The following is a 144,179-nucleotide window of genomic DNA, read 5'->3' as shown; positions in this document are numbered from 1 at the left end:
CACTCTGCACCACCGAGGAGCCGTTGGGGCAGTTTTATAGTTAACCTAGGGAATGGGGTGAGTGCTTGGATAAAGGGTGTACATTCCTAAGTCAAGATTTGTGAATGGGGGGGACTTCCCTGGTGGCACCGTGGTTAAGAATCCACCTGTCAATGCAGGGGACACGGGTTCAATACCTGGTCCAGGAAGATCCTACATGCTGTGAATCAGCTAAGGCCGTGCGCCATAACTACTGAGCCTGTGCTCTAGAACCCGTGTGCCACAACTACTAAGCCCAAACACCACAACTAATGAAGCCCATGTGCCTAGAGCCCATGCTCCGCAACAAGAGAAGCCATTGCAATGAGAAGCCTGTGCACCGCAGTGAAGAGCAGCCCCCGCTCACCTCAACTAGAGAAAGCCCCCGAGCAGCAAGGAAGACCCACTGCAGACAAAAATCAACCAATCAATAAATTTATTTTAAAAAAATGATTTGTGAATGGGTAACTAGTCTCATGGGTGCTGGAGAATATATCAGCAAAAGTTTTCATCATTTTGTAGGGACTAACAGAGCATAGAGGCCAGCTGGTCCTAATGATTATTAAACATTATCTATTAACTACAAATCCCTTGATGACAGAGAAATGGTTTATTGCACAGTACAGTCCTGGGTAGGGTCAGTGGAAAGAGAGAAGAAACTCTGAGGGCTCAAGATGGTGTCAGTTATTCTAACAGCCTTACACAGGCAGATTTTAGGGACTTCCCTGGTGGTCCAGGGGTTAAGACCCCACACTCTCAATGTAGAGGCTATGGGTTCGATCCCTGTTCGGGGAACTAAGATCCTACATGCCATGGGGCCAAAAAACTTTTAAGTAGAGGAATGAACTTACTGATCAGATGAAGGTACTCTTGAGGGACATTTATAACATTATTTTCTTTATGCTCCTCATTAGGTTAGATTTTAACATCAGTGCTTTTCATGCTTTCTGTCTTTATCCAATGGTCTATTAGAGGTATAAATAAAACAGTGCATGACCACAAATAAAGATAGTTTAAAATTGTCTAATATTCGAAACCAACATGCTGCCAAATGGCACCCAGCTGAGTGGTAAACGGAGGAGAGGCTAGTCCTGCACTCACTCATCTGATTAACGCTAGACCTGAGCATCTCGCTTGATTTTTTTTTTTTTTTTTTTTTTTTTTTTGCAGTACGCGGGCCTCTCACTGTTGTGGCCTCTCCCGTTGCGGAGCACAGGCTCTGGACGTGCAGTCTCAGCGGCCATGGCTCACGGGCCCAGCTGCTCCACGGCATGTGGGATCTTCCCGGACCGGGGCATGAACCCGTGTCCCCTGCATTGGCAGGCGGACTCTCAACCACTGCGCGACCAGGGAAGCCCTCGCTTGATATTTATTCAGAGCTCCAAACTGTTCCCTTTATATAATTTAAACAAGTGTTTTATTTACTAATACCAAAGTAGAAATGAGAATTGATACCCTTATGGCTGGAAGCACATGGAGCCAGTTGGGAAGTTCTGAGTAGCAAGTCTGGATGCTTCCCGGCTCTAACAGTCAGTGGCTCTGGTCTGGAAAGTTACAGATGCCTCAGGCTGTTTTGCTAAATTAAAGTCCAAATAATCAAAGAGAAGGGAAAGAAAGAGGAGACTGACAAAGGTTCTTAGTGAAAGCAAAATAACTAGAGAACCAAGGGGAAAAAAAAACAGTTAAGAAAGTTGTTAAGAACAGAGCATTAACGTAGATTAGAAATGTGCTACCTTCTTATTACCTTTTTAAAGAATCAGTTCCAATGATGCTTGTTCTTTTCCCCTATATTTTTGTAATTGAAAAAATATATAATGATCCTTGTGGAAAACAGTACATAACTTTCCAATGGAAAAACAAGACAAAATCAATCATAATCCTACCCAGAGGTAACCACTATTAAGATTCTAGTTTTGGTCCTTCAATATTTTATCTAAGTGAATACAACAGTAAACATACACACCACACCAGTGGATAGGCAGCTTAGGGTACTGGATAATAGTCTCTAGGGCCAGACGGCTTGGATCTGAATCCTGGCTGTGACACTTACAAGCAGTGTGACCTTGCACAAGTTACTTGACCTCTCTGTGCTTTAAAGTCCACATCTTCAAAGTTGGGATAATATTATTTAGGTCATAAGGGTTTTTTTTGTTTACCATTCATTCTCTTTATTTTATTATTTTATTTTGTTTATGTATATTTTTAACATCTTTATTGGAGTACAATTGCCCCACAATGGTGTGTTAGTTTCTGCTTTATAACAAAGTGAATCAGCTATACATATACATATTCCCCATATCTCTTCCCTCTTGTGTCTCCTTCCCTCCCACCCTCCTTATCCCACCCCTCTAGGTGGTCACAAAGCACCAAGCTGATCTCTCTGTGCTATGCGGCTGCTTCCCACTAGCTATCTATTTCACGTTTGGTAGTGTATATATATCCATGCCACTCTCTCACTTTGTCCCAGCTTACCCTTTCCCCTCCCCATATCCTCAAGTCCATTCTCTAGTAGGTCTGTGTCTTTATTCCTATCTTGCTCCTAGGTTCTTCGTGACCATTTTTTTTTTTTTAGATTCCATATATATGTGTTAGCATACAGTATTTGTTTTTCTCTTTCTGACTTACTTCACTCTGTAAGACAGACTCTAGGCCCATCCACCTCACTACAAATAATTCAATTTTGTTTCTTTTTATGGCTGAGTAATATTCCATTGTATATATATGTGCCACATCTTCTTTATCCATTCATCTGTTGATGGACACTTAGGTTGCTTCCATGTCCTGGCTATTGTAAATAGAGCTGCAATGAACATTTTGGTACATGATTCTTTTTGAATTATGGTTTTCTCAGGGCATATGCCCAGTAGTGGGATTGCTGGGTCGTATGGTAGTTCAATTTTTAGTTTTTTGAGGAACCTCCATACTGTTCTCCATAGGGGCTGTATCAACTTACATTCCCACCAACAGTGCAAGAGGGTTCCCTTTTCTCCACACCCTCTCCAACATTTATTTTTTGTAGATTTTTTGATGATGGCCATTCTGACCAGTGTGAGATGATATCTCATTGTAGTTTTGATTTGCATTTCTCTAATGATTAATGATGTTGAGCATTCTTTCACATGTTTGTTGGCAATCTGTATATCTTCTTTGGAGAAATGTTGTCATAAGGTTTTATCATAACTAAATGAATTGGCAACTCTAAAGCTTCTAAAACTGTGTCTGGACTATAGCAAGTAGTATATAATGTGTATACGTTTTATTATTATCTCCAGTTATATATAGTTTTACAAAAATGGTGTCACATTGTGTGTAATATATTAGGGTTTGTGTTTTTCTAATCTGGTCATAGCCCTTTAGGACAATCTACTTCTACATGCTTTTCTTGTATGTTGGAGTCTTTGAGAGGGTCCAATCAATAAATACCAATAAGTACCAGTGCCCCCCCAATCCTAACTGTGAATCAATTGAAAAATAAGAGACACATATGACACACAGATTCCAAAACCTCACTTCCAGCACTGACAAGCTGATGTGAGGGAATGTGGCTTATTTCTGCTGGCAAGCAGGCTTTCTTACAGTTAACTTCCAAATAGATCAACCTCCCCATGTCAGCCTTCTCCACATGGAGTGAGTGAGGGTATGGAGAGGAAGGACATGTCATGCTCATGGAATTCCATCTATATAGAAGGAAATAATAAGAATGAGGAATAATAATATTAGCCTTTTCCTTTTTTATCCTTCCAACATGGAAAAGTTTTCCTTCTGATTTTAATGTACTGTTTTTACTCTGCTTGTTGAAGCATTTTAACAAAGCACTTAGTGGTAATTGAGACTATGTGTCTCGAATTTCTTTGGACATTTTCCCCACATATAACTTAAATAAGAAAGCTAGATATACCTTGGTAACTGAAGATTTGGTGACAATGGCTGTGTTTTACCTGATGGGAAAGTAGTTGGTTAATATACCTGACCAGTTAAAAATCAGTTGATTTGATGACAAAATCTCATTTGGTATCACATAGAGATTGCAGGGTCTGCATATGTAATGTCAAGAGCTGGCCAATTATGCAAACTAGATAAATCTCCTGAATCTTCTATTACTGAGAATAAAAAGAACATTAGGGATTGAAGGCATAATATCAATAACATCAAGAGGTACCCTTCACTGAATGTTGATTGTGAGCTAGCATCATATTACACACTGCTTATATATTATCTTCTTATGTATTATCTTATTTAATTTTATTGCAACTGATTTTTGTTGTCGTGGTCACTTGTATTGGGCCCTCTGATCCTTTCTGTCCTCCATGGGACTGACTTCAGAAAATTAAAATTTCCAGGTTCCCTTGCGTCTGATTTCCAGTTAGGTTGTCAGTGGGAGGTATTGGTGTGAGACTGGGGTTGTAGAGGGGAAAAGCCATTTCTCCAGCTCCATGCATTAAGTGGTGCCTCTGGCAGTGGCTGTGTGTCCCTAAGGGCTCGAGCTCCTGCAACTCAGCCCTTTTCCCTTTCTGATACATTCTCAGGAGTGAGAGAGACTTGCCACTGACATAAATCTCTGGGTTGCCCACCGTCTGCCTAGTTTGGCTTTTTAACTCTTCCGATGCCTTTAGAGCTAGTTTCCCATAATTAAATCCTCTATTGAACTACCTGTCATGGGTTCTATTTTCTTGTCTGAACCTTGATTTATGTAAAGATAGAGATTATATTCATTGTATGGGTAGATTAAGTGACTTGTACAGAATCACACAACTAGTTTAAAAACAGGCTTTCAAACCAGTAGTGCCTCCTTTCGAAGCCCAAGTCCTTAAACTACTATGCTGTATCGAAATGATATGCCAAGTGAATGTCCAAATAAATACTTTTCATGACTTGCTTATTTTTATTACTTAGTTCAAATTGTCTGCATGATGGCACGAAGCAGCTATTATTATCCTTTAATTGTCTATCTCTCCCATTAGCTTGTGAGACTGCTTGAGAGAAAGCACATATGTTATTCATCTTTGTAGTCTTAGCACCAACTACTGTGCTTGGAATGTAGTAGAGCCTTAATAAATATTTGTGGAATGAATGAATAATAATCACTGCCATTTACAGAGTGATTATTTCATTCCAGCAAGCATGCTAGGGGTCTTATGTAAAATTTATAACTTAGTCTTCATAACAATCTTGCAAGGTAGGCATAAATATTCCAACATCGTAGGTAAGGGAAAATAGGGTCAGAGTTTAAACAATTCACAACTAAACTAGAATTAAACCCAAGCTAACTGGGCTTTAAAGTCTGACCTTTTGACTATATCTAGCTGCTTCCATTAGTATGAAGGAACATATATATAAATAATTGGGTTGGAAAAAAATCTAACATCATATTGGATTTCCAGTTATTAGAGGAACTTCATAAACAGATGAAGTCTTATCTCTATGAGAAAAAAGAGGAGTTCAGTATTTTCTTGCCATAATTAAATGAAGAAACAAGTTTTTGTATCTCAAACTATGCCTATGCAGGCAAAAGGAAGAGAAATTGGGATAATAATCTGAAATATGAAATGGTTTAAATTGCCAATGTGGAAAACATTGGCTATTCCCATAATTACCTAATCATTATCTAGAGTTACTTGGCATGAGATGTAACCCTGATGATATTCACAGCTAGCTCTCCTAAAGACTTAGAAGTCAGGTTTTAGCTTTACTTTTCCATGTCTTGGTTTATTATCCAGCACGAGACAATAATTTTCCAAAGTACCTGGGTAGGTATTTTTATTGTTGGATTGCTGATGATGGTTTTCACTTGTGTTTCTGTGTGTTCCATACTTTGCTTTGCATGGTAAAATCATATGCATGAGTCTATGGCCCAGTTAAGTTTCTCCCTTAGTTTTACCAGAGTGATGCATTTCTAGTAACTCCTCTGAGCTTGGACTTAAAATAATACCTATATTTGTAAGGCTGATTTGCAGAATCCCTGTCTTATTCTTTGATTTATGATGAAAACTAATAGAAGCAAAATAATTTGGTAGGAGTCATACAAAGAGTCATTGTTAATTCTCCATGTGCTTCTTTGGCACATACTTGCTTGGTTTGGTATTGGTTGAAATTATTTCAGCTGGATACCACCAAGAGGCTGTTCTCTTCTTGCAGAGCTAGGAGCCATTTGAAGATTCTGGAAATAAACAATTTTCATAAGATCTTTGCTGGCGTGACCCTGTCTTTTTTCCCAGGGAAAGGATGTTCTCCTAAATCTTCTTCATGTATGTACTACTAGTTTTGCCATGATAAAGTAAAGCTTTTATTTTGTTAATTCAATAGGAGAGATTAATATAAAATTAAATGTAGGCATTTTCCCAGGTGATTTATAATAATAAAAGCTATGTCTACGTATTTAATACTGGGGAAAGAACACAATAAGACCGTTTATTTGTTTGATAAAAAATTGTATTCTCTTGTCGTTGAGACACATCATTAAGGCCGGAAACCAAGGGGTGTCAAAGACCCTAGAGTGTTGCTGTTCCATGGGTGTAGAGTTTCAGTCATGCAAGATGAAAAAGTTCTAGAAATCCACTAACCAAAAGTGTGCGGGGAGAGAACAATTATGTAATGTGCTTTTACCACAGTTAAAACAAAAATAAAAACAAACGCAAAAAGCAGAGTCATGACCAGTAGACATGGAAGAAACCCAGCTACATTGGTGCTGAAGAATTACCTGCTCCCATTTGAATGTCGAGAAGGAGTTAGAGAAATAAACTGATTCTCTGCTTCATAAAAGTGCAGCAAGGCGTTTTCATTAGCAGTGATGACTGATGGAGATTGTCGGTGATGCTGTGATCCCAAGAGCAGAAGTCACCGTGTAAACAAAGCTGTGCTGACAAAAGGGGACTGTTCACAAAGCTGACACTAGCGCGGCATTGAGAATATGAAGAAACAACGTGTGTATTCTCTGATTTGGGGCCAAAGTGCTCAATAATGATTGTGACATTAACTATTGGAATTTACAAATTTTAAGTAAAAAGAATAGATCTTATTCATTCATTTATTTATTTTCCTCTGCTAAAATTTTTCAAAAGTATCTGAAAAGCTAAAATGTTTTCACTGTATACGTTGGCAAATTAAGGAAAGTTTAGTGTTAATTGAATCACATTTAATTCTTTCCAAGTGCTTAGCTTTAAACACTACAGTGAAAAGACAACTGTTTGAAAACTTCTTTCAGGGCTGGAAACACATTTTGAAACAAACCTGTGAGGCATGATGATAAAACCTGCACAATATAACAATGCATAGAAGGAAAAACAGAATTCCCTGATGCGGTGATTTTCTGTGTTACCAACTCCAACTTCTATGCCTCCTCAGGTATATAGGAAAAATAGGCATTTAGAATAGGGTTTTTTTTTTTTTTACATCTTTATTGGAGTATAATTGCTTTACAATGGTGTGTTAGTTTCTGCTTCATAACAAAGTGAATCAGTTATATATATACATATGCTCTCTTCCCTCTTGCGTCTCCCTCCCTCCCACCCTCCCTATCCCACCCCTCTAGGTGGTCACAAAGCACCAAGCTGATCTCCCTGTGCTATGCGGCTGCTTCCCACTAACTATTTATTTTACGTTTGGTAGTGTATATATGTCCATGCCACTCTCTCACTTTGTCACAGCTTATCCTTCCCCCTCCCCATATCCTCAAGTCCATTCTCTAGTAGGTCTGTGTCTTTATTCCTGTCTTACCCCTAGGTTCTTCATGACATTTTTTTTCTTAAATTCCATATATATGTGTTAGCATACAGTATTTGTCTTTCTCTTTCTGACTTACTTCACTCTGTATGACAGACTCTAAGTCCATCCACCTCATTACAAATAGCTCAATTTCTTTTCTTTTTATGGCTGAGTAATATTCCATTGCATATATATGCCACATCTTCTTTATCAGTTCATCCAATGATGGACACTTAGGTGAATAGGGATGTTTTTAGCCACTAAGATGAGTGAAGACAACTTTGATACCAAGAGGAATATGTTCTCTCCCTCTCTTATCATTTGACTGGGTAGCTATATTGAGCTCTAATATATTGAAATATAAGCAAGTGGGAGTGGAGGAAGAAAAAACATAAGGGAGAGAGATTGAGTTCTAAATGTACGAGAAGGAAAAACTGAGAGCAGTTGAGAGGTTTATGATAAAACCAGAGGTATTATAGATGAAGACCAAAAAATAGCAGTTTCCACTCATGCTATTCTATGGGTTTTTCTAAAACTAGTGTTATGTACTTGCACTATACTTAAGGTGACTTGGAATTTTATGGGAGAGATTTCAACTTGAGTTCATTTGTATTGTCATTCAGAATTGCCAAGAGTGGTCTCTCATAATTTTCACTTATGACCTATGGATTTTTTCACCACTTACATACCAAACAATTTGTATTTGATCATACACTGTCCAGTTCTATTCCAATGTGTTTATTGAAAAGTTTTACCTTTCCCAATAAAAGTATAATTTCCTTGGGATCTGGGTCCAAGTACCTTTCACAGAGCCTTATACTTCTCTACCTAGTTTATATTGTCTGTAGGACAACTTGTCTGTCTTGTTCACTGCTGAAATCCTGTGCTTAGCACAATGACTGGCATACAGTAGACTTCTGATAGATACTTGTTGTCTTCATAAAAGAATGAGTAAAGAGAATTAAGCTCATCCATAATTGTTCAGTGGCCATTGCCTTAATGTGTATAGGGGAGTGGGATTCAGGTGTTAAAAATTAGTGCCATTTGAGATATTGTTAAATGGATATTGTTCAGAGGATTTTAATCAACTAACACTGGGGATACTGTTAAGATAGCATCTGGCAACTTGAAGTAGATTTACTAGATTAAATATAGTCAGAGTGAAATACTTTGGTTTTAGTACAAAATATTGCCCTCATTTCAAGAAACGAAATAGACAAAATCTTTGACAAAGGGTTAGTAGAATTTAATAGAGTTTAAATCATCTTTTTGTTTTAGATATAAAACATTTTACATACAAAAATGTGTACCTAGGGGCTTCCCTGGTGGCGCAGTGGTTGAGAGTCCGCCTGCCGATGCAGGGGACACGCATTCGTGCCCCGGTCCGGGAAGATCCCACATGCCGCGGAGCCTATGGGCCCGTGAGCCATGGTCGCTGAGCCTCCGCGTCCAGAGCCTGTGCTCCGCAACGGGAGAGGCCACAACAGTGAGAGGCCCGCGTACCGAAAAAAAAAAAAAATGTGTACCTATATATTATATATACACATAGACACACATATATCTGTATTTATTATATATGTATACATATAGGTTTCCACTTCTATGTTTGATCTTCTCTGAAACCTCACTTCTTAACTTGCAGGATTCTTTTCCAGATCATAGAATTATTTGTTATTTTTACTTAGGCGATTTCCACGATTAAAATTCCATGTCTCCCCAGGTTTCCGTGAATCAGCAGTGCCCCAGAAAGCGTTTCCCTTCCTGAGACTCCAGGGAAGTCTTGGAACACAAAGAACTTGAAGAGGGAGCCTGGCCAAATAGAGATTTTTGAGCCTTTGTAGGCTTGCTAAAGCAGATTATTAGTACAAACAAAATCAAAGTCTGTGTGTTCCTAAAAGCAGCATTTTCATGTAAGTCCAAGGAGCTCACTTTAGTTTTATTTGCTTTGGCTAAAGAAATGAAAAGCTTTGTTTTAACCACGTGGGCATTATTTTGCAAGGGGATCATAACAAATTGTTCTAATCTTCAATTTCACTAAAGAGTTACTACAGTGATTTGATGTAACTTTTTCAATGGAAAATTAACAACTGAATCTTTTCTAACGTCATTGTTTTCTAGATATGAATCAGAAGCTTCCTAGGTATTTTTGTAACACAATGGATTCTGATTCTGTTATTCAGATTCAGTGTTTTCTTCAAAAGAATGACGCTTTATGACTTTGTCAGCAATTTAATAGATTTTTGTTTTCTTAAAAGAATAGAACTAAGAAATATCAAGATTTAAAGCATAAATATCTTGGAACACTCAGAAGAGCAACATGGGAGAAACTGAGAAAATTGAAACTCATAGAATAAGATGTCTTTCCAAGTTGAAGGTATGGACTTGCTTTGTGTGGATGTATGTATATGTACCATATATATATTTTAAAACTGAGACCTTGTAAAGTTGCTTATATCTTCATGTATTAATCTAATAATAATGTCATACTACCTGATATATTGATAAGTTCTTGCTTTAATGAAGTTGGTTTGTAACTGAGGGTGTGTCTAAATAGGATTATTGATTCAGGCAATTTAATCAGAAATAGTTTTGAGGGATTTAAATGGAAGACAGGATCTTAAACACTTTCAAGTACACATTATATTACAGTAGGATTTAATTTCCTGGATCAAAGGCCAATTTAATGTTCACTCTTCTGGGGCTTCTGAGTCAGAGGAGTATGGAGGTCTCTCCTGGAAAATGGTTCACTGGACAGAAATGCTTTGTTGATCAGTATTCAGTGATGCCTTCACAATGACCCACTAAAACAAATGTTTATTTCAAGCTTTGGCAACATACCAATCATTCTTTATAAGAAAAATGACCATTTTGTTAGCTGTTTCTGGTATTCTTGACTATTTCAGACCAAATTCTTTTTGCATAGCCTCAAAGCTATTTTGCCTTCAAACAAAATTTAAATTTATTTTAAACCAAGGAATCTGGATAATTGTCTTGATTCCACAACTAGTGTCTGCAAGTGGTTTCCAAACTGCCACCAGTTTCCTTCATATCAAAAGTCTGTTTTCTCTTTATACATGTGCAGGAAAGATCTACACATGTACCGGAAAGGGGAGAATCATGACATAGAGCTAGAAAATTACTTTTGCCTGAAATGCTCTGTTAATTATATATTTTAAAAATCCCCTTAAATTATTCCTAATTCTCATGTCCACCTCCTAACATTGAGGGGTTAAAAATAAAGACTGAGGCCCAGGCTTGGTTTATGTCGAGTTCAACTACTGACTTGCCATGTGACCTCGGAGAGGTTGCTTAACCTCCTTGTGGCTCAGTTTTCTCATCTGAAAGGGGTAACAACAGCACTCATCTCATAGAATGTTTTTCTTTTTACATCCTTCAAACAATGACTGGAATATTGTAAACATTCAATAAATATTAGCTATTATTAATAATAGCATTTGTGGATAAAGGTCAAGTATTATTTATAAACAATTGGTCCTTAATTTTTTATGACTGGAGTTTGGCAGGACTAGATATTGATCTGAAATGAGATAGCAAAATACTGCAAGCACAAGTTTATCAGGTAAAAGTAAGAGACAATCGCTTCATGATTAGCCGGGTTTCTCTGTTTCTCTGACCTTAGACATATGCTCATTAAGCAACATGTTTAGAAGAGATCAAAGGACTGTCTTCAACAAATTTGCTTCAAACTCTGGGGCATTATTAAAAGCTGGTAGGACTAGCTTTATAAATATAGAGGTTATTTTGCACTAGACATGAGTCACAATAGCCACTGGTTGCTTTCACTCTATGAAGAAAACTGTACAGGTTAGGAAGCCCATCTCAATGTTTCAGGAAAAGCACTGGGATCATGATTTATCTAGTTTCCTCTCTTAAAGTGTTAAATAAAAGAAATTATTCTCTCAAACATGATTTGTACTTTATTTGATAGGCCTTGCTTGCTTTTAAATATAAAATCTGAATTATAAAACCATGTGAAAATTGTTTACTCTCAACAATGTGCTCTGAAAAGATTTACAGTGTGATGAGAGACAGAATTTCTACAACTGGTATTTAATATAAAAGGATAAATAGCTAGAGATATAGTTATACTATCTTGGCAGCTATATAACGATATGAATTTAGACTCATATTGAGCTTTATATTTAAATGTCCCAGGTCTTTTCCACATACATTTCTATTCAGATTTCCCCAAACTAATTGGTGCAGGTAACTTTTGGTTTAGGTGTATTTAATCCTATTGAATTTCATCTTATATTCAGCTTACTTTCAGCAGTGACTACTTCTTCAAGATGTTTTTGAATACTGATTCTGTCATTCATTCAGTAAACTTGTACTGGATGCCTACTGTTTGTGAGGCATTTACTAGACCCCGAAGATACGAAGGTAAATAATATATGGATCCTATCATCGAGTTGTTTACAGTATAGTGAGGGAGAATGTTATAGGCATCCAAACACAAAAATAACGTGCACTGTGGGGAACTCCCTGGCAGTCCAGTGGTTAGGACTCTGGGCTTCTACTTCAGGGGCAAGGGTTCAATCCCTGGTCAGGGAACTAAGATCCCACATGTCACATGGCACAGCCAAACAGATAAAGTCCTTAAAAAAAAATAAAGTGCACTGTGCTGAGGGCTGTAATAAATGCAGGCACACAGCAGGGTGGGGAGATAGGGAGTGAGTGGTCAAGGCTACCTGGGAAGTAGAAAAACAAGAAAGACTCCACAATAGAAATAATGATAGAGTTGAGTTTTAAATATTGAGCATATATTTATCAGATGCACAAGGTGAAGAAAAACATTGCAAGTGGAGGACCACCTGTAAAAGAGATGTAAAGTGGCATGGTGAATTAAAAGAACTATAAATAGAACATTATGTTTAGGCACAAGCAGCAAGAGATCATAACAAAGTATATACGAGGTTTTATTTGCCATCTAAGAAGTAGGGATTTTTGTTTATGGGAAGCCACTAAAAAGTTTCAAGAAGTAGAGTCACATGCTAAATATGCATTTTATTATTTGTTTGACAAACATTTATTAAGCTCCAAATAAGTGGTGGCAGGAGGTGGAAGGGAGATTGGAGGTGGGAAAGACTAGAGGAGACTAAAATTGATTGCAGTTGTCTAAGATAAACTGTGTATACATTTGAGAGATTTCAGCATCTGGGTGGTAGTTAAAGCCATGGGAATAAGTGAGATTTCCTAGGGAGAGCATATATAGCAAAAAGTGAAGGGTATGAGACAAAAGCCTGAGAAGAGAAGACTGGATAGAAAGAGTCTAGAGATAGGTGGAGATATAGGTATGCACAGGGGGAGGGGAGGGAATTTCAGGAAGAAAAGAATGATTAATGATCTTAAATGACTCTGAGATATCAAGTTTGCTGAGGACTGAGAAGTACCTATTGGATTTGGAAATCAGGAAGTTGTTTATGACCTTTTATAGAGTAGCTTCAAGAGAGGCTAGACTGTAGTAGACTGAAGGGTGAGTGGAAGTTTCGTGTCGACAATGAATCTAGACTCTTCTTCCAAACAGCTTGATGGTAGCTGGAGCTACCATCAGGGATGAGGGAAGATTTTTAGGACAGAAATGTCTTGGATATATTTATAAGTTAGTGGGGAGAGAGGCAGTAAAGAGTATGAAAATAGAGGACGGGGTCAACAATTGATGAATAAGGATCTCAGCAATGGGAAGAATGGATTCCAGAGCATGGCTGGAGGGAGTTTCTTATACAGGAGGAGGAATACATCCTTTTAAGATGGGAGGGCAATTGGAGAGGTAGGGAGGGGTAAATTTGAAGGTGAACTTGCTGAGATAATTTGCTGGTCAAGAAGAGCACGGGGCTGAGTTGGAGACTGACAAAAAGAAAAGATTGTGACTAACCTTGAAGGGAGTGTACAAAGTGCAGTGTAAATTGTGGGGTTGGTTCAAGATTGAGAAATTGGAAGATAGAGGGGTGAGGATTTTATGGATATGAGTGTACTGGCTGGAGAGTAAATCGAATGGTCTCTCAGGATGGAAGTGTCATCAGGAAATGGAAAAGCCCTATGGCATAGGATTGCAGACTACCATTCAGGCTGACATAAATATATGTATCTATAATTTGTTGATTTTGAAACAGTAATTAATCTACCTAACTTATGATTACCCATTATACAATGCTCCTTTTTCAAATCCCTTACTAAGACCTAAATCTTTTCACTTCCAATTTAATAAAACTATCAAAATTTTAACTTTTTAATAAAACCATACTAGTTTCTGCTGATCACAATGGTTCTATCTGTTAAGTTGTCCTTGATTTTTTTGTTACAGATGGTGTCAGTCTGACTGCTGTCTGGAATTATATCAATACCTAGGAAGTGTAATTCAATATGTGGAAATTTATTGTACTGTATTCATATTCGTTTATCATAGCAAGTACCTGTTCAGTTTAGAAACATTTTTGTATGGTTTATAATTAAAATATTGTTTTAAATAAATTAACTGGCAATGAGGAGCAATAGAATGTTGTATAAATTGCATATTACTTTGTTCGAGAGAACTTAAGCAAATTTGCTACAGAAATAATGTCTTTGTGTAACGTCACATTCCTTTCTAAAAATTAACATATATGTATTCTTTTGTACCACAAATAGTGTTGCAATGCTGAAGATCAATTTAAATCGTTTGCTACATGTTATTTAGAATGATTACTTGCTTCTGTGTATGTATAAGACGTGCCCATAAAATAATGAGGCTACAAATGACCTACACAATTCAATATCACTAATCAATTAGTCCCACTTTGGATTTTCAAAGAGAGAACATAGTATGGAAGACCAGAAGAAGAGATCACTTTAAAAGCTTCTTCCAAATACAAGAGTTACTTGAGCTGGAGAAAATCAGTCTTTTGGTAGAAGATATTTTGTCAACGGGTGGCTAATGTACAATTTAAAAATAAATTTTTCATATGTTTTCTTGCACTTCTTTTCTCCCTAGATGTTTCTGTTGGCAATAACATGTGCGTATGTATCCAAAACACTATCCGGATCTTATATGAATTCCATGCTCACACAAATAGAGAGACAATTCAACATCCCAACATCTCTAGTTGGATTTATTAATGGAAGCTTTGAGATTGGTAATGAATTATTTTTCCATTACTTCTTTTTATACATTATTTTATCCAGGGAGCTAGTCTGAATTTTACTCTCCTTATTTTCCACTTTGTACCATTTAACTGACTGAATGTATTTTCTAAAATGACTTAAATAGCCTAGCTCACTTTCAAATATGTTGAGAAAATTCATTTCAATATTATCCCTGAATAACACTTAAACATCGTCACATATCCCATCATGGGACTTTTTATTCTAATAGTTAAAAATTTTTTATTCTAATAGTTCTTTGGTTAGCTAGCATGAGTAGCAGAGTGTTTAGAGTACTAATATTTAATCTATTATTTGATAACCCTTAGGGCTTTATTTTCATGTTTAGAAGATATCATGGGAAACAAAGAAATCTGTTTTCAAAAAAAAAAGCAAATATTTTTCTTCTCCTATTGTTTCTGGGAGGTTGACAATTCTCCTTTCTAAGTGCAGAGGGAAGAAGAAACAGCTTTCATATCTCGCTGAATTTATTTCAGAAACAGCCTTTAGGGAAGAATAAAGCCTATACTTAGGCTCTGATTTTTGTGGCCCACTGGGAAGATGTGAGGACAGAGAGAAAGAATGAGGAAGGGAAAGATTTCTTCTGTGAACAAACCTGCATAGAAATACAAATGTCACTCCTTTACAGTTTTGTAATGGCTTTTACTTCCTTCAAGATGAAAGTTGCCTGTAATATTTTTAATCAGTATCTGAAAGAAAAATTAGGATGGGATGGAGGCAAAACTGAAACAGGTGATGCTTGATCTTGTCTCCGAGTGCTCAGCTCTCTCAGACCTCATTCTGTGCCATCTGTTTGCTGGCTATGGAGATCCTGGCTAAGGAGTCAGAAGTCACTCCCTGTAGAGTCCCTGTGTAAACTCAGCTCGCAGTCTAATGGAGGGCATAGGTGCAAAATAATTTAACTGAATGCAGTAAGTTTGGTGACATAGGTATATGCAATGTCCTATAGGAACACAGAGGAGGGACACAACCTCACTTAAGGAAGATAGGCTCTTGAAGTAAAAGTTTTCTGGGTGACGAAACAGGGTTAGATAAGTGTGAAGAGAATTCCAATTGAAGAAGAAGCATAATGTTGAAACAGCATGGTAGCTTGTGTAGGGAGCAACATTCAGCCCAGTGTTATGGACTGGCCACACTTCAGGTGGCAATTCCTAGAATATAAGTCTGGAGAAATGGGCAAGGGTGAGAAATGGATTATTGGAGAGTTTCGTGTGTGTGTGCTATGGAACTTACCTTTTATCCTCTAGGTAATGGAGAGTCACTAAGAGATTGGCAGAGGTTATTAACATTTCTGTGTCAAGGACCTCTTTGGCAATCTGATGCCATATAATCTCAGAATAATGTAATTGCGTAAAATAAAAACCATAAGAGTACAAAGGAAGTCAATTATACTGAAATAAAATTATCAAAATATTAAAAGCAGCTTATATAATAATACTTGTATTTCTTACCATCACATTAAATAACAATATCTACACTAATTTTGAAGTAATCATCAGTGTCAATAATATTTTGAAGTATCTGCAACAACTGTAATGTTGTATGCAAATACCTGTAACTTCTGTTGGTGGTAATTGATGACAAAATCATACATACTGTTAATACTAATGTAGTTTGTGTCTACTTTCACAGTCAAAGGAAATACTAATATTAAGTTACTGAAAATAAAGATGCAGTTTTTTTTTCTCACTCAAGTTCATGGAGCACCTGATTTCTATCCATGGACTCCTTTGGGGTTTATAGATAGCAGGTCAAGAACCTCTGTTAAAAGACATTGTGAAACAGAGCTCTCCCTCAGGGCAGGGGTTGTGTCCTATTCATTTATTATTTCATTCATCCCTAGCACCAATCCCAGTATTTCAGATATTTATTATACAATAAATGCTGGATAGTCAATGATTGGGTGAGGCTGTTAATTTAGACTTTGTTCATACTAATTGAAATATTCATTTGTCACATCAATTTTTTCTAGGAAATCTTTTGTTGATTATATTTGTGAGTTATTTTGGAACTAAACTGCATAGACCTATAATGATTGGTGTTGGATGTGTGGTTATGGGCCTTGGGTGTTTCTTACAATCACTACCTCATTTCCTCATGGACCGGTAAGTACTGCAGTCTCTGATGATTTTTTTAGGTGCAACTTTCTGCAGGAAATAAGCTTGGATTTCTTTCTAGGAACAATGCTCCTAAAGACACAGAGCACTGTAATAGAAACTGCAAGGTTCAGATTCTGTTCCACCCGCCTGTTTTGTGCTCTTTTGTGCTGCCTGGCTTCCACTTACACGTCAATTTATGAAATAGAGATTTGGGACAACTCTTTTATGGAGTTGAGTCTGATGAAGAGATTCTTAGGACCTGGCAAGATTTGGGATTACTCCTTTCTAGGGACTATTTAGACACTTCTAATTACAGTTGAGTTTCTGTTTAATTATGGGTCACCAAAGGGTAGACCAGTCTGAAGGTTGATTTTCATTTTAAATTTTTATCAAAGTAATATGTGTGCAAAATTGTGAGAGGTAAAATTATATTGAAAAAAGCATTGTCCCCCACCCCTTCAACATTGCTCATATTACTCCTCTCCAGAGGCAACTACTTCCGACTCTTTTAGCTCTTTCTTCTTCTATTTGCTTCCATATTTCTAAGTAAATGTTTATCATTTTAGTTTTTGATACTTTAGTGTTATATAATATACATATTGACTTCCTACTATAAAATCATACTCACTATTCCATGTGTGTGACTATGTATTTTTCATATTTCAGCTGAACCAAGCTGTTATTTTCCCTTTCTTATATCACTTTTTATTTTCCCTGGATTTAATAATTGCCTCATTTTATATTTGATTCATTTTCTTTTTATTTCTCACTAATCATCACCAAATTCTTTACGGGTAGGACAATGTCTTCTCAATATATTCATACATATCAGAGGGTTTCATTTTTGTCTTTGAGATACCTCTCCTGTCATCATCAATTTTCCATCTGTAATCTGAACTGGGAACTCTCCAGGCCTGTTGCATGGCTGCTCCTTTGAAATTTTCACTCACCATTCTCCTTGGGAATTCGTTCTGCCTCTTTCTTCCATTCAGTTACTTACTTCCTGGGTAGTAATATCTTCTCCTTTCCTTTTCATTCTTACTCTTTTTGTGGAAAATGTCATCTAATAGGTTTCTGAGAAAGTGTGCAAGGAAAGGAATAATTTTAAGACCTTAAACATTGGGAAATATTCCTATTCTACTCCCATACCTGGTGACAGTTTGGCTGGTATAATATTCTGGTTTGAAGTTTTTTCCCTAGGGATTTTGAAGACATCATTTCCAATACTTTCTAGTGTCCAATGTTACTCTTGAGAATCCTATACCATTCTAACCCCTGTGACCAGTTTCTTTTCTCTAGGAGCTGTTGGGATTTTCCTTTAAACTCCAGAATTTGAATTTATGATAATCATGTTGGTATAAATGATTTTCCTTTATCGTGCTAGGTGCCTTCAATCTGGACATTTGTAAAAGTTACTTGTATTGCTTCTTTGATAATATTCCCCCTTCTTCCACCCCTCTACTTTCTCTTTCTAGAACTTCTACTTGTTCTTGAATATTGTTACATCCTGAGTTAAGCTTATAGTTTTCTCATCTTTTCTCTCCAATTTTCTATCTCTTTGCCTTCTTGTTATTTTTAGGGGAGATTTCTAAAGATTTCTTTTTTTTTTGATGTGGACCATTTTTAAAGTCTTTTATTGAATTTGTTACAATATTGCTTCTGTTTTAGTTTTCTAGCTTTTTTGGCTGTGAGGCATGTGGGATCTTAGCTCCCCAACCAGGGATCGAACCCGCACTCCCTGCATTGGAAGGCGAAGTCTTAACCACTGGACTGCTAGGAAAGTCCCTGGGGGAGATTTCTTTATCTTCCAAACCTTTGAATGGATTTCTAACTTTTGCTATCATATTTTTAAGTTTTAAGGACTCTTGTTCTTTGAATGTATCTTTTTAGGGAACATCTTGCCCTTATTTTAAGAATGCAATGTCTTTTCCATCTACATTTCAAGTGTACAGTTTTTTATTTGTTTTCTCTTTATCTTTATGTTATAGGCTTCCTTCGTATATCTGGTGGTCCTTGGTTAGCTATTCATATTTGAGAGAGAGGGGAATAGCAACAACAAGCTAACCAGAAGTTCTGTGGTACATGTGTAGGACTTAGTTGTTGGAGGACTTCTTCCCAGCACAGGGACTGGATGTTTTAGAGATGGCTCAGAACTGTCCATAACCTGTCAGTTAACTCAGGCAGGGATTCTCCAATCTGTTACCTGAGACATGGCAGCTTGGCTACCAGACAGGTGGGAGCGGGAGTCTCTTTTTTTACTATGTAGATTTTTCTTTTACTTAATATTCCCAGATTTTAGTATGGCCTCCTATCCTCAGTGTGCTTGTTTTGACTCTCTGCTGTCTAAGGCCACGTTCGCTGGGATGGTGGAGGGTGTCTATTATAAGGCTTTAACTTTTCCTTATACACACTTTAAACCAATCCTCTGATTTTTTGGATCATACCCACTCCTGCTTTTAGAAGTATCTTGTATCCTGCCTGAAACTTTCCAGGGATATGTGGCTCATGTTCGGTTGCTCCCCTGCAGGCACTTACTTAGGCTTGTGTTTGTTTCTCATATTTTCTAGTTCAGTGACCACTCAGCTGCTTTCCCATTTTCAAAATCTTTATCTTCTTGTCGAATTTTCAAAATCTCTTTCTCCTTGTCAAATCTTCCATTTTCTTTATCCTTGTGGCATTATGCCTTTTCCTTTACCATTTTATAATCCATCAACTGTCATTTTGCTGAAGTTTTGGGGATGAATGAACTTTGAATGGGTTATTGGGGTTTAGTGGATAAGTTAAATGAAAATGATATGTTATCTTCTCAGGTATTTCTGAAGGGATCAGAAGTTTTCAGGCAAAGAGTTTTTACTGTCCTTTTAGTTCCTATCCTGTCCAAGACAACATCAAGTAATATTCAGCTACTATTTACATTTCTTTCCACTCTCTGCCAAAGGTGTTATTTTTTTTGTCTGCAGCTGGCAAGTCTCATGGGATCATGGGTATGGAGACAGAAACCTTTGTCCACAGTTCACAGCCACTCTGTGACCATGACTGGACAACTGTTCAAAGGGGAAGGCATTTTGACGCTTTTTATTATGTTCTATAGCATAGAAATCAGAACTATCAGTGACATACAAGCATAGCACTCTTTAGCTCATTTGGAACTCAGAAGGGCCAGGTTGTTTGTGTGTGTGTCTGTGTGTGTTTTGTTTTCTTTTGTTTTTGGATTTCTCTTATCTACTAGAAATATAGAAACCAGTCCAGCATAATTTCTACTAAAGAGAGACTTAGTTGGACATATTTTCTTCCATTATTGCAGCTTATAATTTACTTTCTGAGAAAGGGCATGGGATCTTGTGGTAATTTGCCTAAGATAATATGGTCACAGTGTATTAACCCTTTTGTTCTTATGAGAAGAGAAAAACTCATTACATTGCACTGTCACAGTGTTTGAATCTCCACAGGTCTCTCATTATGATGGGCAAATATTTTGTTTTCCTTGGGGATTGATGAATGCATGAAGGGATTATTGTTTGAATTCTCAGAAAGTGGGGTATATTTTTTATGAGCAAACCTCAGAGAATCCAAAGTTGGAAAATTGTTTGTTGTGTTGTTTTTCCTCCCAAAGCTTTATATTCTTTATTATACTTTGTAGAGTCTATTATTTTTCTTCCTTTTTGTTCCTTATCCACAGTAATTATTTCCAGGAAATGATCACCTAAAAACCACAAAGCATTGATGTTAGGTAATCTAAAGGATAGACCATACATATGCAGATAATTGAAAGCTGTCAATGAATTGCACATTTTCGTGAGTGGCAAGTTCTTTTTGATGATATCAATCTATGATGATTGGGTGGCAAAGATGAAAAGACATCTGCTTTCCTGGGTTTGGACGTTGTATCTTAAGTGAAGCAGGAGCATCTTCACAATGCTCACATTGTCCTCATTGGCTCCTTAACACAAATGTGTTTTCCCTGTGTTCATACAGATATGAATATGAATCTACAGTTTCAGTTTCTGGTAATTTGTCCTCAAACAGTTTCTTGTGTATGGAAAATGGAACCCAGATTTTCAAACCAACAGAAGATCCATCAGGTTGTCTGCTTCATTTTATTCCTTTAGTTAATTTGTAACTGAACACTTTCTGTGCAGGGTCTTTAAATGAGTTATTGGGTTTGGTTAAGTAAGCTAGAGGAACAAAAAGATATTTTTTCCCCTCTAAAGGATTTTAGAGAGGATCACGGAGGAGAATAGGCATGGCTAATAACAGAAAATGTTATCCCTCTTATATTTGAATATACCTATTAAGACTGCCTTGTCTGTTCTTTAAAATGGTTATTTAAAAATCAGTCAAAGGGGCTTCCCTGGTGGCGCAGTGGTTGAGAGCCCGCCTGCTGATGCAGGGGACACGGGTTCGTGCCCCGGTCCGGGAAGATCCCACATGCCGCGGAGCGGCTGGGGCCGTGAGCCATGGCCGCTAAGCCTGCGCGTCTGGAGCCTGTGCTCTGCAGCGGGAGAGGCCACGACAGTGAGAGGCCCGTGTACCGCAAAAAAAAAAATCAGTCAAAGACTTCCACCCAAGGGCCACTGTAAAATTAATTCCTTAGCCGAAAACATCTTAGAAGGATGGGTTTATACTGATGATTTGGTCTATACAATTATCTAAATAGGAAACAGAGGTAGAAACAAAGTTCAAAAGATTTGTGTTATATTATTTATATTCTATAGCAGGCAAAGCAGGCAAATATGCTATAGTTCTGAATACTTTAGTCTCTTTCTACTGAACTAGGAACTTGTCTTTTTTGCCCAGTTGTCCCTCTTTACCAGAGACTACTTCCTAATCCAGCACGATAGTGTACAATAATGGTGTTTCTTCCAGGTTCTTGCAGTCCCAGGCACCAACATACCTGCCTCTGGTCCTTCATGTGCTAAAGGACCTGCATAATCTGGTGATACTTAGTCTATAGGTGACCCTGTTAATTTACCTCAGACCACAACTTCTTTTCCTGTGATGGGCACATTTTCAGGCTGGATTCATATTAGTGGAAGTTATGGTGGTTCCTTAGGCTGGGAATTTCACTGCCAGCATGGAATAAGAGGGAATCAAAATAGTTCAAATGAGTACAAGAATAGCTGTCTCTGAAACTCTAAATCAAAGGAACCCCCTGGGGAAACAAAAGAAAACAGTGACATCAGCAATAGACCGCGTTCTCTCCTTGAGTTGGCTTTTGCCAAAGAATGACTCAGGTCCTGTTTCCTATTTTTCCTAATATGCATTGTAGTAGATAAACAAAACCTTCCCAGTTGGGTGTATCTCCAGGGAAATGTGTTGATTCCTTAATCACCTGATATTTTCAGTTTTGCCCTAGAGGAAACCTGGAGTTTGCCTATGATCTATAGACATAAACACTGTGCTCATCATAGATAAAAATATGAATACCCAGCAATGGAGACTATGATTTTCTGGACTGGGAATGATTGAGAGATAGCCTCACAAGAAATTTTGAGACTCAGCTGTGTTCAGGACCCTCATATCTGTGGGTGGCAGTTTACTAATCATCGGGAAAATGCAAATCAAAAACCACAATGAGATATTATCTTACACCTGCCAGAATGGCTGTCCTTAAAAAGGTAACAAATAACAAATATCGGTGAGGATGTGGAGAAAAGGGAACACTTGTACGCTGCTGATAGGAATCTAAATTGGTGCAGCCACTATGAAAAACAGTATGGGGGCTCCTCAAAAGATTAAAAATAAAACTAACATAGGATCTAAAAATTCTACTCCTGGATATATATATATATATACATATCTGAAAAAAACAAAAACACTAATTCAAAAAGATACATGCACCCCAATGTTCATAGTAGCATTATCTACAATAGCCAAGATATGGAAGCAACCTAAGTGTGCATCAACGGATGAATGGATAAAGAAGACGTGGTGAATACATACACAGTGGAATATATTACTCAGCCACAGAAAAGAATGAAATTTTGCCATTTGCAACAACATGGATGGACCTGGAGGGTATTATGTTTAGTGAAATAAGTGAGAAAAAGAGAAATACTGTATGTTTTGACTTATATGTTGAATCTAAAAAATGAAACAAATGAATAAATATAAGAGAACAGAAACAGACTCATACATGCAGAGAACAAACTAGTGATTACCAGTGGGGAGAAGGGTGGGGGGGGGAAACAGGAGGAGGGGATTAAGAGGTACAAACTACTAGGTATAAAATAAATAAAAGGATGTAATGTACAACACAGAGAATGTTGCCAATGTTTTATAATAACTTTATATGGAGTATAATCTATAAAAATATCAAATTACTATGTTGTACACCTGAAACTAATATAGTATTGTAAGTCACTGTACTTCAATTTAAAAAGAAGTTATTTGGTGATCACAGTATACAGTGGGCTCTATAGAGAAAATGTGATTACTACTCAGTTAAATATTTTTCATTTCTATAAAGTAATTAGAACTGTAGAGAATTCAAAACTCAGTGAGCCTCTTACATAAATCTTATAAATATAGTCTCAATTCTAGGAAGAGATGTTTGTGTTTTTTCCTCTCCCCAAAGTTAGTATATATATTGGGTAACACTTATAACAGCTAACTAAGTTTAGTAGTTGCTGGTAAACTAACTCTCTGGAGGGAAATAAAAAAAAGCCTTGATTTTTAGTGTTTATCAATTTCTGTGGTGTAAATACTCTCATCAAACTACCAGCATGTTATCACTAAATACTGAATTGGGAAGAGATGTATATACTCATCTCTCCCCAGCCAGTAGGAACTGGCTCCAGCGTACCACTTATTGTTGGCCATACATAAGTACTCTGTCAGAAAGTGCAAGAGGGATGGCCCAGTGAGTCATTGTTGGCATAGTAAATTGTTGGCCAGGTGCCATGGTCACATAAGAACTGTGAAATGCTTACCTACCAAAAACTTAGAATTAAGTATTGCTAATATTTCACTACCAAAACACTAATGTAATGTCTTTTTTTCTTTTAATGCAGAATGTGTGAAGGAAGTTAAATCATTAATGTGGGTGTATGTACTAGTTGGAAATATTATACGTGGAATTGGTGAAACTCCCATCATGCCTTTGGGTATTTCCTACATAGAGGATTTTGCCAAATCTGAAAACTCTCCTTTATATATTGGTGAGTTGGAAAAAATCTGCCTTAGTCTCTTTTTCAGGACAGTAAGCTCCTTGAGCATGGATATTAGCTATTTATTTGGATGCTTAGTGATTTCCAGAATGATGAACAGTGCTTTGGCACAACTGGCCATCATTTAAAGTTTGTTGAATGGAGCAATTATGGGCTAACTCCAAATAAGCCACTTTGCTAAATCTGCTTTTTACTATTGAAAATGCCATTAAACTAGTGTCCCTGGAGTTCTATTTGACTCCTCCATTTGCTGGGCACCACTCTATACCCAATCTGTTAAGAGATTTAGCAATGTTTTCTCCAAAATGTCTCATATTTCTCACTATTTTCATTACTTCTATTTTTGTTCAGGTGTTCATCACTTCATGTATATGTTATTATAATTTCTATATTGCTCATTTTATCTGTAGTATTTATAATCAATTTCTTATAAACATTCTTGCAGTATAATTTTTCTTAACTATTTTAAATATCTTCTCTTTAATGTTGATGAAACATACTGACTCTATCTATTAAATATGAGCTCTCCACTTATTACTAGCTCTACACTCAGTTTATCTATTTAGTTTCCTATATAGTTTCTCTTTATCACAATTTCTTTATAATAGCCAGGCTGTTTCATATTTTTCACAAATATCTGTCTTCATAATTTTGGTAATGTTTCCTGAAAATTCATTTTCTAAAATCTATCAGTATCTCCCACAATAGGCAACTTAAGATCCACCTTGTATGTTGTCTTACAATCTACTGAATATTCTTAATTTATTATGCATAACTTGCTTATATTCCTTAGTTACTCCATCTGTTTTTGGTTATAAAATCATAACTTTGAGTACAGGGACATTTTTCTGTTAAAGTAGAAATATCTTTTTAAAACCAGAAAAGTCAAAGTGGGTGAGAGAAGACAGTAACAGAGCTACATGTAATGAGGAGATTAAAATATTTAGGAATTATTATCCCAAGCAACTTTGGGTGATTTTGATGACTCACTGATTTTGCAATAATCTTTTTCAGTGTTTTTCTATTCAGTCTTTGAAATCCATTCACATACTTATATTGAAAGATTACAGAATGCTCACCTGCAATAAATTAACAAACACCTTGTTAAAATATGTATTTCTTTTTTCAACAAATATTAGGGTGTATAACACATAGAAACAATGGATAATCTCTACATGTATTAAGATGAATAAGACATTGTCCATATAAAGTTTAGTATGTAAATAAGTACATAATTATAAATCAATAAAATCTGATAAATATGTGTATATTTAAATTTGAAAATTGAAGTAATAATTATTAATTAATAATCCATGTATAATTAAATAATTATAAGTCAATTAACTATACATCAAGAAAAGAGTTCCATGTATGGCTCTGGAGTTTAGGAGAGAACATAAAAGCTGGACATAAAATTTAAGAATCTTCTATACAGAGACAAAAAGTAAAATCAAGAGGGAGAAATGGGGTTGCCATAGGAGGTCAGATGCTACATAGTGAGGAGCCCTAGGATAAAATACTAGGGAATGCTTCTACTTAAGTGAATAGAGTAAGAGGAAGAAAACTCAAGAAGGGGTAGTCATAAGGGACAAGACTAAGAGAATAAATGAATGTATAGTTTTGTATCAAGTGGTAGATTTGGGAGTGAAGCTTTCCTGAGGAATATGCCACAAGATATTTATCATAACATAGTATTTATTTAAAAATCCTCAAAAATATGACTGTAGAAGGCAACAAAAGAATTTTGCTCTATACTGTGACTTTCTCAATAGTAAGATCCCAGCTGTAATACTGAAGGAACCATAGAATCAAAATATCCACCCATGATACAGTAGTGATAATTCTATTCCAATATCAGACACAGTAATAGTTTACTCACAAGACACAACAAAACTCACTGAAAAAGGCCATCACTTTAACCAGTCTGTAATACCACAAGAGAAAATGGCTTTGAATCATAATAGGGACAATCCCACTAATCTCATTTTTTTTTTTTTTTTTTTTTTTTTTTTGCGGTATGCGGGTCTCTCACCGTTGTGGCCTCTCCCGTTGAGGAGCACAGGCTCCGGACGCGCAGGCTCAGTGGCCATGGCTCATGGGCCCAGCTGCTCCGCGGCCTGTGGGATCTTCCCGGACCAGGGCACAAACCCGTGTCCCCTGCATCGGCAGGCGGACTCTCAACCACTGCGCCACCAGGGAAGCCCAATAGAATTTAACGATTCCCATTTCCTTAGTTTTATTTCAAAATTATTATTAAGGAGTGAAGTCATACATACACACTGATAATTTTAAGTAAGTTAGTCTTTCATAAGAGAAAAGGAATATTTTCATCTTGGAGAAGGGCATTTGCACACATTATGGTCACCCTGCTGCAGCCAGTCGCTTCTAACTGCAGATCTTTAACTGTAACCGAGTGTGAAAGAGAATTTGGAGGCTTAGAGAAAGTGGCTTCAAATTAGGAGGCTCCTGTTTCAACATTTAAACAAACATCCTTGTTACTTATACGCACACCAAGTTTAATTTTCTTACAGATTGAACACATAAGGCAAAAACATCTAAGGTAAAAACAATTCAATCTTCAGACTCTTCATGGGATTAGAACTCTTTATGTGGGTGTATAACTTCATATTTTCCTTTATTTCTAGGGTTTATAGAAACAGGAGCTATCATTGGTCCTTTGATTGGACTTTCATTAGCGTCATTCTGTGCAAATGTTTATGTTGACACTGGATCAGTGAACACAGGTAACTCCATAAAATCTATTTATACAGTGTCTAAAGTACACAAAGCAACATCAGGTATGTTATCACATTTAATTGTTACTTTACCTGACCCTCAGTTAGATAGAATCTCCACTTTCCAGGTGACCAAATTGAAGTTGAGGAGTTTAAATAATTTTCAATATTTCAAACCAGTGAGCAGGAGAGCAAGATACAGTGCTGATCTTCTGCCTCAAAATCCAGTGCTCTTTCTACTGCACTAATCATATTTCTTGTTTTCAAAAGATTTAAGCACATAGGTTTGAATTCTTTTTAAATCAAGCAATCATTTGAGGATAATGAAATAGAACTTGTAGCTCTTTAATATGTACCTATTTATAAATTCCTTACATGATAGGACAGATAGTCAAACTAGCTTATTGCTAGACAGTATTGTAACACCACATATTGTCGACAAGTTTTATCAATGTCTGAGTTATATGCAAATTCTGTACTTGGATAGAACCTGACAATTATAATTGTAATAATTTTCTATAGTTCATAAAGGAAATAATGACTCAAGCTAATAAAAAATATGTGTATCTCTTTACAGATGATCTGACCATAACCCCCACTGATACTCGTTGGGTTGGTGCATGGTGGTTTGGCTTTTTGGTTTGTGCAGGAGTAAATGTGCTTACTGCCATTCCTTTTTTTGTTTTGCCCAAAACACTTCCAAAGGAAGGACTAGAGGATATTGCTGAGACCGTTAAAAATGACAAAGAAGAGAAACAAAGTGAAGTCAGGAAGAAAAGGGCTGGAATCACTAAAGGCAAATATAAACATTTTATGTTTTACAATTTACTTTTTATTTTCTATAGTCGTGTCTGTATCTTAGGCTATTACAATATGCTAGGCTGAGTTAAAACAATTTGTCACTGACAGTCAGCAGTCAATAATGTCTAGCTGTGCTACTACAATAATGTTTTCGCATGCTACCACATGGGAGTGAATGATATAGTTTAGAACCTGACTTAGATCAGCATTTATATGAAATTTTATGTCAATCTGGGTACTCAACAAATAAATAAATAAATAAATAAGGTCCCATCTGCCTTAAAAAATCTATTTTACAGAGAGCATAGGTCTAATTAAAAATGAAACTCAAACCAAGAACAAAAGGAGGAAAAAAATATACGCTAATCCAAATAAGTACCATATAGGTCTGAAACCAAAAGTATTAGCTGAGCTGTGAGCTTCTTGGAAGTTAAGGCAGAAAAGAAAAAAGGCACCTCAATTATAGGTCATATAATTATCTCTATTTGAGAGTGGAAAGGATAACAATTCTTAAAGAGAAATTGTTGCCCAAGTAACAAGTTGTAAAAAAAAGAAAAAAATTATATGATGTACAATACAGGTAATATTGAGTCACATAGTTGTTTTCCAGCAAATTCAGGAGCATATTTCATGTAACAGGTTTTTTTTTTTTTGGTATAGATCCTCAATAAAAGCTCAAATAGTAATCTACAGAAGGTGTATCTATGGGAAACTAAGTAAGATAATCTATGTATAGTATTCAGGAATACTCGTTCTCAAACTTGGCCACATATTGGAATCACCTAGGGAATTTTTTAAATTACTGATGCATGGAAATTTTCTAGTATTACCCAGAGGTCTAATTTAATTAGTATAAGGTATGGCCTGGGCCTTGGAATTCTTAAAGAGTGTCCATTTGGAAGGTGGTGGGGGGGCTTAGTTTCCTTACCTCAAAGATAGGGATAAAATACTATGTATAATTATAAAGTTGTTGGGCGAAGGTAAAAGGAGTTCTGACACATATTACTATTATTATTGCTTACTAGTATTATTATTGTTGATGTTGCCACTGCTACCATCACCCGTAAATTATAATATCAATTTGCACAGAATTTTTAGCAGTTACAAATTCACTTAAACCACAATTGAACATAATTTAATACTTCTCATATCATTAGGAGCCAATTCAGAATCTTACAAATTCTCAGAGTCCTTACGATTATATTCACAACTCTTGTCAAAGGGCCGGTATGGACTAGTAGGGAATTTTAACACAGAATATCATTTATAGTCTGCAAGATAAACTAGGAAAGGGCTTAACTTAGTACATGACATCTAGAAAAGAAATTGAAACTCCTGAGACACATCTATTAGGACAGTATGTCAACAAACATGAGTGACCTCAAAAGCTCCAAAGAGCTGTGAACACAAGTCACTTCTCTGCCTTGTACTTTATTCATAAATATGAATTCTGCAACTAGAATTCATTTATTTGCACTAAACTGTGCTTCCTCCTCTTCCAAGTTGTTTACTGATTGATACTTTGCTAGATTGGATTTTAGGCTGTTTATTAAGCAAACCAGGATAATACACAATAAGTAAGGAAATCAAGACAGAGAACATGAAGACAGGAAAAATGAAAAGAAACTGTAAGTGAGACTTTGACCCAAAATGGAGACAGTGTGACCTAGAACATTTGCTAGAGCTGGCCACAAATTTGGCTCGAGCTTTGTCTGTCCACACAAACAGGAAAACATTTGGTTAACTCATTTACATGGTCTTTAGTATATAGCAAATGAATCAGGATCTCAGGGAGTGAGACCTGGGGGTTGGTATTTTAAAAGACTGTGAACCGTTAGAAGCAAAGAAATGCCTAGTACTTGAGAAAATTTACATGTCATGAATTTCCACATCTAACTACATTTTAAATGTTCAGGAATGATTAATCAATATATGAGTGTGAACTTCTTTATCAAATTGATTTCCTTCCTGGCTTTAGAGGACAGAACAGGAGAACAAGCATCTTTCATTCTAGATGATCTCTACAGAAGAGAGGATATTAGTACAAGTAAAAGAGAAGGATAAGAAAGAAATGGTGTGAACTCGGACAATATTTTTGTCATGTAATAGTTATACTTTTTCCTTAAGACATGTTAGTAACTTAGTGAAGGCAAAACGACTGTGTTCTGATCACTTCCCACTCAGCTGCCTCACTGTCTTGCAGAAGCTACCAAAACAATGATACAACTTTAGCTTTCAAGGGGCAAAAATAATCAAGAAACGCAAGTGCATTATAAAACAGGAAAACATACTTTAGAGAGGAGGTTGATGTTTCAGAAAAAGTCAGTCATAAAATGCAAAGCCAAGTTTGTATGACACTGTTGTCATCCTTTCCTTTCAGATTTTTTACCATTCATGAAAAGTCTTTTGTGCAACCCAGTTTATATGCTTTTCATACTAGTAAGTGTGCTGCAATTCAATGCATTTGTCAATATGATCTCCTTCATGCCTAAATATCTGGAACAGCACTATGGAAAATCAGCTTCAGATGCAATCTTTCTCATTGGTATGTTTGTTCTTCTCTGCAATTGTAGCCCACCTTTTCCCCCACGAAATGGTGAATAGTGTGATGATGGGTCTAGGAAACTCCTTAATTGAAATCTGTTAGGATATTTTTGCCTCTGGTAATCTCCCCCCATCTGCTCTCCAGGGAAAACAAGAGAGGGTAAGCAAGGGAAGAAGCCAGAAAATCCTGGTTTTCTTCTTTCTTTGGCTCTTCTTGTAGTCAGAATGCAAATCTGAAATATTTGTGGAAAGTTTAGGGAATGTACAAGTTAGATACAATTTTCAGATTTGTAACTCATTTATGTAAAAAGGAAGACAGAGTTAACTCATCAGGAATTTTGTTTCACATCCAGGTTTTACTTTTTTGGCTCCAATTCATGAATTCCGTGGTTTCTAACTTAGTTCCCTGGCTCCCCTGGTGTTTTGAGATGTCTCTGCAGCCCATACATTCTGATTTTCCTGCAACCACACTAACCTCAGTGGTTCTACTCCACCCTGAGTTTCTCCTGGGATCTTTTTTTACTGTTTTGAAAAGAGAATTTCCAGATTACATGTACCCACATCACCTAGAGTGTTCGTTAAAAGTTCAGATACCTGGGATCCATCTCAAATATACTAAATTAGACTCTCTGGAATGGGACTTGAGATTGGATATTAAACAAGCTCTCCCAAGAGTGTGATTCAGTGAACAGACCCTGGCACTGTAAGGATGAAACCTAGGGCTGTCTTTTCCCTTTCTTTTTCCTTTTTTGGGGGGGAGGATTGGGGGAGGGAGAGTGCTAGTCAGTAGCAGCAAGACATGAAATGTAAAGACACTTGACAATCCCAGGCTCAGCAAAGTACCTCTAAAATACCTTGAGCTGAGTCAAATTCTTAACAATCAGAGTGGGAATAAAAAGCTGCTGAATCATACAAATCATTCTATGTATGATTATATAATACTGTATATATTATATACAAATCATTATATATATAATCCCACCCGAAAGAATGGAAAGCAACAAATGACTGGTCGACTTTGACTTGTCACTTCTACCTAGATCCGAAGGAAAGAGATATAGACCATGATCCCTGCATACAAGAAATTTACAAATTACTGCTATTAATTAAATGAATGACAATGATAAGTCTTCCAAAATATATTTCAGTGTTGTGGGGCATTTAAAAATCTCTCTGTATGTAATACATAACTAAGTGGGGATAAATTTAAATTAGACTTCTTCACTATGAGTTGAACCTAAATGGTTTTTTAAGTGAGACATATTAGATAAATGTGTTATCATATTTTTTCCTTTGCTAAGTCACTTTGTACATAATATTTTACTTGCATTTATAGGTATTTATAACTTACCTCCAATATGCATTGGATATATAGTTGGTGGTTTAATTATGAAGAAGTTCAAGATTACTGTCATACAAGCTGCCCACATAGGATGTTGGTTATCTTTAATTGAGAATCTTCTCTATTTTTTGTGTTTTCTCATGATCTGTGATAATTCTTCAGTTGCTGGCATAACCACCTCTTATGAAGGGTATGTTGTTTTCTAATGAATGTCATACTCTTTCAAAAGTTAATAACATATTTTCTACAGTGATTACTAATGACCAGATTATTTGCTAATTGGAGTTAATGGCAGGAATTTGTGGTCTTTCTCCATCTTATTAAAGAGGTTGGGAATATATCACAGAGTTAGTGAGCTTATGATTGCATGTGTGTGTGTGTATGTGTGTGTGTGTGTTTGTCTTTGTGATATCCTAGTAGATAGTAAATGAATATCACAGAAACTAGTTATGGTTTTAGGTTGTATTAGGATGTGTTATTCATACATTTTATACAACCATAAATAGGTAAAATTAAGAGTTGACTATACAGTCTCAATCACCTTTATATGGTTCCACAATGGGCTTAAATTTAACGTAACTGGATCCTAATACATGATATATCGATGTTTATATAAATCTGTATATTTTATTTGTATAGGTATATCTATATTGTTGAATGGTTTTAGATTTGCATTTTGAGGGTTACCTGGGTTCACAGGAAGGTTTTGCATAGTGATATGAATTTTTAAAAGTCATTTGTAGGACATATCTAGATAATAGAGTGATTAGTTGAAATGAAGAGCATCCTAAAATGGTCCCTTTAAGATTATCAAGGACTATACAATTGGAATAATATTAAATACATAATCATAAAAGTAATTTATGTATTATCTTATTTGAGTCTTGCAAATTCCATTTAAGATAGCTGTTGTTATTTCCATTTTACAGATGAAGAATTGAGATTCAGAGAGATTAAATGACAAAGGGAGGTCATGGAAAACCTCTTCAACTCCATCAATATATAAAAATAGAATTTAAAATTGGTAAAATCTTAAAGATTATCTCCATCTCCAATTATCCTGATTCCCAGAGCATATATGTAAAAAGGCATAATCTAGTCATGAGTCAGGACTTTAATTCAGTTTCTAGACTCCCATGCTAGCGTTCTTTTCATCATATTACATTGAACATAAGAAAAGTAATCTTGTTAGACCTTTAGATCTGTTTTTAAATTGAAGCATAGTTGATTTACAATGTGTTAGTTTCAGGTGTACAGCAAAGTGATTCAGTTACAGACACACACACACACACACACACACACACATATATATATATATTCTTTTTCAGATTCTTTTCCATTATAGGTTATTACAAGATATTGAATATAGTTCCCTGTGTTATACAGTAGTTCTTGTTGTTTATTTTATATAAACTATTCATTTTTTATATAATTCTATTTATTTTTTATAGTGTATATCTGTTAATCTCAAACTCCTAATTTATCCCTCCATTCTTTCCACTTTGGTAACCATAAATTTGTTTTCTTCATCTGTGAGTTTGTTTCTGTTTTGTAAATAAGTTCATTTGTATCATTTTGTTTAGATTCCACCTTAGTGATATCATATGATATTTGTCTTTCTCTGTGTTAGACCCCTTTTAAAAAACGTTTTTTCCCTGGTTTTATAGAGATATAATTGACAAAAAACATCATGTAGGTTTAAGGTGTATAATCTGATGATTTGACACATTATACATTGCAAAATGATTATCACAATAAGGTTAGTTAACACATCCATCACCTCACATATTTACAGTTTTGTGTGTGTGTATGGTAACTTCTAAGATCTACTCTCTTGGGAACTTTAAAACATACAGTATTGTTAACCATAGTCACTAGGATGTACATCGTATCCCCAGAACTTATTCACCTCGTCTCTGCAAGCTTGTTCCTTTGACCACCTTTCCCCATTCCTTTTCCTACCTCCCAGCAATCACCAATCTACTGTTTCCATGAGTTCAGTTTTTTTAGATTCCACAAATAAGTGAGATCATATAGCATTTTTCTTTCTCTTTCTGACTTACTTCACTTTGCATAAAGCCCTCAAGCCTCATCCATATTGTTGCAAATGGCAGGATTTCCTTCTTTTTCTATGGTGGGTGATATTCCATATTGTGTGTGTGTGTATATATATATATACATATACCACATTTTCTTTATCCATTCATCTGTCAATGCACACATAGGTTATTTCTATGTCTTGGTTACTGTGAATAATGCTTCAATGAACACAGGAAGAGAGATATCTCTTCAATCGTCTATTTTCATTCCTTTGGATAAATACCCAGAAGTGGAATTGCTGGATCATATAGTAGTTCTGTTTTTAATTTCTTGAGGACACTCCATACTGTTTTCCACAGTGGCTCTCTCAATTTACATTCCCACCAAAAGTGCACAAGATTTCCCTTTTCTCTACATTCTTGCCAGCATTTGTTATCTCTTTCCTTTTGATAATAGACATCCCTTTAAACATCCTAATAGGTGTGAGGTGATATCTCATTGTGGTTTTGATCTGCATTTCCCCGATAATTAGTGATGTTGAGCATCTTTTCATTTACCTGTTTGGCTGTTTGTATGTCTTCTTTGGAAAAAATGTCTATTCAGGTCCTCTGCCCATTTCTAAATTAGATCATTTGGTTTTTGTTATTGAGTTGTATGATTTCTTTATATTTTGGAAATTAACCTATAATCAGATATATGATTTGCAATTATTTTCTCCATTCATAGGTTGCCTTTTCATTTCGTTGATGGTTTCACTTTCCATGCAGCAGCTTTTTAGTTTGACATCATCCCACTCATTTATTTTTCCTTTTGTTACTTGTGCTTTTGTTGTCAAATCCAAAAAACTCATTGCCAATACTGGAGTCAAGGAGCTTACCCTTTATGTTTTCTTCTAGGAGTTTCATGGTTTCTGGTCTTAAATTTAAATCTTAATCAATTTGAGTTGATTTTTGTGTATGGTGTAAGATAAGGATCCAGTTTCATTCTTCTGCATGTGGCTGTCTGGTTTTCCCACCACCATTTATGAAGAGACTTTCCCAACCCTATTGTATATATTCCTGGCTCCTTTGTTGTAAATTAATTGACATACATGCATAGGTTTTTTCTGGGCTTTCTGTTCTGTTCCATTGATCTATGTGACTGTTTTTATGCCAATACCATACTCTTTTAATTACAATAGCTTTGTAATATGGTTTGAAACCAGGAAGTGTGATATTTACACCTTTATTCTTCTTTCTCAAGATTCCTTTGACTATTCAGGGTCTTTGTGGCTGTAGGATGGGCTCTGTGGCTGCCCAGGCTCTCTGGCCAGGCTTTCTGGATGGGTAGGACTGGAGGCTATACTTAGGAGTTGGGTGGAGCTCCATGGCCAGGGTGGCCCATTGACTGGGAACCCAAGCCAGGCAGAACTGCCAACCGAGCTCTCTGGCCAGATGGGGTCACCACTCAGCTCTGCAGATGGGCAGAGGCACTAGCTGGGATCCCTGCTTGGACACTGCTGCAAGCAGGAATTCAGTTTACCAAGATCTGACTGCTGGTTGCTGTAAGTCCTTCCCCCCTCTCCTTCTCCAGTGGTCAAACCTCACAGATTCTCCCAGTGATCCCCTTGTGGAAAGATCTGAGTGGGCCTCCTGGAAAGCATTCCACAATCTGGGGGCACTGGGCTTTCTTTTCCCACTGGAAAAACCATAGGCTTATGGGGGCTGTCTTGATGTGGTGTTGTGCTAGCCTGGGGGAGGGGCAATCTGCTCAGAGTGTTACTGCTCCTGTTATCCTTCTAAGGTCATCCTTCTTGGTCTCTGTGGCTCAGGAGGTGCTTCAGCCTCACAACTGTGTTCTGGGACTTTCACAGTGGTGTCTTGTTTATGGATAGCTGCTCATTGGTCTTCTTGATGATCACTGAACACTTTTCATACTAGGAGAATATATTTGTTTACTCAAGTAGTTATGTTTCTGGAGCTAAATGTATTATATACATTATAAATTGTACTTACAGACTTTGCTCTTACAGATTTTGAGCCCTTGAGATTGTTTTTGTAAAATATGATCTCTCTTGTTATTTTCCACCATGTGGACCAACACCAGGATTTGTTCATCTTCATTTTTGAGTTCTAATTAATACCTGGAAAAATACTTTCTATGTAGTAGGTGTTCAGGTAATGCTTGTTTATTGGCTTTTGCGTACCTGAAAGACATCATTGAAAAACTAGCTGTGGTCACCAAAGTAAGGTGTATTTTCTTGCAGAGTTATAGTATCCAAGCCATACATTGACAGTTGGAAGATTTCTGCTTCTATTTTGGGGAGTAGAAGAAATATAATTGGGAACTGAGCTGAAAAGAAAAAGAAAATGCTCTAATATTCTTTCAACATCCATGGCATTATTTTAAATCATTTCAGAGTGCAACAAGATTTACATGTGGGAAATGTCCTCCTTGCTGACTGCAACATGGATTGTAACTGTCCAACTAAAATATGGGACCCTGTATGTGGAAACGATGGTTTGTCATACATGTCAGCTTGTCTTGCAGGTTGTGAGACATCCTCTGGAACAGGAATAAACATGGTAACACATCTTATTGGCCTTTTATACAGAACTTTTGTTTTATGCACTGCATTGGTACATTCCAACTATGAACTGGATCCATATTTGACAAAAGTAAAATTAAAGTCTTTCCTCAAAACCAAATTAAAAATTTTTTATGGAAAAAATAAGTTACTTTCTATGTGCTCACTTAATTTATCTTTTACTTCCTAATTCTTATTTGAATTCTTCTGCATGTCTGACCTCTGATTTTTAATTTCATAACAGTTGACATTATTACTTAATTTCATTTAAAAATACTCTAGACTGAAAAAAAATATTCTAGACTGAGATAAAGTAGGCAGTTTTGCTCTCAATTATTCAGTCAATCTCTTTGCTGGTTTTTTTTCTTTTTTCCTGTGTATATGTACACATGTACTTTCTGTGTTTTACACTGTGACAGCTTCTTAAGAAGATAGAATTGGGCATGTTTTCTTGCCTAAAAAATGTCACTTATAATGTTGGTTGGTGATCAAAATAAAATACAAATTTTGATATATTTTTTTATTGCTGGGTCAAAACATATACAAAATTCTAACGTTTATAATGGTTATTTATTCATTTATTTAAAACATCTTTATTGGAGTATAATTGCTTTACAATGGCATGTTAGTTTCTGTTTTATAACAAAGTGAATCATTTATACATATACATATGTCCCCATATCTCTTCCCTCTTGCATCTCCCTCCCTCCCACCCTCCCTATCCCACCCCTCTAGGTGGTCACAAAGCACCAAGCTGATCTCCCTGTGCTATGCGGCTGTTTTACATTTGGTAGTGTATATATGTCCATGACACTCTCTCACTTTGTCCCAGCTTACCCTTCCCCCTCCCCATATCCTCAAGTACATTCTCTAGTACGTCTGTGTCTTTATTCCCATCTTGCCCCTAGGTTCTTCAGGACTTTTTTTTTTTTTTTTTAGATTCCATATATATGTGTTAGCATACAGTATTTGTTTTTCTGTTTCTGACTTACCTCACTCTGTATGACAGACTCTATGTCCATCCACCTCACTACAAATAACTCAATTTCATTTCTTTTTATGGCTGAGTAATATTCCATTGTATATATGTGCCACATCTTCTTTATTCATTCATCTGTTGATGGACACTTAGGTTGCTTCCATGTCCTGGCTATTGTAAATAGAGCTGCAATGAATATTTTGGTACATGACTCTTTTTGAATTATGGTTTTCTCAGGGTATATGCCCAGTAGTGGGATTGCTGGGTCATATGGTACTTCTATTTTAGTCTTTTAAGGAACCTCCATACTGTACTCCATAGTGGCTGTATCAATTTACATTTCCACCAACAGTGCAAGAGGGTTCCCTTTTCTCCACACCCTCTGCATCATTTATTGTTGGTAGGTTTTTTGAGGATGGCCATTCTGACCAGTGTGAGATGATATCTCATTGTAGTTTTGATTTGCATTTCTCTAATGATTAATGATGTTGAGCATTCTTTCATGTGTTTGTGGCAATCTGTATACCTTCTTTGGAGAAATATCTATTTAGATCTTCTGCCCATTTTTGGATTGGGTTGTTTGTTTTTTTGATATTGAGTTGCATGAGCTACTTGTAAATTTTGGAGCTTAATCCTTTGTCAGTTGCTTCATTTGCAAATATGTTCTCCCATTCTGAGGGTTGTCTTTTTGTCTTGTTTATGGTTTCCTTTTCTGTGCTAAAGCTTTTAAGTTTCATTAAGTCTCATTTGTTTATTTTTTTTATTTCCATTTCTCTAGGAGGTGGGTCAAAAAGGATCTTGCTGTGATTTATGTCATAGAGTGTTCTGCCTATGTTTTCCTCTAAGAATTTGATAATGTCTGGCCTTATATGTAGGTCTTTAATCCATTTTGAGTTTGTTATTGTGTATGGTGTTACGGAGTGTTCTAATTTCATTCTTTTACATGTAGCTGTCCAGTTATCCCAGCACCACTTATCGAAGAGGCTATCTTTTCTCCACTGTATATTCTTGCCTCCTTTATCAAAGATAAGGGGACCATATGTGCGTGGGTTTATCTCTGGGCTTTCTATCCTGTTCCACTGATCTATATTTCTGTTTTTGTGCCACTATAATATTGTCTTGATTACTGTAGTACAGTACTGTACTTCGTAGTACAGTCTGAAGTCAGGGAGCCTGATTCCTCCAGCTCCCTTTTTCTTTCTCAAGATTGCTTTGTTTATTCGGGGTTTTTTGTGTTTCCATACAAATTGTGAAATTTTTTGTTCTAGTTCTGTGAAAAATGCCACTGGTAGTTTCATAGGGATTGTATTGAATCTGTAGATTGCTTTGGGTAGTAGAGTCATTTTCACAATGTTGATTCTTCCAATCCAAGAGCATGGTATACCTCTCCATCTATTTGTATCATCTTTAATTTCTTTCACCAGTGTCTTATAATTTTCTGCATACAGGTCTTTTGTCTCCTTAGGTAGGTTTGTTCCTAGATATTTTATTCTTTTTGTTGCAATGGTAAATGGGAGTGTTTCCTAATTTCTCTTTCAGATTTTTCATCATTAGTGTATAAGAATGCAAGAGATTTCTGTGCATTAATTTTGTATCCTGCTACTTTACCAAATTCATTGATTAGCTCTAGTAGTTTTCTGGTAGCATGTTTAGGAATCTCTATGTATAGTATCATGTCATCTGCAAACAGTGACAGCTTTACTTTTTCTTTTCTGATTTGGATTCCTTTTATTTCTTTTTCTTCTCTGATTGCTGTGGCTAAAACTTCCAAAACTATGTTGAGTAATAGTGGTGAGAGTGGCAACCTTGTTTTGTTCCTGATCTTAGTGGAAATGATTTTAGTTTTTCACCCTTGAGGACGATGTTGGCTGTAGGTTTGTCATATATGGCCTTTATTATGTTGAGGAAAGTTCCCTCTATGCCTACTTTCTGGAAGGTTTTTATCATAAGTGGGTGTTGACTTTTGTTGAAAGGTTTCTCTGCATCGATTGAGATGATCATATGGTTTTTCTTCTTCAGTTTAGTATGGTGTATCACATTGCTTGATTTGCATATATTGAAGAATCCTTGCATTCCTGGGATAAACCCCACTTGATCATGGTGTGTGATCCTTTTAATGTGCTGTTGGATTCTGTTTGCTAGTATTTTGTTGAGGATTTTTGCATCTATGTTCATCAGTGATATTGGCCTGTAGTTTTCTTTCTTTGGGACATCTTTGTCTCGTTTTGGTATCAGGGTGATGGTGGCCTCATAGAATGAGTTTGGGAGTGTTCCTCCCTCTGCTATATTTTGGAAGAGTTTGAGAAGGATAGGTGTTAGCTCTTTGCTAAATATTTGATAGAATTCGCCTGTGAAGCTATCTGGACCTGGGCTTTTGTTTGTTGGAAGATATTTAATCACAGTTTCAACTTCAGTGTTTGTGATTGGTCTGTTTATATTTTCTATTTCTTCCTGGTTCAGCCTCGGAAGGTTCTGCTTTTCTAAGAATTTGTCCATTTCTTCCAGGTTGTCCATTTTATTGGCAAAGAGTTGCTTGTAGTAATCTCTCATGATCCTTTGTATTTCTGCAGTGTCAGTTGTTACTTCTCCTTTTTCATTTCTAATTCTATTGATTTGAGTCTTCTCCCTTTTTTACTTGATGAGTCTGGTTAATGGTTTATCAATTTTGTTTATCTTCTCAAAGAACCAGCTTTTAGTTTTATTGATCTTTACTATCGTTTCCTTCATTGCTTTTTCATTTATTTCTGATCTGATCTTTATGATTTCTTTCCTTCGGCTAACTTTGGAGCTTTTTTGTTCTTTCTCTAATTGCTTTAGGTGTAAGTTAGGTTGTGTATTTGAGATGTTTCTTGTTTCTTAAGGTAGGATTGTATTGCTATAAACTTCCCTCTTAGAACTGCTTTTGCTGCATCCCATAGGTTTTGGGTCATTGTGTTTTCATTGTCATTTGTTTCTAGGTATTTTTTGATTTCCTCTTTGATTTCTTCAGTGATCTCTTGGTTATTAAGTAATGTATTGTTTAGCGTCCATGTGATTGTATTTTTTACAGATTTTTTTCCTGTAATTGGTATCTAGTCTCATAGCATTGTGGTCAGAAAAGATACTTGATACAATTTCAAGATATGATCTATCCTGCAGAATGTTCCATGGGCACTTGAGAAGCATGTGTATTCTGTTGTTTTTGGATGGAATGTCCTATAAATATCAATTATCTCCATCTTGTTTAATGTATCATTTAAACCTTGTGTTTCCTTATTCATTTTCATTTTGGATGATATGTCCATTGGTGAAAGTGGGGTGTTAAAGTCTCCTACTATGATTGTGTAACTGCTGATTTCTCCTGTTATGGCTGTTAGTATTTGCCTTATATATTGAGGTGCTCCTATGTTGGGTGCATAAATATTTACAATGGTTATATCTTTTTCTTGGATTGATCCCTTGATCATTATGTAGTGTCCTTCTTTGTCTCCTGTAATAGTCTTTATTTTAAAGTCTATTTTGTCTGATATGAGAATTGCTACTCCAGCTTTCTTTTGATTTCCATTTGCATGGAATATCATTTTCCATCCCCTCACTATGAGTCCGTATGTGTCCCTAGGTCTGAAGTGGGTCTCTTGTAGACAGCATATATACGGGTCTTGTTTTTGTATCCATTCAGCCAGTCTATGTCTTTTGGTTGGAGCATTTAATCCATTTACATTTAAGGTAATTATCGATATGTATGTTCCTATTCCCATTTTCTTGTTTTGGGTTTGTTATTGTAGGTCTTTTGTGTCTGTCCCCAGCAGCTAAAGTTTGTTCAGTGGGTTGTGTAGTGTTCCTGGTGGAGGGGACTAGTGCCTGTGTTCTGGTGGATGAGGCTGGATCTTTTCTTTCTGATGGGCAGGTCCACGTCTGGTGGTGTGTTTTGGGGTGTCTGTTGCCTTACTATGATTTTAGGCAGCCTCTCTGCTAATTGGTGGGGTTGTGTTCCTGTCCTGCTAGTTGTTTGGCATAGGGTGTCCAGCACTCTGACTTGCTTGTCATTCAGTGAAGCTGGGTCTTGGCGTTGACATGGAGATCTCCTGCAGATTTTCACCGTTTGATATTACGTAGAGCTGGGAGGTCTCTTGTGGACCAGTGTCCTGAACTTGGCACTCCTACCTCAGAGGCACAGCCCTGACGCCTGGCTGGAGCACCAAGATCCTGTCATCCACATAGCTCAGAATAAATGGGAGAAAAAAAAAAACAAAGAAAGAAAGTAGAAGATAAAATAAAATAAAGTAACATAAAATAAAATAATTTAAATAAAAATACTTATTAAAAAGTTTTTAAGTCATAAAAAGTAAAAAAAAAAGTAAGAGAGCAACCAAACCAAAAACCAAATACACCAATGATAACAAGTGCTAAAAACTATACTTAAAAAAAAAAAAAGGACAGACAGAACCCTAGGACAAATGGTAAAAGCAAAGCTATACAGACAAAATCACACACAGAAGCATACACATACACAGTCACAAAAGAGAAAAAGGATTAAAATACATATATATATATATATAGTTGCTCCCAAAGTCCACCTCCTCAATTTGGTATGATTCGTTGTCTATTCAGGTATTCCACAGATGCAGGTATATCAAGTTGACTGTGGAGATTTAATCCGCTGCTCCTGAGGCTGCTGGGAGGGATTTCCTTTTCTCTCCTTTGTTCTTACAGCTCCCGGGGTTCAGCTTTGGATTTGGCACCGCCTCTGCGTGTAGGTCGCCTGAGGGCGTCTGTTCTTCGCTCAGAGCGATGGGGTTAAAGAGCAGCTGCTTCGGGGACTCTGGCTCACTCAGGCTTGGGGGGAGGGAGGGGCACGGAGTGCGGGGCAAGCGTGCGGCGGCAGAGGCCGGCGTGACGTTGCACCAGCCTGAGGTGCGCTGTGTGTTCTCCTGGGGAAGTTGTCCCTGGATCCCGGGACCCTGGCAGTGGCAGGCTGCACAGGCTCTCGGGAGGGGAGGTGTGGAGAGTGACCTGTGCTCGCACACAGGCTTCTTGCTGGCGGCAGCAGCAGCCTTAGCGTCTCAGGCCCGTCTCTGGGGTCCGCGCTTTTAGCCGCGGTTCGCGCCCGTCTCTGGAGCTCCTTTAAGCAGCGCTCTTAATCCCCTCTCCTCGCGCACCAGGAAACAATGAGGCAAGAAAAAGCCTCTTGCCTCTTCGGCAGCTCCAGACTTTTTCCCGGACTCCCTCCCGGCTACCTGTGGCGCACTAGCCCCTTCAGGCTATGTTCACGCCGCCAACCCCAGTCCTCTCCCTGCAATCCGACCGAAGCCCGAGCCTCAGCTCCCAGCCCCGCCCGCCCCGGCGGCCGAGCAGAGAAGCCTCTCAGGCTGGTGAGTGCCAGTCGGCACCGATCCTCTGTGCAGGAATCTCTCCGCTTTGCCCTCCGCACCCCTGTTGCTGTGCTCTCCTCCACGGCACCAAAGCTTCCCCCCTCCGCCCCCCGCAGTCTCTCTGCCCGCGAAGGGGCTTCCTAGTGTGTGGAAACCTTTCCTCCTTCACGGCTCCCTCCCAGAGGTGCAGATCTGCCCCTATTCTTTTGTCTCTGTTTTTTCTTTTTTCTTTTGCCCTACCCAGCTACGTGGGGAGTTACTTACCTTTTGGGAAGTCTGTGGTCTTCTGCCAGCGTTCAGTAGGTGTTCTGTAGGAGCTGTTCCACATGTAGATGTATTTCTGATGTATTTATGGGGAGGAAGGCGATCTCCACGTCTTACTGTTCCGCCATCTTGAAGCTCCGCCTTCCAAATTTTGATTCTTATTGAAACCTGGGAACATAAGAATTCAAAAAGGGTTGACTTTGTTCTGTTTGTGAAATAAACTATATTTTTGGAAATAAAACTTTGTTTATTGGTAAGTAAATATTTCAACTGAGCATTCTGAAACAAATTTTATTTGTCATATTTATCATGTGGCAAAACAGCATGTGTTTCTAAAAAGCATGACTTTTAGGCAACAGAGCTATTGCAAATGTACTCAAATTTAGAAAGAAATACCCTTTTTCAGAAACCACCCTTCTACATTTTGTTTCACGAGATAATCCTGAGACACAATAAAGGATATGAGAACAAAGGGAATCAACTGTCTATCTTGATCTAATTGGGAATGCAGAAAATATTTGAGATTTGTATTCAAAACTTTCCTTCCTTAAATAGGATAATATATTATTTTTGACAGGTGTTCCAAAATTGTAGCTGCATTCAAACACCAGGAAATTCATCTGCAGTTCTTGGGCTATGTGACAAGGGACAGGACTGTTCCATGATGCTCCAGTACTTTTTAATCTTGTCGGTGGTCAGCAGTTTCATCTATTCTTTATCTGCCATCCCTGGATATATGGTTCTCCTGAGGTACAAGAATTATTTTCTTTATTTAGATTTATTTCTGGTTGTTTAGTTAGGGAGCTTTTTCTAAGAAAGCCACTTATGTCCACAGTATCTAAGAACCTGGTGCTCTATATATACCATTTATTAAGATTTTCCCATTAAGCATTGTTGAATTTTACCAAATTTTAAAGTTAGCAATAAAAATGTTTATCTGATGGTATTTCCCTCCCTATCTTTCCTACCTTATTTATTAGAGTTAAATTAGTGAACCTCTCATTGTTTAATGCAAGAAGAGACACATTTATATTTTAGGGTAAACCATATGAAATGATCATTTTCCTAGGTACAGAGTGGTTGCCTAGCTGTCATTTCTTATAGTTCAACCTATAGGACAGCAGAGTTTAATGCTGTCGGAAGGCTCAGTTTCACCAATTACTACCCACAGGGCAAAAGGCAAGTCAATTGATCTTTCTGAGCTCCTTTTATCTTTAATTTAAAAATAGATATACAGTGAATGCTCAACTGTCTTATAAGGCTACTGTGAGACAGACATTGAAGGGCTTACTGAAACTAGGAAATTGCAGAGCTAGGATTCAGACTTAGGTTTATTACATGTATTTTTCCAATTACAGCAGCTTCATGCCTTGTAAACAATTCTAAACATGCCTAGTAAACAAAGTGCATTGTTTTCTATTTTCATCTTGAAGCAGAATTAAGTTGATCATAATTCTCAGTTCATAGTTTATCCTAGGTGAGGTAAGGTTTCCCTCTTGTTTTATTTCACTTTATTTTAATTTTTTTCATTCCATTCCCCACTTCCTATCACCATCAGCATCTATATTAATATGATAGACATATGTTCTTAAATACGTATTTTCCTTTGTAAAACATTAAGTTTTTTGTGTATTGTGTTTTATATTCACACAAATAGTGTTGTGCCATAAATTTGTTTTGGTTCAAAAGGCACATGGATACATAAATTCACTAAGTACTGCTCGTACTTATGAGTTATTCTCGTACCATCAATGCATGGAAATTTTTTCTTCCTTATAGCCTCACCAACACTTAGAATTATTGAACTTTCTGACTTTGACTCTTCCAATGGGTGTAAAATGGTAGCTCGCTGATGTTTTAATATGTGATGTCCTAATTCAATGAGTTTAAGAATTTCTTCAAACTTTTTTCTAGCTATTAATGCTTCTGCTTCAAGCAGCTTATTGTTTTTACCCATTTTCATTATAATTCCTATACTTTTCTTGGTGAATTATAGACATTAATGTAATATTGTTTACTTGATACAATTATCTTTTCCTGGTCTTCGTCTTTTCTTTGAATTTTTTCATAGTATTTTTTATGAAATTAAATCCTAAATTTTGTTGTAGTGAAATCTAACAATTTTCTTGCCTTAGGGTTTGTGTATTGGGGAGTCACATTTCAAAAGGGTTTCCATATTCCTAATTTATAAAAGTATTCCCCTAAATTTTATCCTACCAGCTATACAGCTTTACCTAGTTCTTTAAGTCATCACAAGTCTATCTTTATGTGTGGCTCAAGGGAGAGAGATATTCAGTGTTATTTTTCTCCAGAAAATAAAGTAGCTTTCCCAGCATCATAGTACAAATAAGAGGTCTTTTTTCCATTGATTTGTGGTGCCATCTTTATCGTATTTAAAGTTTTTATATAACATGGACCATTTTCATTCTTATTCTGTTCCACAGTTTATTTGTTCTCATACCTGTGACATTGCATATGTTAATGTCTCATACAGTAGCTCTTCCTCACCCACCCACCACTTTCACCTTCACTCTTCCTTTATTCTTTTCTTCCTAAATTGATTTAGCTATCAATGCATGGATCTTTATACTCACATATGAATTTTGATTGTATGGATTCTATATATTAATTGGAGAAACTCTGACATCAAATATTTGTGAACATGGAATATTTTTCCATTTATTTAAAATTTCCTTTATAGATACTACACACACACACACACACACACACACACGTATATTATATATATATATATATATATATATATATATATATATATACACACATACACACACAAAATGGTACCATGTACAATTGCAAATATATATGTACCCATATATATCCAAACATACATATATGGACATGTACTTATTTGTAATTTAACATGGTGTTATTTTCTTTTATATTTTCTAGTTGGTTATTGTTAGTTTAGAGGAATGCTGTTGATTTTTTAAAGTTTACTTTTTATCCAGCAAGTTTTCTTATTTGTTCTAATAACTTGTTGATTTTGTTAGGCTTTCTGTGTAGAAATATGTGCACATATGGAGAGTTTTATCTCTTTACTTCCAAACCTTACACATCTTAGGTTTTAAAAATTTTCTTACAGCATCAGCTTGGACCTCCAAAACTGTGTTAAACTATTTGGTGATAGTGAGTATTCTTGTTCTTTTCTAATTTTAATGGAAACCATGTAAAATTTTTCCATTAAATATGATGCTTGCTATAGATTTTTAGTATGAGTTTTCATCTAGTTTCTGAGTTTTTAATAATAGAATCAGTATTAAACTATCAAATATATTTTTCTTCATCTAGGAAAAAATTTGCATATAATCTTCCAACTCAGTAGTTTTAGTGTAGTGGAAAAAAGTGATAGTTTTTTTCTACATTGAACTGCTTGCATATCTAAGAAAAACCATACTTAATCACAATATATTTTTATATATGATTTGATTTAAATAATAATTTATTTAAAATTATATCTATGTTGATAAGTAAAACATACCTTTTATTTTCTATTCTTTTTTGTTTGTTTTTCTGGAATCTTTCTAGGCCCACAAAATAAATTAATAAATTTTCTATTTTTAAACTTCTGGAACAAGTTGCATTAAATATCTGTTTGTTGAAAGTTTTATGAATTCACCTTAAAACTATTTGTACTTTGGGCTTATTTGGTCAGTGATACTTGGTTATTATTTTCATTTATTTAATGTTAGTGTCTATTCACATTTTCTGTATCTGCTTATACCAGTTGTATACTTGTTAGTGTATGGTTTTTATAATATTCTTTTATCATTCTGATATTCTCTGATATATCTGAAGGATTTTCCATTTTTTCCTGTATTTTGTTTATTGCATCTTCTTTATTTTTTTTCTTGATTATTGTTGCCAGAGGCTGTTTTATTTTTCTTTTTTAAAGAACCAGTTTTTGGTTTTGATAATCTTTATTTCATCTATTTCTGCTCCTAATTTTATTTATTTAAAATTTTTTTCCTTTTGGGTTTGCTCTGTTTTTCTTTATCCAACTATTTGAGTTTAACACTTAGATAATTTGTTCATTTTGATTAATGTTAATAAAATCATACATTTCCTTGCAAGTATTGCTTTAGTTATATCTGAACTAGTATTTTCCATGAAGTTTACTTCTAACTCTTTTGTAATATCTTTTATGTTTGCTCCACCAAACCAAAATTTATTTATGCGTTATATAATTTCTGTATCTATGAGAAATTTCTGTAGGTATCTTTTATTATTGTTATTTCATTTTCACGTTCAGAGAATATAATCTGACAGATGTGGGGCTTGGGGGGGAAATATTGAGGCTTTCTTTGGGGCATAATGCATGTTCAATTTTTGAGTGTTTCATGTGTTTCTGAAAAGAAAGTGTAACTTCTGCATTTTGGATATACAGTTTCCATATTTCTTGGATTGAAATTAATCACTGTGTTATCTAAATTTTGTAAATCTATGCTTGTTTTTTGACTGCTTAATTGAACAGTTTTTTGGAGATGGACGTTAAAATCTTTTTAAATTGCTGATGTATTCCTTCCTATAATTCTGTCAGTTTTTTAATTTATATACTTGGAGGCTATTATTATTAGCAGCACTTAATTTTCTTCTTTATCTTTTAGTCATTTCTTTCAGGCAATTCTATTTTGTCTCTTATTAAAATTGCAGTACTGGCTTTCCTTTGGTTCACTGCTTCCTGTTACACCTTTTTCCTTCCCTTTCTTTTCAATCTTCAATCTTCTATTTCACTTTATAGACAATATGCTAGATCTGATTTTGTGATTTCAGATTGGTGAGTTTAACCCACTTATATTTATTGTAATTAATGTGATAGGGCTCTTTTGCCACTTTATTTCATATATTCTATTTATTTGACTTTTTTCTTCTTTTTTTGCTTTCCATTGTATTTATTGGATTTTCTTCTGCTGCTTTAAAAGTCATACCTTTCCAATGGCTAGCCTGATTATTGAAATTCTTAGCTACATTTCTGTTTTACTTATCAATTTCAAAACTTTTCAGTAATAATATCTACTTTCTATTAAGATGAATACTTAATCATGCTCTCAGCTCTCTTCATATCTTTACCCTTTTCCTGCAGCTCTTGCCAAGATCACATTGTTGAATTTAACACCTGGAGTTTTATGGATATACTTATGCTTTTCTCTATTTTTGTGGAATCTTCATGGATCTCCTACCATGATGGTAGAAGGATGCAACATCTATGCTACTCTGCCAGTTTTTAAGAACTATTTTAATTTCTCTCAGCCTTTTCCCATAATTTGCATTTTAATTTTTCTTTCTTATTTCTGGATTCTAGAATTACTGTTTTCAATATCGAATAGTGACAGCATTTGGAGAACAGTTTAAACTGTTTACAATTTCTTAGCTATAAGGATTTCATGCTTTTGTGAGATCATAAGGTGGTATATTAGAAATAGAGGAGAAAGAAAAATTCTTCAGTAAAATGTAAATGCCCTATTTTCTGTATTAAATGGTAACTATGGGAGCAAGAGGGTCATGCTAGGTCTCCTGGCTTTTCTTACTTCCTTCTTAGTAAAATCCTTGATGCTGTCTAAATAACCTACATGTTAGATAGATAATGACCAGATCAACTGTATCTGAGTCTATGACTCTGAAGGGTTATTTGAATTGGTAAAATACTTATGCCAAGAAAATGCTAATAATATGATAGTTTTGCTAAAAATGTACTACGTCCTTTTGTGAAGAAAGCTGCTTTCATTTTCTCAGCTTTGAGTTAATCAAAGAAGGGAAGGGAATACAGAGGAACTCTCCAAGTGAATTCTTGGAACAGGTAGCCATGCTGATGCTGAAGTGAGTGGAGCACAAAAAATGTCATTGGGGAATTATAGTCTTCATTTCTACTCATAGGAATTTCAGGCAACAGTGAAAACATCATGGAATTTCTGGAGAGAATGGAGGAATCTGTGCCACTCTTGAAAAGATACCACATCACTTAAAATATGTTTGCTTTGGATTTTTTTATCACTTTCCTTTGAAAATTTTTATTCTGGCTTTCTTTTCTCCTTACATTTATTTTTTAAAATTCTTGGCTTTTCTGTATTTTGTTAATACAAATAATTTAAATACACCTAGGGTTGCATTGTTCTTGTTTTAGGCTAAAGTTTTAACCATCAGAATCAAGAAATACTATTCAAGAAGAGGATACTGGGGTAGAAATCAACTGATATGAAACATTTTCTTCCTTGATAACTTTATGATAGAAATGAATGAGCAAAAAGTGATGGATAAGATGCCAAGGACCAGAAGTGGGGCTCCTGAGAAGGTTATGAACTGGATAATCAGGCCTTGAATAACCAAGACCTGAGCAGGCAGGAAAATTTTCTAAGGCTCAGTGTGTTACTAGCACACAAAGAGTTCTTTTAAGAAACTGTGGTAGATTTTAAATGTCTACTTTTTAAATTTATGAATTCATTTATGTTTTAGGTGTATCAAGCCTGAAGAGAAGTCTCTTGGTGTGGGATTACATGCATTTTGCACAAGGGTATTAGGTAAAAATAGTTATTTTTTCCAACATCACATCAGACCACTATTAAATTCTAAGTAGATGAAATCACTCCCTCAGAGTAACAGTCTAGCAAATATCCCTTCTGCTTGTAAACAGCACTTTGTAATTAGTGTGAGAATGAAGAACAAAAAGAAATAGAGAACTTTTCTTTTTTATTTGAAAAAGACCTATCTGACCTTAATTCTACTTTTCATCAATTGCTTTTCATCAATGCAATTTGAAAAGCAAAGGAACAGGAAATGCTTTGTTACAGTATAATGTGCATGTGATTGGCCCAAAACATTGCAGAAAAAGATGTAAAGAATCATTAATTCAGTGTTTTTCTCTACTGATGATTTTTATTTTGCATTTATCCTTCAGAGTACTTATTTTTTATAATCTAAAAACTTTACAGTAAAAGTAACTTCCAGTTTCTAAAAGTAAAATTTAAAGCAATAGATGTATATTTTGTTAAACTTTATTTGTTCTATGAATAAAGTTAAAATGTTTCCAAACAAAACAATATATCTTTTTACCTTGCTAATGGATTCTTCTTTCTCCCTTTTAATTATAGCTGGAATTCCTGCACCTATATATTTTGGAGCTTTAGTGGACTCCACCTGTTTACACTGGGGTACTTTGAAATGTGGTGAGTCAGGGGCATGTAGGATATATGATTCCACCAACTTCAGGTAAAGATAACTTTTTTAATTGCTTTCTAAGCATAGACAGTGTGTAAATCGATACCATTCATATCTAACATTTTCTTTGTCAAGGGACTAGATTACTTTTGCCTTTGTTTCCAGAATAGCTAGTGGTACTGTATCTCCAATTCTTATTTATATACTAGAATTTTATTTCCTCAATATTTTCAAAGTACTTGATAAATATAAGCATGGGTGCCTTTCAAAAGCTTGTTCCTTGGGCTTCCCTGGTGGTGCAGTGGTTGAGAGTCCGCCTGCCGATGCAGGGGACATGAGTTCGTGCCCCGGTCCGGGAAGATCCCACATGCCATGGAGCGGCTAGGCCTGTGAGCCATGGCCGCTGAGCCTGCACATCTGGAGCCTGTGCTCCACAACGGGAGAGGCCACAACAGTGAGAGGCCCGCATACCGCAAAAAAAAAAAAAAAAAAAAAAAAAAAAAACTTGTTCCTTAAATTGGTTGCAATCAATATATTGTTGAAGGTCATGGCTGTACAAAAGCTACCTATCTAAATTATATTACTCTCAAGTATCCCCATTTAATCCTACATCATTTCAACATCTTACTAGGTTAAATCCTTACTTCCTTTAACTATCCACTTCTGATCTCTAAAGTGGTATTTTTTCTCCCTTATTAAATTTCACTGACACAATATTCTTCATGTCTCTTAAAGCTTTATTTTTTTTTAATAACAGACCTGATTTTGAACAAACCTCATATGATAATATTAGCCTGTTTTTTAACAAAACTCTTCCATTTTTCTCTTTTTATTTTCACAGTCTTTTCCATTTGGAGACCTGGATTTTGTTTAAATTTATATTAATTTCTCCTTATGGGGCAGTAAGAAAACTCATTTTCTAAAAATGATTTAGCATTATTTAAAATAGTCTAAGGTCTTCTCTTGCTCAGTAAAAGGATATATGTCAAGAACTGTGAAGAGAGCAGACAGAATGCGATTCATGTTTTCATTAGTTCCCCTTTCCCCTAAAGTTCCACAGGGGTAATATGGAGGTGGGCACAGATACATGCTGTGCATGCAATGGGTTTGCATCACAATTAAGGAAAGGCAAGGATCCCTAGTGTAGGTTGGCCTCATCCTGCTGCTTTGATTCCTGTTGATAGTAGCTTTGATTAAATGCTATTTCAGACAAAATTATTTGGTACCATCCTCTGTCAGTCAGGTGAATTAGAGTGACCAATGAAGTGTACTCATGAGAAAATTCATCAGAAACTAATACAATGTAGAAACAGGAGTTACATGTTGATGGACATTTCTTCATGGGTTCCTTGAATTTTGGCATATCTTGTCAGCAGAAGCTTTTGTTCTGAACTATCTTTTCAAAGATGTTTGAACAGTAAGTGACCTTGGAAGATAAAAATGGTCTTTCCCTCTGGAGCAGAGTTTTCTGTCCAGGATGATAAAGATAACATCTCCCTCTGGGGCAAATGTTGGCAGATTTGCTTGCAACCCATTTAAATGATAGGGATTTCCTAAACTCAGGATTGCTTAGTTGCGACCGGAACCCAGTGGGTGCACAGCATCCACCTGGGTCTCCTGTGTCCCCACTTCGGGACGTGGGGGGTGAAAACTAACCTGAACACGAAGCTTGTGCTGATTGTTGTAAAAAAGTCCTTTGTCTCTGACCAAGGAGGCTTGTATCTTCTGCCAGTTTCCATGCAGCTATGGCAGACTAACTTGTTAGCTTAAAATCCAGGTAAGATCTAGGACTCTTTTACAGTTCTTGAGAACAGAAATACTGACTAACTTAAAAATTGGCCAAAAATGTAAGGATGATCACTTACATTTATTACCATCTAATGAAAAGTGGGGAAAGGATTAAGGAAAATTTGATGGAAGTAAGGCATGGGAAAATAAAAACACAGAAAATAATTGAAAATAAAGCCTAAATATACCAGGTTTTGCAATAAATGTAAACTAATTGAACTTGCTTCTTAAAAGATAATGCCTTTCATATTGAAGTTTTCCAAATTCCAGCTACATGTTGTTTACAAGAGATAGCCTAAAAATATAATGCAAAGAAAGGTTGAAGATAAAGGTCAGAAAATGTATACCAGACAAATATTAAATCAAGCTTCTATGGTTATATTAATGACTGTAAGACAAAGTAGAATTTAAAGTGAAAAGAATTAATAGAATTAAAGAAGGATATTACTTAATAATAAAAAAGCACTTCACCAAAAATATATAACAATCATGAACCCATATAAATCTATCAACATAAACTCAAATATATAAAACAAAAATTCACAAAATTACAAGAAGAAATCTACAATTAGAGTGGAAAATTTCAACACACTTCTACAACAAGTGAATATAAAATACAGATGAAAAATTCGTGAGACTATAGAAGATTGAACCATCCAATCGTGCAAAAATTATCTATTGGTAGATATATAGTGATTTTTTTTAACCCAACTAACAGCAACCATAGGAAAATAATGCAAACCTCATTGTAAAAGAGATTTAAAAAGAAACCCTTTTGCACGTTATTGCAGTGATACTAAGGAGGGAATAAGATACAGATACACCCAAGAACTAGACTGAGTGATCTGCTCCCTCTGTGATTATTCCCAGTATCACCATGAAAAGAACTAGGAAAGGCCTAAGAACCTGGGGGACTGGGAAAAGCAAAGGGAAAATGATCAAATTTGGAGGAGCAAATACAGAGAAACAAAACAGCAAAGAAAACCAAAATAAACAAAGAACAACAACCAAATACTCAAGAAGAGCTTGTAAACTGAAATGTTAAGATATCTGAATAAATCCAACAGTAAGAAAGACAAGCACAAAAACTACCAACTGAAACATGACTTTATTCCAGATGAATTTTAATCTAATGTCAGAATCTGACAAAGACTTTAAAATAAGTATGTTTAACCAGCTTGATAGGTTTAAAAATAATAAATTGATGGCATAATACCCATTAAAAATGAATAAGAAATTATGAAAAAATTCTAGCAGAAAATCAAAAAGAACTCTTGGAAATATTAGCAATTAAATGGATAGCAGTGAAATAAAAAGAATCCTAAATACATAATAAATTTCAAGTCAACATAAGAAAAGAATTGGTGAAATGGAAGAGTACAGAAGAATTTATCTAGAATGTAAATCAATGATTTGAACTGATTCAACAAAAATGAACTACATAAGTAATGTTAAAGACCAAGTAGCAGTTAAAGGGATATATTTCAGAAATTTTCTAGAACAGAGAATAGAGGAAATGGCAGAGATAAAGAACTAATGGCTTAGAATTTGTTAGAATTTAACAGAGACATACATTTTCAGATCAAAAGTGCACTTCAAATGACTAATGGAATAAATTAAATAGACATATCAGAGTGAAATTACAAAGGCTCAAGATAAAGAAAAAACATAGACACTACCCAGAGAAATAAACATGTGGTTTATAAAGAAATAACAATTAGACCAATAGCAGATAGGTCATCAACAACCATAGATCCTAATATCTTTATGATCCTTACTGCTTTGGGTTTGGGTTGAAACCAAAACCCAAACCAGAGAGCAAGAAATTGTCACATGTGACCACATATAAAATTTTTAAAAATGTTTGCAACAGAAAACACCATAGACAGTGAAGAATGATAGAACACAAATTGGAAGCATCCAGAACTCTCATACACTGCTGGCGGTGAATAAAAACTATTGAAAAGAACCTTTAGGCAATATTTACTAAGCTGCATCCTCTAAGATGCTTACACATATTTTAGAGAAACTCTTGCTCACATGCACAAGGAGACATGGCAACAAAGTCTTGTTGCAGTTTTGCTGATATTTTAAAAAATTTGAACAAAAGCGTCCCACAGGAAAATGGATAATAAGCCATGGTGTGTTTGCTACTGAACTCAGGTTCGGCTGCTCACCACTCAAAAGCCAATACACTGAGAAGCAGTGTCAGTAGAAAGGAAAGGTGCTTTAGTCAGAAAATCTGCCAATCTGGGGAGAAGGTCGACTCATGTCCAGAGACCAAATCCGAAGATTCTGCTTAGGCATGACAGTTTTTAAAGGAAAAAGTGTTGGGGGGGGGGTGGTGAGGGTGGGAAGAATCTCAGTGAATCATGGAGGCAGGAGATTGTTCTGCATCATTCCCACCGAGTGCACACTGGCTGACTCTATCTTCGGATGTTATCTTGCCTGAATGATCTGCCTGCAGGTTGCTAAGGGAGCTGTTGGGAGCAGAGAGCTAACCACTCTTTAACTATTTAATTCTTCACTCTTACTTCTTTATAACTAGGAAAAGAATTAACAGGCTAGGCAAAGCATGGTGTGCGTTAAAGAAAGCATTAAGTCAGGAGTTAGTTTCAATTGTTTAGTGATTTCATTCCTATAATTAGGGTTTTAAAGTTAGAGGGGGACAGAAATGGGTAAACAGGAAAGGGGCAGAAGAGTTGCTTTCTTATTCATACATCACAATGTTGTTCAACAGTTAAAAATAAATGATGTAGAACTACATGTATGAGCCTAGTTTTAAAATGGTGGGCTGATAGAAAAACTTTCAAAATAAAAATATAGTATTATGCCAATTATTTAAAATGTAAAAATATATACAATAATTGTATAAATTATGAATGGATACATGCATACTTTGTAAAGCTATAAAAATAAACTAGGAACAAAATCCATAAAATTCAAAATAGTGTTATACCTGGGATGGGTTAGAATGTAGTAGGATCACAGGAATTAAATATTTTCTTTTAACCTGGTCTGAAACAAAAATGGCAAAATTTAATCATTTAAAAAACCTGGATGGTGAGTACAAATATGCTTAACTCTCTTTTTCCTGCATTCTTGAAATGTTTCCTAATAAAAGAAAAATTTAGAAGTAGAAAATGAATATAAGAAGCAGAAATTAATAAATAGACTACACACCATAGAGGTAACCCCCAAAAAGCTATGTTTTCTAAAAGATTGAAATATAATAATAACAATAATCTGGAAAGGCAAATAAAGAAAGAGAAGAGGCACAAATAAACACTATTAGGAACTAAAAAGGAAATGTAAGTACAGAGACTTAGGAATTTTATACATAATAATTTGGAAACATGTTAAATAGTTTTCTAGATTAATACATATTATCAAATTTTACTATAAATATATAAAAAATATGAATATTTTCATAGCCACTTAAAAAATTTGAATCAGTCAAAAATTCTCATCTTCCAAAGACATCAAGTCCAGAAGCTTTTAAGGCAAGTATTACAAACCTTCAATGAACTGATGATTCCTGCATTATACAAGTTACTCCTAGAAATGGAAAGAGAGGGAAAATTTCCCAATTCATTTTACAAAGCTAGTGCAACCTTGATATTGACATTAGACAAGTTCAGTATAAGGAAAAAAGTACAAGCTGATTTTACTTGTAAATATACATGCAAAAGATTATCAAACTGAATCCAATAAGGTATAAAAACTAACAAATAGGGTTTGTTATAGAATTAAAATAATAATCTTAGATATTCTGCTAATTACGTACAGAAAAATGATTTAGTGATATTTTACAAATTCACAACTAAAACTCTGAGCAAACTCAGAAGAGGAGAAAGAAGCTTCCTTAACCTGATTAAGATCATCTAAGAAAACACAGGAGTAAATATTATAATTAGTGGTGATTCTTTGGAAGCATTCTTACTAAATATTGAAGTAAAACTGCTATCCCCGTCAGTATTAAATTTAAGTTGAGGAGTCTATTCAATGTAAAAAGATAAAATAAAAACAGTAACAAAAGATTAGCAAAGAGGGAAATAAATTTCCATCTTCTAGATAAAAAATCCCAAAACTCATTTTAGCAAACATTATAATTCATAAGTGAGTTCATGAGGTTACTTCATAAGGTTGACGTGCAAAACAATTAGCTGCTGCTCTCCTTATGAGAGTAAAATATTAATAATTAACAATATGCAAAACTATCTTTATAAGTTTTAATATGTTTTACATTTTTTTGATAGATACATCTACCTTGGATTGCCAGCAGTGCTAAGAGGATCAAGCTATATTCCAGCCTTTTTAATCCTCATTATTTTGAGGAAGTATCATCTACCAGAGGAAAATGCCTCTTCAGAAACTATGCTTGAGGCCAAGTTTACAAGGAAGGAAAATGAGGGCAAAGAGACGGACCAAAATTCCAAAGTTTTGAATGACGATGAATTGAAAACTAAACTATAATGCTCTTTTATATCATGCTTCGCAGAATTGGAGAACACACTACAACTTAATTGTTCTTAAAATCAATAGAGGTACTTACTGCAGGTAATTTTTCCTTGTCTTTAAGAACCTCAACATTTTTCTTTACTCAAGTTAAAAAAATGTTCACTGATAGTATTTCTGAAGGAACAATGGTATTTGAGATTTTCCTCAGAGGGACATTTATACACAACCTTCAAAGTAGGATATCAGAACCAGCTTTATTTTTATGTTAAATTGTTAAAACAGCAATTTCTCTTTTCACTCATGCAAAATAAGGGCATGTTTCCCATATCTTTTCCAAATGATTCTAAAAATTTCCTACTGTGAAAATCTATTTAATTCCATTGAATTTCTGCTTTGATAACAGGATTAGAGACTGAAATTCTTATCTTCTTATGTGAATATTTAAGTATTTTATTCAAATTTATCACTTCATGTGAAAGAAGAGTAAATCTTTTTAATCTATTTTGGAATTGTTCTTTACCTCTTCCTATTCATTCCAGACATGATTCTTTTAAAATAGATTACTCACTAATATGCCATCACTTGATTTCAATTCATTCCCTGCTTTTTGACTCATGTCATATATTTGCTCATTTTGTTCAGAGTACTGACAAACTTAATCAGGTAATTAAAAATCATGTAGCAAAGATTGTTGGATTTTTTTTTCAGCAATTCAAACCTGGCAACTGAACTCTCTCTTAAAAACAAATGTCTAAGTCAAAGTGTGAAAGGTCAATACTAGAAAAACACTAGTCCTTTTTTTTCAGTATTTTTAAATTAATTAATTAATTAATTTTTGGTTGCGTCGGGTCTTTGTTGCTGTGCATGGGATTTCTCTAGTTGCATCGAGCAGGGGCTACTCTTGGTTGTGGTGCATGGGCTTCTCATTGTGGTGGCTTCTCTTGCTGCAGAGCATGGGCTCTAGGTGCGTGGGCTTCAGTAATAGTGGCACGTGGGCTCAGGAGTTATGGCTTGCGGGCTCTAAAGTGCAGGCTCAGTAGTTGTGGTGCATGGGCTTAGTTGCTCCGCGGCATGTGGGATCTTCCCAGACCAGGGCTCGAACCCGTATCCCTTGCATTGGCAGGCGGATTCTTAACCACTGTGCCACCAGGGAAGTCCCGAAAAACACTAGTCCTTAAAGGCTGTTTGTATTGCCAGATATTATCCAAAAAATCAGTTTCCCAGATTCAGGAGGCCTCCTTAGTCTAATGTTTATGTCACCCAAGGTGTCCTAAGTTAGAATACAAACACGAATTTTCTTTACGTCCTCTTAGAGAATGAAATGTTTAAAAAGTAGCTTCTGTTATGGAACTGAGGTTAATAAAACTCAAGATGTACATTTAAAACTAAATCTACCCTTATTATTATTTTGTAGCTTAGGGATACAATAAAAGTATGAAAGGATTTTAGAGACACAAGAGGCCTTATGGATGATATGGAGTTTCTGGTTCAAGAGAATAGAATGAACAGCCATGTTTATCTACTTCTTATTCTCCCTCCCACTGAAAGGACAGTCAATATAGATGTAATGATAGAACTCCCTTAAGGGTGAGGAGGATGTGGAGAGGGAGGATTAGAGAAGTGGGTGTCAATATACTCTGATTATTTATGTGTCATATAAAGGGAATGGGAGTGTCTCCAGGGATAGAACAGGGTGGCAGGAGCTGTCATTCAGGATGCACTTAGAAGGAGGCTGGGATGTAAGTAGGAACCTCTGAGTTGAAATTTCAAAGAATACAAGTTAGACAGAAAATAGATCACAAGCTAGACAGGAAATAGGCCAGTTAATTGAAGGACTGTCTATGTATACTTTGCAGACCAATATGATTTCCTGAGAATTGGATGCATCATTTAAGGAGAAAGCAACAGAGAGGACTGGGTAGAATAGGTTTGGGGGAAGATTTAAGAGTTCAGTTCTCTGCTCGCAAAGTGTGAGGCTTCATCAAGACCGTGATTCAAGACAGGAACAGTGTTGACACTGGAGAGAGGAGCTAAAACCATTGGAAGTGAGGAGTTCCAACTCGGGGGACATGTGGCAGATGAGGGACAGTTGTGTGTTAGGGTCAGATGACATGAAACTTGGAGCTGCTTTATTTGGGAAGGGAGGAAATGAGGAGAATGCACTGGAAGCCAAAAGAGGAGCAAGGACTCACCCTATATCCAGAGAGTTGTGAGAAAAAATCAACAGTTACCACATAAGATGCTTTTGGGGGAAGCATTGTCCTCAGGAGAAATCCAGATATTGGTGAGGCTGCAGCCATGAGGAGAATGCTGGTTTATGGGTTTGAGAATATGGACAGTTTTGGAGAGGAGGGACTCTGAGTTCCAGGGAACAAACTGAAAGGGGGCAGATTTCAAAATTGGAGTCTGAGAGAAAAAGTTGATAATTAGAGATATATGGAAATTAGAGAATGAAAATTAGAAGAAGGGGAACAAGAGATCATCTGGAATTCTGGGACTTTTTAAGTAACATAATGAGGTTAGTCCTGATAGATTTCAAGACAGATAGTGTTGGTGACACCATAAGTGTCAAAATTAGGAGGGGTCATGACTGGGCTTCCTCATGACCCCTTGTCATGGAGGCAAACTGGAGAATCAAAATCTTACTTGAGTACCTGTGGATCTTTCTTGACTTCTATTGATGGGTTTAAGTTGATCAGAGAAAGCTGAGTCTTAACTCTGTGCACAGTGCACCCACTTGAATACCCTCAATGGAGCAGGGTAGGCCCAGAGAGACATGATTTTGGACCCAGTGTCTTGGACTCTCTTTTATCCCCTGCTGGGAATGATGGCATTTTACTCTTGGGTTCTCTTTTGACACTTCTTGGTGGAGGAAAGAAAATCAGAGAAAGTGAGTATTGCAGTGCTCTGTGACCTCTCCTGACCTCTGTTGTTCAAGTCCATGAGGCCTGGGGAAGTCAGTTATTATTCTGAGCATTTGTCCTCCCTCAGGATACGGTAGAAGTAAAGGCACAGCAGACGGAAGTAGAGGAGAGAAACAGTAGGAAAACCAGTAGTGGGAAGTCTAGGATTGTTCATTGTCTTATTTAATACTGTGAGGAGTCTAAGTTTATGGAATTAGAAATGGTTTAATATATTATTTATAGTTCTCAATATAACTGATATTTATGGGAACTTTAAAAATAAGTACATAGGGCTTCCCTGGTGGCGCAGTGGTTGAGAGTCCGCCTGCCGATGCAGGGGACACGGGTTCGTGCCTCAGTCCGGGAAGATCCTACATGCCGTGGAGTGGCTGGGCTCGTGAGCCATGGCCGCTGGGCCTGCACGTCCGGAGCTTGTGCTCCACAACGGGAGAGGCCACAACAGTGATAGGCCCGCGTACTGCAAAAAAAAAAAAGTACATAGAAAAACCACAAAAATTGGGAAAAAACATAAAGGGAAGGAGAGGAATTCTTCATATTTTATAGCATGGAGTTAAAATATATTTTAAACTTAATAAATTCAGATAAAATTGGCAAACACATCAGAACTGCTGAGAATTGGTTGTCTCTGTAGCACTGGAAGCAGGAAGAAAAGCAAAGAACAATGCATTTGCCTTTCATTTTTGACTCTTTTGTACTCTGATATCTTTTCTCTTGTGCATGTAAAATACAATGAAAAAAATTTCATAAAGAATACACATCAGCAAAAACAATAATAATAAAAGAAATAAAATAGGGCATTTTACAGAAAGGGAAGAACTGAGTCCTCCAATTGTGAGATTTTCAAAGGTTCTCCAATGGGTGTTTATTTATTTACTTATTTTTTTAGTTTATTATTTTTTAACATATTTATTGGAGTATAATTGCTTTACAATATTGTGTTAGTTGCTGCTGTATCACAAAGTGAATCAGGTATACATATACATATATCACCATATCATCTCCCTCTTGAGTCTCCCTCCTGCCCTCCCTATCCCACCCCTCTAGGTGGTCACAAAGCACCGGGCTGATCTCCCTGTGCTATGTGGCTGCTTCCCACTAGCTACCTATTTTACATTTGGTAGTGTATATATGTCCATGTCACTCTCTCACTTCATCCAATGGATGTTTATTGAGCAATTTTTTTCTCGTTTCTGTCCTTGGTTCTAGAGGATATGTGTCTTGGTGTGTGTATGTAAGGAAGGTGGTGATGAACTAAGTTGTAGGCTGTAAAATTCAAGTGGGTGTCATTTTATTAGGGTGAATAAATATACACAGAAAACAATGACAGAATGACAAATAACAGCACAAGGTAATTTCAAACCCTATGGACATATGGTGAGTCACTAAGTAATCAGAGTTTTTTGCAAAAACTTCCCATTCTGTTTTTGGGAAGCATTGCAGAAGCATGCTAATTGGTAAGGGATTTCTTTCCAAAAGAAGAAGACAAAGCTTTCTAGGAAGACATTTTGCCCTTTTTCCTTCTTCCTTCTGGAACTGAAGATATTAGGCCTCAAGGAGGAGCAAGAAGCCATCTTGCCACAAGAGGCAAAAGCATAGGGATAAAAGATGATGAAACACGGTGTAGCAGGAAGACAGGCAGAGCCCGGCCACCAGCAGGGACAGGGCTGAGTATTGCAGGTTTTTAAGTTCACCAAATGTGAGAGGAAGGCCTATAAAAAATTTCAAAATGATGAATACAAAATAAAATTAAAAGTGATAATTTACTTAGAATGAGGACAAAAAAATCACAACAATTTCCATGTGATATGCTTTCAGACATGATCATGATTTCTTTTTTTAAAAAAGCACTACTGCAAACATTAGAGTTAAATGGGATATTTAATTTTAATAAAGCTTTCCTGTTGACGTTGGGAGTGAGAAGGAAATGGCTACTATTGCCATTTCTATTCAACATTATGTCCTAGCCACAGAAATGGGAAGAAAAAGAATTAAAATTTGTAAGGATAAGAAAAGAAACAAAAAATAAAACTATCAGTGACATGTTTGTATTGCAGAAAATCCACAAGTTACTATAGATGAGCTATCAACATGATTAAGTGAATTTTAACAAAGTTCACTGGTTACAAGGGCAATCCACAAAATCAAATGCAGTTGTTCATATATCAATAGCAATTAGGAAATGATATTAGTAAAGCATATTATTTAGTGTAGCACCAAAAAAACACAAAAAACAAAAATAAAACCACATTGAAATCCTAGCAATAAATCTTATAACAGGTGTCTAAGACCTCTATCCCCAATACTACAAAACAGTATTCAGAGAAATTAAGACCTACAGCATGTTCATTTATTGAAAGATTTAATATTTTAAGGATGTCGGTTCTCCCAAATTTTATCTGTAAGTTCAGTGAAATCTCAAACAAAATCCCAGTAGTTTTTGAAATGTGGATATTGACAAGATTAATTTGGCCTTTACATGGAAATGTAAAGGGCCAAGAAGAAATCAAAGCAATCTTGAAGGGTAAAGTTGGAGAAGCCCACTACCAGATATTAAGAGCTATAAAGCTAAAGGAATTAAGCCAGTGTGATATTGACAATGAGTCTCCCATCCCTGGTGCCACTCTCTTCCTTGTAGAGACCTTCTTCACTCCACTCAGAGTCCAACACCATGAGGTGCTGGGATGCTCTTTTCCTACCTGGAAACCCTTCTCACCCTATTCAGGTTCCAACACCTCACATCCAGCCTTCACTCTGCTCTCCCCCACAGTGATGTCTTCTTCACCCTATTCAGGGCTGACACCCATGGCAGGGTGTCCCATGTGTGATGTCCCCCTTACACTCCTATGATGGTTGGTGCTATGTATCTACTTGGCTGGGACATAGTATCCAGATATTTGGTCAAACATTATTCTAGATATTTCTGTGAAGGTCTGTTTTAGATGAAATTAACATTTAAATCAGAAGACTTTGAGTAAAGCAGATTACCTTCCATAGTGTGTGTGGGCCTCGCCCAATCAGTCAAAAGCCTTAATAAAAAAAGACTGACTTCCCCTGAGGAAGAAGAAATTCTCCCAGCAGGCTGCCTCTGGACTCAAACTGCAACACCAACTCTTCCCTGGGTCTCTAGGCTTCCCCTCTACTATCTATCTATCTATCTATCTATCTATCTATCTATCTATCTCCTCTTGGTTTTGTTTCTCTGGAAAACCCAACTAATAGACCCTTCCTTGGATTCTGACACCTATGCTGGACTATCCCTCTTATGGACACTCTCCTAACATTGCTTGGACTCTTGGGCTCTTACACCCACTCAGGTCCCTGTAGTTCCCCTTAAACAGCTTTCCTCCACCTGCACCTACCTACATACCTACTTTCTTGGCCCCATCTAATGGCTCAGGATTGAATTATTCTGGAAGGAAAAGGACAAGACAAAGAAAGGGAAAGAAAAGAGAAGACCAGGAAAGGAAGGAGGGGAAGAAAACAATTGAATATTTGATAAATTTTAGAAAGTGAATATTATGTTGGATGTTATGTATCCAGAGAGTAGATGCATAGTGCTAAGTGTATTTTACACTAAGTTCACCTACGTCTAGGTCGAGATTAATAAGTGCTATTACACAACATTGTAGCCTTGAAATTTATGTTGACTTCCTATTACCTCCTGCTCTAGGATGAATAGACACAAAGAACTTCTTTTATTGATTGTATATTTAAAATGCTTTTCCATTTGTTCAACCACATAGTAGGCATAAGAAATCTTGGAAGTGATTTTAAAATTTATGAACCATGTATCTAATTTTTAAATTTATTACTTGAGAGATTTGTGGATCCAACAAACAACTGCCTGAGTAGATTATTTTTATGTTTTTAAACAAGGCACTTACTTTCCTTTTAACTGTTCTCAAATTTATAGCCTGATATTATATGTATATGACTTATATATGTGACTCATACAGGACACAAATTATAGAAATGGCCCAAGTAGTACTCAGAGCTTTATTATAAACAAAGCTATTGAAGTAAAGCCTGGTGTGTGATAAAAACAAAATATGAAACTTTTCTTGCAATCAGCCCTAAGAAAAATTCAAGCAAATGTTACTTTAAAATAAAATGGAATAAAATAAAAAGGAAATCACAAGACTCTTCAAGCCCTCAGATGTCTGTAATTCCTATTTGTATGGCTATTAGCATAACTGATACCATCTTGAGCACTAACAGTTTCTCCTGTCCTTCTGCTGACTCTACCCAGGACTGTACTGTACAGTAAATCACTTCTCTGTCATGAGGGGATTCATGGTTAATAGATACTTTTTAATAATCATTAGGAACAGGTAGCCTGGTAGTCCCCAGTGATGAAAACCTTCCCTGACGTATTCTCAGCATCCACAAGACTAGTTATCCATTCATAAATCTTGACTTAGGAATGCCCATCCTCTTTCCAAGCAACTACCCCATTCCCTAGGTTAACTAAAATCATCCCAGTGGCCCCTTGGCAGTGTGAGTGCAGCTGTGAACGCTTCTGGATCGTTGTCTGCCCAATCCTATCGTATGAATGTTACCCTATAATAAACTGATCCATTGATTATATCGAGCTGCCTGCCTTGTTTTTTGGTTTCAAGATGCCTTCTCAGTTCAGTGGGCATTTTTCATTCCTTCCATCCTCCAATACTGTTGAAGTCAATTTCTAAATAAAATAATAACTTAACATATCCTAATGATATATCAAGCTTGGTAGATTCAAAAGACATCCTTCACGAATTCAGAAAGACACATGCACCCCAACATCCAGAGCAACATTATTCACAATAGGCAGAATATGGAAACAACCTAAGTGTTTATGAATGAATGAATAAAGAAGAGGTGGTATATATATGTATATATATATATACATATATACATATACATATATATATATATACATATATACATACACACACACTCACATATACACAATGGAATATTTTTCGACCATAAAAAGAGAACAAAGTCTTGCCATTTGTGACAACATGGATGGGCCTGGAAGGTATATTATGCTTAGTGAAATAAATCAGTTAGAGAGAGATAAATATTGTATGTTTTTCCTTATGTGAGGAATCTAAAAATAAAACAAGTGAATGAATATAGCAAAACAGAAACAGGCTCACAGATACAGAGAACAAACTGGTGGTTACCACAGGAGAGAGAGGTGGGGGGAGGAGCAAAATAGGGGAAGGGAATTAAGAGGTACAAACTGCCAGTTATAAAATAAATAAGTCACAGGGATGTAGAGCACAGGGAATATAATAAATATTTTATAATAACTTTGTATAGTATGTAATCTATAAAAATATCAAATCACTATGTTGTTCACCTGAAAGTAATATAATATTGTAAGTCAACTATACTTCAACCAAAAAATACATCCTTCACCAGTATCATTTTTGATAACTAAATGAAATGACAGAAATAGAAATTATGAAGGGAGGGGAAGAGAGAGAGAGGTTCTTCCCATCAGTAAAGATATACTGTGCTGAGTTTCCAAGAATGGTTAGTATGGGGGAAGACATATTTAAGTGCCTTTAATATGTGTGTGGAAAACCTCATTCTTTTCATAGCTCTGCATGTTTCCTTAAGACCTGGGAGAAAAATTCCTTGCAGACCCAGCATAGTACACACCTAATAACATCTAGCAAATTCGCCACATTGGAAATATTCTTGTAGTCATCCCAAATATCGGATGTATTTGCAAGATTATACCTTTTCTTCCACCTTAATTCTTAATGGTATTATTTGTTATTTTCTTATCAGTTGTCTAGAGACTTTATATTAATAAGAATATGGGAGATATTGCTGGGTGAACATCACTAGAACTCTTTATGCACAGGTGCTAAGGATAAATCTTTGGGTAAAAAATCCAGCGTAACAAAACCAGACTCACTGTTTTAAAAACATTTCCAGTCAGTCTTAAAAAAATTCAACTGAGAAGATAGAAGGAACTCAATAGAAACAAAATAAAAGCCTTCTTGCCTGATGACTTGGCCCTGTGGAATGAGTGAGTTTAGGAAAGGTCTATTTCAGAATGAGAGCTGTACATAAAATTGTTTACCAAATAGATAATTTCCTAGTTATTGGAGAATCTGTTGACTAGCATCAGGTGAGGGAAAGGAAGAGAGGTACTCTCATATAATTCAAATAGGTCTTGAAAATTCCTAAAGTTAACTGAAACACACTTTCTTTTACATCAAGGGAATAAAAGTGAGACTTCTTGGTTTCAGCTCAGACATTCAGAGAGAAGGAAACAGTATTGCATCCATACTCTTATAATAAGAAAAAGCTGGAAAAAATGTAAATTACAACTTTTCTTGAACCCATCAGTGAGCTGAGGTTAGTGGATAAACAGCTAACTGGATAGCTAGAGTCAGGATCCCACAGGGAGAAGCAGGATTTGAACATTTACTGACTTGGGGCAGAAACCACTTAATACCAAATAAGTCAGTACAAGATTCAGATAGAAATTTTTAATGAGTTGCTAAAGACCAAGTGTGGGTTGGCATGAGAAAGTGAAGCCCCTGAAGGTGGCCAACAGAAGGGGGTTCACACGTCTTGCAGCTGATTCCTCCAGAGCCTCCACCAGCCATTCGGGGTAGGTTAGAGAGGACACCAGGGGTGCCAGCTGGGGCAGAACAGCAGCTCCTTTTCCCATTCTGCTCAGACCAGTCTCCCCTTTCTCTTCTAAGGAATGGAAACTTTTCTCTTCAGTGGGGATGGTCAACAAAAACTGTAGCTTGAGGGTGCTGGTGAAAACTCCTGCAGCTGGGAAGGGAAGCAGGAAGAGAAGCTCCACTCCTGGGAGAGGGGCACGTCAACCCCAAACGCTGGTTTACCCAGTCTGCCTGTCTCCCTCCTCCATACCCACGTCCACCCATGGTAACAAGCATACAGGGACTTCCCTGGTGGCACAGTGGTTAAGAATCCACCTGCCAATGCAGGGGACACGGGTTTGAGCCCTGGTCCGGGAAGATCCCACATGCCGCGGAGCAACTAAGCCCGTGCGCCACAACTACTGAGCCTACGCACAGCAACTACTGAAGCCCACGTGCCTGGAGCCCGTGCTCTGCAACGAGAAGCACCACAATGAGAAGCCGGCGCACCGCAATGAAGAGTAGAGCACAACTAGAGAAAGCCCGCAAGCAGCAACGAAGACCCAACATAGCCAAAACTAAATAAATAAATTAAATATATATATATATATAAACCAAGCATACAGTAAAAATAAAAGTGGGATATATTGGGGAGAGCAGCAAGAGACAGATTGTTTGTGGGTAACAGGCAAAGGGAGAACCAAATCCACAGGGGGAGTAGACCCTAAATACAAGGTTTCCCTAGAGGAATTTGAAGCCCTTGATGCACTGAGGGTAACAATAGCAACAACAAACTTCAAACCCAACCCCACTCCTGTTAGAAACCCTATGCTACAGGCCTAGTAGAAGGAAAGATGTGCTCATCTCCAAGTAGGAAAAATATTTACCTCTGTATCAACTGTCCTATACTACATTTATGACCTTCAACAAAAAATTATGACATAAAAAGGTAATAAATAACACAGTCTGAATAGGCAAAGCAATCATCCGAACCAAACTCAGATATAAAACAGAGTATAGACATATTATTAGAATTAAACAAATGAAAGGTTTTTAAAGATGAATGTGACTCAAAGGAACATTTTTACAGAGGGTTTAAATGTATAGAATCATTATTGGTAAGATCAGTCTTAAACAAAATGGGGAATAGACAAAAGATTTTTGGTGCTAATCATCTCACTTTTCTGTTACCTTTGCTCTTGCTTTCTGAATATCTTCATTGTTGTCCATTTCCACTCCTTTCAAAAACCTATTGCTTTCAAATTATTGGAATCTCACTTCTACTGTGAAGTACCTGATAAATATATGATCTCTTCCAATTTAAACAAAGTCTCAATTCAAAGGTATAAGCTTCTAAGGATAGAAATTGAAACAGCCTCGAGTTTAACAATGGAGACTGGTTGGGAGTCAGAGGTGTGTCTGTGGGTTTTTGTTGTTGTTGTTGTTTTTTAGTGATAATTTTTAAATTTCTACCTTTCAGCTACTTCTACTGACACTCCCTTTACAAAACATTTTAGTCTTATAAACTATGACAGTCAGGTTTGGAGTTGGTGCTGGGGAAATCACACTGCTTGTCTAATCATCTTCTTGGTTTCCAGGTGGTGAGCAAGTCTAGTTAGGAAGGGTAGAAGGCACACAAGAGGAGAGTGACAATGGCCACTGCCAAATTTGTTGTGATAAATTCTCAATACTTTTTTTGGAGGGGGTAAAATCTCCAGAAATATATATGTTGAAATTGAAACAGAGAGACTAGCATGGTCCCTATGAATGAGACACACGAACATTTTTAATTTTATTATAGTATTGATTACAGTGTATATTATCCTACATTTATATGCCTATTCTCCACCTCATTTGTGGGCTCCCAAAGGGCCAAGATTCTATTTCATAAATGTTTTTATCTCTGTGCTTAGCATGTAGATGGCAGTCAAAAAACACTTTTTTGACATTAAAATTTTTTTTTTCTTTGAAAGATATTAAAGAAAATCTTCAAAACCTCAGAAATCATCACTCCCTATGCAATGACTTAATACAGCTATTTTTATTTTTGCACATTGTTTTTAGTTCTTATTTATAACATTCATGTGACTGGCATTTTTGGAGTTCATTTATTCATTCACTCATTCATTCTTTCAAAAATAATTGATAAGGCACCTATTTGTCTGGTACCAAGCTAGATCCTGGGAATAAAATAAGTAGGTAAAATGAGTTCACTTCCTACTTTCCTAGAGCTTATGAGTAGCAGGGGAGACAGACAGTTATTAAATAATCATAATAAATGTAAAATTACCATTTTGATAAGTGCTGCATTACTACAAATATGCTGGAAAATTTCTCACCAGTGAAGGAGTCTGAGACATTGAAGGAATGGTGATTACGCTTAGATCTGAATTCTGAGAAGCAGTTACATGGAAAAAAAGAGTATTTCAGGAGAGAGAAATATCATGATCAAAGATCCCATTGCATGAAAATGGAAGGGAGTGTGAAGACATGTGTAAATAAGGAGACCTCAGTCTGGATACTCAAGTCTTTCTTCAGAGTAGGAAGGCACTCTTCCACTACATCTCTGATTAATGCTTCTTTTCCAACTCTGATTTCTTCCTCAAAAATAGATTTCTTAGGTTGGTGCTTTAGTTTGTCCTCTAAGTCACCTACATTTCTTTCACAAATTGCTTCTTTACCTTTTTCTTCCACATTTTCATAGATTTTTCAAATGTATCTTCTTTATCATGGATTTGGGTTTTTGGCCATTGTCTTCTTTCAATTTTATCCAATGCATATTTTAACTACACTCTTGCATTATTTTGCTTCCTTGAAAATTTTACGTATCATATTCTTATCTCTGTTGAATTTTTTCTCCTAGGATCTGTATTCATGTTTAATAAATGCCATTGAATTAAATATTAATATTTATTCCAGATTCCTGGGTTCTGAAGTAGATCAAATAATCTACTGTATATGTGTTAATGTTCCTTTCCTTCACTGCACATATCACATATAAATATAAATTTATTCTTTTAATTTACATAACTTTATAACATTTTATACTTTAATCCTGTTAATGTTCTTCTTCCCCTTTAAAGTGTAAGCTCATCAAGAAAAAAAAAGGGAGAAGACTCAAATCAACAGAATTAGATATGAAAAAGGAGAAGTAACAACTGACACTGCAGAAATACAAAGGATCATGAGAGATTACTACAAGCAACACTATGCCAATAAAATAGACAACCTAGAAGAAATGGACAAATTCTTAGAAATGCACAACCTTCCAAGACTGAACAAGGAAGAAATAGAAAATATGAACAGACCAATGACAAGCACTGAAATTGAAACTGTGATTAAAATTCTTCCAACAAACAAAACCCCAGGACCAGATGGCTTCACAGGCGAATTCTATCAAACATTTAGAGAAGAGTTAACACCTATCCTTCTCAAACTCTTCCAAAATATAGCAGAGGGAGGAACACTCCCACACTCATTCTATGAGGCCACCATCACCCTGATACCAAAACCAGACAAAGATGTTCCAAAGAAAGAAAACAAGTGGCGAGTATCACTGATGAACACAGATGCAAAAATCCTTAACAAAAATCCTGAACAAGATGCAAGAATCCAACAGCACATTAAAAGGATCACACACCATGATCAAGTGGGGTTTATCCCAGGAATGTAAGGATTATTAAATATATGCAAATCAATCAATGTGTTACACCATATTAACAAACTGAAGGAGAAAAACCATATGATCATCTCAATCAATGCAGAGAAAGCTTTCAACAAAAGTCAACACCCATTTATGATAAAAACCTTCCAGAAAGTAGGCATAGAGGGAATGTTCCTCAACATAATAAAGGCCATATATGACAAACTCACAGCCAACATCGTCTCAATGGTGAAAAACTGAAACCATTTCCACTAAGATCAAGAACAAGACAAGGTTGCTACTCTTACTGCTATTATTCGACAAAGTTTTGGAAGTTTTAGCCACAGCAGAGAAGAAAAAGAAATAAAAGGAATCCAAATCAGAAAAGAAGCAAAGCTGTCACTGCTTGCAGATGACATGATACTATATGTAGAGAATCCTAAACATGTTACCAGAAAACTACTAAAGCTAATCAATGAATTTGGTACAGTAGCAGGATACAAAATTAATGCACAGAAATCTCTTGCATTCCTATACACTAATGATGAAAAATCTGAAAGTGAAATTAAGGAAACACTCCCATTTACCATTGCAACAAAAAGAATAAAATATCTAGGAATAAACCTACCTAAGGAGACAAAAGACCGGTATGCAGAAAATTATAAGACACTGGTGAAAGAAATTAAAGATGATACAAATAGATGGAGAGATATACCATGTTCTTGGATTGGAAGAATCAACGTTGTGAAAATGATTCTACTACCCAAAGCAATCTACAGATTCAATGCAATCCCTATCAAACCACCACTGGCATTTTTCACAGAACTAGAACAAAAAATTTCACAATTTGTATGGAAACACAAAAGACCCCAAAGAGCCACAGAAATCTTGAGAAAGAAAAAGGGAGCTGAAGGAATCAGGCTCCCTGACTTCAGACTATACTACAAAGCGACAGTAATCAAGACACTATGGTACTGGCACAAAAACAGAAATATAGATCAGTGGAATGGGATAGAAAGCCCAGAGATAAACCCACGCACATATGGTCACCTTATGTTTGATAAAGGAGGCAAGAATATACAGTGGAGAAAAGATAGCCTCTTCAATAAGTGGTGCTGGGATAACTGGACAGCTACATGTAAAAGATTGAAATTAGAACACTCCCTAACACCATAGACAAAAATAAACTCAAAATGGATTAAAGAACTAAATATAAGGCCAGACACTATCAAACTCTTAGAGGAAAACATAGGCAGAACAGTTTTTGACATTAACTGCCGCAGTATCTTTTTTGATCCATCTCCTAGAGTAATGAAAATAAAAACAAAAATAAACAAATGGGACCTAATTAAACTTAAAACCTTCTGCATAGCAAAGGAAACCATTAACAAGACGAAAAGACCACCCTCAGAATGGGAGAAAATATTTGCAAATGAAGCAACTGACAAAGGATTAATCTCCAAAATTTACAAGCAGCTCATGCAGCTCAATATCAAAGAAACAAACAACCCAAATCAAAAATCGGCAGAAGACCTAAATAGACATTTCTTCAAAGATTTACAGATTGCCAACAAACACATGAAAGAATGCTCAACATCATTAATCATTAGAGAAATGCAAATCAAAACTACAATGAGATATCATCTCACACCGGTCAGAATGGCCATCATCAAAAAATCTACAAACGGGGAGGAGTTTCAAGATGGCGGAAGAGTAAGACGCTGAGATCACTTTCCTCTCCACAAATACATCAGAAATACATCTACATGTGGAACAGCTCCTACAGAACACCTACTGTACACTGGCAGAAGACGTCAGGCCTCCCATAAGGTAAGAAACTCCTCACGTACTTGGCAGGGCAAAAGAAAAAAGAGAGACAAAAGGATAGGGACGGGACCTGCACCAGTGGGAGGGAGCCGTGAAGGAGGAAGGGTTTCCACACACGAGAAGCCCCTTCGCGGGCGGAGACTCCGGGTGGCGGAGGAGGGAAGCTTCGGAGCTGCGGAGGAGAGCACAGCAACAGGGTTGCGGAGGGCAAAGCGGAGAGATTTCCACACAGAGGATTGGGGCCGACCGGCACTCACCAGCCGGAGAGGCTTGTCTGCTCACCTGCCGGGGTGGGCGGGGCTGGGAGCTGAGGCTCGGGCTTCGGTCGGAGCGCAGGGAGAGGACTGGGGTTGGCGGCGTGAACACAGCCTGAAGGGGCTAATGCACCACAGCTGGCCGGGAGGGAGTCCGGGAAAAAGTCTGGAGCTGCCGAAGGGGCAAGAGGCTTTTTCTTGCCTCATTGTTTCCTGGTGCGCGAGGAGAGGGGATTAAGAGCGCTGCTTAAAGGAACTCCAGAGACCGGCGCGAGCCCCAGAGACGGGCCTGAGACGCTACGGCTGCTGCTGCAGCCACCAAGAAGCCTGTGTGGGAGCACAGGTCACTATCCACACCTCCCCTCCCGAGAGCCTGTGCAGCCTGCCACTGCCAGGGTCCCGGGATCCAGGGACAACTTCCCCGGGAGAACACATGCCGGCCTCTGCCGCCGCAGGCTCGCCCCGCACTCCGTGCCCCTGCCTCCCCCGGCCTGAATGAGCCAGAGCCCCCGAATCAGCTGCTCCTTTAACCCTGTCCTGTCTGAGCGAAGAACAGACGCCCTCTGGCGACCTACACGCAGAGGCGGGTCCAAATCCAAAGCTGAACCCCGGGAGCTGTAAGAACAAAGAAGAGAAAGGGAAATCTCTCCCAGCAGCCTCAGGAGCAGTGGATTAAATCTCCACAATCAATTTGATGTTCCCTGCATCGGTGGAATACCTGAATAGACAACGAATCATCCCAAATCAAGGAGGTGGGCTTTGGGAGCAAAGATATATATATATTTTCCCTTTTCCTCTTTTTGTGAGTGTGTATGTGTATGCTTCTGTGTGTGATTTTGTATGTATAGCTTTGCTTTTACCATCTGTCCTAGGGTTCTATCCATCCGTTTTTGTTTTTATTACTTAAAAAAATTTTTTTCTTAATAATTATTTTTTATTTTAATAATTTTTTTATCTTACTTTATTTTATTTTATCCTATTTCTTTTTTTCTACTTTTTCCTCCCTTTTATTCTGAGCCGTGGGGATGAAAGGCTCTTGGTGCTCCAGCCAGGAGTCAGGGCTGTGCCTCTGAGGTGGGAGACCCAACTTCAGGACACTGGTCCACAAGAGACCTCCCAGCTCCACATAATATCAAACAGTGAAAATCTCCCAGAGATGTCCAGTTCAACACCAAGACCCAGCTTCACTCAACGACCAGCAAGCTACAGTGCTGGACACCCTATGCCAAACAACTAGCAGGACAGGAACACAACCCCATCCATCAGCAGAGAGGCTGCCTAAAATCATAATAAGGCCACAGACACCCCAAAACACACCACCAGATGTGGACCTGCCCACCAGAAAGGCAAGATCCAGCCTCATCCACCAGAACACAGGCACTATTTCCCTCCACCAGGAAGCCTACACAACCCAGTGAACCAACCTTAGCCATTGGGAACAGACACCAAAAACAACGGGAACTACAAACCTGCAGCCTACAAAAAGGAGACCCCAAGCACAGTAAGATAAGCAAAATGAGAAGACAGAAAAACACACAGCAGATGAAGGAGCAAGGTAAAAACCCACCAGACCTAACAAATGAAGAGGAAATAGGCAGTCTACCTGAAAAAGAATTCAGAATAATGATAGTAAAGATGATCCAAAATCTTGGAAATAGAATAGAGAAAAAGCAAGAAACATTTAACAAGGACCTAGAGGACTAAAGATGAAACAAGCAATGAGGAACAACACAATAAATGAAATTAAAAATACTCTAGAAGGGATCAATAGCAGAATAACTGAGGCAGAAGAACAGATAAGTGACCTGAAAGATAAACTAGTGGAAATAACTACTGCAGAGCAGAATAAAGAAGAAAGAATGAAAAGAACTGAGGACAGTCTCAGAGACCTCTGGGACAGCATTAAATGCACCAACATTCGAATTATAGGGGTCCCAGAATCAGAAGAGAAAAAGAAAGGGAATGAGAAAATATTTGAAGAGATTATAGTTGAAAACTTCCCTAGTATGGGAAAGGAAATAGTTGCTCAAGTCCCCGAAGCACAGAGAGTCCCATACAGGATAAATCCAAGGAGAAACATGCCAAGACACATATTAATCAAACTATCAAAAATTAAATGCAAAGAAAAAATATTAAAAGCAGCAAGGGAAAAACAGCAAATAACACACAAGGGAAATCCCCATAAGGTTAACAGCTGATCTTTTAGCAGACACTCTGCAAGCCAGAAGGGAGTGGCAGGACATATTTAAAGTGATGAAGGAGAAAAACCTGCAACCAAGATTACTCTACTCAGCAAGAATCTCATTCAGATTTGATGGAGAAATTAAAACCTTTACAGACAAGCAAAGGATAAGAGAATTCAACACCACCAAACCAGCTTTACAACAGATGCTAAAGGAACTTCTCTAGGCAGGAAACACAAGAGAAGGAAAAGACCTGCAATAACAAAGCCAAAACAATTAAGAAACTGGGAATAGGAACATGCATATCGATAATTACCTTAAATGTAAATGGATTAAATGCTCCAACCAAAAGACATAGACTGGCTGAATGGATACAAAAACAAGACCCATATGTATGCTGGAGAGGGTGTGGAGGAAAGGGAACCCTCTTGCACTGTTGGTGGGAATGTAAGTTGATACAGCCACTATGGAGAGCAGTGTGGAGGTTCCTCAAAAAACTAAAAATAGAACTACCATACGGCCCAGCAATCCCACTACTGGGCATATGCCCTGAGAAAACCATTATTCAAAAAGAGTCATGCACCAAAATGTTCATTGCAGCTCTATTTACAATAGCCAGGACATGGAAGCAACCTAAGTGTCCATCAACAGATGAATGGATAAAGAAGATGTGGCACATATATACAATGGAATATTACTCAGCCATAAAAAGAAATGAAATTGAGTTATTTGTAGTGAGGTGGATGGGCCTAGAGTCTGTCATACAGAGTGAAGTAAGTCAGAAAGAGAAAAACAAATGCTGTATGCTAACACATATATATGGAATCTAAAAAAAAAAAAAAGGTCCTGAAGAACCTAGGGGCAAGACAGGAATAAAGACGCAGACCTACTAGAGAATGGACTTGAGGATATGGGGAGGAGGAAGGGTAAGCTGTGACAAAGTGAGAGAGTGGCATGGACATATATATACTACCAAACGTAAAATAGATAGCTAGTGGGAAGCAGCCTCATAGCACAGGGAGATCAGATCAGTGCTTTGTGACCACGTAGAGGGGTGGGATAAGGAGGGTGCGAGGGAGGGAGACACAAGAGGGAAGAGATATGGGGACATGTGTATATGTATAATTGATTCCCTTCGTTATAAAACAGAAACTAACACACCATTGTAAAGCAATTATACTGCAATAAAGATGTTTAAAAAAAGTGTAAGCTCCATGAGATAGTGTAATTCTTTGTTTTTGTTTACTGTTATATTTCATTTTACCTGTCAGATTTTTGACATTCGATAATTGGTAAATAAATAAATATTCAAGATAGTGCCTTTATTTTCTTTGCAATGTTTTAAAACACAGCTCTGTAATTTTCTGTCTTTTTTTTTTAATGATACAAGATCCCATCAGACCTGTCACATAGTAACCAGCTGTGGGTGATTTTTCCAAATTTCTGCTTTTGTGATTAATGAATCTTTTCTCAGGTTTATTGTTTGAGAATAGGTTAATGTATATAACTTCCAGTGTAATTCCAAGATTCTAGCAAGCATTCATGTTGTGTGACTTTGGTATACTCAGGAACATCTTCTCCTGTCACGTGGATTGTTTTTTTGTATCTCTTTATCAAGGGCTCTATGTGAATTTTTTTTTAAAGGAGATGTCTTGGCTGTATCACAAATGTTTTGAATCAGAATCTCATGTGGGTGTGTGATTGTGGTTTCTTTTTAAAAATGTTTCACAGGTGATTCTGATGACCCACACTTTTTTTTTTTTTTTTTGCTATTCAGAATAAAAACTACAACTTCTAGCATTCACTATAATAAAGCTGCCATCACTATCAAATGCAGTATTCAAATATTTGTTCTCATTCACTCTACTTCTTGTCCTACTTGTGAGGGTGTGAAAGATCTCTGTGCACCAAACACAGACACTCAAAAAGATATGCAATTGAGAGAGAGTTGGTAAATGATTTGGTGCAGACTCCATTTCTGCCAGAGAGCAGACAAACAAAATGAAGACACATCTTTTAAATGGGCTTTGCTTTCTCAAGTTAATGTCAGCGTTTCTTAATCCATTTCCATAGGCTTGAAAGAAACTTAACACTTTCTGTAATATGTTGTCTGACAATTGCAGCTTGGAAATTTTCTATTAGTCCTATTTCTTCAGCAGTATTTTAATGAGAGGTTGGAAGAAAATGTATCAAGTGCTGATAGTCAAATTAGAAATTAATAAGGTCTGGGAAATATATGACTTAATACATGAATGACAGATGTCATGATAGCATAAGCCCTCCATCATACTAGACTTTAGGCTTGAGTAACATGGTCCAAACTGGTTTTGGTTCTTGTTTTAAAAAGAAAGGTATTAAGCTTTTCTTCTTATTTAGACTATTAATTTCTTTCTTCCTTTTTCACCTCTACCTATCTTCTAGTCACCGGTTTTATTGCATTACAATTACCTGAGCAAATACTTTTTCTTCTATTACACCTTAACCATACCTTTCATTTTGAATTTGTATGGATCATATATTCTAATCTTAACCACAAATGCATAGCCACACCTTAACAATGAGTACTCCCATTTTTTCCCATTTATAGTTTGTTTCATTGTCATAAATTCATAGGTGATTCATTGTTCCATCATTAGTATAGAATGTGAAAATTGTCAGTGAAAGGACCAGGAACTGCTCAAAAATAACATCCTACTCAATTAATACAATGTTCCTTGAAAACACAGCGGCAGAAGAATTTTTTTCTCCCCTTAAATATGTGTTTCACGGTCCACTCCAGCATCACTACTTAACGGTTCTAAGTTCACATCGTTCACAGATTTTCTTTCATTTTCTGATGCCTTGATATCTTTTCCTTGATTTTTTTTCTTCATAACAGAAATTAATACAACATATAAAACAAGAGCTGGGAGTTTTAAGCATGTAGTCAAGCCAAAGAAAGTATTTCTGTGAAAAGAGAAAAAAAAGTCAGTTTTTACTTGGAATTGGGTAAAACACTTTACAGTGTTGCTCTTCAGTATGCAGAAGGCCTTTAAAAAATGATGTTTGAAATCTTACATAAAAATATTGAAGTAGCAATTTCAGTGATTCTTTTGATTGGAGCATAAGAAGTGTGTGATTATTTTTAAAGGACTGTTAACCCACAGAAACTAAGGATGGTGCATGATCTGCCCAAGTGCTATCCGTAAAATAAGGTATATTTGGAATGTTTAACTTTCTCAGAGACAGATTAGTTCATGTGTAATGAGAACAGATTATAAAGGAAATGAACTGACTGTGAGATAATCAGATTGAATCCATTTATATTGAACCAGGAGCCAATGTTTACCTTATAGCCTTGCTGTCTACGAAGCCCTGCCCTGTGGTCTTCTGAAAAATTTTCACAAAGCCACATAAAATTACCTAGTACACATGGTCTATTCCAAGGATTCTCAACTTCGATTGAACATTAGAATCACCTAAGGAGATTTTAAAACTCCCATTCCCCAGGCCACATCCCCTGACCAATTAAATCAAAATTGAAATAAGTATTTCAAAATAGAAGTTAGCATTTTTGGGGAATTCCCTGGTGGTCCCGTGGTTAGGACTCCATGTTTTTACTGCTAAGGGTGCGGGTTCAATCCCTGGTTGGGGAACTAAGATCCTGCAAGCTGCATGGCACAGTCAAAAAAAAAAAAGAAAGAAAAAAGAAATTAATATTTTTTAAAGCTCCTCAGGTGATTTTAATGAGCAGGAAAGATTGATGACCACTGACCTGGTTGGTTGGGAAGCACTCGCCTCATAACTATTAACTAAATGTTGAGAAGCTTTATGCAAAAGATACTTTGAACAATTATTAGGTTTAACTGAATGGAATTAATTCTATAACTTTGAGTTGTTTACAAAGTTTATTAAATGGTAGCTATAATTCCTAATATTATTATTACACTGAAAATATCTCATTCTTTAGTAATTAACATAGTCAAAGGAAAAACCAATTAATGAAATATATTTATGACAACTTACCCATATAATGTGGAATTGTATATCCGACAAGACCCTTGCTTCCCATAGTTGTTGACAGACCACTTCATACAAGCTCTATCAATCAGAGCCCCAAAATATATAGGAGCTGGAATTCCTCCTGCAACATGATGTGAGAAGATGTCAACCCAAGGAACATGATTCAAAGGAAACAATGATATTCCACACTGATACATTTTGGATTATGTAGAAATTCAAAATTTTGGAGGACTTGTCCATTGATTTGGCCTAACTCTATTCCGGAATCAAGACTATGAGGAATCTCCAAAGCTTAAATCACATACAATAGTATAGACATCTTTTATCTACCCTCACCATGCCAACACACATAGGGAAGAAGGAAGATTATATGCCTGTACATTGTTCTTCTTATAATGCCAATTAACTTAAGCCTGGTTGGTAAAAAGTATAATGTTGTCAGTAAAACATAGAAGTTATATTGGTTCATATGTAATTTTTCTTAGGCAAGGACAGCTAGAATAGCAGGAGTAGAGTTATAACTTCACAGGGAAAGGGAAAATCTCTCAGCTCAATTGCTGCAAAGGCAAGAGATTTTTCAACTCTATTTTGACGTAAATTAAAAGGTGGGGGCTTCCCTGGTGGCGCAGTGGTTGAGAATCTGCCTACTAATGCAGGGGACACAGGTTCGAGCCCTGGTCTGGGAGGATCCCATATGCTGTGGAGCAACTAGGCCCGTGAGCCACAACTACTGAGCCTACACCTGTGCTCCGCAACAAGAGAGGCCGCAATAGTGAGAGGCCCGTGCACCACGATGAAGAGTGGCCCCCGCTTGCCACAACTAGAGAAAGCCCTCGCACAGAAATGAAGACCCAACACAGCAAAAATAAATAAATTAATTAATAAACTCCTACCCCCAACATCTAAAAAAACAAACAAACAAAAAACATCTTAAAAAAAAAGGTGAATGCCAACACTAGGACTTCCTCACCAGAGAAGCACAGGCCCAGCTTCACTGAGTGCTAGGCTGTGCTTTTTTTTTTTTTGCCTCAGGGCTCCACTCCCACCTTCTTGGAGTCATGAAGCATTTTCTCTCCATTGATTGTGTTTTTTTTTTTTTTTTTTTTGTGGTATGCAGGCCTCTCACTGTTGTGGCCTCTCCCATTGCGGAGCACAGGCTCCGGACGCACAGGCTCAGTGGCCATGGCTCACGGGCCCAGCCTGCGGCACGCGGGATCCTCCCAGACCAGGGCACGAACCCGTGTCCCCTGCATCGGCAGGGGGACCCTCAACCACTGCGCCACCAGGGAAGCCCGATTGTGTTCATTTTTAATACCTCCTGAAGCAGCCTGGGCTGTCCAAGGGCCTGTGGTGCTGAATTTTGCTTCTGTTGATGTTCTGATCATAATGATGCCTAGGTCTCTCCAGTGGCCTGTACCTAACCCAGTTTTTATTTGTAGTGTATGATTTTGCAGAATTTGACGATTTTCAGGAACACACATGTTGTCTTATAGCAGAAGCGCCCATCTGCTTTTACTGTTATTTTAATAAACTCTGACATTGATTCCTAATTCTAAGCATTGGTAACTTGACCAAATTTTAGAGATATGCTAATTTTCAAATTTTATATTGTTACATAAAAATGATAGTGATTCATAGTTTACAGTTTTGCCAATTCCATTTACTTTTACAGTCTCAATTTTCTGAGAGTGAGAAATCTTAGAATGTCAAAGAACTGGTGTCTGAGACGAATATATCTGAGGAAAACTGTTACTGAGAAACTGGATTAGGAATTCATAGGTTTCTACAAATCTAAGCCATTCCTTTGAAAAACGAAAAATACGTGCCAACAATTTATTTTTCTTATATAAAAATAGCACTGGTTTGATCAAACCTAATGAATTAAATGTTTCAGGTAACAAACTTGGTCTTATATTATTGAAAATTTAAAACTTCAGACAACTTGTTTTCCAAATACCTATTTCAGTTTAATATACCTTCCACAATTTACATTGTATTCAGACAGTTGTTTGTGACTGGACATTTGGTCCTCAGTATGTATTTCTCCCCTAGAAGAGTTAGATTCCATTGGGCCATATACTGGATGTATCAAAATAGGATGCTCACAATCAGAATAGCAAAATTCCTTTTTTTCTATTTTACGTCTCTAGAGGAACTTCTTCTATTCTCAATCTCATTTCAGCATATCAGAAGGAGTACTAGCTCCCCAAATCCTTTCTATCTGCTAACTCCTATGGCTTAGATTCTAGGAGTGAAGCATCTCCATTGGATCTAGATGAACTGCCAGGATTGGACAGAGAGCTACAAAAGACAAGGTAGAAACTTTAATGCACATAGCTAACTGAAAGAAGGCAGTCTGAAAAACTACTTACTGTATGATCCCAACTGTATGATCCTCTTCCATAAAGTTTGCACTATTCCTGCCAGCTGGAAATAACTATCCTCTTTAGAACTCTTAGCACTTTGTAGCTCACTCACAGCCCTTATCATCCTGCAGTACCTCCATCTTCTCCTTCTCTCCCATACCTTTTATATTTTCTCCTTTTACCTTTGAGGATCTGTGATTTTCTCCCAAATATACTTGGACACCTGCTCCATTGTAATTTGGCCATAGTTATGCTTCTTTCTTTTGCTTGCAAGTGTCCCAAGGATTGACGCCCTCCTATTTCCTTTTCTTTCAGCCATCAGTGGTTGCCTCCAGGCCATGATCAGTTGCCTACCCCAATTCCTAGAGCAATCATGTCCTTTTCCTACTTCCCAGGAATAAGCATATAATGTTAACAGGTCTTAAAAAGTGGTAGCACAGGGGTTAGGTTAGAAGTTGTTAAGCTAACAAGAGAAAACTGTATGGTATAAATGGCAAATGGCAACAAAGGGAAAAGGATAATTTTCTAAATCTTGTACTAATCACCTCATCTGAATATTTAGAAATAGGCCTGTAGCCTCTAGATTCTATAGTATTACTATTTGACAGCAACAACAACAAAACACAACTTTCTGAGCTTTCTTTCATTCAGAGCACTCCCCATTCCAAGATGCTTAGTTCTAGAATTTTAGTTCCCATGAAACCAAGCAGAACCCTGTGGGCCTCCGCAAGTACAAAGGTCCCTTCATGTCCCCTGCCTCTTGTTTGTAGAAAAGATGAAGTCTCCCAGGCCTTCCTGAGTCACAAAAGAGCAAGCTCAAGCAGTTAATGATTAGGACAACAGAGTCACAGAATCTTTCCAGCGTCTGATGTACATCCCTGAGTTGTTTTGCAGATACCATAACTGCCACCAAAGAAAAAAAGCTAACCGCCTAATGACCAGATTATAGCCATGCCATAAGCTGCTCCATCTATGGCTAGCACAATTCTAAGAACTGGCTTGAGATAATGGGATTAACATTATTGCTCATGATAATCTATATTTTGTGGGCATCAAAATAATTGTAGTTTACTCTGCCTGTATATGTAGGTGGGCAACTAAAATTATCAGCAAAAAGATACTACAGGTCCATGTCAACATCTTCTACTTTAAGAATACAGTGCCCTATGTTGGCATGAAATTATAGAAGATGGACTTTCATCCCTAATCCCATGGAATGGAATGGAGTGATGTCTGACAAGCAGCTCTTTTGCTCCTTTTCTGTTTGTCTATTTCTGTTCCCCTTAAACCTTAATTATAAAAATCAGATCACTAGGTAACATTTAGCCTAACTCCTGACTTGTGCTCTACTTAATGCACACCATGCCTTGCCTAACCTGTTGCTTCTTTTCCTAGATTAAAAGAAGTAGGAATGAAGAATTAAGTAGTTAAAAAATGATTGACTCTCTATCCCCAGTGCCCCCTTAGCAAACTTGCAAGCAGACCACACGGGCAAGGTAGCATCCAAAGGAAGATCAGGAGTAGTCAGCAGGTCTGCATGAAGTGAAAAACTGATGAAGAATCTGACCTCCTACATTAATAATTAACTGAGATTATTCCCCCTTTTTCCCTTTAAAAACTATCATGGCTGAGCAGAATCTTCAGAGATGGTTTTGGGGTGAATCTGCCTTCTCCCTAGATTGCTGGCTTTTCTGATTAAAGCAATTTTCCTTTCTACCAACACTTGCCTCTCAAAAATTGGCTTTTGAACAGGAAACAGCCAAACCTGAGTTCAGTAACACCCATTCCCTTCTGGATTTTAAATTTCTATTAAAGGTTATCTGCCCCACCCTCAGAGAACTAGTCTGAGGGACTGTGAAAGTCCTCATCTGTTGTTTTGCACAATCTCCCAGGCCTCCTGAGCTGTTTTGGGCATTACCCCCCTCAGCATAGAAGGAAGGTCCTGCACTCTGCATATGGGAAGGAATATTCCTAAGTCTTAAATTAAATTCTTGGAGACCACTGATTTTTTTTTAGAAAGGATATAATACAAATATGATGATGCCTTGTTCTTATAGATTGATTCTAAATAGAACTGACAATGAAATTCTCTCTTAGGTCATTTAGTTCTCCTTTATCTCATTATTTTTCATTTACCACAAACATTAAAATGATATTTTACTTATACCTTTTTAAAGAAACTTTCTGATAATTGGAAATCAATTACATTCAGTCTTTGAGCTTTGACATGAAAATTTATACCTGGAATTTATCATCTACATATTTATCATACCTAGTGTTCGAATAGTTAGTGCATGGAAACCCATGGCAAGTGATTTCAGTTCAGGTTCAACATTTCTGAAATAAGATAAAGGCAAAGCAACATTAAGCATCTCTAAAATACCAGATTGAGCTAAATATTAAAACATTTCTCAGTGTTGTTCTTCATGATCTAATGAAAATCCTCAAGTGAAGAGTGGATATTATTTAAAGTTATATTTTCAGTTGTTTTAGAAGGCAAACATCTGAATGATATTAACAGTTCTTATTTCTTTACTTATTCAATGTGTTACAATTTCAAGACAGTTTTACAAACATTTCCACATTTGATCCTTAGGAAATCCTGAGATACTGGTTGGAATAGACTTTATGATATCTATGAAGACTGATTTCATGTGATCTATTCAGTTGACACCTGCCATATGAGAGAGCAAATACTTTTATGTAGGTCTTGGTCTGAGAAGAACTCTTTTTACTACTTCATTTCTATCATTGCTGTTAACAGAAAAGTTGACTAATATGATTCATAAACTACATAATATAACCAGGAAAGTCAAAAAAGATATCTGTATTCTACTGTCTAGTGTATTTAAATGTCATTTTAAAGGTAGCAAATACACTTGTATCTTCTCTTAAAATTTAACTCACTTTTGCATTTAGAAAGTTATTTCCACAATTCCATATTTCTATGTTCAATGAGCTGATGATACAACCAACTCTGTAATAACCTAATACATATCAAGCAAAATAAATTATCTGACTGCAGTGGCAAGATGGGGGAGGGTGACTGAGGCTCAGAAGTTCTGTTTTTACTGAAATATTGAATTAACTGATACAAAGGTTTATTTTTTTCTTGAATGACTGTATGTTCAGAGATAAATAAATTTAGTCATTCAACAAACATTTGCCATGTGCCTCCTAGGAGACTCTATGCTAGTCTTTGTTATTGATATAAAGAGATAAATCATGTTTCATAGTAACTAAATGCCTTAGATAAGTCATTCAACCTCTCTTAGCCTCAGTTTCCTTATCTGCTAAGTAGTCTTATCTTGTATGTTGTGAGGATACAATGTAATAAGCTAGCCCTCTAAACCTCAATTTTCTTTACACAACATTGCCCCTTAAGCCTTGTAGGAGAGCTACCCCTGAGTGAGATTCTCAAAAGTATTCAAGAAAACTTATAAAAGTAAACAGGATAAAAAATTAAACATAGCATAATAAAAATTAAACACAGCAGAGTTATTTATTAAGAGAGAAAATGAATAGAAAGGGTTTTTTTCTCTGCTTTTGCAAAAGACAGGGACACTTCCACTAGCCAAGCTGAGGACACAAAACACTATCCTTGAGGGCAGTGAAGCCATGCCAGTAAGTAGATGAGGTCATGTTATTCAAAGAGGTGGTTTCTTCCCTGAGGAAATTGTCATGAGGAAATCAGCCATGACAGTTAACTAGTCCAGTTAGCTGTCTCTCTCAAATATCAGATTTCTTAAATGGGTTTTTGGGAAGAGAGAGAATGCAGTTTGTTCCTGGTTGAATTCTCTGTGACAAGTGCCTGAAGTGTCACTTTTCATTGAAGTTGATTTTTTAAAGGATGTATTTGTCTTACAAGCCAGATGCAATAGAAGCAAAATTGAGATGTTTATCAACTTGTAGTTTTGCCCAGGGAGAGGGCTAGTGTGTAGGAGAATTGAGCAGACTTGGGGATAGTGATAATATCTTCCTGAAAGGGAACTTGAAATCTTAGACAACTCAATGGAAAGATAGACTTATGTGATATAATGACACACAACACACATATACCCATATACAATGACAATCACACACACTCCTACATTCACATGGATTCACACTTACAGACCCTCATGCTCATACTTACATGCACACTCAACACACACACACACATTTTTATCATGTAAAATATTGGTCACTGCAGCATGAGTCCTACCTCAATCTGATAGTGGTCAGCTCTGTATTTTGATCAACATTTCTCAGGATGGATTCTCCTCCTATCATAGCCTTCTGTTTTCCCTGATTCTGTTCTTGCCTCCCAAAGACAGATTCTCCACCCAACAGCCAGAGTGATCTTCTAATTGGATAAGATAGTTGTATAATCCTACTGCTCAGATCTCTCTGCTGGCTTCTTAATACAATGAGAGTAAACTCCAAAGTCTTTACTGTGATCCACAGGGTCTGTGTTATCTGCACCATGCTTACTCTCTCATTGTACTTCTCACCTCTTTCTTTTTCGTACAGTCCTCCTGGTCTTGTACATGTCAAGTATGTTCCACCTCAGGACTTTTACCTCCACTGCTACCTTCCCTGGATTGCTCTTCACCTGTTCATATCTGCATGATTTTTACCCTCAATCTTTATTCAGGTCTCATCAAATGACTTTCAGTGGAAGGTATCTGAATTAGTACTGCTTCTCCACCCCTTCTTTTTTCCTTTTTTTTTTTTTTTCCTCATCAGGTTATTCTCATCTATGGTCTCCCCTTTCCCACACTGGGAGCACATCAAGTCAGGCTGTGGTGACAGTGGAATGGGGATCCTAAAGCAGACCCTGCCATTGCAATTTACAGAGACAGAGGGTAATTAAAACCCTGGTTAGTGAAGATGAAGTTCGCCTCCTTCCTCACCAGAAGGTAGTGATGGAGGGCCCTGCCGAGGGCCTGAGCAATGTACTAAAGCCTTGGCTGTTAGGCTTCTTAATGTTTAATTTTTTTGGATGCATGGTGATTAGCTAGTTGCATTTTACTGGAGATGCAGGCCCTTGACCTGGTGAGGCTGGAGGTTCAGATGCTCATGGAATGTTGTGGTCTAGTTTGGTGATCCATCTCTTTCAATGGCTCAGACAGGTGATTGAGTAAAAGCCCCAGAAAAGCACTTGGTAGACTAACCACACTTTGTAGAAGTGAAGTAGGATGTTTATCATGCACATCCAGATCATAGCTTTAGCCTCAATGATTCTGTAATATGTGGATTTCTTCATAACTTAGCTATTCTTGCAGAGAGGGTGGCTTTTACTAAGAGGAAAGGGGCTCTTATGATGAGTCATCTTCTATAACTCCTGTCCAATTTTTAAAGATTCACAGAGTTGGTTGAGCTTCAAATTCTTGGGAGGGAACAGTCTGAAACTACCATCTCTTTGAAACAGTGTTATAAAAAAATGCTTTTGAAATTATTTTGAAAAATTTTTTGAAATTAATTTTTCTTGCAGAAAAGTTGCAAGAATAGTACAAAGAATTCCTTCCTCATTCCTGTCATTTGTATTTCCAAGCATTAAAATTTTATTACCTTTTCTATATTTTTACTCTGATATTTTCTTCCTAATGCTTAACACTTCTTTTTTTATGTATTTGCATGCTTATATATTTATTGTTCCTTCTCCTACACCCATCCACTCTCCCATCCCTCACCCCCACTGAAAGCTAATGAAAGGAGGGCCCTTATCACTTTTGTTCACAGTTCCAGCCTTGGCCCCTAGAACAGTGCCTAACATATATACTGAATGTGTAAATATCAACACTCCTGCTTAGTCTAGTTTTAATAATAGCCTTATGATGTAAGCATCGGGAAATCATTAATAGACTGAAGTTTATATTTTTATTCCACAGTCTGCCTCACAAAAGTTCTCTTTCAATAAAATCGAAGGTTGGTGAGAAATCAATAAATGTTTTTGATAAACGGTAATGTTGATCTTATCACTTTCTTATTAAGATAAAATTATCATCAATGTTGTAACAGTTTTCTCTAAAATTCTCGTTCTCCTCATGAAAAAATTTAAATTAAGAAGCCAAGACTTGTTGAGATGCAAGCTAATTTGGAGTTTTGAGACAACTTCCTGTCATTTAATGAATCTGTAATTTGGCAAATATGGAAAACTTCTCCTTTAGAGTAGACAGTATTTTATGTTAAGATAGAGCTTTATTTGTGGAATAAATTAGTATAAAAAATTTGACAAGATTTAAGGGTCACTGTGGAATTTAAACAACTATAGTCTCAATTTATAGCTTTATAATCATTTTAAAAAACATTAATACATTTGTTTTCTTTCCCTTCTATGTCATGCTGTTGGCTGACCATGAACCTGTTGCTAACTACTTATGTCTTAAAAGTATAACTAGAGGTTAACCCAGATCACCATATTTACACATATATATTTTAATACCTACATGCAAGTCTTTATATGCTTTCACTTTTAGGTGATTGAATGATTAACTTCACCAACAGGCCTTGTATTACCTACTCCCTTCCTAACCCCGCAGTCTTACCTTGTGCAATCTGTCTCACTCAGTATGTTCCAACCAACTGGCTTCTGTTCACTCCTCAAACACATCAGTTCTTTCCTGCCTGAGGCATTGGCACATAGCCCCTCTCCCTGTAAAGTTCTTCACTTGCTAACTTTAACATACCCTCTAGACGTTTAGATTGTGTCACTGTTTTTTTTTTTTTTTTTTTTTTGCTGTATGCGGGCCTCTCACTGTTGTGGCCTCTCCCGTTGCGGAGCACAGGCTCCGGACGCGCAGGCCCAACGGCCATGGCTCACGGGCCCAACCGCTCCGCGGCATGTGGGATCTTCCCAGACCGGGGCACGAACCCGTGTCCCCTGCATCGGCAGGCGGACTCTCAACCACTGCGCCACCAGGGAAGCCCTGTGTCACTGTTTTTGAGAAGTATTTTCTGAGTGCTCTTCCTCACAGCTCCTCACCTCAATCCTAAATTTGTTTCTCCTTTTTATTCCCTTTAATAGCACTCTTTTTTTCTTAGTAGTACTAACGACAATTTGTAATTACGTGTTTATTTTTAAGCTTATTTGCCTTACATAAGTCTTCCCTGTTATACTCTAAACTGTATGAGAACAGGTATTTTATCTGTTTTATTCACCATGGAGTATTCTTCACCAAGTGTGGTCTAAATATTTGTCTAATCAGTGAAGAAAAGAATGAATATTGCTCATGTATTTTTCTTTTCTCTACGAGGGTATTTGAGAGACTAGGTCAAAAGCCATTCTTTTAGCTAGGATTAAAAACTTTGGAATATCATAGACTGTTTATATTATGTGATCTGGTTCCCCAATTTTTTTTTCAATGGAATCAATAGGTGATTCACTCTGACAGGCCCAACAGGATATAAGGCATCTCAAAATGAGAAGTTCTTTTAGAATCACAACGGGAATTCTTTCACATTGAGGCAGTTGTCGATCAATCTCTGTCTTAAAATTCTCATTAAGAGGAAAAAGTACAGAATCTAGATTTTGTAGTGGCAACGGCCAAGGCAAAATTATTATTAATTATGGCAGTGAAGTATCACAGTAATCCTAAGAAAATGCACTCTTAGAAAATTTAAATGTAACAAAATATGAATTGGGGTTCCAAATATATTATGGAAAAATATGCACATTATTAGGTGTGTTTATAGTCTAATATATGTAAAAATGCTTTTAAAAAGTAATACTCACTTAAAAACCAGCATGATATTTGAGGTGCTTCCCAATGCAGAAGAAAAAAAGATAAATATTTGCACTACTATATAAACATAAAATTTTCTTGTACATTGATCAGTTTTGGGACATTCACCCAACTTCATTGAGTTATTTCTGCTCTGGAAACCATTTACTTCCACACAACTACAGTTATGAAACATCTGAAAAATAGTTTTTGAAATATGACAGAATATATTTACAAAATATGACTGGGTTATAAATATATTCTATTATATTTAAAGACATCTCACTCATCTAAGCTAAAATATTTACAGTTTTTAAAGAAAACATTCTAACAATACAGTTGTTTAAGAAATGAAAGGCAAAATAGTTTCCTGGATTCCTTTCTAGACAAGAAAATGTAATTTACTATTAACTTCTCATACATCCCTAAATTAAAAATTAGGAAAGAATAGAAAAAAGTAATGTCTGAAACTCTGTAAATTATTTTCTCATCAATATAAAATGTTTAAATATCTCTCTACCACTCACTTTTATTTTCTGTAGCACATCTACTTACTCTCTTTAAAAAGCTCTACAGAGTGTTAGTGACACTCCCTGGGTAGGATTGCCTAGGGAATCCAGAAAATATAGTAGTTTTTGAGGGGTCAGACCTGGGTCTAGAGCCACCCATTCGAATGGGGCAAAGTCCAGGGCAGAAGGGACCAGGCATGGATGCTAGAATTCCACTTTGGCCAGCAAATACAACATCTGATTGCATAATGACAGATTATAGGATAGATGATGCCATTACCAGAGAGGTTCAACACAACAGAATACCCTAAAGGTTAGAACACAGCTGGAGAAAATTTAGGAACAAATGATTTTAGAAATTTAATTTGGCAGGCAGTTTATGTAGCTAGATGGCTTTAATAAATTCTGTTCTGAGTCTAGGCTAAACTAAGGTTTAAGGGAAATTTGAACCCATTAATGCTAAAGACCAATTACTGAAGGAGGAACTGGGGAAGAATTTGAATTCATACTTATCTGGTGACCAAGCTTTACTTTTTTTACTAAGAATTGTATGGAGAAATTCTTTATGTAGCAAGCCTATCAGCCAATGAAACCAAACTTAAGTACAAAGGACATTATTTTGAGTGATTAAGAAGGGATGACTTATTACTAAGAATTTGGTAAAAGAACTCTGCAGTGGTCCCTAAATGGTAAAGTATTAAGAAGATGATGTCTCCATAGTAGACAGAGCTCTCTTTAGGATTCTAACATCATGTCTCTTCCAGCCCTTCACACATGGACAAGGTGGGACCATAGATTAAATGGGGCACTCTCAATGAAAGGCACTATAGCCATGCATATGAGATATGGGTTTTTAAGTATAGTCTTTGGGCCACTTTTGTGCAAATTTATGACTCAGCTTCAAAGAATCTAGGTTCTTCAAAGTTCTTCAAAGTTCTCAGTGACCTTCATTAATGCAGTTAGTAGGACTATGGGCAAGAAAATGATGGTAAAGTTTGAAAATCAAAGACAGGAGGATGTGGTAGAGAGCAATGATAATAGCTGATAATATTGCTAATATTGGTGATAGGAAAAGGGCCCAGGAAATGGGTCCTCAACTTTGTGAGTTATTCAGTGGATTGGAAGTAGAATAGAGAACACCATATCTGATGCCCAGCTATTGGAAGTTACTTGGGGGATTGAGGAGAACTCATAATTTGCATGGAAGGGGATATTTTGAGTGAAGAAGACAGTGGCACTTCTATGGGAGATGTTAGCAATAGGCAAGCAGAATATTAAGTTATCCTGCGTAGGAGAAGTGCCAACCTTGAAAAAAATCAAAATTGGAAGCCAACAATTGGACAGTCAAGTGAGCATGAAGCCTTGATTAATTTCTTGGAAAGTCAAAAGGGTATTGAGCCTCAAGATAAACTCTCCAGAATCTATATGCAAGATTGCATATAGATGGTTGTCCTGGAAAGGCACCTAGATTGACAAGGGGTTGGCTCAGGATATTCCCCTAGCATCTGAAGGGTAAAGTACTTCCAACCTAATGGAAATCATATCCTTTAGTCAAATGAGGTGCTTCCTAGAAATCATAAATGTTTTTAAATTTCAAAAGGTCATAGTTTTATAAATGCAAGAAGAAAAGGTGGGAGTAATCTCATGAGAATTCAAGCAACAGAAAAACCTGTTTGTGTCTCAAGTAGGGTTTTATGTGAGGCTTTGTTTACACATCACAGCCATCACAATGACAGGCAATAATGGGAATCTTTTTCTGTCTTTTTACTGCTGACCTTAGTTGTAGAAACATTTGGTAAGTAATTATCAAAGTTTAAGTAAGTTAAATCAAATCTGCAGTTTTGATTAAGGAGAAGAAAGTAAAAAGTAATACTCACAACAGACTTTTTACTGCCACTTGAAGATTTGCATCCTGCTAAACAAGGTGATATGTAAGTTATTCCATTGTCTCCACAGAGTGGTTCCCATTGACTTTGATCACAATTGCAGTCAGAGTTGCAATAAGAAAGTGGTACATTTATATGAGATGCCACTGGATTATTTCTGGAAATATATGATAGACATATATATGAGAAAGAGAGAGAAAAGAAGAAGAAGAAGAAGAAGAGGAGGAGGAGGAGGAGGAAGGAGAAGGAGAAGAAGGAGAAGGAGAAGAAGAAGAAGAAGAAGGAAAAGAAGAAGAGGAGGAGGAGGGGAGGGAGGGGGAAGGAAGGAGGATGAAAAAAAGAGAAGGGAAGGGAAAGGAAAAGAAGGAGGAGAGACGAAAAGGAGATGAGAAATAAGGGAAAGGGTTGTCTTTAAATTAAATAGAGATATTTTGCTTGTCCAAAATGGCAAAGTTTATTTTTAGTGCTTATTAACTTTTTCACCCTTTATCTTTACCCAGACATGATTTATGATGTAGAAAAAGTAAAACATAAAAAAGAAACCAAAGAGGATAGGTAGGACATAGACAAGAGGTCTTTGAGATTCTGTCAAAAAATTCCTCAAAAATCACTTCATTTTTCTGAGAATTGGTTTCTGTTCAGTAGGGTAATGGCATTAGACTAAGGTTCTTCCCAGCTCACTGTAAAGTCTCATGAATCTGTGAATGTTAATTAACTAGTTTGAATTTTTAAATCTATATTTTAACTACACAAGGAAAGGATTCAACCTGGTCAAAGCAGAATCCTTAAGGATCAATTTTTAAAAATCAAGAATAATAGAATCAGTTGAGAAAGACGAGAAAAACTTCATATGCTTTTTAAATGAAACCAAAACAAAGTTTATAATTATTTACTGTAAAATATCATTGTATTTATAACATATAATCTTATAATATGGTTAAAATTATTAAATGGATTATTCATAATAATTAATTTTCTGCTTATAGATTTAAAAAAATTTTCTTTTGTTTTTTGGTAAAAATCTTGATAAATTATCTTTGAATGAGAAAGTAATTTTCATGAAGAAAGAAGAAGGTAGATTCAGAAATTCTGTAATCAATAATTTTACTAAAAGCATCTAATACCTAATCCTGCTTGGGAACTCACGATGGACCGGGAGTGATTTAGCATAATGATTAATGACTCAGTCCAGACATTGCAATCAGACAGTCCTGTGTTCACATTAGGTCTGCCACTTCACAGCAATGTGACTACTCTTTCTAAAATTAGATTTGCTATTTGTAAGTCATAAATCCTCATAGAAATTTTTTTGGAAAAAAGTTAATTTAGCTGTTCTCAAACTTTCTGTTCCCAGCAGCCTGTCCATTCTTGAAAAGTATTGAGGACCCCAAGGGTTTTTTGTTCAAGTGGGTTCTACTTATTGATAGATATACTCTACTAGAGATTAATAATAAGAAAAATTTAGTACATGAGAATGTGCAAGCACACATATCCTTAGCCAACAGACTGATATTATCATCACATATCTTGTAGCCTTAGAAAATATCTCTATACAAACACAGGGAAGTCTGTTCAATACTCTGTAATAACCTAAATGGGAAAAGAATTTGAAAAAGAATAAATACATGTATATGTATAACTAAATCACTTTGCTGTACACCTGAAACTAACATGACATTGTTACTCAACTATGCTCCAATATAAAATAAAAATGAAAAAAGAAAGAAAATATCACTATATACTCATTAGAAAATGAGAATGAAAAAGAAAAATACTATCTTGGTATTAATATAAAAATAGTTTAGAATTTGTTGACCATCTGCAAAAGTCTCATGGACCCCTGTAGATTCTCAGACCACATTCTGAGAACCTCTACAGTAATTCATACTCTAAAAACTTACCCCAGTGACTAGCATTTCATAAATGCTAAATATATTGTTTCTGTTAATAGCCATCACTTAGACTATGAGTTCCTTGAGGGCACTGAGGTATCCTATAAATTTTTTGACCTTTAAGGACGCACTCAGTGAAATTTTATTGAATGAAAAAAGCCCGTAGAACTCTAGGTGCCTTCTTTTGAATAGATAGCACAGTTACTGTGCTTGTTTCAGGGAACTGGCTTTAGGTTAAAGCCTGTATGCTTGTGCTGTGAAGTAGCATCGTTCTGGAGTCACTGTATGACTTCAAACAAGTCACAGTTTCTCCGGGTCTCAACTAACAAAGGAAGAGGAAATAAGAGGGTCGGGCTGCATAATCTCCAGGATTCTCTTCCCTCTAAAGTTCAATGTTCTAGGTACTCTGTATTTTGATATACCAGAGTGAGTGGTGGTCAATAGGAATATTCAACAACAAACAGAATTAGGAGGGAATGGGGAGATAATTCAAGATTAAGTTGGCAAGCCTCCAAGAATAGGATGTTTAGGTGAGCAAATGTGGGAAGATTCGACAGGTTCAAATTGACACCTCATAAGACCCAGAGTTTAAAAGCTCAAAGCCAACAATAAGCAGTGCTAAGGAACCTGGTTACTAAACTGTGATCCCAGGATCTTTGCTTGTTGCTTGAAAGTGAACCTTCCTAAACTTAAATTGTTGGCTATATTCAGGAGATGATGAGAAATCTGCACAGGAATCTTGCCCTTGATTTGGGGTAGAGACTGTAGTACTAGGTATACTGCACAATGCGTGATAATAATGAAAAGTAAAAGTTTTCTAGGTCTAATATGCCATTATGTATACAGTATTTATCAATTCTACTGCTAATGAAGACAATACCAGAAGAAACAGAATTAGCTTGCAAAAAAGGAGAATTCAGTGCAATGTACTGGTTTTCTTATAAAGATAATTGTTAAACATCAAACTTAACTGCAGATAAAGATTGTTCAGTCACTTTTGGAAAATGTCATTTATATTTCTCTCATGATTCATCCAAGATCATAGTGGTTAGGATTAAGAGTTTTGGAGTCAAAACCTTCAAATCTGAGTCAGAATCTTAACATTGTTAGACATGTAATCTGTGTATCTTTCTAAGCCTTGCTTTCCTTATCTATAAAATGGGGATAAAAGTACCCATCACTCATTGTAAGCACCCCATAAATAATAACTATTACTATTTCAAACTATATGGCTTTTCTTTAAGGAAGAAAAAAAAGAACTTTTTGAGATCTTAAGAAATGAACGTTTTAAGAATTTATAAATTGAAATTTCTCTCGGTTAAAAGTTTAGTTAAATTGCCATCTGCCTTGTTTGCCTGACTTTCTTTTACATTGGATGGTTTATATATTGTGCAACTGGTATATTGATATATATACAAACCCATCATAGGTCAAGGTTAGTCCAGCAACTGATTTGTTTTCACAGATTAGTGCAAAATTTAATAGGTGAAATAGGAAGGCCAACGTATGGCTACAAAGTGAAAATTTCGCAATTCCAACCAAGGTAAATTTGAATTTTTTAATGATATATCCTCCTGTAAACATTCCAGATGCAAAAGTTGGTATGGTTATGAATCCTAGAAGTAAGAGGAAAAAATTAATTATATAAATATGGTTATTCTGAATGTCTTTACACATGAAACACTGTATATCAACCAAAATCATCCTATCTTATTACTTCTTAAATAGAAGGCTGGAAGTCCAGGATGGAGGTAGAGGGTCAGTGCACCATGTGGGGGAGAAAAAAATAATTTCTTCCTGCCAATGCTGAAGGTTTAGTTTCCTTAGTAGCAAAAGTCAGTGACTGAGAATATCTGTATGTCTGAACATATGGTTTTTATAAGGTGCTTTTTGTCCCCTCCAGGAAAACAACAACAAAATATCATCTTCCTGACTCTGAGACTTTTATCCTACCATCTAAAATCCTTTGCATTTCCTTAAAATGAAGAGTTCCCATCCTTAAAACTTACTACAAATTTGCCCAGTAGTTTAGAATTGAACACTTAAATTAATATCTCTTCTTTATTCATCTAAACACACACATACCCTAAGATGATAAACAGGTCTATATGTGATGTTAAAAATAGTTGATTCCTCTTATAACTTTTCTATTTCATTGTCTTCCAAGATTGATTAAAGATGAAGATCCCTCTAACAAAAAAATTAGGCTGAGAACTTTATTAGGAGTTAAATTTACAGTTTTAACTTTTATCTTAAGTTCAATAAGCACGTCCTACAGAATTATTTTTTTCTTGTTTACTTATGACCTATTCATATATCACTTGATAAATTCAGCTTAACTTATCAAATATTGGGTTTCTACAATGTGCTGGGCCATGTACTGGGTATTCTACTGCTCTTAAGAATCTTATCTTATACAGGGAGTAGGAAAAGAAAAATATGAGAAAACCTTCCCTTCATAAAGAAGTCTCCATGTGTCATTGGAAACAGATACTGTAGCAAAAAACCTCTCTAAAATATGAGATTTGTATTGAACTATATAGATACCAATGATGTGTTTAAATTGATTTTTCTCCTGGAAACATCAGTGTCCTATTTTTTGTAAGTATCTGGGTCCTGATTCAAAGTCCGTGAAGGATAGAAGTATAATAATTACATTACAAAAGGATTTGCCTCAGAAGCTCAGCACTAGATTATAAGATCCAGTTATGCAGATATCATATCTACATGTTCCATTCACATGTCACTTTTCCTTCAGGAATTCATCTCCTCAAAAATAACATGAGCTGTAACTTCAAATGCAGAACAATGATGATATCACAAGACCCATCGATTTGATAAAATTTGAAAGAAATAAATGAAAATTATATTTAATAAAATGTGAAATTGCCTTCACAACAAAATGTCTCTTGGATCTCAGTGACTCAATAGCATAACACTTATCAAGCAAACATAAACAGGTCTTACCAAACAAAATGCTAGTCTCAGATGCTGACTGGCCATACTGCTGTTCTACATATTTGAAGACATAAGTAATAATTCCAATATGGCTGCTGGCTTGTAGCAGTGTCAAAAATAATGTTATAACATACAGGGGATTGGTAAGGATGTTTTTCAAGGACTGGAAAAAACCTATAAAAACATAAAAAGAAAGAAAATATTATAATGCAGCTTACATATACATTAATATCTTAATCTTGTAAATATAATTTATATAAGATTTAAAATTCCATAAATATATAGCACAGAAAGTCAGAATACCCTGCAATCCTACTAACAGTTTTTTAAAAAAAATCTTTCAATTCTGTCCATATGTGCATTAATATTTATTTAGTTAGTTCATTTTACTCCAAAATGGGATCAAACATACATGCTGTTTTAGTAAGTGCTTTGTTTGCCTCATATTTGGTTATTCTTAGCATTCTACCATACAACTGCATACATCATTAGTTCATTTATTCATTCATTTAGCAAACGTTTGGTTTTTAATTGGGTACTAGGCAATATGTTAGGCACTCAAGAAACAAAAGTTAATGAAATGCCGTGTCTCTTTTTTATTAGCACTTAATAATATAATCATTATATTAATAATATAATTATTAACTGGAAATTTATCTTAAAGATAGTATAATCCAAAGCTCACAGAAATAAGAAGACTAAGGTTCAAAAATCATAAAGCTCAATATAGTACCAGAATTCAGATCTCTTGTTTCCTGGTACATAGCTTTTCTACCATAAAATACTGCCTCAGTAAATCTGGCAGTATTATCCATCAGCTTTCTTAAAGACATATTGTGTCTCAAGTGACATTATGACAACAGTAGGGCAAAAAACCCATGCCTACAAACAGGTGTGTAACAAATCCATAACTTCCGTACCTAGCAAGAATTATGTGATCTGGGTCTATGATCATCAGGTTAACCAGCTGTAATGGGAGTTAAAAGTGGAAGAAACCACTTAGAAAAACAGTGGGAAGTATCAGAGTCTAGCAAGACAGAACCAGATATGGTTACTGAGTTATGGATGGTGTGGACTTTGAAAGATCTTGTACTGTAGATCTCTAAAAGTTTCCATTAGATATGGTCAGAACCAAACCTTCTATCTAATGGTAACTAAGAAATAGTTTCATCTGCTTATAATAACAAGAAAAAAGATTAGGGCCAAGGGCATAGAAGGAGAAAAAAGAAGATGTAAGGAAGTGTATAGCAGGAATAAATAACATTTTAAATTGTTAGGTCAAAATGCTAAACTTCTCTCCATGGGACTCCCCAATCAGGAAGGACGATTGACTTGTGAGTCATTCTAAGTGAGTTGTGATGTTTGATCAAAAGAAATAGGGTATATGGGCTCACCAAATCATTGAGTTTTTGAGGTGAGTGAGAACGTGGATGTCATCTGAACTTCTACACAATCATGATCCACTATATATCCTTAATAATCAGATCAATAAACAACTCATTAAGCTGACTATCTAAGAAAGAAATTGCTCATTTTTGGACAATTTTCCTTGTTTACAAATTTTTTTGTAATGAACTGATATCTTTATTTCTTTCTAACCAGCTAGTCTTGTTTCTACTCAAATTAGATATATTATTTTCTGACTAAATGTTGTTAGTTATTTCATCCATTCCTAATAGCACATAATTAAGAACCTCTTTACTCTCTTATTTTGGTCACTATCTTACAAACAGTTGATAACACAGATGATGTTTACAATCACCCTATTTTTGCATCTTCATTATCCCCTCCATTTGGGGGAGGCTCACAGTCACCACGTTCCTTATTTTTAGATAATCCACTACTTTTTATGGATTTAATTTGCTGCAGTGTGAAAATAGCATAGACCAAATGAAAATTTATTGGAATGGTATTTTTAGTGTGCATGTTAAATTTCAAAGACTCCTAAATCAGTGGTGTGCTGGTAAATGTTTTAACAACTGATTCTTGGGAAAACAACATTGATTTGAGTATTTCCCAATTTCGGTAATAAATGGTGGTAACTTCTCCCATCATGGCCAATTTCAAGCTACCAATGTGACTGAAAATTTAAGTCTTCTCTCATGAGTCAATACAAGTCACACCATTGCTTTTGGATTAGAGTGATGGAGAGGAGAAAGTAACAATAAAAGGAGTGAGGGGAAGAACTGATGAGAGGGAGAAATTGGACTCCACCTGACAAGCTCTAATGTCACTACAACTTCAACTTGAAAAGGTTGTCAAGGGTTCAAGCATTGCTCTGCTTTGACTCTTACTATTCCACCATTTCTGTGCAATCTGAAAAGTGCACTATTAACATTTTTTCAACTATCTTGCTCTGACTGCTGCTGGATCGTTCCCCAAATTACTGTTCCTAAATTGTTCTCCATTAGCCCTCGGGGATTATGTTTGAAAGGAAGGGCACTATCAAATGGTGGAGGGCTCTTATTCACATGACTGACTACAATAACCTTAACTACTGCTGTTGCTTGTACTTCATTTATTAATATTTAGGTAAGCAATTTTTTCTATATAATTACCAAGAAAATAATCTTACTCTATCTAGAGAGAAAATTCCTCTGATTTCCTTCTCCATAGTCCATGTCTCCACCTAAGAACAGTTAAGTTGCCCAATTTATAGGCACTCATAATTGTTTATATAGGCACTATATGGCAATTGTCTATATATTTTTTGGTACAACCCCATTATATTGTAAATACTTGGAAAACAGAGGCAATATTCTATTACCAGGGCATAGTATGCTTCCTGGTACTATTTGTGAAAGGAAAGGAGGGAGGGAGGGAGGGAGGGAGGGAGGGAGGGAGGAAGGAAGGAAGGAAGGAAAGAAGAGAAAGAAAGACCTTTTAATCCTCATAGTTTGTACTATGTAATTTAGAAATGAATATATACTCTTTGGTTTACAAATAACAGATATTTTTAGCCTTTGATTGGTTTCTCCCTGCTAAAGACCACAAGCCTAATCCCCTTCCCTTCAGAGTTGATATGTGTTCAGAATATATTTACAAATTTTAGTAGGAATCTTAGAATAATAATTTAGCCAAATTTAGTAAAAAAGAAAGCGAACTTTATTTAGATGACTTGAATATGACTTATTATTTTGGAATATTCACCCCTCCCTTTCACTGGGATTAACAATTCCAAATTGACTGTAAATGTGAAATACCTACCAGCTACAGTTCCACTAACATTTTGCCCCTGTTTGGTCAAATGAGCCATTTGACTCTTTTCCTCATTTTGCACAGGCAAAGATACTGAAGCTTCTTTTTCTTTCTTTGGTTTATCCAAATTTTTGGGCAAGAAAAAGAATGGTATAGAAGAAATAATGGATATTAGTCCAGCCACAAGGAAACCAAGCCACCACGCACCAACCCAACGAGAGTCCTTAGGATTTATTCTGATAGTGCCTAGAATAAAGAATTAGAAGAAGCCAGTCAAAAATCATTTTGTAATGCAAGAATTTCTGGTAATAATTGTAGTAATTGCTGTCCTCCATAGATGAAGAAAGTAAATGATGTTTCATCAATTCTGAGACACTCTTTTATTTTTTTTCACACTTTTTATATTTGAAATAAGGATAAGTCTAACATTTAATGACATCTTACAATTGCTCTTGTCCAGGAGTCAGTCATGACATTGTTGTCATTGCCTGAGCCTGTGTGAACTTGGTGGCTTTTCTGGTGACATGACAACAGCGGCCACCATTGAACAATTGAAGCCTGCAAACTATTTAAGGGCCATTTATGGAAAGCATGATACTCATTGTCTGAAAACTTCTATTGGCACCATCTCCTGAGGTCAAGAAAGCACTAGCAATGAAATTTACAGCACTTCACAAGAAATTCTCAGAGCGATTAGTGGGGGTTTTTCCCCCTAGAACCTGCATTTCCAACTCCCAGAGAGCACAGAGGATGATAATGGTGAAGATATACATATAATGAAAATCTGAGTTTAAAATTTAGACTCTAAATTTTAGGGATAATATAACCATTTTATTTCAATAATATTTCCCTTTAAAGCTGTGTGAGTGCCATGTATGTGCTATACCTAAACAAGTATAAATGAGCTGTTTCAGTAAATATAAAGTTTCAGTATATATTTAAATTTATAAATATAAACATTCTAATAAGAAAGCATCACACACACACACCATAGATGTTTGAAGCACAATAATGGTGTTGTTACGCTTTGATCTATAAGAAAACTCTTTAACGTGAGAAAACATTGACTTGATATATAGAAATAAATTATTAATTCTGTTTACTGAAGTGTTTTTCAAATATACACAGCTCTGAGTTTAAAATTGATTTACATATTCATATTATTCCATAATCAGCAACTCTGACAGACTGCAGAAATGATTGATAAAATCAGTGACTCCATCTACATGCTAAGTACTTATTCATCATCCATCAGAAATGTCATTTTGATAACATTTTTTGTGTTCTATCCCTGGTGTACACATAGGAACTAGAGGTCATAACCTGGCTAGACACAGCCTGCCAAAGTGTTTTCTTTTGTTCACACATTGTTTTAAAAATTGAAAATTTCCACATGAAAATCTGGATTTCAGGATTTTCTTGAAAACCAATCAGAAGATTTTGTCAATGCTGGATCCAAATTTCTTCATGAAAAGAATAGGTTGAGGCTGAGCAATATATGCACTTTCAGGTGTGTGCAGAGGGCAGTTCACTACCACCAATTCTTCCAAGTTTAACCACCACACCGAACACTCTTTATTCACTTATGTTATCTCGTTGGCTCCTTTGGCATTGGAGTTTGCCAAAATGTACTTCACAATACATTTACATCATACCCATAACTGAATAAGAGAAGATATAATAAGGTCTAGAAGTTCAGTGCTAGAAATGGGATCACCATGGACCTAAATACTGTGAGCAGTGATTTCTAACTATAGAAAAGAGGTTACAAATCTATCACTCTAAAGACTTTAACCATTTATTATTGGTTGCTTAGTGATAAAAACAAGGATGAACCTGGAAATGATCGAGTAGAAACACTTGGAATGTGAACCTACTGTAATTCACACATCCAAAATAGAAGACATAACACATTCCATCAGGTCCACATTTTAGCTTTATATTAAAATACTTTCAGATTGTGGTTATTGTTGGTCTGCTGTGATGTCTACTCTATGTAGTCCTGGTGAAATAGAAAATCAGATTTGTTTATTTCTAAACACTAATTACTTATCATATGTTAAGACAGACATCATACTGTTATGTTCTAAAAGAGATGGAAGATCAGTGGCACAAATATTTATGGCTTATTGTGACAAGGGCTACAATTAAGGCATGCTCTTGGTGATTAATAGGGACACAACTTGGGGCCAGTAGGAGGTGGTGAAGTAAGGCATCTCTGAAGAGGAGCCACATATTGGAAAAGACTTTAAGAACTATGCAAATAGAGACGGGAGAAAGGGTAAATGTGGGGAAGTGACATTAGTAGGCACATTGAGAGACCTGCAATTAGTTTGCAATTATTTTGGGTGAAGTAATCTTAAGTTTGTTAAATTTTCTTATTTTGTGCTTAGTTGTAAAAGTCTGATGTAGATAGGCACTGAATTTTATTTTTATTCTATTTATTAACACATTACCTATTTGTAACTTTTGACAATTAGTCAGCAAAGGGCCACTGAAAGAGTGAATTCAGTTATTTGAAAGAATGGTGTCATGTACTTGAAAAGCATTATCATGTTACCTTGTTCTGCTTGTACTTACTCAGATCTACGTATCCAATATCCACATACATTTTAGAAAACAGAGATACGAGTAAAAAGCCAATGATTGGACCAATCATTGTTACTGCAAACAAATTACCTAAAAATATTACAAAACATTTTTATCAAATTCCAATAATACATGGTTCTTATTCAATTTTTTAAAGTAATACAATACAATATATTTCTCTAAATAATTTTTTAAGTAAAAGAATAAGTTTAGGAGCACTGTTATTTCAAGGTACACCCAGGGAAAGTAACCATAAAATCGAATATTTTCTGTACATTACCTAAATAAAAAGAAGAATGTCCTTCTTTAGCAAAATCATCGATGTAAGAAATCCCCAAGGGTGTTATGGGCGTTTCCCCAATTCCACGAAGCATATTACCCAATAGAATATATATCCACATATGTGACCCAGATTCCTTTTCCCAACCTACGTAGACAAGAGAGTGTTTTATCTTAAACATTAATTTTAGCATTCCTGTTGAAAAGTCAACTAACTTAACCCTTTAATTATTCCATTTAATTTATTTTGCTTTTTTTCTAATTATAAAATGATTTATAGTGACATTACAAAAGTTGACAATACAGAAAAGCACAAAGAAAACAAGTAAAACTTATCTGCCATCCCTCCCCACACAGAGTACCACTTCTAATGTTTGTTTATATCTTTCACATTTTTAGTGAATATAAAAATATGCATAATATTCTTTATGTTCTCATATCAGGATTTTAATGACTGCATAATAGTGTGCTGAATAAGTTTCATCATTTAATCAATTTTTTCTATGTACTCACACAATATTTCTAATTTTTCATTCTGTTAAACAGGGATGCCATGGCTATAATGATAAATAAATCCTTCTGCACATTCCTGATTATTTCCTTAAGATAAAGCAATAAAAGTAGAATTTCTGATTTAAGCAGATGTGCATATTTTTGTTCTTTACCAAATTGAAAATTAACCTCCAAAAGAGAAATTTATACACTCCCCATAATACATAAAATGTGTCTTTATCCTCTACCTCATTTCTTTTTATTTTTAATCTTTCCTATCTAGTAGGTAGGAAAATCTTTAACTAGTACTATAATTTATAATTAAAACTTATGATTTGTGTTATAATAGGTAAAAAATCTTTAATTGGTGTAATAATTTGAATTTTTCTTAAAGAGTAAAATTATTTTAACATATTTATACCACTTCCTCCTCTTTGTATTAATTGCATATATTCTTTGCCAATTTCATATCAAAATATTCCTCTTATTACTTCTAGAAGGTCTTTATATATAATATATATTGACACTATGATTTTTGCCTTACATACATAAGATGCAAATGTTTTTCCTATTTGTCTTTTAAATCAATTTTGCTAATGGATATTGCAATCATTTTTTAACGATGTAATTAAATTGTTAAATTTTAGAATATTTATTAGTGACACTAATATTCACTAGTGCCAGTTCAATTCTTACCTTTTCCCACTATCTCCAGTGATGTTCTATTGAGTAACAAATTTTGATTAATCAAACAAGCTGATAAGCTTGATGTTGAATTCTCTGATGGATTAATAGTGGTGTCTTTAGAATACCTGTAACTGTAAGAACGTCACTATATTTACTGAGCATTTTCACTTTTCCCAGAAATACAGAGGAATTTTCCCCTTTATTTGCACCATTCTCTTCTCCAAATTATCAGGGTACTCTGTCAGTTTCCCAGCTTATATTTTAGGAGTGGTGATGGGTAACAGTGAAATGGGAGTGTTCACTAAGAAATATCATGCAATACTCCCCAGGCAAGGTGGAGTACCATGTTGCTCTCATCCTAGCAGTGCTTATATTCTGGGCAACATATGAAATATCTTGGTTTCATGCTCTTAAAAAACTGCTAACTGTATTTATCAATCTTTTGAATTATCTTCAAAGATGGTTACAATCTAAAATTTCAAAATCAGTTTATAATCACACACAGTCATATGCCTGACTCTTCAAAACTTAGTTTAAAAAGTTCTAATCCATTTCAATTTGATAAGGAAGCACTTAATAGGAACAATAGAACGGACCTAGAATAGGGGCAAATGCTGATATTTAAAAATACATGAATGGACCGAAAGGTATTAAGCTTAGTAAAATAAGTCAGGCAGAGAAAGGCAAATACTGTATATTTTCACTGACATGTGGAATCTAAAAAAAAAAAAAAAAAAACAAATATAACGAAACAGAAACAGACTCACAAGTACGGAGAACAAACTAGTGGTTACCAGTGAGAAGAGGAGTGGGGGAAGGGGGGAATATAGGGTAAGGGCGGTTAAGAGGTACGAACTACTAGATGTAAAATAAGGAAGGAGACCTTCAAGATGGCAGAGGAGTAAGATGTGGAGATCAACTTCCTCCCAACAGATACATCAAAAATACAACGACATGTGGAACAACTCCTACAGAACACCTACTGAACAATGGCAGAAGACTTCACACCTCCCAAAAGGCAAGAAACTCCCCCATGTACCTGGGTAGGACAAAAGAAAAAAGAAAACACAGAGACAAAAGAATAAGGACAGGACATGCACCTCTGGGAAAGACCTGTGAAGGAGGAAAAGTTTCCACACACTATGAAGCCCCTTCACTGGCAGAGACGCAGGGTGGGAGAGAAGCTTCGGAGCCATGGAAGAGAGCACAGCAACAAGTGTGCAGAAGGAAAAGCTGAGAGATTCCCGCACAGAGGATCGTTGCCGGCCAGCACTCACCAGCCTGAGAGGCTTGTCTGCTCACCCACCAGAGCAGGTGGGGGCTGGGAGCTGAGGCTCGGGCTTCGGAGGTCGTATCCCAGGGCGAGGAATGGGGTTGGCTGCGTGAACACAGCCTGAATGGGGCTAGTGTGCCACACCTAGCCAGGAGGGAGTCCGGGAAAATGTCTGGAGCTGCCTAAGATGCAAGAGACTATTGTTTCAGGGTGCACGAGGAGAGGGGATTCAGAGCACTGCCTAAATGAGCTCCAGAGATGGGCGCGAGCCGGAGCTAACAGCGTGGACCCCAGAGACGGGCATGAGATGCTAAGGCTGCTGCTGCAGCCACCAAGAAGCCTGTGTGCAAGCACTGGTCACTATCCACACCTCCCCTCCAGGGAGCCTGTGTAGCCCTCCACTGCCAGGGTCCTGTGATCCAGGGACAACTTCCCCGGGAGAACACACGGCGCCTCAGGCTGTTGCAACGTCATGTCAGCCTCTGCCGCTGAAGGCTTGCCCAGCATTGCGTACCCCTCCTCCCATGGCCTGAGTAGCCAGAGCCCCCGAATCAGCTGCTCCTTTAACCCTGTCCTGTCTGGGCGGGAATAAACGCCCTCAGGCAATCTACACGCAGAGGCGGAGCCAAATCTAAAGCTGAACCCCAGGAGCTGTGCCAACGAAGAAGAGAAAGGGAAGACTCTCCCAGCAGCCTCAGGAGCAATGGATTAAATCTCCACAATCAACTTGATGTACCTGCATCTGTGGAATACTGGAATAGACAATGAATCATCCCAAAATTGAGGCAGTGGACTTTGGGATCAACTGTACACTTGGGGTTTGCTTTCTGCATCCAATTTGTTCCTGGTTTTATGTTTATCTTAGTTTAGTATTTAGAGTTTATTATCATTGGTAGATTTGTTTATTGATCTGGTTGCTCTCTTCCTCCTTTTTTTTATATATAGATATATATTTTTTTCCTTTTTCTCTTTTTGTGAGTGTGTATGTGTATGCTTTGTATGATATTGTCTGTATAGCTTTGCTTTTACCATTTGTCATGGGTTCTGTTGGTCCGTTTATTTTGTGGGGTTTTTTTTAGTATAGTTTTTAGTGCTTGCTATAACTGGTGGATTTGGTTTTTAGTTTGGTTGCTCTCTTCATTCTCTTTTTTATTTTTCTCATTTTTAATTACTTTTAATCTTTTTAATTTTTAATAATTATTTTTATTTTAATGTTTATTTTAATTTCTTTCTTTCTTTCTTTCTTTCTTTCTTTCTTTCTTTCTTTCATTCATTCTTTCTATCTTTCTCTCTCTCTTTTCTTCTGAGCTGGGTGGCTGACAGGGTCTTGGTGCTCCGGCCGGGTGTCAGGCCTGTGCCTCTGAGGTGGGAGAGCTGAGTTCAGGACCTTCGTCCACCAGAGACCTCCTGGCTGCACATAATATCAAATGGCGAAAGCTCTCTCAGAGATCTCCAACTCAACGCTAAGACCCAGCTCCACTCAATGATGAGCAAGCTACAGTGCTGGACACCCTATGCCAAACAACTAGCAAGACAGGAACAAAACCCCACCCATTAGCAGAGAGGCTGCCTAAAATCATAATAAGGTCACACACATTGCAAAACACACCACCAAACCTGGTCTTGCCCACCAGGAAGACAAGATCCAGCCTCATACACCAGAACACAGGCACTAGTCCCCTCCACCAAGAAACCTACACAATCCACTGAACCAACCTTAGCCACCTTAGGCACCAAAAACAACGAGAACTACAAACCTGTAGCCTGCGAAAAGGAGACCCCAAGCACAGTAAGTTAAGCAAAATGAGAAGACAGAGAAACACACAACAGATGCGGGAGCAAGGTAAAACCCCACCAGACCAAACAAATGAAGAGGAAATATGTGGTCTACCTGAAAAAGAATTCAGAGTAATGATAGTAAAGATGATCCAAAATCTTGGAAATAAAATGGAGAAAATACAAGAAACATTTAACAAGGACTTAGAAGAACTAAAGAGCAAACAAACAATGATGAACAACACAATAAATGAAATTAAAAATTCTCTAGAAGGAATCAATAGCAGAATAATTGAGGCAGAAGAACGGATAAGTGACCTGGAAGATAAAATAGTGGAAATAACTACTGCAGAGTACAATAAAGAGAAAAGAATGAAAGGAAATGAGGACAGTTTTAGAGACTTCTGGGACAATATTAAACGCACCAACATTTGAATAATAGGGGTCCTGGAAGAAGAAGAGAAAAAGAAAGTGACTCAGAAAATATTTGAAGAGATTATAGTTGAAAACTTCCTTAATATGGGAAAGGAAATAGCCGATCAAGTCCAGGAGGTGCAGGGTTCCATACAGGATAAATCCAGGGGGAAACATGCCAAGACACATATTAATCAAACTATCAAAAATTAAATACAAAGAAAAAATTAAAAGCAGCGAGGGAAAAACAACAAATAACATATAAGGGAATCCCCATAAGTTTAACAGCTGAACTTTCAGCAGAAATTCTGCAAGCCAGAAGGAAGTGGCAAGACATATTTAAACTGATGAAAGAGAAAACAACCAAGATTACTCTACCAAGCAAGGATTTCATTCAGATTTGACAGAGATATTAAAACCTTTACAGAGAAGCAAAAGCTAAGAGAATTCAGCACCACCAAACCAGCTTTAAAACAAATGCTAAAGGAATTTATCTAAGTAGGAAACACAAGAAAAGGAAAAGACCTACAATAACAAAGCCAAAACAATTAAGAAAATGGTAATAGGAACAAACATATTGATAATTACCTTAAATGTAAATGGATTAAATGCTCCAACCAAAAGATATAGACTGACTGAATGGATACAAAAACAAGACCCGTATATATGCTGTCTACAAGAGACCCACTTCAGACCCAGGGACACATACAGACTAAAAGTGAGGGGATGGAAAAAGATATTCCATGCAAATGGAAACCAAAAGAAAGCTGGAGTAGCAATTCTCATATCAGAGAAAATAGACTTTAAAATAAAGACTGTTACAAGAGACAAAGAATGACACTACATAATGATCAAGGGATCGATCCAAGAAGAAGATGTAACAACTGTAAATATTTATGCACCCAACATAGGAGCACCTCAATACATAGGGCAAATACTAACAGCCATAAATGGGGAAATCAAAGCAACACAAACATAGTAGGGGACTTTAACACCCCACTTTCACCAATGGACAGACCATCCAAAATAGAAACAAATAAGGAAACATAAGCTTTACATGATACATTAAACAAGGTGGACTTAATTGATATTTATAGGACATTCCATCCAAAAAGAGCAGATTACACTTTCTTCTCAAGTGCTCATGGAACATTCTCCAGGATAGATCATATCTTGGGTCACAAATTAAGCCTTGATAAATTTAAGAAACTTGAAATCATATCAAGTATTTTTTCCAACCACAATGCTATGAGACTAGATATCAATTACAGGAAAAAATCTGTAAAAAATACAAACACACGGAGGCTAAACAATACACTACTTAATAACAAAGAGGTCACTGAAGAAATCAAAGAGGAAATCAAAAAATACCTAAAAACAAATGACAATAAAAACAAATGACAATGAAAACACAATGACCCAAAACCTATGGAATGCATCAAGAGCAGTTCTAAGAAGGAAGTTTATAGCAATACAATCCTACCTTAAGAAACAAGAAACATCTCAAATACACAACCTAACCTTACACCTAAAGCAATTAGAGGAAGAAGAACAACAAAACCCCAAAGTTAGCAGAAGGAAAGAAATCATAAAGATCAGATCACAAATAAATGAAAAAGAAATGAAGGAAACAATAGCAAAGATCAATAAAACTAAAAGCTGGTTCTTTGAGAAGATAAACAAAATTGATAAACCATTAACCAGACTCATCAAGTAAAAAATGGAGAAGACTCAAATCAATACCCATGGAGATACCTACGAGGTGGTTGGTTATATAGATCTTGAGTATAAGATAAACTCACTGTGTACAGTGATAGTGGCATTTAATGCATGTACTCCACACAAATCATGTAGAATGAAAAGTGAAGAAGATTGAAGAGGGAGCTTAGGCAATACTGACCTTATGGTGTCAATAGCAGAAGGAAAAGATGGGCATGATGGAGAAGCCAAAAGGAGGAAATAAATCAAGAGAGAGTAAGGTGACGAAAATAATAAGGAATAGCACCAGGAAGAAGAAAGAACTTATGAGGGTCAAATAGAGTAATTAACATAGTAACCAAAAGGCATGGCTGTTGGCATTGATAATGAGTAAATAATTGATATCTTTAGCAGAAACTGCTCATTGGCTCTCAATATCCATTCTTCTCTCCTTCTATGGTAACAGAACCTGGGATCTTTAGCTGGGAAGGGGACACCTGAAGTAAAGTCTATTTATCCCAATGACTTTCTATCTGAATGTGAGGTGTAACAAAGTTCTGGCTAATGTGAAGTCGGTAGAAGGGTTATGTTTCTGAAAATATTTCTTAAGTCTCAGCCTGTGTGCATTCTGTTTCTTCTTATTCTTCGTCCCTTCTATCCTGTTGCAAGGAACAACATTGCCACAATTTAGACCGTGAAGTCAAGGCCAGTCAAGGTCTGGGTTGGCTGCAATTTTTTATATAAAAAATAAGCTCTTATCTTATTTAAGCAATCACTATTTTTGGTTTTCTGTCATTAGTATCTGACTCTAATTAAAACTACACAGTGACTTAGGAAGAAGTCTCAGTGGAGATGGTAGTGGGAAAACCCATACTGCAGTGAGTTGAGTGGTGAAGTTGTAAGCAGCTTTTGGAAGGAAAGAGGTTTCTGCAGGAGGCCCTTTTGTCCTGTCACTTTAGCAAAACTACATTGTAACTAACATTTAAATCAGGCGCCCCATACTCTACTCATCACCAACCCAAGCACACCTTTCAAATCTTTTGATCACACAATACCTTGCCTAATCTGTTAGTTCTTTCTGTAGATCAAAGAAGTAGAAATGAAGAATGAGTAATTAACAGATGACCAGATCTCTTCCCTAGCTCTCCCTTCAGTAATCTCATGAACAAACTATGTGAACAAGATAGCATCTAAAGAAAAATCACAAAAAGTCAACAAGCCTACACACAGTGGGGGATGGTGATGAGTTTGACCCTCTTTCTCAATGATTAACTGACATTACTTCCCTTTTCCCTTTAAAAACTTTTATAGCCAAACAGAATCATGGGAGTTGGTTTGGGGGGACATGAGTCCACCTTCTCCCCAGATTGTTGGCATTCTGATTAAAATCAACTTGCCTTTCTACCAACAATTGCCTCTCAGGCATTGATTTTCGAGTGGTGAGCAGCTGGACCTGAGTTTGGTAACAAAGACTTATTAAATATTATCAGAATCTTGTAGGCAAAGACATGAAATACATATCATACTAAAAAGTCACAAAAAGCTTATTTATTTTCTGTGAAACTACTCATTTATTGCTATTCATATTTTGATATCAATGAGAGTCATGGTAGATAAAACAATTTAATTATTACATAGAAAATATACTCCATTTCTACACATACTTAGTGGATATTCTTCTTAGTGGATATTCTTATCAAAAGGGGACTGCTTATTTAAAAGGAAAAAAATAAAATTCTACCATTAATTTACAAGGAAATGATCATTGATGGCATAGAGCCACTTACTATCCCATGAAGAAATGAGGTAAAGCAGTCAAAATACTTCCAACTCCCATAACGAAGCAACCAATTCCGATTAGTTTTGGTCTGTGTAATTTGGCTCCAAAGTAACTCACAAATACAATCACAAGCAGATTTCCTAGAAAGAAAACAAAATTATTTTGATATGATTGATTATAGCAAACAGTGACTGAGTCCAATTGTGTGTCTAGTAGAATGGAAGGCCACAGAATGGATACAAATAGAGCATAAGACATTGCACCATTCCTCAAAGATCGGGTAATTTTTTTTAAAAATAGACTCTGCCTTTATTTATTTATTCATTCATTCATTTATTATTTACTTATTTATTTATTTTGGCTGTGTTGGGTCTTTGTTGCTGTGTGCAGGCTTTCTCTAGTTGCGGCGAGCTCGGGCTACTCTGTTGTGATGTGCAGCCTTCTCCTTGTGGTGGCTTCTCTTGTTGTGGAGCAAGGACTCTAAGCATGTGGGCTTCAGTAGTTGCAGCACATGAGCTCTGTAGTTGTGGCACGTGAGATCAGTACTTGAGGCATGTGGGCTCAGTAGTTTTGGCTCATGGGCTGAGTTGCTCTGTGGCATGTGGGATCTTCCCAGACCAGGGATCGAACCCGTGTCCCCTGCATTGGCAGGTGGATTCTTAACCACTGCACCACTGGGGAAGTCCCAGGTAATTTAATTAAGATGAAACTCACTTACCTTAAGCCACTCACTATAAAGTCGTATGGTGTTAATAATAAGCAGAATTGACTTTAGATAAGAACTAAAGTACTTGAATTACTTGGCGATATTAGTGAAGCAAAATTTTAGGAAGAATTTGGAGTTGAAAGGGTTGTACTGGAATGGAGAAAAATGGACAAAAATACCTGAGGGAAGGTATTTATTCATGCATTTTTCATTCACTCCTAGAAATCTTTAATTTCTTATTAAGTACTTGTCATGGGGTTAGAAGCCATAAATAGATGAAAAGAATAAACAGTGCATGGTATCTGCTCTAAAAGAACTTACCTACCAATGACAAAAATAGATAAATGGACAGAAGTACTCTTAGACCACAGAAAGGGGAAGCTTAAATTAATTAGAGGTTTCAGGAAAGTTTCCTGGAGGAGAGGTCACTTGAGATTTAATGTTAGCTATAAGTTATTTAGATTCAAAAGGGGAAGAAGACCAGTCTAAGTGGAGGGGGTCATGACCAATTCCAGTCCATCTGGAGCTACAAGTATAATAACGAACAGACAACAACGAAGAATTACTGAACGTTTGATGGAAAAAAATAACATGAAGTAAAAGCACCAAACAACCAGCAGATAAAGTAACCCATGAAGAAAACAGTTAAATGAGGAAACTAAGAAGAGAAGACACTTTGAAAAAATCCAGTTAGTATCTCTAGAGGTACAAAGGTATGTTGCATTCATAAAATAAGAACTAGCAGACTAAAAATAATAAGAGAACAATAAAATATTGTTGCAAATTTAAAATACTCTACAGAAATGTATATATTGGGACCTGATACAATAAGATGAAAGATGGCATCAGCAAAGACTGATGGAGTTTCAAGAAAAAAAAAGGTCAAATTTTAGAAAGAAAAACTTGAAGTGAAAAAATAGCCAGAAAATTTAATATTCATATATGTTTCAGAAGAATATAGAGGGGAAGGAACAAATTTAAATATAGAAAATAAATTTCCTGAGGTAAAGGAGGCTTAAGACATCAGATTAAAATTTATACACTTCTCCAGCATAAATAATGTAAAAGAGACCGTCCTAGGTATATGTTGTTAAAATTTTTGAAATTCAGGCATAAAGAAGAGGTCCTATCACTGCATGACAATGATACTGGTAATGATTTCTTATGTATAATATTGTGTTATAACACAGTAGATAAATGTTTTAAATGTTCTGAGAAAAAAAGATTCTGAAGTTTTAATTTCATACTCAAATTATCAGTTGACTATGTTAGTAAAATAAATACATTTTCCAACATGCAAGGGCTCAGAAAATATGTCTTATGTTCAATTATTTCTGGAAAAAAAAACGACTTGAAGATATACTCCAGAAAAACTAAAGATGAGACTTGAAGTCATAAGATTCAAGAAATAGTGTTAAGAAGGAAACCAGTAAAACTGATAACCATGTCCAAATAATTGCTTTGAAATAGCTACAAAGTTTAACAAAGATAATAAGAATCAATTCCTCAATATAAAGAGATATACAATGAGTTAGAATTTAAAGCTAATCACAGTCTAATACTAAAGTTCTAGATGGTTTCATTAAATCTAGAAGGTGGAAAAGTGAAGGATATGTATGGTGTAATAACCTCTGAATCATGAAAAGGCAGAATTCATGACCAAAAGATAGATGGGTCTTCCTTTACACAATTATTTTTTAAACATTCAATAAACAAGTATATTTTTTAAAAGGCTAAAAGATAAAGAGCAAACTTGTAAAAAAATGTGTAATCTATACAACAGACATAATTTTTGAATCCCTTCAAATCATTAAAAAGTGGGGGGAAAAGGAAACTGGGCAGAGGTAATCAGCGACCAGTTCATAAAATAAGAGAAAAGAATGTTAAATAATTATATAAAACCTCACTATTATTGGAGAAATCCAAATTAAAATGAAGACAACAAAACAATATACTCAATGTTCTAAAAACAAAAAAGACTTTTAACCCCAAATTTTATACGCATTTCAACAGTAGACCCTAACAAAGATTGCTTCAAAATTGTTCTCCTCTCCTCAAATCATCAGAATCATAATCCTCTCTCCAACTTTTTTTTGCACGAGGGCATCTTGAGAAAGAGAAGTTTTAGCCCTGCAAAATATTAGTTTGCAGGCAATGAGTCTGTGTAAGATCAGGGTCTTTTAACCTCTGCACTTTTGACATTCTGGACTAGGTAATTCTTTGTTTTGGAGGCTGTCTTGTGCATTGTGGGATGTTTCAAGGCATCCCTGGCCTCTACCACCAGATGCCAGTGGCATTCCCTAATCCTCAGAGATGACAACCAAAAATATCTCCAGATATTGCCAAATTGCCCCTGGGCAGGGGGTGGGGATGGGGGCAATTTACCCCTGGTTAAGGATCAGTGGTGTAGAACATATGTGAACACTTTTATACCTCTGCAAATCTCGTTACTAAGTAATAATCAAAACAGAAACAAAAATTACCCATTTCAAAGCTTCCATCAATTAAGCCAACAGTAGAAGATGATATGTCAAATCTCCTTTCTATTTGAGTGATGGAACTTTTCATAATGATTGCACTTAGTGACTTAGAAATAAAGCTAAGTGACAGGGCTGCCAAGAACATCTAAGAAAAAGCAGAAGGAAAGGGAAAAATAATTAATCATAAGATCACATAATGCTTATATATGCGTAGAATTAAAATAGCTTTTCTTCTTTACTTAGTAATATTTTTATCATAAAAAGCATACTCACCTTTCTTCTATTCCAGATGGTACTTCTAAGTCCTTTTAACATTAACATCACTGTACCAATAAAGCACAATTTTCTTTTTTCCTTTCTTTTTAAAACCAATTTAGTTAGTTACTCCAACCGTGCTGCATGGTATGTGGGATCTTAGTCCTCAACCAGGGATGGAACCTGCACCCCCTGCATTGGGAGCACGGAGCCTTAACCACTGGACCGCCAGGGAAGTCCCTCATTTTCTAACTTGGTTACAACATCAGATTATTAGAGCAGGACAGTCAAAGTTGTTATTTTTTAATTAATGTCATTAGCTGATTTCTAAGAAGCTAGATAATGATGTGAGATGGCCAGGATGACAAGCTATTCTTTAGTCCCAAATGAACAGCAAAGGCGAGCTGTGAGGGGAGTAGCTAGACATTCTCAAAGGTAGTATTTCCAGGAAGTCAGCTGAAAAAAATTTCATTTATAAAACCTCGCTAATATTGGAGAAAACCAAATTAAAATGAAGACAACAAAGCAATATAGTCAGTGTTCTAAAAAAAAATAGAAGACTTTCAAGCCCACTGGTTATAGATGTTTTATTTTCAATTTGATTTTAACAAAATTTATTTATTCATCTTTCTTACAACCCACATTTATATCCATAAGTAAATTCCTTTTACATCCAGTATTATTACCCAGAGTCACAGGATCATCATAAGATTCAGCGATACCACTTCTGGGTATATATCCAAAGGACTTTAAAAAAGGATCTCAAAGAGATATTTGCACATCCATGTTTATCACAGCGTTACTCAAAATATCCAGGAGGTAGAAGCAATCCAAATGTCCATCAACAGATGAATGGATGAGGAAACTATGGTATATACATATAATGGAATATTATGCAGCCTTAAAAGGAAGGAAATCCTATCACATGCTACAACATAGCTGAGCCTCAAAAACATTATGCTTAGTGAAATAAACCAGTCACAAAAGGACAAATATTGTATGATTCCACCCATATGAAGTATATAAAGGAGTCAAAATCATAGAAGCAGAAAATAAAAATTCAGTTCCTCAAAACTGAAAGAAGACAAGAGAGAGTATTAGTATTTAGTAAGTATAGAATTTCAGTGTTGCAGGATGAAAAAGTCTAGAGATTTGTTGTATGACAATATGAATATACCTAATACCACTGAACTGTACTTTCAAAAATTGGTTAAGATGATAAATTTAACATTATATGTTTTACCACAATAAAAAATGCATTTTCCCATTGGAAAAAATATGGGTGGTCTTTTGCTAAGAGAAGTAACATGTCCCACTGGATATGTTCAAAGTGTTACTGGCTGAAGGATAGTGGTACATTACTACATAATTTCATTTTTTTCCCATAACTTCACTGTGTTGTTGTCCCCTGACCTGTGAAGTTTTATACAGATGTAGAACTTCTTGGTAAACCTTCCCTCCTCCATTCCTCTCCCCACCTTTTACTTAAAGTTCTGTTCTTTTATATAAATATAAATAAATAAATAAATAAATCATATATATATATATATATATATATATATATATATATATATATATATATATATATATATATAAACATATATATTATATGTGTGTGTGTGTGTACAGCCATGGGAGAATTTTTTAATTTATTGAGTTTGTTGCCTCCTTTCAAGAGTGGTGAATGAAAATATCTAATATCTAGTGATTCTTGCCTGTCTGCTTTGTTTTACATATGGAAGCTCCCCGTTTCCTTGTCTCTGAATATTCAGTCTTTGTGAAGCCTATCTGGGATGGAGAGGCAGAAATCTTTAGCAGTAGGGTAGTTAAGAGTTAATCTGCATATGGGCATCTCACTTCTTCATGATGTTACCAGCCACTTGAGAGACGGCTGTGCTCCATATGCCCGGGAGGGCATCTGCCCACGCTCACTATCTCCTGCCCAGGGTAGATGTCTCTGCAGTTTGCTGCTTGGACTAAGTGGGGGAGAGTAATTTGATGATCAGGGGAGATGTTAAACAAGGAAAGAAGCATGTTTTCTCTGATTGAGTGGAATACCCTATACAACAACCTGTCGGTGGTCCCTGGGACCTCTCTTGATCCCATTATCAGTGGCTTTTGCCTTTGAAACACGCTTGGAAGCCATGTCCATTTTTTTTCAGGTTTCTTTTTTTGCACTTGTCTTGGGCTGTGATTTCTTTCTTTAGCCTAATTCTTTCGACTTCTTACTTTTTATAAAACTCTCATAACTTTCTGATTTACAGAATGTATCTCTTCTTGTTTTCTAGCACATCTACAAGTTGCCTTTAATACATTTTACATTATTTATTAAAATTGGAGGGGGGAGGAGATGGCTTCAACCTTATTATTCTGTCTGCCGTACTGAGCTGGAAGTCAAGTTCTGCCTTTCCTTCTCTAATAACAAGAAAAAAAATGTTATCAGGCTCTCTATCAAACTCAGATGCCTGACACATAATGAGTAAATATTCAATAAATGTTTTTTGGTTGTTGAATAAATTGTTATTCCCCAAATTTAGGTTATAAATCTGGTACAGAGCTTACATGTAGTGAAACCTCTCATTTCCTAGTTTCCTCAGCTTTTAGATGGAGATAATTACAGTAAAATTGTTATGAAGATTAATTAAAATAATATACATAAAATTTTTGGCACATAGTATTGAGAAATGTCTGTTTTTATTATCACTCTGAGCTATCATCATTCAGCTTTTGGCTGTAAGTTCAGTCAAATAAAAATAGGACTCTGATCATTTAGCCAAACACATTTTTTGTCAGACACTATTTCAGGTGCTGCAGAATCAGTAATGAGCATACTGGCAAAATGATTTATTGATTATTAAAGAAATACTGTGGCAAACTTTTATCTAAATCCTTATCATCAAAACACTAATTGGTAAAATCAAAGAGGAGGGAGTTTCATAAAGTAACAGGACATCTCAGTAAGCAGATACAAGCATAACCAGATGTAAAACCTGTCCTATATAAGAGCAGCTTTCTAAAAGTTCAGAGAAAGATTTTGTAATGTCCATGTCTTCAATCTTAAAAGGAAGATTAGCTCAAGACAAAAGAGAGACTCAATAAAGTCAAAATTCGTACAGTATAATCCTAAATTGGTTTTACAAAGAAGAAAAGGGTAACAGATGCAAACACAATGGATTCCTCCAACAAGCTAGGATTTTAGAAGGATATGAAATGAGTTAATATAGACAGATTTATAAATGTGCTTTCTTTTACTCTAACTATAACCCTGAGAGATGGGCATTTTTAACTATGTTCCTAATGTGAGGCTGAAGTTCAGAGAAAGAATGATATGATGATTTTCTCAGAACATAAAAAATTAAATAATAATAAAACTGAAATCTGCAATGAAATATATTAAAAGACCAAAGCACAAGGATCGAGAATTTAAGATTGAGAGATTTCAAAACAGAGATACTAATGTTCACAATCATCAAATAGATTTTAAAATATCACAGGCAGAAAGACACAGCTAGCATTGAGATAAGAGGTAAAGTCTATATTTACCTGCAGTCGTGGCAGGTCAGTCCTTTGTTTATGATGGCAAGAGTCTTAGAATTAAGGTCAGAAGACATTTCCAAGTTTCTACATTGCCATATATACAGCCATGATGAACTCAGTTAACTCACAGGAACCTCAAACAAATTTACTCAGCAAACATTTATTGAGCAACTACAATATGGCAGTTCCTCCACTAAACCTTGGAGTTGAGACAGGCACAGAGTAAGAAGGGAAATAAAAACAATTAAGATGTAATAAATGCCCCCAAAGAACTAATGTTTCCCTGGGCCAATAAACAATTAATGCCAGTATAATAATGTAATGAGTACTGTAATTGCTATACAGTTTTAAATTTATGAGTACACAGAAAAAAGTGATTAATTCTGTCTACACAGATCAAAGTTTCTATAGACGTGCTAACATTTAAACTAAGTCTTTAGGGGTTAATAGAAGCTTAGAAACTGAAGAAGAAATAAACATTTAAAACAAAATAGGAAACACCTGAAAAGCCCCAGAGTAGTGGAAGAACACAGATCATTTGAAAAACAAAAAGAAAATCTGTGGGTAGAATATAAGGATAGAAGTATGCCAACCATTGGGAGATCAATCTGCATTTTTAAATGTGATGTAAGGAGATTAAATTTTAGAGGGCTAAATCTGGTAGCCATGAGGAAAATGAATTTATGGCAAATAAATTAATTAGAAAGCTGATTTCAGAAAAAAAGATGAGCAGAGATGGGAAGAGGGGACTAAAAGGTTACTGACACACTCGGAAGAAGTTTAAGAGGAGAACCAATAAGATGTGGGAATAATGGAAAATAAGTATTCTAATTTTGTTTTATAGTTTCTATAATTGTATGTAGTAATACTATTATTGGGGTTGAGAAAAAGAGAAGTCTTAGGGTTAAAAACAATGAAATCATCTTTTCAAAACTCAAATTTGAGATGTCTAAAAATAAATATCTACCAAATAGACACAACTAAGGCAGGGTTTGTGCTCAAGAGAGAGTTTTGTCTGGAAGTAGTTTTGAGATTTACCAGGGGATAACTGTACAATTAATCCATATTCAGGCATATTCCATTAAAAAACCTCCTCCTTCCCCACTGCATCCTCACTTTTCCATAACTCTCTCTCATTTTTTCCAGTCAAAACTGAGAGTTGCTTACGTTTGCATGAATCAGATCTTATTTTTCACATCATCTTTTAAACTATCCTCAGCAGGCCTAGGATACTTTGGCTATTCCAAACCTTATTTCAGCGTTTTGTTTCAAACTCTCTTCTCTTTTTATCTACATACTCTTTCTGGAAAAACTCATAAATTGTCATTGTTTTTATTGCCACCTAAATGCTGATGATTGCCAAATCTATATTTTAAGCCAAGCTTGCTTTTGCTGAGGTTTAGGCTGCTGTTCCAAAGTGCCTGCTTTAGAGCTCCATTTTGGTTTTAATGTTCAGATTGCAGCCTTTTCTTCCTCCCCTTTCACCTCCTTTCCTGTGTCACCACTTAGAATCTACTCTCTTATATATCACATCCAATCAGTTCCCCAAAGCTAAATATTTAATCTTATAAACATCTCTTTTTAATATGCTTCGCTTTATATTCCTACTTCAAATGTCCATCATCTTACACCCAGAATACTACTATTTCTAACTGGTGTCTCTTTCCTCACTGTCAACTCTTTTTCACACCACACCCAGGGTGATTTTTAAATACTTATAACTATTTCCACTTCCAATATAGCTGAATAAGTTCCCGCTGGACTGATCCTGCAGCAAATAACCATTGTAAAGTCTGAGGGGAAAACAAAAAACACCCAAAAGCTTGGGAGAGCAAACAAAAGCAGTCAGATTCTGGACAGGGGTTGACCCTTAAAAGAAGGAAATGCCTAAGGTTAATTTCTCATTCTTATGGCTTTAAGGTAAGGTCACAGTTAGCATTATTCACAAAAGCTAAAATTCTTTTAGAAAAATCACAGTCCTTGTGGCCTGAAGAATGAGAAAGAAGAGTTTAGGTTAAAATTTAGGGGAGAATCTCATGAAGGAGAGATCCAGAGAATGGGGAGCCCCAAATTCTGCATATAAACTGTCCAAATTTTTGACCTCTGAACTATTCATGAACAGGGCAACTCAAGTTAGCCCTATGGATAAAGTAATTTAATTGAGATTTGAACTATTTCCTAAGAGATAGAGTTTGCAGTTTCAGGTCAACAAATTTAATTGCCTTGTAAAACAAAAAAAAATATCAACACCCTTTGGAAGAATGTAACAATGTTCAAAATTACCAACATATGAAGAACCAAGAAAATGTGACCATTTCTCAAGAAAGATAACAGTCAACCAAGACTAACCCTGAGATTACACATATGTTAGTATTACTGGACAAGAATTTTTTTTTTTTTTTAGAAGATGGGGGTAGGAGTTTATTAATTAATTAATTTATTTTTGCTGTGTTGGGTCTTCGTTTCTGTGCGAGGGCTTTCTCTAGTTGTGGCAAGTGGGGGCCACTCTTCATCGGGGTGTGCGGGCCTCTCACTACCTTGGCCTCTCTTGTTGCGGAGCACAGGCTCCAGACACAAAGGCTCAGTAGTTGTGGCTCACGGGCCTAGTTGTTCCGCGGCATGTGGGATCCTCCCAGACCAGGGCTCGAACCCGTGTCCCCTGCATTAGCAGGCAGATTCTCAACCACTGAGCCACCACGGAAGCCCTGGACAAGAATTTTAAAGCAACTAATCTAACTGAGCTCTTTGATGTAAAGGAAAGTTATCTCACAATGAATGAAAATAGAAAATTTCACACAAAAAAAAACTGTAAAAAGAAGCTATAAGAATGAGAAAAGATACAGTATCTGAAATAATATGCATAATCAAGATGTTAATTTATGCCACAGCTTCTGGATAGGTGTTGTGTGTGTTCTCTCTTTGTAACCTATGCTTTCCTATGACATAAATCTTAGTAAGTCTCCAAACTTGCATAAGTAGAAACTATCAATAGTCAATATAGCTTTCAAAAATATTTGATAGCAGAGATAAAGATGAAGGTTTGCATCAGACATCCTACAGAAAACTTAATATCTCCCCATCCACTGGATATTTCTCTTTCCAACTAATACAGGAAGGATATGAATGTGAATTGTGTTATGTGGAAGCTAATATTTGTTAGGACTGTTCCAGGTATTCTAGAAGTATTATTTCTAATGCTCACAAAATCCTTGCATGGTATGCATTACTCTCTTCATTTTACAAGTAAGAATAATAAAGTTTAGAGATGCAAAGTTATTTAACTAGGGGAATAAGGCTAAAACTGTAACAGAACTGTGATTTGAACACAAGTATTTCACACACGAAAAGCAAAACAGTTCTTGGATCTAATATACTAACCCACTTTTCCTTCATCTCTTTATTTTCCTAAGTCAGATCCTTGTTACGTCTCACTTGGTTTATTTGTAGTAGTCTGCCTGCTTTCCTCCATTTGCAGCAATGGGAATACTGCATGTAATTTTATTTTTCCAACTTTATTGAAGTATGATTGACAAATAAAATTGTATAAATTTAATGTGTATAACATTGCAATTGACATATGCATAAATTGTGAAACGATTAGAACAATAAAATTAGTTAACACATTCATCACCTCACATAGCTACCTATGTTTTATTTTTGTAGTGAGAACATTTAGATATACTGTCTTAGGAAATTTCAAGTATATAATACAATATTGTTAACTAGAGTCATCATGCTGTACACTAGATCCCCAGAACTTATGTATCTTATAACAGAAAGTTTATATCCTTTGACCAACATCACCCAATTTCCCACACCCTCTGGTTCTAGCAACCACCATTCTATGCTGTTTCCATGAATTCAACTTTTTATACATTATTTATTTATTTATTTGCTGTACGCAGGCCTCTCACTGTTGTGGCCTCTCCCGCTGCAGAGCACAGGCTCCGGACGCGCAGGCTCAGCGGCCATGGCTCACGGGCCCAGCCGCTTGTTGGCATGTGGGATCTTCCCTGACCGGGGCACGAACCCGCATCCCCTGCATTGGCAGGCGGACTCTCAACCACTGCGCCACCAGGGAAGCCCCTGAATTCAACTTTTTAATACCCACCGCAGTGACACCTCTTTAGTGAAGCTGTATATTGCCTAATAGGAATTTGGTTTGTATCTCTCTTATATCTAGTGTAAATATATAATTTATCATATAAACTGGAACAGTATAATTATTCTTGGTGGATATATTAGTATATTTTTATGTATGCCAATATGTATCCATGTATATCCATGTATTTTATTCAGTTTCTTATGAGTATCTCCATTACTATGTCACTATTATTTTTCTGAAGGATAATTTTCAAATTATTCTTAGACATTTTAGTTTATTAAAAAAATTATCTGAAATCTTCATCAAAATTGCATTTTATGATTACTGAAAAAAAATTGCATTTTATGATTACTGAATTTGAAATTGTCAACATTTCAATTGACTCTTCTCTGTAGATCATAATATATATATATATATATTTTTTTGCCGTATGCGGGCCCCTCACTGTTGTGGCCTCTCCCGTTGCGGAGCACAGGCTCCGGACGCACAGGCTCAGCGGCCATGGCTCACGGGCCCAGCCGCTCCACGGCATAGATCATAATATTTTTAATGAAGAAAATTTTCCCTTAATAAGCCCACAGCAAATTGTGCTAAGTGGAAATATTCTCAATTCCTTTTTAAAAATATTTACCTATGTACATTTTTTATTCTAAATATCACAGGTGCTATCATTTTTGCCTCTCTTTAGAGTATCTTTCTTGAAAAATATTTATATAAGAAAAATTTATGTTTTCTTTAACATTTGCCAATTTTTGTCACTGGAAAATTATAGGTATATTCAGTTACTTTTTATTCAGATAAAGAATATACGTTTATCCAATTCAAATAATACATGTATTAAAATAATTTTTCCATATGTCAAGATATTGTAAAATACAATTTTAGAATTACAAAATTACATTTTGTACATTATATGATCTCTAACCAATTAATTTGTTCAGCTCTTAACATTCTGTTTGCAAAAATTGTGATTTCAGTAATTGCAATATACAAAAAGTTTTTTAAATGGAAGTTTTTGACTCTTCATTATTATTTTTTTTTTTTTTGCAGTACACGGGCCTCTCACTGCTGTGGCCTCTCCTGCTGCGGAGCACAGGCCCCGGATGCATAGGCCCAGCAGCCATGACCCACGGGCCCAGTGGCTCCGCAGCACGTGGGATCCTCCCAGACTGGGACACAAACCCGCATCCCCTGCATCGGCAGGCGGACCCCCAACCACTGCACCACCAGGGAAGCCTTTCATTAAATTTTTTTTTTTTTTTTTTTTTTTCAGTACACGGGCCTCCCACCGCTGTGGCCTCTCCCGTCGCGGAGCACAGGCTCTGGACGCGCAGGCTCAGCGGCCACGGCTCACAGGCCCAGCTGCTCCGCAGCATGTTGGATCTCTCCGGACTGGGGCACGAACCCGTGTCCCCTGCATCGGCAGGCAGACTCTCAACCACTGCGCCACCAGGGAAGCCCCTCATTAAATATTTTTATCAAAGAATTCAAACCTATTTTGAGGAAAGTGCAATGATAATTTACAGAATTAATTTATGAATATGTCCAATGTCATTGAAGGATACTTATTTTTATAACAAAGATCAGTTTCTTCCCAAAACTTTTATATTCAATTATTCACATATGTATGTAACTGTTGATGACAGCTTCAATTCAACTGGTAGAATATCTCAGACCGGACACAATTATGGATTATAAATTCATTTTAATCAGTTCTAAAAACATTCTGCTCCATTATTTTTTTGTTTTAGTAAATTGTTTTTTACAGTTACTCTTATCGTCCAGTAAAATTTGTATTTGTATGAGCACCACAAGAAAACATATTTTATTATTAATGTTGAATTTATAAGTTAAATATATAATAGTGCTTACAATAATATTAAAAGTTTCATCTTTGAAGGAAGACCTTTCAAAAGCTTTACTCTGATTTTATGAATTGTGTCAAAAACAAAAGCAAACTATTATTGATTAACTGATTTTCTATTTGAAATATCTTTAATAAGTTAGTATTCTTAGGAATGGTAAGAAGTCAGGCAAATATAGGATGAGTGTATACACTAATTAATATGTGTGGAAATTTATTCCTTATTGTTTTCACGTTATTATTCTCAGAGCTCTTACTTTTTAAAATGTGTTTATTTTTCATGTCAATTTAGTGTTATAAGGACGTTCTTTTAGCTTGTTTAACTGGGATGCAAACTTATTTTCACTGAATATTATAAATTACAATTGATCTTTCTTTGCTTTCAACAACCTGTTGAAAACTACCTCTAACATCTTCTCTGCCTTTCAAGTATAAGTTTTACCATCTTTTAATTAATCTTCTTTTTGAGGTAACTGGCTTATAATATTATATTTTATAACATTATGTAAGTTTCATGTGTACAACATTATATTTCTACTATATACTACAGCATGCCAACCACTAAAAATTTAGTGTCCCCTTTTACCATTTTGCACCACCTTGCACCCATTTTCCTTTGGTAACCACTACTTTGTTCTCTGTATCCATAGTGTTTGCTTTTCTTTGGTTTGGTTTGTTCATCTATTTTGTTTTTAGTTTGTTTGTATTTCATATTCAGCATATGAGTGAAATTATATGGTATTTGTCTTTCTCCATCTGACTTATTTCACTTAGTATAATACCCTCAAGGTCCATCTATGTTGTTGCAAAGGGCAAGAATTCATCTTTTTAATGGCTGAGTAGTATTCCATTCTATATTCATACAACACCTTCCTTATCTATTCCTGTATCCATGAGCACTTAGGTTGCTCCATATCTTGGCAATCATAAATAATGCTGCAATGGGGGCTTCCCTGGTGGTGCAGTGGTTGAGAATCTGCCTGCTAATGCAGGGGACATGGGTTTGAGCCCTGCTCTGGGAGGATCCCACATGCCGTGTAGCAACTAGGCCCGTGAGCCACGACTACTGAGCCTGTGCGTCTGGAGCCTGTGCTCCACAACAAGAGAGGCTGCGATAGTGAGAGGCCTGCACACCACGATGAAGAGTGGCCCCCGCTTGCCACAACTAGAGAAAGCCCTCGCACAGAAACGAAGACCCAACACAGCAAAAATAAATAAATTAATCAATAAATAATGCTTCAATGAACATAGGGGTGATATATCTTTTTGAATCAGTGTTTTTGTTTTCTTTGGATAAATACCCAGGAGTGGAATTGCTGGATCATATGATAGTTCTATATTTAACTTTTTTTTTTTTTTTTTTTTTCCTGTACGCGGGCCTCTCACTGCTGTGGCCTCTCCCGTTGCGGAGCACAGGCTCCAGACACACAGGCTCCGTGGCCATGGCTCGCGGGCCCAGCCGCTCCGCGGCATGTGGGATCTTCCAGGATAGGGGCACGAACCCGTGTCCCCTGCATCGGCAGGCGGACTCTCAACCACTGCGCCACCAGGGAAGCCCTATATTTAACTTTTTAAAGAAGCTCTGTCCTGTTTCCCAAGTATTACATTCTCACCAGCAGTGCCTAAGGGTTCCTTCTTCTCCACATCTTTGCCAACATTTTTTATTTATTTATTTTTTAACAATAGACATTCTGACATGTGTAAGGTGATATCTCATTGTGGTTTTGATTTGCAATTCCCAAATAATTAGTGGTGTTGAACATCTTTCAGTGTGCCCGTTGGCCATCTGTATGTATTCTTTGGATAAATGTGTATTCAGCTCCTCTGCCCATTTTTTAATCAGGTTTGTTGTTGTTGTCATTAAGTTCTATGAGTTCTTTATATATTTTGCATATTAACCCCTTAGCAGACATATGATTTGCAAATATCTTCTCCCACTCAGTGGGTTGCCTTTTCATTTTGTTGATGGTGCCCTTTGTTGTGCAGTTCTTTAGTTTGATATAGTCCCATTTGTTTATTTTTGCTTTTGTTTCCCTTGCCTGAGGAGACATATCCAGAAAGTTATTGCTAAGGCCAATGCCAAAGAGTGTATTGCTTATCTTTTCTTCTAGGAGTTTTATGATTTCCGTTCTTACATTTAATTCTGATCCATTTTGAGTTGATTTTTGTGTATAGTGTGAGGTAGTGGTCTAGTGTCATTACATGTGGCTTTCCAGTTTCTCCAAAATCATTTACTTAAGAGGCTATCCTTTCTTCAGTATGTTCTTTACTCCTTTGTTATAAGTCAATTGTTTGTATATGTGTGGGTTTATTTCTGGGCTCTCAATTCTGTTACATTGATCTATGTGTTTTTTTAATACCATACTGTTTTACATACTATAGTTTTGTAATATACTTTGATATCAGGGAGTGTGATACCTCAAGCTGCTTTGTCCTTCGTTCTCAGGATTGCTTTAGCTATTTGGGGTTTTTTGTGGTTCCATACAAATTTTAGGACTTCTTTTTGGTTCTATTTCTGTGAAAGATATCATTGGGAGTTTGATAGGGATTGCATTGTTTTAGGTAATATGGACATTTTAACAACGTTAATTCTTCCAATTCATCAGCACAAAATATTTCTCCATTTTTTTGTGTGTTGTCTTCAATTTCATTCATCAATGTTTTAGAGTTTTCAATGTACAGGTCTTTAGCCTCCTTGCTTAACTTTATTCCTAGGTATTTTCTTCATAGGATTGTTTTCTTGTTTCTCTTTCAGCTAGCTCATTTGTTAGCATATAGAAACACAACAGATTTTTGTGTATTGATTTGTATCCTACAACTTTACTCTATTTATTTATTATTTATAATAGCATTTTGGGGGACTCTTTGGTTTTCTCTCTATAAAATTATGTCATTCACAAATAGTGGCAGTTTTACTTTTTCCTTTTCAGTTTGGATACCACTTTTTTCTTGCCTAATTTCTCTGGCTAGGACTTTCAATACTATGTTCAATAAGAGTGGTAAAAGTGGTCATTCTTGTATTGTTCCTGATCTTAGAAGGATAACTCTCAGTTTTTTACTGATGATTATGATGTAAGCTGTGGGTTTGTCATTTATGGCCTTTATCATGATGAAGTACATTCCTTCAATACCCATTTTATTGAGGAATTTTTTAAATCATAAATGGGTGTTGAATCCTATCAAATGCTTTTTCTGCATCTATTGAGATAGTCATATAATATTTATCCTTCATTTTCTTTATGTGGTGTATCACATTGACTGATTTGCAGATGTTGAACCATCCTTGCATCCCTGGAATAAAAACCACTTGATCAGAGTATAGGATCCTTTTAGTGTATTGTTATATTCAGTTTCCTAATATTTTGTTGAGGGTTTTTGCATCTATGACCATATGAGATATTGGTCTGTGTTACTTTTTGTGCCATCCTTGCCTGGTTTTGGCATCAGGGTAATATTGGCCTCATAAAATTAGTCAAGAAGTGTTCTCTCCTCTTCAAATTTTTGGAAGAATTTGAGAAGGATAGGTGTAATATCTTTTTTGAATTTTGGGGAGAATTCATTTTTTGTTTCGTCATTTTTATGTTTTGCATTTCTGCTCTAGATTTATGTTTCATGGTTACCATGAGGTTCGTTTAACGTATCTCATAGATAAAATAATCCTTTTTCTGCTGATAGAACCTTATCTTCATTTGCCTATAGGAGTCTGCCATTTTCCTCTTCAACTTTTCTGGGGTTTTTTTGTCTCAAATTACCCCTTTTTATGTTGTGAGTTTGTTAACAAATTTAAGTAGCTATAGTTATTTTTATTACTTTTCTTCTTTATCCTTTATGCTATAAAACCTATTCTGATATGTAGTTGCAATTTTCTGATTCTATTTATCACCTTACTCAAAGTTTTGTGTAGTTTTGCCTTTTTGTTTCTGGTAAAATACCTCTTTTCAACATTTCTCATAAAGCAGGTCTAGTATTGATGAACTCCCTCAACTTTTGTTTGTCTAGAAAAGTCTTAATTTCTCCTTCATATCTGAATGATAACTTTGTTGGATAGGGTGTTTTAGGCTGACAGTTTTTTTCTGGTGTATCTGTGGGGAGGAAGGTGATCTCTGCATCTTACTCTTCCGCCATCTTCCCCTCGTCCATGACAGTTTTTTTTCTTTCAGTATTTTTAAAATGTCATTCCACTCTGTCCTGGCCTGTAGAGTTTCTGCTGAGAAATATTTGTTCCTTTATAGGTTACCATCCATTTTCCCCTGGCTGCCTTTAAAAGCCTTTTTTTGTCACTGACTTTTGATAGTTTTAATATAATGTGTCTTGGAGAAGGTCTTTTTGTGTTGAAGTAATTAAGTATTCTCTTAGCTTCATGGACTTGCATTTCCATTTTCTGCCCAGGTTTGTGGAGTTCTCAGATATTATTTCTTTAAATAAACTCTGTTCCCTTCTCCCTCTCTTCTTCTTCTGGGATATCCATTATCCTAATATTTCCCTTCATAAAAGAGTCAGATAGTTCTAAAAGAATTTCCTCATTTTAGATCTTAATTCTTTCTCCTCTTTTACCTGTATCATTTCTAGATTTCTACCTTTGAGCTTACTAATTCTCTCTTCCATATAGTCTGCTCTATTTTCAATGCTTACTAATGCATTCCTCATCTGGCTTATTGAGATTTTCAGCTCCAGAATTTCCCTCTCTTTCTTTTTAGGGTTTCAATATTTTTGGTAAAGTATTCCTTCTGTTCATTAATTTTATTCCTGAGCCTATTGAATTGCCTTTCTGAGTTTTCTTGTAGCTCATTGAGTTTCTTCATGACAGCTATTTTGAATTCGCTATCAGTTAGATCACGATACTCCATGACTTTAAGTTTGGTTCCTGGAGAATTGTTACCTTTTGGGGTTCAGTGTAACTGTGGTTCTTCATGGTGCTTAATGAGTTTTCCTCTGCCATCACATTTGAAAAAGAGAACACCTTTCTTCTTTAGGTAAACGTTTTTTTTTTAATAAAAAACTTTATTCTAATGATTTAACAGGTTAGAAATTAGAAGACTTTCTTGTTTTTCAGTAGGTGACGGTATAGCACAGGTTTTGGTTACTCTTACCTTAGCTGCCTCCGGTATATTTGAGAATTAGCATTTTCCACCCTCCAACACCTCTGTCAGAGGTGTAGCCTGGTGTTTTCACTGTCACTGCTTGTGACTCTGGGGTTATTGGTGCCTTGCTACTGCCAGTGTCACCACCTGGGTCACTGGAATGGCAATGCCTCCACGTTCCAAGATCCCATGAGTCACAGGCTCCTCCACCACAGAGGGAGGGAAAGGGTGGTTTGGAGGCCAGGTGCCTCTGCTGTGTCCAGATTTGTCAGATTCATGGGTGCACCTGCTGTGGTTGGGAGGTGTGTCCCAGAGTTATGGGCACCTCCCAGACTAGAGGAAAGCATCGCACGTTCTGTTACCACTGCTTTCCAATTGCCTATGGCTGCGGGCATGGATATGCCTGGGAGGCTGGAGCTGTATGTACTGCCTCCCCTGATGCTGTTAGGTTCTCTGAGACTGCAGGCTGGGCAGCCATGAATGGGGATCTGGGATCATAGGAACCACCTCTGCTCTGCCCCAATTCCACCTCCTCTGTGTATTCCAGTCCACTCAACTTTGGATGTACAGATGTGTGAAATTCTCTGGGGTCCTGGTGTGGTGGGCAGAGTCACCTTTGTTAGGCTGTAGATGTTTTACTGGTTGTAGATTGAAGGGGACAGAAAAAGGGAGAAGCTCACTTTAGCATGATTCTGATGTCACCCACTATTTAGTCTTAATGTCAGAATATTTGTAATCTAAAATTACTGTGCTATTTGCATTCCTGGGATAAATTGATTGTTTTCTTCTCATCTTTAAATTGTAAAATTGCTTAGAAGAATTCCTAGCTAGAATGCTTTGTGAATGTCATTATTATTAGATCTCAACTTCCATAAGGTTTAGTTTAATTTTGAAATGAAGGTAAGTATTATAGAGTTACTATCCTACTTTCAAACAAGATTAGAATACAATTTATTGTATGTTTCAGAAAAACTAGGTTCTAGATACATTGTATCTCTTTTTTTTTAACCTGGCTTTATTTCATACCTGGATTTCATATCTCATATTTTTCCCCTTCTTTCTTCTGACACCCCCAAACCCCTGCACTGTTTTCTTCTTAGCAAAAGTAGAAAATTATTCATGGATTATCTGGTGTGCATGTGATGCAAGAAAAAATAATGTATTTTGCAATCAGAAGGTCTAGATCCAGTTGTCTTTTTCTTAACTTACTAACCTAACAAAGATGAAAAATTTACACAATTCACTGAACTTCAGGTTCCTAATCCATTACAAAATAATATATAAATAGTTACCTTATTTATTTAATAGGGTCACTGTAAAGTTCAAAGGAAATTATGTTCATGAGTTCATGGATATAGTTTTGAATGTCTGTCAATGTACCAAACATGTTTGGAATTTGGAAGGCTACTATAGATTTATCCTCTCTTTTTCTTCTTATTAATATAAGACTTGTTTCTGAAACTTTGCTCCATTCACAGTCTTCAATTACTCTATTGTTCTTTGCACTAGTGGAAGAACAGGAAGAGTGCTGAGTGCCAAAGCCCTTCCTACCACCTCTATAAGATATATCATAACTGAGAAGCATGTATATTATAGAGTGAAAAAATTATAAAGCCCTTGTCTAATACCCAGCCCAAAGATTTAATTTTTATTAAATATTAACATTATGCCTTAAAAATATTTCCTTGTCTTTGTAAATCTACATCTCTTTTATTTAATTTTGCTTTATATACTTTTAATACATTGAGACAACCACTTTTTAAAATTTTTTGATATTTTATATCTTTCTTCTCTTTTCTATTATTTACTAATTACAGGCAATTGTATTCCCTTAAAATTCACTGTGGACAAATAAACACCTTATGGTTAATTTCTTTTGCATTTTTTACAGAGTTTATCATTTTTATTTTCTGTTTATTTCCATGCATTTTTATTTAATTCATTTCAGCCAAATTCTATGTATTCACTGACATAATCCCTAGCTTTTGGTGATATCCTGATAGTTGTCTATGTGATTAGCTTTAGAGCTTACAAATTTTAAAGTGCTTTATAAATAACTATCTTCTTTTGTCATAAAATATTTCCTTAATTAATAATTTAAATATATATGAATTCTGGAAGAAAAATGATAAATAGATAATTTAAGAATATCTATATGAGTATGCCACACCAATGCATATTATAATTAAATTATTAAAAGTCAAAGACAAAGAGAGAATTTTTTAAGAATCAAGAGGGAAGCAACTTTTCACATAGAAAAGAACCCCCAGAAGACTATCAGTAAGTTTTCCAGCAGAAACCTTGCAGGCCAGGGGAAATGGGATATATTCAAAGTATAGTATAGTATAATATTCAAAGTATTAGAAAAAACATAACAAAACATTACCAGCCAAGAATACTATATTGAGCAAAAGAAACCTTTGAAAGTGAAAGAGAGATACTTTCCCAGACAAACAAAAGCTGAGGGAGATCCTCAACACTAGACCTCCCTTACAAGAAATGCTAAAGGGAGTTCTCCAAGTTGAAATAAAAGAATACTAGACAGCAACATACCATAAGAAAGCATAAAACTTGTTGGCAAGGTATATATAGAGACAAATACAAAATACTGTATTACTGTAATAATAGTGGTTAAATCACTTATAATTCTAGCATAAAACTAAAAGACAAAATTTTTTTAAAATAACTACAAGAAAATATTTTAAAAGATAGATAAGTAGATGTAAGCTATGACAGCAATAATGTAAACTATGTGGAGGGGGTGAAGTTAAAATGTAGAGTTTTTATGTGCTATTGAATTTAAGTTGTTATCAGCTTTAAAAGACTCTTATAACTATAAATATTTTATATATGCCCCAAGGTAACTACACACAAAAATTTTACAAAATATACACAAAAGAAAAATAAAAAAGGAATCAAAACATATCAGCACACACAAAAAATCAACAAAACATAAGGGAAGGCAATAAGAGAGGAAAAGACAAAAGAACTACAAGGCTCTCAGAAAACAATTAACAATGTGGCAATACTAAATCTTTTCTTATCAATAATTGCTTCAGATACAAATGGTTCAACCCCGCCAATCAAAAACTGTAAAGGGGCTGAATGTATGTTTTTTTAATGTTTTTTCTGTGTTTATTGAGATGAACATGTGATTTTTGTTCTTCCTTTGTTAATATGGTGTATCACATTGATCGATTTGCAAGTATTGAACCATCCTTGCATCCCTGGAATAAATACAACTGGATCATGTTGTTATGACCCTTTTTATATACGGTTGGATTCAGTTTGCTAATATTTTGTTTAGGATTTTTGCACCTATAATCACCAAAGATATTGACCAGTAATTTTCTTTTTTTTGTAGTGTGTTTGGTTTTGGTATCAGAATAATAGGGGCCTCATAGAGTGAATTTGAGAGTGTTCCATCCCTTCAGTTTTTTGGAATAGTTTGAGAAGGACAGTTACTAATTCTTGTTTGTATGTTTGGTAAAATTCCCTGATGAAGCCTTTCGGTTCTGGGCTTTTGTTTGCTGGGAGTTTATTATTATTATTATTAAAAACTCAATTTCACTACTACTGACTGGTCTGTTCAAATTGTCTATTTCTTCTTGATTCAGTCTTGGCAGGTTGTATGTTTTTAGAAATTTGTCCATTTTTTCTAAGTTATCCAATTCATTGGCATGTAACTATTCATAGTATTCTCTTATGATTTCTTGTATCTTTCTTGTATTGATTGTTATTTCTCCTCTTTTATTTCTTGTTTTGTTTATTTGGGTACTCCCTCTCTTCTTTTTGATGATCCTGGCTAAAGGTTTATCAATTTTATCTTTTCTACAAAAACAGCTCTTGGTTTCATTGATCTTTTCTATTGTTTTTTGATCCCTATTTTTCCTCCTTGATCTTTATTATTTCCTTCCTTCTGCTGACTTTGGGATTTGTTTGATTTTCTTTTTCTAATTTTTTTAGATGATAGGTTAGGTTGTTTATATGAGGTCTTCCTTGTTTCTTGAGGAAAGCCTGTATTGCTGTGAACTTCCCTCTTGGAACTGCTTTTGCTATCAATACATTCCATAGATTTGGGAGTGTTGTGTTTCCATTTTCATTTGTCTTGAGGTTTTTTCTGATTTCCTCTTTGATTTCTTCATTGATCCATTGGTTTTATAGTAGCATGTTATTTAGTTTCCACATGTTTGTTCTTTTCCCATTTTTCTTTCTGTAATTGATTTCTACTTTCATACCATTGTGGTCATAAAAAAGACTTGATATAACTTTCTATCCTCTTAAATTTGTTCAGAATTATTTTGTGTCCTAGCATGTGATCTATCCTGGAGAACATTCTACGTGCACTTGAAAAGAATGTGAATCCTGTTGTTTTGGGATGTAATGTCCTATAAATATCTATTAAGTCTAACTGGTCTATAGTGTCATTTAAGACCACTGTCGCCTTATTGATTTTGTGTCTGAATGATCTGTTCATTGATGTAAGTGGGGTGTTAAAATCCCCTACTACTATTGTATTATTGCCAATTTCTCCCTTTATGTCTGTTAATATTTGCTTTATATATTTAGATGCTCCTGAATTGAGTGCATATATGTTAATGAGTATAAATCCTCTTCTTGTATTGATCCCTTTATCATTACATAATGCCCTTGTTTGCCTTTGTTATAGTCTTTCTTTTAAAGTCTATTTTGTATTGCTACCCCTGCTTTCTTGTTGTTTTTGTTTGAATGAAATATCTTTTTCCTTCCCCTCACTTTTCAGTCTGTGTGTGTCTTTAGCTTTGAAGTGAGTTGCTTGTAAGCAGCATATAGAAGGGTCTTTTTTTTTTCATCCAGTAAGCCACCCTATGTCTTTTGATTGGACCATTTAGTCCATGAACATTTAAAGTAATTATTGATAGGTATGTACTTATTGCCATTTTATTACTTGTTTTCCAGTTGTTTTTGTAGTTCTTCTCTGTACATTTTTTCTTCTTTTTATTTCTTCCCTTACAGTTTAATTTGAAATCCATTCATGATAAAAACTCTCATTAAAATGTATATAAAGGGACCATATCTCAACATAATAAAGTCCATCTATGACAAACCCACAGTTAACATCAGGCTTAGTGGTGAAAAGGTGAAAGCTTTTCCTCTAAATTCAGGAGAAAGACAAGGATGCCTACTCTTGCCACTTCTATTTAACATAGTATTGGAAGTCCTAGCCACAGCAATCAGACAAGAAAAAGAAACCAAAGCCATACAAGTTGGAAGGGAAAATTAAAACTGTCACTATTTGCATAATACTTTATATAGAAAACCCTAAAACCTTCACCCAAAAACTGTTAGAACTAAAAAATGAATTCAGCAAAGTGTCAGGATACAAGATTAACATACAGAAATCTGTTGTTTTTCTATATCTAATAATGAACTATCAGAAAGAGAAAGTTTAAAAAATTCCATCAAAAAGAATAAAATACCCAAGAATAAACTTAACCAAGGAGGTGAAACAACTATACTTTGAAAACTTTAAAACACTGATAAAATTGAAGATGATACAAAGAAATGAAAAGATATCTTGTGCTCTTGGATTAGAAGAATTGATATTCTTAAAATTTCCATACTACCCAAAGAATCTGTAGATTTAATGTAATCTTTATCAAAATACCCATGACACTTTTATGAAACTAGAACAGGCAATCCTAAAATTCATATGGAACCACAAAAGACCCTGATTTGCCAAAGCAATCTAGAGAAAAAAGAACAAAGCAGAAGGTTTCACTCTCCCAGATTTTAGACAATACTATAAAGCTACAGTAACCAAAACAACCTGGTACTGGCACAAAAACAGACACATACATCAATGAAACAGAATAGAGAGTCCAGAAATAAACCCACACATCTATGGTCAATTAATCTTCAACAAAGGATGTAAGAATACACAATAGAGGAAAGACAGTCTCTTTAACAAGTGGTGCTGGGAAAAATGTACAGTTACATGCAAAACAATGAGATGAGAGCACTTCCTCACACCATACACAAAAAAAATTAAAATGGATTAAAGAGCTGAGTGTAAGAACTGAAACCATAAAACACCCAGAAGAGAACATAGACAGAACACTGTTTGACATATTATAAATTGTAGCAACATTTTTCTTTTTTTGGTTCTGTCTCCTAAGGCAAAAAAATTAAAGCAAAAATAAACAAATGAGCCCTAATTAAACTTAAATCCTTCTGTACATAAAGGAAACCATGGATTAAAAGAAAAAGACAACCTTTGTAATTGGAGTTAATATTTGCAAATAATATGACTGGCAAGGGGTTAATATCCAAAATATATGAACAGCCCATGCAACTCAATATAAAAAATAATTAAATAATTGGCAGAAGACCTGAATAGACATTTTTCTAAAGAAGACATACAGATGGCCAACAGACACATGAAAAGATACTTAACATCACTAACTATTAGATAAATGCAAATCCAAACAACAATGAGATATCACCTCACACCTGTCAGAATGGCCATCATCAAAAGGTCTACAAGTAATAAATGTCAGTGAGGATGTGGAAAAAAGGGAACACTGTACACTGTCAGTGGGAATGTAAATTGGTGCAGCCACTTGCAATATGGAGGTACCTCAAAAACTAAACAGTATGGAGATTCCTCAAAAAACTAAAAATAGAATTAACATATGATCCAGCAATTCCACTCCTGAGTACATATCTAGAAACCTCAAAAACACTAATTCAAAAAGATATATACACCCAATGTTCATAGTAGTGCTATTTACAATAGCCAAGATATTGAAACAACCCAAGAGTCCATCAACAGATGAACAGATAAAGAAGATGTAGTGGGTATACACACACACATACGAATATTACTCAGCCATAAAACAGAGTGAAAATCTGCCATTTAGAGCAATGTGTATGGACCTAGAAAATACGCTTGGTGAAATAAGTCAGACAGAGAAAGACAAATACCATATGATATCACTTATATGTGGAATCTAAAAAATAATACAAACAAATGTATATAGCAAAACAGAAACAGATTCACAGATATAGAAAACAAACTAGTGGTTACCAGTAGGGAGGGGGAAAGCAGGAGAGGCACATTAGGGGTATGGGATTAAGATATACAAACTGCTATGTATAAAATAGATAAGCACCAAAGATATAAGGTATAGCACAGAGAATAATAGCCATTATCTTGTAATAAGTTCTAGTGTAGTATAATCTGTAAAAATACTGAATCTCAGGTATATAGAGACTATATACCTAAAACTAATATAGTATTGTAAGTCAACTATACTTCAATTAAAAAAATAAAAATTAAAAAGAAACAAGACTCAACTATGACTTACGTATAAGAAACTCACTTTAGATCTAAAGACACACAAAGACTGAAAATGAAGTGATGGGAAAAGATATTCCACACAATTGGTAACCAAAAGAGAGCAGGGGTGGTTGTATTTCTATCAAACAAAATAGACTTTAAGTAAAAAATGTCACAAGAGACAAAAAGGACATTATATAATGATAAAAGGGTCCACTGACCAGGAAGATTTAATAAGTATCTCTATCCCTATCTGTCTATCTATTTATCTATCTACCTATCTTTCTATCCCCAACATTAGAGTACCTAACTATATAAAGCAAACATTGACACAACAGAAGGGAGAAATAAAGAGCAATACCATAATAGTGGAAGATTTTAATACCTTATTTTAAATAGTGGATAGAAATAATAAGGAAATGGATAATTCAAACACCACTATAGACCAAATTGACCTAAAAGACATACAAAAAACATTCCATCCAACGACAGTGAAATACACATTCCTTTTAAATGTATACATATCTTTCTCCAAGATATATCACATGTTAGGCCACAAAATAAGTTTTAACAAATCTAAGAAGATTGATATCATCGCAAGTATCTTTTCTACCCACAATGGAATGAAACTAGAAATCAATAGCAGGAGAAAAACTGGAGAATTCACAAACATGTAAAAATTAGGCAACACCCTCTTGAACAACAATAGGTCCAAGAACTCAAAAAGGAATTTAGAAAATAGCTCAAGACAAACAAAAATGAAATCACAAAATACCAAAATATATGGGATGTACAAATACTGTATTAAGGAATTTCATAGCGAAAACCAGCTACATAAAAAAAGAAGAATGATCTCAAATCAGCCACCCAACTTTACATCTCAATGTGCTGGACAGTGATTTCATTCTCACATGTACAGCAAGATGACAACAATCTGGCCAAAGCAAGTAAGATTGCCTGCATTGTCCTTTGCAGCGTATGTGGAGAAGTTTCGAGTTAGCAAGCTGACATTGTGTATAAAGTATGGTAATTGCTGCCCAATAATAAAGACCAGAGAAGCAATAAAAATAATAGTAGCTAGCATTTATTGAGCACTTACTATATACCATACACTGTTCTAGTGTTTTACTTCTGTTAGTGGATTTATTCCTTACCATAATTCTGTCAGTCAGATGCTATTATTTCCCTTTCACAGGTGAAAAAACTTAGATGCAAAGAGGGCAAATGACTTCCTCTAGGAAAAAAATATATATATTTATAGGTTTTCGAGATTAGGACCTGGACATCTTTGCATGCCATTACTCTGCCTACCTATGAATATATTAGGTAGCCCAGCAAGGGGGTCTTAAGGTTGCAAGTGGAGTTAAGGCTGCCAATCAGATGACCTTGAAAAGGTTATCCTATATTATCCTGGTTAACTCAGTGTAATCCTAAGGGTCCTTTAAATGTGGAAAAGGGAGCAGAAAAGTCAATGTCAATGTGAAAAATACTTGACTGACCATCACTAGCTTTGAATATGGAAGAGAGCTATTAGTCAAGAACTTTGGGAAATTTCCAGAAGTTGGAAAAGACAAGGAAATGAATTGTCTTTTAGAGTCTCCAGAAAGGATACAGCTCTGCCACCATCTTGATTTTAGCTCAGGGAGACCTATTTCAGACTTCTCAACTTCAGAATTGTATAATTATTACAGAACTGTGATAAATTTGTTTTGTTTTATTAAAGACATACATATACATACACACCTATACATATGTGTGCATTTGTATTTCAGTGTCAGGAGGTGATAAACGCTATGAAGTAAAATCAAATTTGGTTCAAGAGTTATGGATAGGAAATGCTATTTTATATGGGGTGGTCAGGGATGAGGTAATGTTTAAATAGAGATTTGAATGAGATGAAAGAGCAAGATATCTGGGAGTCAGACATTTCAGATGAGGAAAGAGCAAGTGCAAGCTTCTCCAAGTCAGAAGTGCACTTCACATCTTGAGAAATAGCAAAAAGTCTAATAGGCCAGGGGCTTCCCTGGTGGCGCAGTGGTTGAGAATCTGCCTGCTAATGCAGGGGACACGGGTTCGAGCCCTGGTCTGGGAGGATCCCACATGCTGCGGAGCAACTAGGCCCGTGAGCCACAACTACTGAGCCTGCGTGTCTGGAGCCTGTGCTCCGCAACAAGAGAGGCCGTGATAATGAGAGACCCGTGTACCGCGATGAAGAGTGGCCCCCACTTGCCACAACTAGAGAAAGCCCTCACACAGAAATGAAAACCCAACACAGCAAAAATAAATTAATTAATTAATAAACTCCTACCCTCAACATCTTAAAAAAAAAAAAAGAGTGATGTTGTCTATTAATGAACTAAGGGTACACTTTAAGAGTTATCATCCTTAAAAAAAAAAAAGGCCAGAAGGTTAGCCAGAGGAAAACTGTGGGGTAGGGATACTGTTGGTGGTTACAAATGGGATGGTTATCCTAATGATTTCTGGAAAGGGAGTGGGAATGAAGGTAGAATGGGAGACCTTTTACTTTTGCCCTATTATTTGTTTTTTGACGATGATGCACTACTTTTGTGTTTTTAAAGAATTTTCATTACAACACAGCGGTACAAGAAATCTGAAGCACAGAAATGACAAGTGTAAACATGAACAATGTACTGGCAGGGTTTATATAACCTACTTGGTTCAGTTCAAAAATTGAGGGAAAGGGGTAAGAAAGAATCAAACTATGCTGTTGTTATTCTAAATTATTATCTATTTGAACTTTTACACATTTTTACCTGATGAGTCTGTATACCCACATCAGTTACAATGTGTATTTGTGTGTGTGCAGGCAAATATGCTTGCTTGAAACTCAATTATTCGGTATAAAGGGGAATTTTTAGAAGTACAGAATGAGGAAGATTATTAAATAGCCCACTTACAAATCTGTGCTTACCAGAACATCTTGAGGGTACTAATATTATGGAAACCCACAGGTACTTTAGCAACATGGAGTACAATTGAGCTCATGGGATTTGCAATCAGACTGCCTAATTTCAGACCTTGGCTCTACCACTTTTCAGCCTAGGGACCTAGAGAAAGTCATTCACCCTCTAAGTTTTTCTTCATGTGTCAAAGGGAGATAATAGCATATGGCTGACTGAATTGTGGTAAGGAATAAATCCATTCATAGAACTAAAATACTAGAGCAGTGTCTTGCATTTAGTAAGTGCTCAATATACTATTACTGTTATTGCTCCTCTGTTCTTTACTATTGGGCTGCAATTCACATACTTTATACACACTGACAACTTGCTAACTCGAAGCTTTTCTCCAAATATGCTGCAAGAGACTACCCAGGCAATTTTATTTGCTTCAGCTAGTTTGTTGTCACCTTGAATGCCTGTGCAAATGAATCACTGTAACCCTCCATGTTTAAAAGGGAAATAAGCCAGAACAACTTACTACCCCTAGGCAGTAGAATGTGGTCCAGTTGCATTAGCCAGTACTTTCTCCTGGTGACTGCTTTTCTGTTTAAATATTACTTAAATATTTCATCAGAACTGATTTTACCAATAATCTCTGAAAAACAAACAGACTTCATGTTCCCAGGACAAAGTTAAAACAGACTTTATATAACATGATTGCAATTGAATCTGATCTCTGGTCTTTATTCAGCTAGGTAAGACTATAACTTTGAGGAAAACATTTTAAATATTGATCAAAGTCAGCCCTGATTGGTTTTTTGATTTCCTCTAGTCTTCTCTATGGGGGGTTTAAAGGCTTTGATTTAGTTTTAAGAGTTTTCCATTTACAACCTAGATGATTTCACACAAACTTCTCAACTTCCTTGAGTCTTGGTTTCCTTGATTCCGTGCTCAAGGATTGCTTTTTAATGTCTGTGAAAATCGCAATACAGTCTATATCATTCACTGTCTCACCATTTTGTGACAAAAGCAAGAGACAGGATTATCACTTTTACCCACTTGCATATGGAAAAATTAAATGACTTTCCTAAGTCATCAACTAGGTCTTTGGGCCAGGTCTTTTAGTTCCCTTCAGACTATATCATTTAAGTTAATAGAATAACAAATGCTGTTCTTTAAAAAAAAAATTAAATAGGTCAAGACCACAAAGTGATTCACAAGACTGATAAATCTTCTCTGTTATAGGTCAAATGTAAGAATTTTTTTAACATACTATCCATTACACAGAGACTGCTTTATTTTAATCACATTTATAAGTATCTTTTTGTCCATCAAGAATCAAAGAGAAGATATCAAAGTCTTCCTAATTTTCAACATTAATAAATTCTTAACTAGAAATGTCACCAAAGACCTTTTATTCAGATTTAAAGATTGATTTATATCAAGATGTATATCATTGTGTTAATATTTTAATGTATGCTTCAGTTGAAAACTCTAATTTGAAATATAATGTTCTTTTAAAAAACTGGCTGCCTTTTCTTTAAATCAAAATTCTCCCTTTACTTATTTTAGTTTGAAAACATGAAACGCATTCCACCTTGAATCCATTGCAGTAGTTTCTAGTTTTCCTTTTCTCAGAATGTTGTGCCTCTGCTGTCTTACTCAAATGTTGATTCTGGTCCATCATTGAACTGCAGATATCATGTGAATGTTTTCAATTTTTGTCGATGTTTCATTCAAAATGATCACCTTTTTGGAGAGGAAAGTTATAATTTATTTCACTTTAACAATTCAGAAATGAGAAAAGCCTCAAGGTCAACATCAATCAATCAATAATTCCACAAATATTCATTCAGGACCTACCATGTCCTGAGCACCGGGACACAAAAGGAAACACACACTCACACACACACTCACATGTATACAAATTTCTAGCTTTAGCGAGATTGTAATTTGGGAAGATAAATTTATGGAGGGGAACTTAAAACAACAAATAAATAAGGTAATATAGAATCACACACTAGATTGGATTAAATAAATTATTAGCAATTACCTATTAGAAATAAAATTTTGTTATATTTTCTGTATAACTACATTATAAGGTTTAGGAAGGCAAATAAGTGTTTAATTCATCTTTCTGGTTTTACAAAATGCCAAACAGTACCTTGCATATAGTAGATAGTCAAAATGAATAGAAAAATAATGTAATTAATTATCATTAGAGTGGCCTAAAAAGGTTTCAGAGAGAAAATATTAATACCTCTGGAACCAGGCTCAAAAAGCAGAGAAAGTTTGGATTTGTTAAAAAGAGCTTAGTGTATTCTAAGTACCTGGCAGAGGGACTATGGCCGTGCTTGAACTTACCATCACCATGATTCCACTTTATTTTAATTTTGTTTATTTATTTTTGAAGAGAGAGTATATTTGAAGTTGAAAGCACAAAACATCAAAAATGACATATAGGAAAAATTCTCCCTTTAACCCTCATCCAGTTTCTCTTTCTGAGGAAGAGTATTATTAGTTTTCAATGAATCTTGTCCAGAAATATGATATGCATTTTTAATTAAATACACAATATTTTCCTTTTTTAACACAAATGGCAGCATACCGTTATTACAGTTATCTGCCTTTTTGCTCTGCTTTATATACTTAACTTTATATTAATATGGCTTACTCAGTTTTCTTATGGTTGTAGGGTATTCCATTGTCTATAGTTTATCTACCTAGTTTTATGCCTAGGTAAGATCTAATTTAGATTAGGTTGCATCCAATTATTTCATATTAGAAAAATTTCTTAATATGTCTTTTGATTTATGTGTGATCATTTCTGTAGGATAAAATTCCTACAAGTGGAGTTTTGAGGTCAAATGTAAGAGGGATTAAATTTTTGTGAGTTATTAAGCCCCTATCTTAAAGACTAGTAAAATGAATCAACTTATTTCTTAGATTTGCTCTTTTTTGTAGAATAGTGTGTTCTTCACTGAGGTTTAGAAAATGTATTCTTATTTATTCATATGTGCATAATACATATTTATGTAGCAAAAAAATACCTATTTATGTACAGAAACAAGCATAAACATAGATATATTATTATTAATAGGGCACTAATTATACAGTATATTTAATACATGTTCTATATACAGTTGATTCTCATTATTTGCAGTAGTTGTGTTCTATAAAGTTCTTGCAAATGCTGAATTAGCAATTACTAAACATTGCTCCTAGGGGAAATACAGGGTTTGGTTCCTGTTTGTCTGTGGTCACAACATTTTTGTCAACCAATGAATACATAACCTCGTTTTATGTTTCCTTCCTTTCAGACACCTTATTTAATTTGTATTATTGATCACTAACATTGAATCTGTGGACAATAACACTTTGCAGCTCAAGCCTGAAGGAAGCTTATGTAATTCATGTATCTTTTCCATCAGGCACATCACAGCTTTCTTGAACTTAGGAACACTAGACAGCACTTCAGCATTATGCTTGAGAGTCATTTTAATAGCAAAATCACCTACAAAAAACACACAAATGAAAAAAATGGCTCTAAGTAGACTGTGAAAAGGTCACTTGTTTCTATTACGAGAGCAAAAACAAGAAAGCAGAGCCATATCTTATGTTTTGTCCAACCTCAGCTGAGAACGTTCATGTGGGAGAACTCAAATTTTTTGCCACTCTCTGCAGGTATGTGAATGACCATGAAAGAGCAGCAGTATTGATTTGAGGGTTACAAATCCATTTTAGTGAGTAGGAAAATTCACAAATACAGAATCCACAAATGATGAGGATCAATTGTATATTCTATTCATTAATTCATGCAACAAGAATTTATATATATATATAAAGTCCATCAATATACATAATGCATATTAAATGGCTAATGTACAAATACAGAAATGATAAATATCTGAAGATATTATCACTTGTGTGTATATGAATGTATATAAACATACACATGAATGCAGAAACCCACACCCATGTACATCTAAGTGAATCCTAGTTATTCTATACTTCTGGCATGTGGTCCATATATACCTGGACCTCTTCAGTTACTGAGTGAAGTGGAGTGAGGAGGGAATCAGTAGTACGGTCCCAAAGTCACAGGCAGTCTTTTGATAAATTTTATGTCATTTTTACATGAACACCTCTTTCTGTATCTTTGTTCAGGACTTAAATGTTAGGAAATCATTTTTACCACTTCATCCTCTGAATTATTTGAAAGGTGGATAGTCACCCTTTAGCTTTAGTTTTTTGTTTGTTTGGTTGGTTTGGCTACTCAACAAACATTCCTGAATGCTATGATCTCACCACTCCTATCCTTGTTGATTGCAGTTGATTAAATTATTGTCCTGTCTCCCAGCCTTCTCCCTTTCCTATGCATATCACATCCATCCTTAGAATCTTTCAGAGGTCTCTTGTACCACACAAAATAAAACTCACGTATAGTATGTGATATTCTTCCTAAACTAAAACCAGCCTTTGTTTTTAGTTTCAATACACCCATAAACACTTTCCACCCTATGGAACCACTGTTCCCAGAAGAAAGGTCTCTGCCCACCTGTACGTTTCTTCTTAACCTGTAATGTTCTTCTTCATCTCTTGTTTGTAATTCTACCCCAACTCACCCCTCTTAGATATTTTCCCGTTGTTACTCCCAGTTGAAATCACCTTTCCCACACTGCTGCTCCACTGGACAATATCCCTTGTAATGTAGTCATTCCTTTTCCCTGTATTTCTACTACTTTCCCAAACAGACTGCTAGTCCACACCTCTCTCCTACATATTGGGGAAAAGTATCCAGATTAAAAGTTGGAAATGTAGGCACTTTTACCTTATTTCTGAAAAAGATGAAATTATAACAAATCACTACATAATAATTAAAAGGTTGAAATATCAATTCAGGGTTGACTCTAAACACCATATTTTCCACATCACCATGGCATTTTAAGCCTGACTTGAAGACATTTAATAAATTTTTCTCTGGACATCTTTTTTTTCTCAGAGTTCTAAACAGCTAACATGTAAATGAATTTTGGGGATGCAATAAGTTTATAACATAAACCACGATGTTCTGTAAGACAGGCATTCAGATGTAGCATTGCACCTCTTCCTTGAATAATAGTACAGTCCAGTTCTGCTCCCTTTTGATTGGGGTGGAGCAGAGGGAAGAATCTCACCAGCATCTGCTTATCTGTGCAAGCTTTTCCTATTTGGGTGATCATAGAAAAGCAGTGCAATCCAAGTGATCTACCATGTACAATACCTGTGCTACTAAGGAGGGAAAAAGGGAAAACAACATTTACTAACTTCTTAAACCTTTTATGGGTCTGTAAATAATTTAATACTTTTTAATTAAATAATATTAATAATAATTATAAGGGTAGCCACCTTCCTGAGTTGGAGAAGGGAACTAATATTTTTGAGTCCTTAGTTTGTGCCAGGAACTGTGCTGAGCAGAATTTTTTTCTCATTTAATCAGAGATAAAATCATCTACTAAACCTCTTCTTTTGACCTCCCCTTGAGTCAAATTTGAGTTGAAACAAGGAAAGTTGAGGTAAGTGGCTATGAGGCACATCGCATTTCTTGATGTTTGCCAACTAACTCTCCAACCCACATTATTTTTTCAGACTTGAAGTTCCACTTGAATAGAAAGTAAAAAGAATGGGACTTCAGTCTTTATTTTTAAATTATAAATGTCTGATTTTCTGTATTTTATTTTTAAAAACATCAACCTGAGGCTCAGCTACCTCTAGAAGGGATAATTAATAAGTTTTAAAGGTTTAGAACATAAGGGTGTAGAAGACACATAACATAAAATATGTAATATTTATCATGTCCATCAAAACAATTTTTCCCCTTGAAATTTCTGGAAGTTTCTCACATACAGGAAACATTGAAATTCGAGAATCTCAAAGGTTCTTACCTGGACTTAGGATCCTACAGCAATGGCCACAGGTCCATCCCTTTATCTGTTGTTATAGTCTCTTGTTAAATAGTTGGCTGGTTATTTTTTTTTACAGTCCAATGATGATTAACTACCTTCTTAGGTCATTGTCCCAGGCAAATAGAAGAAAATTAACTACTTATCCTAAGAATCTCCTCTGCATGCCTGTAGTTTAAAGATTATGTTAATAATTTCTCAGAATTTACAAATTACTTGTATGTAAAAGTTCAAAAATTAAGCTTTACTTCTGAGAATAATTTACATTTGCTTACTCAATTAAGTTGTTTGCATATTTTTCTTTAAAAATACAAATACAACAGATTATCCAAAGTGATAAAACAATTCCACATAGAAAAGACTGCAAGGCAATTTTAAATATTTGTCTACACAAGGACCTACTATACTATACTGTACTATATAGTACAGGAAACTCTGCTCAATGTTATGTGGCAGTCTGGTTGGGAGGGGAGTCTGGGGGAGAATGGATACATGTATATGTGTGGCTGAGTCACTTTGCTGTGATCCTGAAGCTATTACAATGTTGTTAATTGATATACTCCAATATAACATAAAAAGTTTAAAAATAAATAAAATAAAAAATAAAAATGGGGAAAAATTTGAAAAATAAAAATCTGTCTACAGGTTCCTTTAGCATTCAAAAAATCAAATATACTCTTTTGTTTGATATTTGGGTGCAATTCTAATATGATGTGTCTGGATACCGGATGTCCCATATGGAATAGTAAAGTGCCAATTCATTACAAGACAGGTCTTCTAAGTGACAACATTTTTAAAGATGATGAAAGTCAAGACTACTTTGCATAATAGGTGTCT

At 35.9% G+C, this 144,179-nt stretch overlaps 2 protein-coding genes across 3 annotated transcripts; one reads left to right on the top strand and one right to left on the bottom strand.

Moving 5' to 3' along the window:
* Positions 1–9,826: 9,826 nt before the first annotated feature.
* Positions 9,827–59,307, top strand: SLCO1A2 (solute carrier organic anion transporter family member 1A2). Of its 2 annotated transcripts, XM_081250072.1 has the most exons (15): positions 9,829–9,859; positions 9,975–10,093; positions 14,711–14,852; positions 16,853–16,985; positions 20,955–21,061; positions 23,993–24,139; positions 26,794–26,892; positions 27,461–27,679; positions 30,065–30,229; positions 31,565–31,760; positions 36,009–36,174; positions 43,348–43,520; positions 49,242–49,306; positions 49,877–49,994; positions 55,991–59,307. In XM_081250072.1, exons 2-15 carry the CDS (start codon positions 10,037–10,039, stop codon positions 56,205–56,207), a joined length of 2,004 nt encoding a protein of 667 aa, XP_081106198.1. In that variant the 5' UTR covers positions 9,829–9,859; positions 9,975–10,036; the 3' UTR covers positions 56,208–59,307. The 2 variants fall into 2 exon arrangements, with proteins under 2 accessions (XP_081106197.1, XP_081106198.1); XM_081250071.1 differs by having other exon boundaries at positions 9,827–10,093.
* A 15,637-nt stretch (positions 59,308–74,944) lies between these two features.
* Positions 74,945–143,345, bottom strand: LOC308625589 (solute carrier organic anion transporter family member 1B3-like). The gene is made up of 15 exons (XM_081249970.1): positions 143,325–143,345; positions 138,998–139,149; positions 112,338–112,479; positions 109,156–109,288; positions 102,217–102,338; positions 101,030–101,176; positions 100,741–100,839; positions 98,170–98,406; positions 94,972–95,136; positions 93,425–93,620; positions 90,104–90,269; positions 87,729–87,913; positions 82,284–82,348; positions 77,649–77,766; positions 74,945–76,589 (listed from the first exon to the last, which is right to left on the bottom strand). The coding sequence occupies exons 2-15, from the start codon at positions 139,085–139,087 to the stop codon at positions 76,394–76,396; spliced, it is 2,061 nt and encodes a 686-aa protein (XP_081106096.1). The 5' UTR covers positions 139,088–139,149; positions 143,325–143,345; the 3' UTR covers positions 74,945–76,393.
* Positions 143,346–144,179: the final 834 nt, after the last annotated feature.

Source organism: Mesoplodon bidens, assembly GCF_964165515.1.
Source record: "Mesoplodon bidens genome assembly, chromosome: 11".
Classification (NCBI taxonomy): domain Eukaryota; kingdom Metazoa; phylum Chordata; class Mammalia; order Artiodactyla; family Ziphiidae; genus Mesoplodon; species Mesoplodon bidens.
Note: the sequence above shows the minus strand (reverse complement) of the source record. Positions and strands in the feature narration are given on the sequence as shown.

Excerpts from the sequence above, each read along its gene's own strand:
- LOC308625589 (XM_081249970.1), bottom strand. The coding sequence starts at position 139,087 with ATGATGGACCAGAATCAACATTTGAGTAAGACAGCAGAGGCACAACAT. Across the intron at positions 102,339-109,155 it reads CCTCATTTCTTCATGGGATA|TTACAGGTATTCTAAAGACA; the intron begins GTAAGTGGCTCT and ends ACGTTCTTACAG. Across the intron at positions 100,840-101,029 it reads ACATTCTTCTTTTTATTTAG|GTAATTTGTTTGCAGTAACA; the intron begins GTAATGTACAGA and ends TAATATTTTTAG.
- SLCO1A2 (XM_081250071.1), top strand. The coding sequence starts at position 10,037 with ATGGGAGAAACTGAGAAAATTGAAACTCATAGAATAAGATGTCTTTCC. Across the intron at positions 10,094-14,710 it reads GATGTCTTTCCAAGTTGAAG|ATGTTTCTGTTGGCAATAAC; the intron begins GTATGGACTTGC and ends TTTTCTCCCTAG. Across the intron at positions 16,986-20,954 it reads CCTCATTTCCTCATGGACCG|ATATGAATATGAATCTACAG; the intron begins GTAAGTACTGCA and ends GTGTTCATACAG.